At 38.2% G+C, this 143402-nt stretch overlaps 5 protein-coding genes across 18 annotated transcripts; 1 reads left to right on the forward strand and 4 right to left on the reverse strand.

Moving 5' to 3' along the window:
• Positions 1–2329: 2329 nt before the first annotated feature.
• Positions 2330–24233, reverse strand: FGL1 (fibrinogen like 1). Of its 2 annotated transcripts, none has more exons than XM_059470609.1 (8): positions 24117–24233; positions 19805–19878; positions 14463–14649; positions 11880–12039; positions 11085–11182; positions 10044–10132; positions 8999–9186; positions 2330–5136 (listed from the first exon to the last, which is right to left on the reverse strand). In XM_059470609.1, exons 2-8 carry the CDS (start codon positions 19868–19870, stop codon positions 4977–4979), a joined length of 948 nt encoding a protein of 315 aa, XP_059326592.1. In that variant the 5' UTR covers positions 19871–19878; positions 24117–24233; the 3' UTR covers positions 2330–4976. The 2 variants fall into 2 exon arrangements, with proteins under 2 accessions (XP_059326592.1, XP_059326593.1); XM_059470610.1 differs by lacking the exon at positions 24117–24233 and adding an exon at positions 21846–21939.
• Positions 24234–33440: 9207 nt separating this feature from the next.
• Positions 33441–73718, forward strand: PCM1 (pericentriolar material 1). 13 transcript variants are annotated; one of them, XM_059470006.1, is made up of 40 exons: positions 33468–33646; positions 36833–37008; positions 37302–37420; positions 38067–38309; positions 39444–39716; positions 40238–40408; positions 44064–44241; positions 45220–45329; positions 45760–45976; positions 47211–47409; positions 47710–47886; positions 48610–48767; positions 48980–49194; positions 50723–50874; positions 50956–51085; positions 51752–51886; positions 52328–52521; positions 53668–53865; positions 54738–54960; positions 55081–55226; positions 56138–56328; positions 57187–57370; positions 58027–58385; positions 58900–59058; positions 59840–59896; positions 61065–61237; positions 61316–61444; positions 62026–62146; positions 62457–62594; positions 62833–62966; positions 64013–64147; positions 64677–64874; positions 67209–67268; positions 68451–68589; positions 69285–69430; positions 70317–70386; positions 71315–71565; positions 71750–71842; positions 71966–72089; positions 73391–73718. In XM_059470006.1, the coding sequence occupies exons 3-40, from the start codon at positions 37325–37327 to the stop codon at positions 73414–73416; spliced, it is 6102 nt and encodes a 2033-aa protein (XP_059325989.1). In that variant the 5' UTR covers positions 33468–33646; positions 36833–37008; positions 37302–37324; the 3' UTR covers positions 73417–73718. The 13 variants fall into 13 exon arrangements, with proteins under 13 accessions (XP_059325988.1, XP_059325990.1, XP_059325991.1 ...); XM_059470005.1 differs by lacking the exon at positions 36833–37008 and having other exon boundaries at positions 33441–33646; XM_059470007.1 differs by lacking the exon at positions 36833–37008 and having other exon boundaries at positions 33441–33646; positions 58030–58385.
• Positions 73719–76063: 2345 nt separating this feature from the next.
• Positions 76064–83694, reverse strand: LOC132072478 (general transcription factor IIE subunit 1-like). The gene is made up of 5 exons (XM_059470831.1): positions 83640–83694; positions 79586–80198; positions 78104–78305; positions 77344–77570; positions 76064–76954 (listed from the first exon to the last, which is right to left on the reverse strand). The coding sequence occupies exons 2-5, from the start codon at positions 80031–80033 to the stop codon at positions 76560–76562; spliced, it is 1272 nt and encodes a 423-aa protein (XP_059326814.1). The 5' UTR covers positions 80034–80198; positions 83640–83694; the 3' UTR covers positions 76064–76559.
• A 6990-nt stretch (positions 83695–90684) lies between these two features.
• Positions 90685–106615, reverse strand: ASAH1 (N-acylsphingosine amidohydrolase 1). The gene is made up of 14 exons (XM_059470734.1): positions 106460–106615; positions 101261–101307; positions 100977–101067; positions 99660–99746; positions 98650–98728; positions 97656–97730; positions 96734–96779; positions 95318–95462; positions 94286–94340; positions 94002–94083; positions 93274–93405; positions 92914–93037; positions 92181–92237; positions 90685–91518 (listed from the first exon to the last, which is right to left on the reverse strand). Exons 1-14 carry the CDS (start codon positions 106571–106573, stop codon positions 91429–91431), a joined length of 1224 nt encoding a protein of 407 aa, XP_059326717.1. The 5' UTR covers positions 106574–106615; the 3' UTR covers positions 90685–91428.
• Positions 106616–110399: 3784 nt separating this feature from the next.
• On the reverse strand, positions 110400–116801 carry FRG1 (FSHD region gene 1). Its single transcript, XM_059470471.1, has 9 exons — positions 116659–116801; positions 116289–116356; positions 115323–115445; positions 114310–114367; positions 114018–114132; positions 113555–113659; positions 112745–112836; positions 111598–111708; positions 110400–110677 (listed from the first exon to the last, which is right to left on the reverse strand). The coding sequence occupies exons 1-9, from the start codon at positions 116718–116720 to the stop codon at positions 110641–110643; spliced, it is 771 nt and encodes a 256-aa protein (XP_059326454.1). The 5' UTR covers positions 116721–116801; the 3' UTR covers positions 110400–110640.
• Between the last annotated feature and the right edge of the window lie 26601 nt (positions 116802–143402).

Consider the following 143402-nt stretch of genomic DNA (forward strand, 5'->3'; position numbering starts at 1 on the left):
TTTAATAATTAACTTAATCAGAAGAAATGTTGTACTAGTTAATGAATGTAGTGTTGCCTAATAAAACCCACATACAGAGCACCATCTAGTGCAGGATATCACTAACATAAAAGCATTTTGGCTCATTTGTCACTTGCCTGTGTTCAACTAATGTTCTAAGTTCATTTAATATGAACTATCATGTTGCATAAAGTGCCAGACCAGGGGCTCCCATGGCAACATAATTTTGCATGGATTAAAAATTGTGACCTTTGCAAGGACAACAAAACTGGATGCACTGAAATTCAGGTAATAATTTGTGAGAACCATTTACCTGTAAGAGGAATCTGTTTATCTTCCTGCCAGTAGTGTTGGGTGACATATTCATTAGATAATTCAGTCCAGTCTGTTCTCACAACTGCCATTATAGTGCCTTAAGACATCCTTTAGCTGCTCAGAGCCTTTGCTCAGGGTCTGCAGAACCTCAGAGCTACCCAGGTTCCTTAAGACAAACAGTCACAGGTATGCAAGTGACAAATAACAGGTCTTTAATCTGGCTGTCATTAAGACAGGAAGAAAAAAAATCCATCTTAATTCTGTACAAGAAAAAGGTAAAAGGAATTTATACGCAGGTATTTATGGCTTGCTGAGGAAGGACAGAAAAGTGAGCTATGAGATGGTTTGCTTGCAGTTTTTATGTAAAGGCTGTATTTTTCTTCTTCTGCAAGCAAACAAACATGAATTTGGCCCTAAGGTTGTTTATTCAGTGTTTGTGTATCACCATTATGTTTCTGATGCAATCCATTTACCATTAGGGTGGAATTAAGAGGAACTGTCTTAGTTAACTGAAGATGTAGCAATGACAAGCTGGATTTCATCCTGCACTAAACAAAGATCAAGAGGGCCCTCAGGTACTTGGAAAAGAAAAATTTTGATGAGCACTGTGTATTCAACAACAACAACAAAAAACTTAATTAAGCATCAAAAAAAGCCACTATCACTGTAAAGTTTTATACCCTCTTTAAAGAAGCACTTCAACAAAAATTTGAACCTTCCTCTGAGCATATGGATTTTAGCTAAATGTTTCAAGCCTTACCAAATTCCCAATTCTCAGACCTGCTCTGAGGAAATAACAAGCATACTCACACCCATTTCAAAGTACTTCCTGGTTTTGAAAGCTCCATTTTTGCTTTCCGAGTTGACTACTTCATAAATAATTTTTAAAAAACCAACAAACCCACCCTCCCCCCACCAAAAAAACCCCAAAACCAAAACCAAAAAAAAAAAAAAAAAAAAAAAAAAAAAAAAAAAAAAAAACCAAACCAAACCCACAACCCAGAAATAAGTGCAAATATTTCCAATTTTTCAAAATTTAGATACAGAATACTTGCCTGGATACTTCTGCTCTTTCTACCTCTGTTACAACTGCCAAAGAGAACTCACTGCTGACGAAAAATGAGCAAAAACTTAGCTTGTTCTTCTGAGATGAGAAGTGAACTAAAGGAACATGACAGGAATGTTCACAGACTGGGCAACCTGTGGTTCCAATCCCCTTTCTGGGCATACCATTTCAAGAGCAAGAAGAAGCAGCTCTGACAGAATTAAATGTTATACTTACAAAAGGCATTCAGATATTGGTGTGAGGAGTAACAGTTTTGGGAATGGTGAGCAGAGGTAGACTGTAGCAAAACATTAGAGCTGAAGAGAAGAATCTCCAATGGAACGCCACAGGCCAGACTGCAGTACCTGAGCTCTATCAATGCATTCTAAATATTCTAGGGAAAACAAATGCTGTAACATAAAAGCCTCTGTTGCTGCTCATTTAATTAATCTAGAATTGTGGTTTCCATTCTTTTACTCTCCAATATGTTGAGCAAATGCAAGAACACAGACATGGAAATAAAATACGAGTTTTTCCCTTGAACAGATATTACAAAAATATATATTGTTGATTCCACATTGCTGGTAGATATCATGATGTTCTTTATTACCATGACTAACAAAACAATTTCATTGTTATTTCCTCAATTCTTATTCTTTTGGGTTAAATGATTTCTATGAAATAGTAGGTATTCATTTTCAGTTGTTTGGGAACAATGTTCTCTCTAACACCAGAACAAATAAACTGGCCTGTGTTCTGCTATCTTGTAATAATAAAGACTATTTATAACATGTTTGTACCTGTTGAGAAAATAAATTCATGTCAACAGGCAAGTCTGGCAGAGGAAAGAATTCTTTCCCAACCGTGTGTCTTGCCTGGTAGCTATTAAAACTTCCCTTTTGAAAATAAATGGTTTGTTTATTTAAGAACAATTATATGACCATTTTGAATTACAACACTTTGACATGCTTTTCATGTGGTCAGAAAACTTTATTGCACAAAGAAAGGCCATGGAAAAGTGGTGGAAATTAAAAATACAATATTTGTATATTGCTGACAGTATGCTAGATGCTTCCTTGTTCAGAAGAGCATTCAGTCCAAATAAGCAAAAACACATAACTGAATTTGAAGATGTACAAAGACAGATTTGATTCTTCTTCATTTTATGATTTACAGTAAAGAAAAGGAGTCAAATTTTATATCAGAATATGTCAAAAGCACCCTCACTCAGCCAAAAGATTTCATTAGGATTTATGTTGCAGTATATTAAAAATTATCATAGATTTTGTGAGCACTATCTGTAAATTTTGAAAGTCTTTTTTTTTTGGATTGAAAACCCAACTTTCCTATGCACAAATCCTCCTTGTTTTTTATTTTGGTGGAATATGATCTGCCTTGACACTCTCCAAATTAATGAGTTAATCTTTCCATTTTAGTGAAAAACTAAAGATGTTTTTACAATTCCTACATAATGGCATTCTGTTTGTTTGGGTTTTTTTTTTTCCAAATAATTAAAGCTTTCTCCTCATAGAGTGAAAACATAATTTGAAAATCATTATGAGAAATACCATACTTACAACATTTTTTCAACTACTCCAAAACTTCCATCACATTATTAATAACCCATACCTACAGACATTTGCATAGTTACATAGGAACCCAATTTAAGTTACATGTAATAAAATCGAATAAAAATACTTTATCAGATTTTCTGTTTTAATGTTGAATTTATCTTACTCTCTCGGTTTCTCTCTCTCTCTCTCTCTCTCTCTTTACTTCCCTCCCTCCCTCTTACCCCCCTTAGACACACGCAAGATGGGCCTTCCTCCCAGATACCAAATGTAATTTGGTAAAACTAATTAAACAAAGTTCAAAATAAGCAGTTGAATAACTGTTCATTGTTCCTCTCATGCATGGGTACAGGGATGTGCTAAAGGCTAGAAATCTCTAGCGCAGTATCAGTTGATACATCAAGAAAAAGACTGGATTATCTAGAATATCTGCTGTTACCAAAAAAAAAAAAAAAAAGGGGAGGGACCTTAAAACCTCTAAAACTGCAGATTTTCATTGGCACAATTTTTACATTATGACATTATTTTAGCTGCCTGAGCCCTGTTTTTTCTTCACACTTTTTTGTTTGTTTTTGTTTAGGTGTAGCATGATTTATCTTATTGAGTGAGATTGTTTCATAAGAACTCTCTTTCTTCCCCCCAAATATCCTCCCTCCCCTATTCCATGCAATTCTCTCAAGGGTTCTTTACAAAATTTTGTTTTGGGAGGATGAAAATGGAAGGAAAAATTGCTATGCAGAGAGTTACAATTCAGCTTTCCTGTATTCATAGTAATGTAGTTATAAACTGACCTTTACCAAAACTTAGTTTCGTTATTTTAAGCATGATTGAAAGTGGCTGCCATGTTCAAAACTGTATTTGGACAGGAGAAGAGAGAGTGGCAGTTCAGCCACAAAAGCAAAATTATTTTAGGAAAGCAAGCTTAGGTCTATATTTTCTTTGAAGTCTTCATTTGCATCTGCCCAGCAGAAATGGACTACATTTCATTGGATAGCTTTCTAGAGAGTATTCCTGTCTTCTCCAGGGCAGCAAGCACTAATCAGTAACTCTTGTTATTACTGGCTGTTAGAGTCTATTGTAGTGCCAGGCACAAAAGCCAGGGGTAGGCAAAGTCTCTCTTACCATTATTCTTGTACAAGAAATATATGGATATGCAACTTGAGATGGAGAAAAACCCAGAGAGTTTAGACAAGTATATAGGGAAAGGAGAAGAAGTGACTGGACAGGACATTCAAAATTAGAGAGTTGTAAAATCTAACAAAAAAAAAAAAAAAAAAAAAAAAGACAAAAAAAAAGAGAAAAAGAAAAAGAAAAGGCATTATGGTTACCAAGAAAGAGAAAAGCATAATTACTGTCCATCTAAAAACGTTTTTAAATGTTTGAAAATTACTGAAATGTTGTGACCAGCCCTAGAAATGCCTCAGCAAACAACAGACAATCCACTTCTCTATGCTGGATTCAATTGATTGTACCCTGGCAGCACCCCTTCTCTTTCTTCAGTTCCCTGCCTCATTCTTTAAACCTTTTATGTACACTATGTACACAACACATGCAACCTTTACATCAGAGGGATTTACAGGAAACTCATTCCTAAAGTCTTGAACCTTTCCAAAGCAGGCATGTTCCATCCACTGAGTAAACCTTATGCTTCTATTTGAGTAGGGGTTTTATTGTGTAAGTACAATTATTTTTCATTTTTGAGAAATAGTAACAATAAAAATAGCACAGTAACAATGCCGTTGCTTATGGGTGAAAGGATTTGGAGTTACTGGAAATCCAAAAATTCGCCATCTTAATGAAGATGTCATTATTCCTAGGTAAACACTTGCCTTTTTAAAAAAATACTTGGACCTATTACCATTAATATTTGTATCTAAAGCTTCATAGGCTATCTTGTCTTTTCACTTACATCTCATAAAACTACTGGTTGCACAGGAATCATTCCAAATTTATATATGCATAGATTGAGAAGTAAAAATCTGCCCATTTTGATTTGGAATTAATTTCCTAAAAGATTAATCAGGTGAATAGTGTTAATAGAATGTTTAAACAATATTAAATTCAAAGTCTGCCGGTCTGACCTTCATGACAACAGATTTCAGAGAATACCACCACCCGTGCCAGGTGTACCAAACAATCCCGTTGTCTGTCTTGGCAGTGTAGGGACCTCTGTAGTACAAACCATTCAGGTTGGCAGAGTGACACCTGGTGGGAAAGTAAAGGGAAACAGCAATAAGGCCTCCTGCTGAAAAGTTCCATGCATTTGTTATTTATTTCTCTGAGAGTCAAAAAATTTTGCCATGTTGCTGCCAGCCTAGTCTGACAACTGCATAAATTTGCATTTGCGCATAAACAACAGGATTTTAATTAGCGAAGAACTGCAAATGCATTTTGCTTCTTTTAACCAAAAGTGCTGCTTTTTCTTTCCATGTTTTTTGACATTACTAGCTCTTGGAGTTTTTCCTGGTAATTTGTTTCAGTGGAAAATTTTTCCAGAGCTGTTCAGGATGGAAGACAGCAGGGCATACACCACACTCTGGGAAAGAAATACTGTTGTGGTTTTTTTTGTTGTTCCAGAGTAGTCCTCTTGAAGTTTTCCAGTTACAGCACATGGTATTTTGTATGACAAACCTGAATACCACCATCAGTTTGCCTGCCCACCTGTGGGCTTCTATTTACAAAGATGAATTCTGACAGCTAATTACATGTGTACCAATTCACTGGATCACCTGAGCTGGCATTTTATTTGACTACACAAAGTAGAAGGGATTTTGTTGTTTTTAACAGACTCAGGCAGAAATGCAGTTATCCTTTATTAAATACAGTGGTTGAAACAAACAGAAAACCCTAGCAAAACCCAAAAGGCTTGAAAAGGGAACAGCACAACCTTGATACTTGCCTGGTTTCTACGAGAAACAAGCTTAGATATTTATGTTGAGAGCAAACTGTCAGTTCCTTCTGCAGCACTTTATGATGAATCAGCTTGGTTTATCTGCCAATTCAGTATTTCATTATAAATGCTGTTAATATCTAGCTGTTGAACACCATGATGGATTCCAAAAGCAGACTTCAGAAAATATGCATGCAGAAAACATTCCAAATAACCTTATGAGTTTTGTTACTGGCAAATCTTAGTCTTTTTGGCTTTGCTCACACGTCATTAACAAAGTTTTTGAGAACTGAGATAAAATCTATGACAAAAACTCGATAGGAAAATTCTCATCTATATATCCTTATTTATTGCTTACAATTTTTTATGTTTTAATTGAAAGCTTATAAATTGTGGACATCAAAAGTGAGTTTGTTTTTGAGAATGACAAACTTGTATCAGAGCTGACCTAATCTTTCTAATCATACAAATTCTGCAATGAGGAGGCACTCTGCCTACTTTGAATCCAAACACAGATTTCATTAAAAGAATCATAAGAAGGCACACCATAATTTTGCCAACAGCAGTATGAGCCAGTAAAAAGTCTTAATTAGTGCTGGGAAGCATGAATAGTGAAAATCAGAGTATTCAGTATCCAAGCAGATGTTTTCTAAAGTAACTGTACATACTAAGTTAACAACTGGCATGTGATATGATATTGTGGAAAAACATTCATTATTCACAAGTCAATAAATACCTTAAAGTTAGCCTGTGTTCCTCCTATCTTTTCAATAGGCTAATATAAAGTTAAAAACTACACTGCAGTAGTTTCAAAAGTACAGCCAACTCTCAACTGTCCATGGATATTTTATCTGAATTCTGTATTAACTCTCCATGGATATTTTAGTTGAATTATGTATTAACTGTGTGACATATATAAGAGTTGCTTCCCTGAAGAACCCTTTGAATTCTGTCTGGATGTATTGACTCCACTGACCCCACATGAACATAGCTATGCAGTCTCTGGGATGATTGGTAGGGCAGGAAGCTTGAATTAGTGATATCTGGCCCCAAGTTGTTGCCTAACAGATCCCTCTTACCATCCATACATGGTATAACTAAAAATGGGAGTGCTGGGAGAGAATAAGCTGATGTCCAACTGGAATTGTGCACTGTCACTACTTATGAACCTTTATGAACTTTATCTCATTACTTATGAGCAACTTATGAGCTTTGCAATACCCTGTGTACTGGAAAGCTTATGACCTGCAGGTAGTGCTGGAGTGAACTCAGCTCTGTGGACTTGCATTCAAGATAAAAATCTCTGCTGGAGCTTTGCTTACAAAAGGGGCCATTTTTCTGCAGAAGTCCAGGACAACAAATGCTAAGCTGAAGCGAGACTGGTGGCTTGAAACTAGCTCTGAGCTACTTCCATGTGGCCTCACTTGTGTCACGTCCCTTGGTTTTCATATTATCTGGGCTTTTCTGTATTTCATTAGTCCTGATAGCATAGAGCTGGCTATAAACAATTCCTTCATAGCTGGGAGCTCTTATGCAAACCAGCCAAGAGCACTAATTCCTTCTATATTTGCTAATCTGTGCATGACAAATATGTGTTTCTGAGTGCTTTCCTTTCTCTGCCAGTACTGCCCTTTTGAGTAGGACTTAATGATACTGACATTTTCTAGTATTTTGCAATGTTCAGTTTTATGTTAGGCTTAACATTAAAAATTCAATAACAAAGCAGTGAAATAACACTATTAGTAATTCACTTTCATTATCAAGCTAGACTGTCACTTTAAGAGCATGAGCTACACAGCCATAATAAGAACTAGCCTAGTAGGAGTCAGCTATCTTTAGAAGTTATGTAGCACCAACACAAGGTATAAATAACTGTCAAGTTCCGCTGTGCAGCTACTTTTGCAAAGTGGTCATTCTTTTGTCCAGGTCAATCCAATATTTTAAAAAAGTTTTTAAAAGGCAAAAAAACTTATTCAGTGGTCTAAAAGTGATTGGTAATTCAGTCTTAATGAAATCCATGGCATGATATCAGTTTTATGTGATTTGAGGTCCAAGATACTCCTTTAAATTTACAAAAGCTCTGATTTCATGGGAAAAGAAGCTCCAACATAGTTGCCTTTCCCTTTTATATCTTAGTTTTCCTGAGAAATGCAAAAAAAATTGTCTACATGTGACTTTTTCCAAGTTTCAGATACTCTGCTGGCTGACTATCCATGCAAATATATTAAAATGTATTAAAATAAATACTTAATTGTGAAACACTAAGTTAATTGCTACATCATATCAGTTAAGGTGGTCACTGATTGCTTATGAAAACAGAATTTGGCAAATGAGGAGTTAAAAAGAGAAACAAAGGATGATACAACAGAAACAATGGAGTTGATCCAGCCTGGCACCTCTTGCCAAGTGAACTGAGATCACAGTGAGAGAGTAGTGTGCCTCCCTGAGCTGTATTTTAAACCTCTCTATTACACAGCTGATTGCAGAGCTTCTTTTTGTGGCTATATTTATTTACTTAATTACAGGAAAGAACACAGCTGATCTGTACAGGCTAAGGCTTCCATTTTTATCCTTTATTTTTGATTTGGTATATTGCATGTTAGTTGAATTTTTAAATTCTCTTATTCAACCCTATTTAAAAAAATCTTTCACTCAGTCCAGACATGCACACTGACAGAAACTGAGTGGACACATGACCATCTCCATTTGGAAAGAATAACAAGAGTGAGGTACTGTGAAGTGAGGTGAAAAAAATGAGTCTTGATAACCTGGCACTAGTTTAGCTTGTCAGATATTTGCAGTGCTGCCACATCTGGTCTAGTGCAACACAAGAGAAAAGTGAGAGTGAAGTACAGCAGGGATGTATCTGCAAACTCTACATGACCTACTTGTGTAAAAGCTATTTACCTCAGAGGGGCAGAATTATCTCCTCCTCACTGCCTGACAACAAAGATGACCTGTGGCAAATGCCATTATCACAGACCAGCCTGAGCTGCACAGTAGGTGCTGTCCCTTCTAAGGTGAGCCTCAGTGTTACCAGCACTGAGATCTCTGCTAGGGCACAAGGGCACATTGCAAATAAATGAACAATCCCAATCTATCTTCTACCATATGTTATTATTTTATGAATACCCATGGAGCAGAATAGTTGACAGTACCCATATGAAATCAAAATACCTGTTAAACCACCAGCCAGCCTTTTCCTCTTCAGCACAGTTCCCTTCATAGTTGTCATTATCCCTGTCTCTAGTACTGAATTTCATTCCTCGATGATCAGCCCACCATTTTACTTCAGGATGAAATCCACCCGTAAGGGAATCGCCAGCTGTACCAGAGTATTCACCACAACTCATCTCATAAGAATGCTAATAAAAAATGTGACGAAAGAAAAGAAAATTAAATTCCCATATGTCTTTAGCCCTTAGCATGTCAGAGAGTGAAACCACAAAGAAGAACCTAGCCTGCTGCTATTTTTATGCTAAGAAATGTCCTGCCACTTAGACACGATGTCCTTAATACTGAAAGGATGTAGAGATGCTTAACAGGGATAAAATTTATCATTAACCATGTATAAATGACTTAATAAAAATAACATTAGGGCTAGTTTGCAGTATACATTAGCAAATCAGAACATCTTCTATCATTATTGTAACCCTGTTCTAAGTTCTTCTAAGCCTTCTGATGTTTACATTCTTGTAACCAACTTTCTCAAGCGCTTTTCTGTAAACACTTTTTGTTTTGCATTCTTTTCTGGAGGAGGGAAATTTGATGGACTGTTGGTTTGTCCAGTGTCATTGGAGTGGTGGCACTGTCACCTTCCAATCCACTGTCACTTTTGAAAATCTATAAATGTTGGAGTCAGAAATTAAATGTCCTTCTTTTAACCTTGGAGATTCCAGTGTCCTCATTGTTTTGTTTCGTGTCCTATAGCGACACATTATTGTTGGTAATATCAACAAACATAGAAAAACTGCTTTTATCTATTTATTAACCCAAATTATTCATATCACTTACAGAAAGTATGAAATTAATATTTCAGAGTAAACCACTTCTATTAGGTATTTGAAAATTATAAGCATGCGTAAGAAAGAAAATATGGTTTAGAACCTTAAATGAAGGTTCTACACAAATCTTTATGGAAATTAGGGAACCTGTGTGTTTATTGTTTGCCTACAGATTCCACATTTTCATTAAAACCTTTAGTCATTTAATATTTTATTACCTCTTCTCCTGCTACTCTGAATCTTGCATACTGTGCAAAACGTCGTTCTCCTTCAAAATCAGTTAGATCAATTCTTAAAGTATAATTCCCTTAAAAAAAAAACCAAATTATTTTAGTTAAACTAGACTATCTCACTGCTTTTCAGAACTGGACTTTATAGTAGAAGATTAAAAGAAAATGTTTTTATCATGAATCTCTATCACCTCAGCATATTTTATAGGGTTTTATCTTCTTTCTTTATGCATAGTAAAGCATATATTGCTATTCTTTGCCTTATTCAGCTGAGTGAATTCTATTCAGCCTAGAAAATTTTAGAATTATTTCAATACAAATTTTTAAATGTAGGGAAAAAATTTTAAAAAAAGATGGCCTTACAGGTTTTACATTTTAGTAAAATATTTGAGGTGGTAGTGAAAGCATAGTGAAAACTCATCAATAAATTTTCACCTATGAAAATCAGATTTTTATACTCTGAAAATACATAAAGTTATACTACTATCACATCTTCGTAGCACTGATTTCTATATGATTTAGCCTGCTAAGCCAGTGGGTAAGTTAAGTTTTGTAACTGCAGCATTCTACAACAAAGCAGAAGTTAGCTTATGTTGAGTGACAATTAGAAAGATGGAAATAACTTTCTACTCCTGGCCTCATCAACAGGACTGGACTAGAATTACTTCCATGTAATAGCCCACACAGCTAAAAAGCCCCGAATCCGTGTCTTGGTACAGCATATACCCATCTCTGGACTGTTAGTGATGCTGATGGAAAATGGATAGAGACAATTCTTTTAAGGTAGACTCCTGTCTCCTGTTCCCTGTTTCACAGGGGCTCTCAGTATGCCAGTAGCCTAAGGACAGTTTTGAACTTTTTGTTAGAAAACATATATTCAAATGTGTTTTTTTCTGAAACTTGGAGAAGTCCATGCAGACTAACAACAGAACTCAGGATTTATGATAACATAAAGGGGAAACAAAAAAAATCCCTGGAAAGAGCAAAGAAACAGAAACAATAAGACTATTGTTACAATACAAATCTTACCTTGATTAGTCAAATAATGAAGATTTTTGTTTCCAAGCCAAAATTCACCATTTTTCAAAACAAAATTTCCAAAGCCTTCTTCATAGTCAGCCCAGAGTCTGAAATGGGTATAAATTACTAATTTCTCAAAAAAGCAAGTTTATTTAGACATTTTATAACACAATTTTAGATCACAGATTAACTCAAACTAGAAGGAACCTCAGGAGGCAAGCTAGTCCATTGGCAGTCTCAAGCCAGAATCAGCCATGAGATCGGACCAGGTTGTTCAGGGCTTGTCTGTTCAGATCTTGAAAACTTCCAAGGATGGAGACTGCACATTCTCTTTGGGGAACCTGCTGACTCTTTTCATGGTGAAAAGCTTTCTCCTTATATCCAGCCTGAACCTCTCTTGTTTCAGCTGAGGTACTTTGTTTCTCATCCTCCCACTAGACATGTTTGTGAACATTTTTACTCAAAGATCCCTCAGACTGCTTGCTTTTTTTTTTTTATTTTTACTAATTGCAGAAGACAATCTTTCCTCATCATTAAGAGTCCTTGCTCCAACAGTTGTTAAGGCATTTGACATTGAAGTGTCCTTGTGTCAAATACACAAGTTGTCAGAAAAAGATCAGAACGGATGTCTCACAGAAGACAGCCAGAACCAGAAGTGGTATGTTCCACAGAACAAACATTGCTCCCTTTTATCTGGGATAAGAACTTACTCATATACTTCTAAAGTTCAGATTTAACTTAGCACCATCTGGTAAATGTTTCTTCACTTTGTTTCCAGTTTTAATTACCAAATCTAGTACCTACCTATCAAAATTCTGGCTGCCATCGGAACGTCTCTGAAACACAGTCCAGCCACCTCCTTCAGACATGTCACAGAATGCAAAGAATTCTCTGGGACTCTGGATTGGTTTTATTTTATAAAATCCATTTTGCTTATGGCCTTCATTGTAGATTTCTGCACAATCTGTTCACACAACATTAATCGGACACAACATTTTTAGTCCTGTACTTAATGGCGAAATCAGAAATCAAGTCAGTAACAGTAATCAAGTCATGTTATGTAGAAGTCACACATGAACCACACTAATAAAATTAAATGTCTCTGCAAACACATTTCTTTGACTTTTGGGTATTTTTTGTACTTGTGTTGCTCTAAAGCTTTGCTGACCTGTAATTATTTTGATATATCATTGAAATAATATTTTCACATAGTGAAATATGACCATTTTTGTTTCTACTTGACTAGCAAAATGATTCCTCTGTTTTAAGTGGTGTCACTTTTACTTTACAGTGGTATCATCCACATTAGAATCCTGTTACAAACTTAAAATTACATGTAACATACAGTAACTTTTAAAAAGAAACATGCACTTCTATGTCCAGAAGTTCACAGAAATGCCAGACACAAAAGTATGGAATCTCCATTGTTAAAAACAGAAACAAATGCAAGGCCTGATTCTCCTGTCCTTTCTATCAAATAGCAGCAAAACAATACAGAAGACTACGCCCAAAAAGTGCAGTGTGTGTGTAAAATGATACCACTTTGGCTTGGCACCATTCACAGTCTGGTCTGCATTGCTGTTGATGAATATCATTTACAACAATAACAAAATTCAGAGCTCATAGAAATATTACAGCAATGTAATTGTATAATCTTATATTCTTTCCTCTAGGAATTAAGAAATGAAATGAGTTCTTTGTTTATATGTAATCCACATCAGGCAGTCATACAGAAAAGACATAATTTTCAGCATTTCTGTTTTTCCTGGCTAAGGTAGAGCTGATTAACTTTAAGGAATTCTCTGAATTGGCTGAACTTCCAGGCCTGCTTGAAACTTTATAAACTATTATATATCTCTTCAGTGACAGTGTCAGTGAAGATAAGACATAGAAAATAAACACTTTATACTGAAAACAAATAGCTATGCCAGAATTTGAATAAACTCTAATAGAAAACATGATTTAAATAACAGCTAAGTTGTCTTTATAGAGAATGTGTGGTTGGCTTTGAGAAAGTTAATTTCTAAGTAGGTCAGCAAAACACAAGCATATCTTAATTTTTAGCAGGTGTATATAGTATGGAATTTCCCCCTCACTATCTAACTCAAATTATCCAGGTCTGTTGATATTATAATGCTACAGCAGTTTAAGAAAATAATACAGTATGAACAGGAAAGGCATTTTCCAAGCTGTAAAGAAAGTGAAAAATAATGGGGGAAAATAACCAGAAACAGGAACAAGTTAGATCTGTTTATTAGAGTAACATTGTAAAAGACTAAATTGAGGCTTATGCTAAGAAAGGACAAATATCTTTCAGAGAAATGTGGCTTTAATAATCTTTTCAGTAACAAGTAAGTCAGCTCTAATAATAAAAATAAAGTGTTCCAGAATGCTGAGTACATAAATACACAGGTAGAATTTTTATGTCAGATTTGCAACTGCTTTTTATTTCATTTTAATGGTGTTTTATTATATTTGATGCCTTGAGATCAAATGTTATATATATTGGTATTTCTTCCAGCAGCATAAGCACTACAAGCATATTCAATCAAGGCTATTAAAAATAATAGTAGTTAAGACTTTCTAGCACTGGACAGCTAGAAACAAACACCACCTAGAAGTCAGTCTCCTAAATTGTATTTTCAATCCAACTATTGTTTTGGATGGTGTTTTATTATATCAAGAGTTTGGATGATGTTTATTATATACTTCCACTGTATTTATTAAAGGCCTTCCACTGTAGAAGGAGTGGATCACCACCGGAGTGCTGGTGAAATTAGAAAAAGAACTTTAAACCAGGATTTAAAAGCTGTGATGTCATGAGCTGAATCCAACTCAGTGAAAATTTTATTAAAGTGAGATGCAGATGCCATAGTGCCAGGCTTATGTGTGTAAATATGGAGGTCTCAGGGACTTTACAGATTGGAACAAAGTCAGTTGCTTGTAACCCAGGAAACCACTTGAATGTATGAATGTGAACTAACCCTGTTGTTAGTTATTTTTGAGATTGCTAGAACTTCTGACATTAGTCAAAGAATGGCGTTTAGAAATCTGAAGCTCCTGATTAACATTTTGTAAATGTCTGGCTTTTGTCTGTTGTATTGCTGAGATTTATGCTTGTTTTTAAGTTATGATTGTTAACTGATTGTTTTCATGTTATGCACTACTAATAAATCAGTAAACTTCTTAAATCCTGATTTGATTTCCTCAATCTGACATCAGCAATTTTTCCCTGCACAACAGGTCTAGATAAAGGCTGAGCACTGAGTTTTAAACAAACACTCTACAAGGAGTTTTTAAAACAATATCTCAATAGGCCCAATTGTGCTAAAGCTTCTGGGTATAATTACAATGAAGGGAAATGAAAAGAATAGCTCCATTTCTAACCTGAATACTGTCTTGTTCCTCCCAAGTCAATGACACTGTTTTCATCTTCTCTGTCTGAATCTCTGTACTGAATCTCTTTCTTCTCTAAGAGTTGTATAATTTTTAACTGCTTCTGTTTCACACGATGCTCCAGAAGCCTCACCTGGCCCTGAAGTCGTATTTGCTCTTGAAAACATTTCTGTAAATCCTAGAGAGGAAAACATCTTATTGTAAAATCAACAAATTTTATGTTATATTTAACATGTGACACAAAGAGCCAAGCAACCAAAACATAAATAAAATTAAACTTGAATAAAATATTTTGTCACAATTTCCCACAGACACTGACTTCCATCTCTGTTGCTACTTTGTTTAAAATTATTTCAAATGTTACTGCATGTAATATATAAAACATACACATTATGAACACTTTGCAAAGAGACCTTCTCTTTAGTGCTGCCAGCTCTAACTGCAAAGATGCAGCAGAGACTTTGGGGAAAAACACTAAAATATCTCTATCATCTTCCATGCACAGAGATTTTCTATCCAGAAAAGCCTGCTACTAATATTGTTCTAAAGAGTTCTAAAGGTTCTAAAGAGTTTTAAAGAAATGCAATCCACATGGATATGTTTTCAACTTCATAGTGCATTTTTGAATGCTTTTAAGTTACACACTTCTTATGATAAAAATCCTAACACTGCCAACATAAATATTGTTAAGTTTTAAGCTCATTTTTGGCATGTTAAAATAGTTTCTAAGAAGCCCTGAATATACATGAAAAATAAAAGCTAAAACAAAAGTTAAAGTCAATGTTGTGCTGTGACTTTTGTACTTAATTTTGCCATGCAGAGTGGGTGAGAAATGTGGTAATTCTGATACAGTGTTACCTAGCACTCACTTGACCCTCAAGGGCTGGAATAGTGGATTAGCTCTTCCAAATTCTGACATGCTGAATGCATGCTGAGCAATAAACAATTGGTTTTAGATTAAAGACTATGGTAAAACAGCCAAAGTGAACACAACCTGATCTGGAGAACTTAAATTAAAACAGTCTGTATGGTTTAAAATATATATTAAATAAATTTGATTTCATTGGGAGGGAGAAAAGCCTTTGGAAACATGACAGAAGTTTTGCATCAGTAACACTGAAATTTTATATAAGCAGAGTTTAGTAGCTCGTAGAAGAGCACAACTAGCACTGTAAAGGCAAAATCAAAGGGTGACTTTCTGGAAAACTGACAGGTAAGATCAAATTTGCAATAGTTCTAAATTGGTGCTACCTTATTCATCGGGAACATTATTTACATGTAGACCTGCAATATTTGCCATTTATATGGAAGAATTGATATCTCAGAACATTGCCCTATCACACCAAACTATAGAGATGTCTGCAATAGCATACTGCTGTGCATAGTGAGGTGCACCTCAGTGGGGTCTGCATACTTTAATTTGCATCAAGCTCAAGTTTCACCCATTGCCCATGAACGCTTCCAACAAACTGTTCCATTTGTCTGCAATATTTAGCTCAACTGAAAAATTTGTTTAACAATCCTGAAGACAGCCTTCTGCCTTAAGTATTACTACTGAAGTGTATTCATACTTAACTGCAATCGAAAGTACACAGTGAAATAAAAGAATGGGGGGAAAAAAATATACATATACATTTGAAAAAAACCAACATATTTTTTCAGGTCGCTGACAAGCTAGGCAGTTTGTCAGCGACCTGTCCGAGAGGGAAAGGCTCAGCAGGCTGTGTTTGGGCTGCCCACGCCGGGCAGTTCGGGCCGCTGTGCCGAGCCCAGCCGCAGCCCTGAGCTGGCCCAGGAGCTCCGGGGCACCGCGGCGATGCTGGCCCACAAGGGGACGCTGTAGGGCCAGAGGCACAAACGCCCTTTTCAGAGGGACACAGCGGCCAACGACCCAGTAATACCCTTAAAGTTCTATCTGATTTAAGAACCTTCGCTTGAAAATGTTTTTTCAGTTGTTGATAGCTATACGAGATGCTTAGCATATCATCCTTTTCTTCTAGCTGGAAACAATAGAAGAAAATAGGTAAATATATGGGCATGCAAAGTTGCTACAGTGGCTTAGAGGGATGGTACTTGACTGTATGCACTGGCTAATGTGGGACATATTGCATATTACAAAGAAAAGATGCACTATTTATTGTGCAGCCTCTCCAGGGCGGTTGTCTCAATTGTGTCTGCAGCTTCACACAAACCCTTCACAAAAGCTGAATTTTGTACTCAGTGGGAGATTCAGAAGAGGCTTCCTTGACAGGTGACTGCAAATTGTCCATCCGGTCCTCTGTGAATACAGAAAATTACAGAGGACTGCAGAACTTTAGAGAAAGAGATAAATAGGTGGATTGAGAAAGAGTGAATAAATTTTAAAAGTATTGAAAAAATATTTCCAGGCTCAGCCTGATGAGCTAATGCTAAATATAAAAGAAAAGCTGTCCAAAAAATTTCATGTTCCTGGTCAGACCAAATATTTATTCTAATCATACTAAGTTTAGAGCGATAAAGAAGCCACCCTGCCACAGTTACCAGTTTTAGTGAGAAGCTTAGCCTGTGTCAGTCTTAACTCAGCCCTCACAAGCTTGGAGGAAACATGGTAACATGCGATAGGAGAGTCCTGGAAATGGTGGCCCCCATTGCCAGGCCCTCACAATTTCCCAGACAGGACTTCAGGTGGGCAGCCTCTGTGACAGTGGCAGATCTGAGCCACAAAGAGCTACCTTCCATTCTGGAAAGAGCAAGGGACAGGGCATTTGGGAGAGGCAGCTACAGGCAGCTACACATGATTCTTTCAGGTGAAAGAAATGCCTCTATCAGTTCCCCTTTCATACTGCTAAAAGCCATTCTCCTGCTGTGGTTAAATTATATAGTACAAGTATAGAACTTCTTGAAAAAAAATTTATCTTACCTTAGAAAAACTTGGTATCTAAATTCAGTGTGACACCACTTCATATACCACAAAAAAAAGTCCTTTCCTTTGAACCAAAGTAAACACAAGTCTGCAACAGGCTATGTCTCTAAATATAATTTTTAAACTTGCATTTTAAATCCATCATTTGTTATTATTTACTTTAAAAATATAAATTAATTCATAAAAATAACTGTGAGCTGATTCTCATCTGCTTTGCAGACAATACACTCATGATGGGGTGAACAGTGATATATCTACACCACACATTGCAATTGCCTTATTTGAAAGGTTTTAAGCTCTTAATGCTTAGGAAGTGAGAGTAAATTAGAAGTGATAATCAAGCTATGACTAGCCATACTGAATAATAACAGCATAAGAAAAGAAAAATGCTTGAGCAGAAATAGTTTTGAAAGTAACCTACATATGAAAAGTACTGGTGTCTGATACTTTCTCTTCTTTCCCTGGCTTCAGCATTCTCACTAATGTCTCTCTGTCAGCTCCAGACAAATCCCATTAGACTTCTGCTGCTGAACAGCAAAACCACAGTTCTCATATTTGGAATTCCATGTGTATTTTTTTCATGGGACAATGACAAGGTAACTGCAACTTCAATTGGATCAATATGGCTTTTAGATCTTCAGTTTACCAGGCTGTTCTTGCAATGTGCTGCTACACTTTTTTTCACAGGATAATCCTTTAAAAACCATTGAAGTTAAACCAATGGTTAAACCACTCCAGTGCAAAGCTGGAGTACTAAAATAGTAATAAAAAAGCAAAATGCAAATTACAGTTCTCACATATTGCTATTCCATTTGTTATATTTGGACCAAAGTTAAACCATTACAATGTTGAAATACTCAAGAAAAATGTGGATTTTACTGTGGCTATCTCCAGGGGACAGTGGTGCCCACTGACTGAAAGCAGACTGAACACAACCTGTTCTGTCTGTTTCAGTGAAGCAACTGTTTGCACTACACATTGAGAAGCAATTATCTAACAACTGCTGACAGCTCTGCTCTTGGGCACACAATCCTACATTTAACCAGCTGCTGCAATTAATGTGCATTCACTTTCACTATTGTGTGAATTATTTAGCAGCCAGTGACCTTCCATTAAAATTATTGCTACCAATTGGACTCGGAATACTTAATGAGAACTATAAAAATGCAAGGTTTTTACCTGTGGTGCTATTTCGTCTACTTTTAATAGTATGAATTAGCTCCAAAATAACTCTATATTGAAATTAGTGTTTTAATTAGATTAAAAGGTGAAAAATTTGAGATGAAGTTCTGAATATTCCCAGTTTTTACTCAGAAGGTCAGCTAAGTCCAAAGTATTCTAAATGAAAAACAATAATTAAAAAATAAGTAAATGAATTTCACTGTGATGCCTCTTTTCTCAGTAGGCTTCTGCAGAAATTAGTAATATTTTTCTCCACTGAGCAGAAGTGATTAGAGAGTCATTCCCATTCTGCCTCTATAAAGCTACTTATCTGAACAAAAGTTTTCCATAAGGTAATGTAATCCACAAACAATAGTTGTAAATTCAGCAACTACTTCTGCCTAGGCGATTATGAATCAAGAATTCAATCCCTTTAGGTCTCTGCTATTTAGGACCTGGATATAAAACTAATAAAGACAGCCATGACATGCAGTGCAGCATTGGTGAGGCTGGAAGTATTTTAAACTGTGGAGCAAGTGTGATTTTATTAGGGTTTTTGTTGGAGAAACAGAATGTATAGGAGAGGGCTTTGGGAGCTTGAAGTGAAGGAGCTTTGATCATTGTTTCTGACTGTGAACTACAATGTAGTTACATGGAAACAAGTAAGAATATGAAGTTATGGATTTTGTTTGAGAAAAGGTTGTAGGGCCAGTGGACAAGGTGGAAAAGGATGGAAACATTCTGCATGCCAGGTGTCAGTGCCCATTAATAGCACTGCTGCAGCCACTGCTATAGGAGCTCCCGTGCTTCGCCTTTCTGTAACTGTGCTGCTCAAAACTACAGGTGCAATTCTGAGTTAGCATTACACCTGAATGGCAATTGTGTGCCTTCTGTACAATGTGCCTCCATGCACCATATGATACCTGTTCTAGGGAAGATTTATTGTCTCCTTTTTCACATCAGATCCAGTCATAAACTGAAAGGGTTTCTTTTTTTGGCACCATTACCTAGTGATGGACCTTCCATTGTAAACTTATGCATTTGTTTCCTCTTTCATTATTGGAAACTTGTCCCCACTAAACACTATTTGAAGATATTTCCTTATTCTTTCATTCTTTAATGAATTCTAATCTTTCCCATCAAAGGTTCTGCCATTGTATGTAGAGATTGTGAGCACTATGGAGGGGATGTGCATTGTGAGCACTATGGAGGATAAGGTATGCAGTATTTAGAAGAAACTCTAGAGAAATATTTAATTACTAGAACTTACAGAGCTGCCAATGACATCCATCAGGCTAGCTGCAAGGACAAAATCAATCATTATCAAAATCTTCATTTTGGAAGCTGTGAAGTAGAGGAACAAAGGAAACACTAGTTAACTTAAACATTAAAATTTACACTTGACATCTTAAATCTTATTAAAAATAGTCTATTTAACCTATAATTATTTTCTTGCAAATTGTAAATACAGTGCACATGCAGGATTCATTCCAAATGTCTAAAATAGTCTGATAAAATACAACTCCAAAAGCCAGTAAAATGATCATTTACTCTTTTAGGCCACTTTATATTAGAGCTCTCTGTGTATTTCAGGACAGTTATTCAAGATTAAAAGCACACATTTTATTTTCAAGACAAAAGAAGAAACATTTTAAGCAAGCTGAAAACAGAGAAATATTCCTTGTTGGTCTTTTAAATTTGTGAGAAAGATCCCCATCATATACAATTACATTCTGAATTGGGCTAGTTGTCCTTGATCTAAAGATTTGTGCAAATTTTGTGCACCAGGAGATGATCAAGATAATTTTACTGTCATAGAGTAATTTGGGGGAAAAATCCAACATAGTTATCAGCTTTTATTCTAATGGTGACAAGAATGGCATCTTTAAAATGATAACTATGGATACTTTGCACTTCATGACCCATAGCATTTTTTCATATGAAAATTATTTTATGGGCCAAACCAGTCACCACTGTATCTGACTGCCTTGCAAATGTTAGATGATAGAACTTCAAAATAATTTTGTAAGACAGATTTGTGCTTTTCACAGAGAAGAAAACAAGGCTGCCAATCAGTAAAATATTTACAAACATTATACATATTCTGAATTAATTCTGAATTAATTACTTAAACTTCTGCAAGCTATCAACTGAGGAATTTTTTTTTTCTTTTGTAACTATGAATATTTTAATTTAGGATTGTTAACACCTAATTAAACCAGAATATGTGTCTACTCTGCTTTTCTTACCATGGAGTTAATAAGAAAAAGATCTCCATGATCATCAAGTTGAACCATTACTTAATATTGACAGGCCCACCACCAAAGCCTGTCCCTAAGCACCACATCCACATTTTTTGAATGCTTCCAGGGATGGTGACACATTTAAAGAATTTGTGGTTAGACAAAGTGTAAAACTTCTAATAGTGATTAATGACTCAATACCAGCATGTGTTTAATGAAAAAACAACTTTATGAAAATTTCCACTCATGTTTCTACAGGAATTAATATAAAATATGAGTGGAACTTTGGCAGACTGTGCTTTTTACAGTACAAAGATAAGCAAGGTGCTTAAGAGAAGTATGTTTATAAGTTTGTGCAAAATTGGACAAGTCCAACTGTATTTTCACCAATATCTGAAAACTTCATGCAAAACTAGAAATTACAACCCAAACAAATCTCAGATTTCAACACTTACCTATAAAATACTTAGGATGCTTTTTTAAAATTACAGCTAGTAAAATTACATTAGTAGTTATAGATATTACAGTCGCTTCTGTTTTGAAAGCAGATGTTGCCATCTGTTGGGATGACACTGGCTGTGATAGGAGTGACCAGAGTACATTAGCTATCTGGACAGCCTGCAAATGATCTGTCTCTGCTAACTGCTAGCCTGAATCCTCGCATATTTTAAATATGTTTTCTAAGAGAGAAGGGACTCTATTTTCTTCACTGAAAGATTCATATTTCATATACTCTACTTCATCCCTGTTATTTTAATGATGAAACCACAGTATGTTCCCTCACATTAGTGTTAGTATTTGAACTGTTGTATCATGATTTCACTGACTGTGAATGCCTGAATACCACAATCAACCTTAAAATAAACCCCAATCTTAAATGGATTACACAACTTTACAACAGTATTATTTTTTAGAAAAGACTATCAAGTAAATCTTGGATACTGTTCAGAGAAATTTATGTGAGTAAAAAAAAAAAAAATAGAACACAGTGAGGCTCAATCAAGGCAGGTAAGTCCCTTACAGCATGTATGAGCTGCTATGAGCAAGCTGCACAAAAAGAATGAATACCTGAGGAGTGTAGAGTGTGTGCAGTTGATTTAGTTTATCTTCAGATGAAGTCACCTTTCTATTTAGGGATGCCTCTTTCAATAGAATGTTCCTCTTGTGGGAAACTTCATAAGGGCTGCACTTGGGAGATAGCATGTCAGCTTTAGTGCTGAACTAAAACATGCTCAAAAGACATAGCAAAATATAATCATAGTCTCATAATTTTCTAAATTTGACAATTTAAATAAATTGGTGAAGATATTTTAATCCTGGAGTTTCATTTTTAAGAAAGAAAACTGGATAATAAGCTCAAGATGGAGTATTGACCCTGTAGCCACTCACAATATAAGCTCACTATGAATGTAAGACAAAAGGCTTATAAAGAAGGAGAAACTGGGTTTCCATTTGGCAGATCTACCAGTCAGAAACAGGGAAGGCTGAAACAGAGAGGACACAGGGTAAAAAAACCCACAGAGGGACCTCTAGTAATTAGGGGAAACCAAAATCTTTATGCTTCTGTCCTCCAAAGAAAGGGAGAAGGTAAAAAAGACTAGGAAGAGACCTGAAAATTCAAGTTCTGAAAGGAAATGGGTGGCTTTAAAGCATTTCTCTGCTTCTGTCACGGCCCAGCAGGTAGACCTAGACAAGTCAGAGGACAATCAGCAGTGCTTGTTCTGGACCTCACACCTTTAAGCCAGATTCTCAGCAGGCATAAATTCCTGTAGTTCGTCTATCTCACAGTTGCAGTGACATGAGATTCACTGAGTGGTCAACTTTACAGTGACAAGAAAAGTGGTAAATAGGGTCAAGCCCCTTACACATTCAAAGCACTTTGACACACTAAATCATCAGGTTTGGACATGGAATTAATGTGGGTACTTTTTACTTAGTTACCCACATTTCTAAAAAAAAGTTTCAGTAGAGGTTGTGTTAGTAACAGTTCTCTGAAGGTGCACATCCACAGTATTCAGTAACAGGGAAAGCTAAAGTTCTGCTCAAGGGAAGCTTAACATCTTGCTCTAGGAAGACTCCTTTGAAAGTCAGTTTCTTAAACAAATTTCTTCAGTCCTTTAAATATTCACCCTTGCTATATAGCTTTTTGCTGACAGTACACAACTGAATAAAAACTTTACCTCAAAAAAACTGCAAAAAATTACAAATTTTAATCAGTCACAGATGAACCTCAAGAGTTAACAACTGTTGAGAGACTTCCAAGACTTGTTTTATAACACCTGTGTCGATTTAACAAAAAGGAAAAAAACCACCACAGATTTGTACAGGGGATATCCCTTTCCAGGAAAATCTTAATCTCAGACAGTACACATGTGGATTAATTATCACACACCATATGCTAGAGTGAGAAAAACTTGGTATTTTATTTTCAAGTTGAAACACAAGCCCTTAACAGTTAGCTGAAAAAAAAATCACTTTCTGTTTGAAACAATTTAAATTTAAGTGCAACTCTTGTGAAACCTTGAAATTTTATCCCTGGGGTTACTCATTTATTCCAATATTACACCTGGAATATGCATTGTACAGTTAGGCAGAAAATTTTTCCAAAGCTATGGAATCAAAATTCTAGAAAGATTTCTTTTTTTTTCTCTGTGCCTAGGCTTTCTTTAAAGGATACACACACAGTCAATCCCATATTCAAATTTCCCCTGAATATGATATTTTTTCCAAGACTTTAAATAAAAAATTACTGAATAGATTTGATGGCATTAAAGAAGTTCTGTACTATAAAAATTTTGAACCATTAGAATGTTTTTATGTTTTTTGAATTTAAGAGACAGCAAACTAGATGAAACACAGATGCCTGTTTCTTTCTGTTGGCACAGTGTCAATAAGACTTGCATTGCTAATAAATACAATAATAGTAAGAGAGAATCTGCTGAAAGGATAGAAAATAACTGGAAAGTTTTTTGTTTGCTTTCTTAAAATTAGAATTATTAAACTCATTCACAGATTGGGTTTTGTTTAAATTTGGCGGTGTTACAAAAATTGCCCTGTTTTCCTCATCTCAGTCATGATTTTATTTACTTTTAGGTTCTAAAAGCAGCCTTGTTTGTATAGCCCATAGTATTACAAATTTAGAAACTGCAGATTCAAATAGTGGGTTTATTAACTACCTAGAAATGCAGGAAAATAGCTAGATTCTGGTAAAACATTCATACATCATTATCATTATGCAGCAGTTATATGGCCTTCAAAAAACAAATTACTTTTAAACCATAACTATAGAAATTAGCCATACATCTTCCTTCTTCCCTCATAGGTACCCTAAATGTTTACCTTTAACTTCTGGACAGAACCCAAAGTTGTTAAATCTTCTTAAACTGATGCAAGTAATTCCAGAGCCCTTCCCAAGCTGCGATTGTTTTTGCTATTAAATTCTGCAAAGTGGAGGCTTACATCTGCTATGAGTCACCGGGCTGGAATGCTGCTGAGAAGTTGCAGTTATCAAGACTAAATTGCAACATAAGAAGGAGATGATGGCAATTCTGTGCCTAACACAACACTTCTGAAACAAAAATAAACCAAAAATAACAAAGGATCATCTATTCCCTTTCACTGTTGTGGTTCAAGAAATTGCTCTCTGTATCATACTCAGCTTTGTACTCCAGTCCTTTTCATAGTCACAGACTAAATCTCTTAGGTTCCAGAGGTATTTAGAGAATGTAACAGACTCAATAGATTTAAGAAAAAAGCCAATAATCACTCAGACTAGAAGTTACATGTCCGAAGTGTAACAAAAAAAAGAAATATGCTAAATAAAACCTAACCCAAAGTAACAAACAAAGTACAGATAAAGCCGAAGGGAATGAGAAAAAAGTACCAAAAAAAAACTTGTCTGATATATTTTTTTAATCAAGGCACTGGGAAGCTTTTCTCAGTGACTTTGTCAGACAAAATCATTTTCTAGACCAGTTTTTCAGAGCCAGATGAATACATCAAATAATGTTTTAAAATACAGTCTAAGTATTTGCCCTTCTTCTATGCTGGCTCTTCCCAAAGAATTCAATAAATGAGTATGCTTAAAGGAATGTGCTGGAAAAAAAAAAAGTCTTAAGGAAATACTGAATAGCAATAAAATGAGCTTTACATTCCACAATTTAATCCTAGAATGCCCTGGGTTGGAAGGGACCTTAAAGGTTACCTAGTTCCAAACCTCCTGCTGTGGGCAGGGACAGATTGCTCAAAGCCCCATTTAGCCTGGCCTCAAACACTCCCACAGATGGGGCATCTACAATTTCTCTCTTCCACCACCCTCACAGTAAATCATTTCTTTTTAATATCTAATCAAAACCTATTCTCTCACAGTTTAAAGTCCTTCCCCCTTGTCCTGTCACTACATGCCCTTGCAAGTGGTCTCTCTCCACCCTTTTTCAGAATGACAGAATGTTCTTAGTTGGAAGGGACCCACACGGATCAAGTCCAGCTCTTAAGTGAATGGCCCATATGGGGAACAAACCTGCAACGTGGCTTTATTAGCACCCACCCTGAATCCAACTAAGCCAATCTCAGGGTCTTGCATTGCCCTTCATGTACCTCCTACTGAAGACTAATACTTGTTGCAAACGTCCTCAGAATAATTTCTGGTGCACTATTTGGAATCTGGTTGCCTGGCAGTATTTCTCTTTACTCTTACATTACACCTACTAATTAAATTCATATTATGAATTTCAAATCTTTATTAATTACTCCTGAGGAAGTTACAGTAAGAATCATTCAAAAATTCAAAATCATTGAGCAAATAATTTTTACTGAGAATCTTACTATGACTAATGACTGTTTCAAAGAGGGACATACCTGTTCATAGTCTGACTCCTAACCAATAGTTACTCAGTGGGTGCGCTCTGAATTTGCAAAGTGGAAAAAAGACATGGCATTTTACAGTTGGATTTTTAAACAATAAATAAATAAAATTAAATTAAGGAAATAAAATAACAATTTATTGAGGGTTATAAGGAGATTGACCATCACCTGAGGGCTTTAAACAAAGACTAGATGGCTAAAATATATGACTATGGTTCAGTCAAACAAGAATTATATATAGTGTCAAGTCAGAGATTTGCGTTATTCAAGAAGTCTATATGCTACCTCTCATCAGAATGGTTTTGTAAAAATAAACATGCTAAATACAATATTTTCAAAGAATATACAAATGGATGTCATCTAAGCACAAAAGGAAGAAAGAAATGTCTTTTCAGAACTGGCAAATGCTTGTGAGAGACTGGAGGAGATGGTTGGCTTGAAACACTTCAGGCTCCTGTGTGGGGAAAGGGGCGGATGAAGTCTTGCCCTGGCAAGGCAACACTCTGCTCCACACCCCCCATCCCTGGGGCCTGTACCCCAGCCCCCACAGGGGCTGCCAAGCCCTGGCACACCCGAGGCCATGCTCCACACCCTGCCCCTGGAGCCCCTAAACCAGCTCCTGAGTGCGGATGCTTCATCCCTAGAAGTGTTCAAGAGCAGGCTGGGTGTGGCTTTGAGCAGCCTGGTCTGGAGGAAGGTACCCCTGCCTATGGGAGAGAGGTTGGAAATAAATGATCTAGAAGGTCCCTTCCAAGTGAAATCATTTAATGATTCCAAGATTGTAAAATCAGCAAATGAAAGATAATGTATTCGTAATGTGATTCTTTATCATTCAGAGTCAAAAGGAATTGCAAGCATACAATAAGCTTTAATAATACAAGGAACCGTAGATTCTTCCCTTCTGAGTTGTTACACAGATGTTAAAAGTGAGAAAAAAAAGTATACCTTTATAGATTATGTGTATGATTTTTATTCAGGAAAGTTTTAAATCACCTTCAGCTGTCGTTGTAGAAATATGGAAGGGTCAAAGATTGTAGAATCACAACGTGGTAACTGTATTTGTCAAAATGGACTTTTATTCTATCTGTTATAAATTAATTTGTTTATGCGCTTCTCTGCATTGTTTTCATTTGTGTAATGCTAAGGGCAAAACAGAGAATATGTAATGTATTTCATTCTAGGATTGGCTGAGACTATGTATTTGAAAATGTGCACCTACACTGTACATCCACCATAATGAAATGGTCTTTTACATATGCTAAACTGTTACAATAATAAATAGAAAATTTGAAATGGAATACAATAATTAGTTTCATAACTTAGATGCTAGGCATTTTTTCCTGAGGGGTAGAAGCAAGTAAAGAAACAAACAAACAACCCCAAAACCTATCCTGACCAGCTCTTATCAAAATCATGATATCTGAGTAAACTTAGCTTTGTGGGTTTTTGTCTGCAAAACCAGGACATTATGAAATAGTAACAATGTGGGTACTCCATACCAATATTTTGTTTCTGAAGCAGAACAAATCTTAAATAAAAGATAAGTCAAACTCAGCTTTATGACTAAAAACCTCTGCAGGTTAATGTTTTTAAAGGCAGCGTTCTTTCCAAGAGTGTATTTTTTATAAAAAAAAAAAAAGCTTCACAATATTTTAAACTTTTTTGGTTTTTAGCATGTCGTCTTCAAAATGTTTGACACAATCCTAATGAAAAGGAGTGGTAGAAATAGGTTGCACCAAAACACAGCAATCCATCTATAAACTTATGAAGATTTTGTCATATTTATATATTCACCAAACATATTGCACATAGTGACTAGGGCCTATTACTGCAACCTGTATATGTGTTCTCTAAAGTATGTGATCTCTAAAAGTTACATAATCACATGATCAATTTGAAATATTACATCAATAAATGCAATTCCCTAATGAGACCAAGAGATAAGCAGAAAATAACTTCTTACCTATTCTGAAGAAACAGAATAAAGGCACCTTATTTCTTGATGTACGGATAAAATGTACAAAAATAAGTTCCAGTTTTAAAATAATTTACCTCATTTTTGTGCAGTGTTCTTAGAAATAGGTGCATAATTCAGTGATTTCATAATCTGTTATTGCATATATATAATACAGAAGTCAGCAACATATCCTTATCATGAACAATAAGACCAGTAAATTCAATATATTTAGACATTATTTTATCACACACCAAATATGGGAAAAATCCCCAATTCTTATTAGAAATATAAAATAAGCAGCTCCTCCCATCTTTTTCAATAGGCAGTAGCAAAGACAGTGTAACTAGCATAGATACATAGGAACACCTCATGGAGTTGAAGACCTAGCAAACATCTAGGTCTGTACACATCTTTGCAGAATATAGAAAAAGCAGTGTACTCAGAGAAAGCCCAGAGTTATTCCAAAAAAAAACCCAAAAATCAAAGCAAGTTTCATTGCTGGTGTTTGTCTTCTATTCATCACCCTCAAAATATTAACAAATATCAATTTAACTATGTTAAATGTTCATGTGAGGAAATGTATCTGGCAAAGTGACCTGCTCAAGATCTTAGTGTGAGTGCCAAAAAAAGAACATGGCCCATAATCTTCTGCCTTATTTAGAAGAACAGCTTACATATCCTGCCTTCTCCTGCCTTCTTTACACAGGAAGCTTCCTGCTGGCCTCAGTTTTCCTTTTGCCCTCTTCAAAAACATCCTTCTCCTATATGCTACTTGTTGAAAAGTATGCAATGTCTTTGGAAAGCTGCACCAACTAATCCCTCTTCCTTGGTATTGATCAATTTAGTTCTGTTGTCCATCTGTAATCAACAGTACAACTGGAATCACATAGCACCAAATCTCTACCACTAGAAAAAGAAAGGAACCAGGAAAGTAATTAAATTACTAATGTGACAGAAAGATTTAGATTAGAAAGCTATTTAAAACCTTTCAAAATTACTCTAGTTTAAATCCTTGCATATATATTGGCATGTGTGAATATAGTCATTGGACATGGAAGGCCATCATACTTGGTTATTTCTATACTTGCAAAACCAGTAGCACAAAGGCAAGTATGTATTTCAAGAGCATTATTGCCATAGGATAAAATGCAGAACATCATAAAATGAATCAACTCTGTGTAGCTACAGTGGAACTCCTTATAAAAGCTTTTTTTATTAGAAGTCAGCACAATGGATTATGAACAAAAGGCCACATAATTTTTAGGATTTTTTTTCTTTTTGTGGATTGGATGTTCACTAGTAAACTGCTTAGTGGCTGTAAAATGTCCCACAACTTCAGCAGATTTCTTCCCATTTAAAGAAATATAAACACATATGAAAAAAAATATTAGGTGGCTTCGAAGAATTCAGTGTAGCATTTATAGACTAACTATTTTAATGCTGGTAAGTCTTCAACATAACTGAAGCCATACAGTGTAGGGAAAGCACTTATGAATACACAGGAGTGACTGATATCAGGTACATTGCAGATTGCCAGCTGCAAAGCAAAAAGAATAGGAAAAATCAACAACCTTTTCCTCTTAGAATTTGCAAATGAAAATTCTTGGTTCTGAGCATTTCTCTGTGTGTGGTGGGGTCACTTCTTTCATATTCTTATTCTTTGAATCAAATCAGAGCTAAAAATTTATGTGGTATTCTTAAGCTGTATCATAATTTTATCTTTTTCCTGCTCACTTTTTAATTTACTTGTTTGTTCAGTGTAGCACATATTTATGTTACAACTCCAGAAATCAAAATAATGTGGAAGTAGCTAGGCAATGTCATTGTATAAAACAACCACCCAAGATATTGTGAATTAAAGGTTGTTCCTACTCACTTTTCTGAAGAACCTGCAGATACATCTGGTTAAGTCAAATATGTAATTTCAGAGCAACAGAAGTATTCTGTTTCTTCTTGGATTATCTTTGTTGGCCAAGGAATGAATTGAAGATGAGAATGGAGTACAAATAGGAAAAAAAAAGATGAGAGTACGTAATTAAGAGTACAATGTATCAAATATAATGTTGAATTAAACAACATAGACAGACATATGGATTAAATCCCATATTTGTATGGTGCTTGTAAAATTTTATTTAATTTCTAAAGAGTGAAATAATACTCATAACCTTGCCAACTTCTGTGCTATACAGACCTTTTTAAAATAGTTTTAAAAATAGATTTCAAAGGAGTCTGACTTCAAAGAGGACAATGAGAAAAATATTAGGGATTCTAGGCAGGGCAGCATTGGTGATCCCGGTGTGTGCTGGTTGTATTAAATAAGTGCATTTAATAAAACAAACATGGTTATGTCTTGTGGGTCCATCCATCACTTTATCCCTTGGTCTGACTCCAGTCACTAATATTTTACTAGAATGTAATACCTGGAGTGCATACAGCAGCAAATGTTACAGATTGGTGAGGTAATGGCAGTACCAAGAGGATTACCTTCTGCATCCTTAAGGATGTGGAAAATGTTTACTATGGGGATCCTGTCCATTCTCCATCTGAGATATTTCCTGGTCTCTGACTAAGTTAGCTAATAACTATCTTCCAATAATTCCTCTTTCCTTTATTGTTTCTGATGACTGTTTTGCTTGAGTGGATCATCAAAAATTTTGTCCTAGTTTGTTCACTAGTATTAAATTGGTGAATCCTGACAAGCCTAAAGCTTGCCTTTGTGGTCTTAAATTCTTGTGTCTCTTCCCTTACACCTGCTTAGATTGTTATCAGATCTCATAGGGAGAAGTGGACACTTCATCTGCCTAGATAAATCAACTTGAAACTCTTTGCCTTCAAAGATCAGATCTTTCCAATCTAAAGTTATGCAAACATAACAAAGAAAGAAAAACGCATTTAGTATAGTAGCTTGGTAGTCAGGGTGTAACCATATTATGGCAGGCTGGTAATTTTTGGACAGTTTAAATTTTGCAGCAAAAACCTCTTTGTCATAATATCAGGGATAAAAATGGACAACTGCTGCTTGAATCAAATGCTCAATTAATTACTGTTTTAATTAATTACTGTTTTACTGTATATCTGTTCTAGGGGGTTTCAAAATCTCTCTTCCCAGATGCTTCTCACATCTCCTCTGTCTCAATAAAACATTAATCCTTCACTTCTTCTTGCCTCCAGCCCTTACATGCCTGTATTTTGTTTGCTTTCCTTCACCTTAGAATGATAACAAGATACAGCCAAAAGTTGTGTAAGAAAAATATAATTATGTCTCTGACATGGCTTTCAATCCTAATTAAATTGGGCTTTCTCAAAGATAATCCATTCAGTTTCTGTGAGGATGCACTCATTAGCATGTTGCTGGGGGAAGTCCTTATAATAGAGATCTTTGTAGGGGGGGTTTAGTTGCTGTCTGTTTAGAGGCTCATTAGCATTGATATAGGATTTCCCTCCTCCTCTCCCCCCCAAATATTTATTTTATTTAATTAAAAAGACATTCTTTAAGCCATATGAGTTTTGCCTCATAATCATTCCCAAAGCCTGAGATGTTATTTTACAACAGTAGTGGAGAACCACCTACTGGAAATCATGCATCTTGCAGTGCAGTCCATGATTCCTTCGTGCCTGTTGTACCTTTTCAAATTCTCTGTCCCAAATGAAAATGGCTCTGAGGAGCCATTTCTAAAATAAACAAACAAAAAGAAAAGAAAACACATGAACAAGTTTGCAGCCAATTCCAGAATAGGGGCAGAAAATAAGAAGAGAAAAATCATCCTCCAAATGACAAGCAGGAATCAGAGTAATGATGCTGTAAGCTCATACTGTGCAAAGGAAAGCACACAGTTATGACATATAAGGGACTACACTAAAATACTAAAATACTCCATTGTTACTGAAACATACTACAGTCAATTTGATTTTTTCCCCTTAAAAAAGTATTACATTTTTTATGCAAGTTTGTTTGGTTGGGTTTTTTTTCTGCAGGAAACAATAGGAATGAAGGAGCTGTATTTTAAGAATAAGGCTCAGCGAAAAAAATAAATTGTAGTGAGTGTACCAAGGGCAGTATTTTCTCTTAATACCTGCCATGCTGTGGGAGATTTGTCACTGAGACAACAGAAAGCATCTTGTCAACAGCAACACTGCCAATATTGTGATGACTATCCAGACATGATACCTGAGTTCAGAAAAATAGGACAGTAGTTAAAAGTATAATAAAAATGCCAATAAACTGACTTCTTTATTAGCTGTAGAATTGCAGTAGAGATTGATAATATATATTCATCACACAGAGAGCTTCCTTTAAACTGTTGTAGATTGTTTTAAAAGTAATTTCATTAGTGGCTATACAGTCAAGTAGTTTGTGATAGAAATGGGAGAAAGATTCTGCTCTAATAGGCAATCTTACACTCACCTCTTTCACTCACTCAGTATTATCCAGAACTTTGGTATGGGGGAATGTGCTGGAGATAACAAAATTACTTTTATTGAAACATCTTTATTTTGACTCTTTTCCAGTTATTTAGTTCCTTTTCTAGATTACAGACAGATTAATGGATCATTGAAAAGGATTCATGTATCTTTTTTTTCTTTAGCAAAATACATTACTATAAGTCCTAATATGGGAGAGATGAAGACTAACTTCTTTCCATGTTGCGCCAGTAGTAGGTTTCTCTAACAAGATCAATTATGAAGCCTATGTGAATGCTAAATGCTTTTGCTTTAGAAACTCATTGTAATGGAAATGAAAATGCTGGGGGTTTTGACAAAGAATCATCCCCCCTAAATGAAAGTCACATTTAAGATATAGCTTCACTGAAATAGAAATCCTGAGTGTGTTATCCAAGCCAAGTCCCCCGAAGGACTAACTGCTTCCCTGTGAGGGGAAGGAGAGGGCCAGGCACTGACCTCTCCCCTGTGGTGACAGGGACAGGGCCTGAAGCTGCATCAGGGCAGGTTTAGGTTGGATATTAGGAAAAGTGTTTTATCCAGAGGGTGGTTGGAACAGGCTCCCAGGGAAGTGGTCACAGCACCAAGCCTGACAGAGCTCAAGAAGCGTTTGGAAAACACTCTCGGACACAGGGTGCGACTCTTGGGGTGTCCTGTGCAGGGGAAGAGCTGGATCTTAAAGAGTCGCTTCCTACTCAGCATATTCTGTGATTCTCTTTAACTTCAGTTAAATATCAAGCACAGCGCACAGGCTTTTATGCACAGCTATAGTTCTTTAAATGCCAAACCCTCTAGTTAAATTTTACCCCCCCAAAGTAAAGTATAAAGAACCTGGATGCGTGAACTCCATCTATCTGCCACAAATTAAGGAGCAAAACACACCATGGGTTGACAGGAACAGAGCAGTCGAAACTGCTCCAAACGAGGGCAAGACTGATCCTCGTCCACGCTTAGGATTTCGACATGATTTTACTTGTCTTCCAATCAGGCAAAAGCATTTATAGCATCGCCATTTTCGTATTTTATTTTGTAAGAAAAACACGCTCAGCGATTCCCCGCCGGCCGCACAACAGCGCTAGACGCGCCCCAGTCCTGCCATGGGGCGGGGCCGTGCCCTGAGTGGAAAACTACCGCTCCCAGGAGGCACCGCCGCGGGTCCTGGGGCGCCGCGCCCCCCGCACAATGCACCTTGGGAGTTGGAGTTTCTTCGCCCACCGCTCTTCTCCCGACGGCCCCGGCGGTTGCGCGGGGGATCCTTGGGCGCTCCGCGGTGTGGGTCGGGCGGGGCGCGCGCAGTGCGGAAGGGCATGGGCGGGCGGAGGTTACCAGGTAACGGTGAGTGTCTGTCTGTCTGTCTGTGTCTGTATCCCTCCGCCTGGAACCGCCCCCCGCGCCCCCGGCGGAGTGGCGGCCAAGATGGCGGCGGTGGCTGAGGCAGGAGCGTCGTGAGCGCCTCCGCCAGCCCGGTCCCGCCGCATCGGGCGAAGCGAGGCCGCGCCGCTCCTCCGCCGCCCGAAGGCGAAACGTTCGGCCGGGCAGCCCGGGCCCCGCGAGTGGCGGCCGGCGGTGGAGGAGGAGCCAGGCCGGGTGACCTCCCCTCCGGCGCGGGGTGAGCCGCCTTCTCCTGCCCCTGGCGCGGCGCGCTGCCCCTTCCCCGTCCCTTTCCCCTGCTGGCGGCGGGGCCACGCTGGTGCGGTGGGGCAGGGCGGCGGCCCGCCGGGGTCGGGGCTCGGGGCAGGCAGTGGGCTCGGAGGCAGGTGCGGGGCGGCGGGGAAACCGTGCAGGAGCGGCGGGCTGTACGGGCCGCGCCCCTCGGACAGGGCAGGGCGCGTTATCCCCTCTCCAAGGAGACGCCGCCGCGTTCGCGGCAGCGGAGGCGCCTTGAGCAGAGCCCGCCTACCCACGCAGCCCGCGGCGCCCGGGCTTTGGCGCCGGGAAGGAGCGGGATCTCTGCCCGCCGCCCCCGGGCCGGGAGCGCCTGGCCCGCCTCAGGCAGTGAGCGGTGCGGCCGGCAGAGCCGCCGGGCCGTCGCTCGCTCCGGAGCCGGCCCCGCTGGCGGCGACGAGACCCGGCGGGCCTGCGCTCGGCGCCTGCCGTTGGCATCGCAGCGGGTCGGGACGGCGGAGCCCGCGGGCGCTGCGGAGGCCCCGGCGCTGGAAGCTGTGAGTGCCGGACACACCGCCCATAGCCGGGGTGTGTGAGTGTGCGGCTCCTGTGAGCGCTGGCCGCTGCGGCAGGAGAGGATTTGCTCTGCTGACTGCTCCTGTGTGATGATACTGTTTGGTTTGCTTTTAAGGAGTTAATGCCCAGTGAGGAGTGCACGTCTTAAAAAGCTAAACTTAAAAGGAAGTATTAGGCCCCTTTTCAGCCTTTATGCTGCTCTGATGGTTTTTTGTGACTTTCTGTTTTCCGTTTAATTTTTTTTGATTGTCAGAAGTTTCCTCTCTGCAGTATTAGGTGCTCTAGAGAGCTCCTGCATTCACATGAATGCTACGGGAAAAAATTCTCAAGAGCATCTTTACTGTAGAAAAAGCCTTTTGAAGTACATACCTTTGTATTGCTTGTGTGTTAAGTAGTGTCTCTTCTGTGCAATATTCACCTTGCTGATACATGTGCAGAATATTTTGACTCTTGTCTTACGTGTTTTGCCTATAATTCTGCATGTTATCTGAGGTTATAATTTTTCTAGAAGGTATAGTTGAAAGTCGTATTTTTTTCTCAAGTCCCTGTTAAATGTTGTAAGGCAGTAGGCATATGCTCAAAAGGTTTTGTACAGATCCTATGACTTGCAAGAACCTGAAATTAGGAATTGGTTGCTGTAGGTAGATAGTGGGAAGATAGCAAAGTTTTTAGAAGAGGATTTTTTGTAGAAATGGCTGGTAAAATGAAAACAAATTAAAATGTATATTGGTAAAATGTGTATGTGGAGGTGGAATGAACAGCTTCATATGAAAGAAACTAAAACCTAGCTGAACCTCTCTGTGTTTTTCAGCTGAGTTAAAGAGGTAATAGACCATCAGAGCTCTCTGATCTTAAACTTACTTGATTACAGTTCATTTGGAGGTGCCAAAGACTATAATAGGAATATTTAGCAACTTTCTTTTTGGTACGGGGATGGTTCTGATGGAACACTTTAAAATCCACTTGCTGGAAATAATGAAGATAATGTAGTTTTTGAGCCGTGTTTGTCAGGGCATGTTGATGTATGCTGGGTCTCCTTGCTTGAGAGTCCTGTAATTCACAATATTCCAGAGTCCTGTAATTCACAATATTCCAGAGTCCTGTAATTCACAATATTCCATCTGGGGCTGTGAAATTACTTCGGAGGAAATGGAGTCTCCTGCAGCAAAGACAGTTGAGAACAGGTTTTGTGAAAGTTTTAGAAGAAATAAATGTGAGTAGTTACTTGTATTATGTAGAGATGAATACTGCCAGTTCTTCTTAGAGTGGAAGATAGGGAAAAACTACTTTTGCTATGGTTTTAGTAGAATTATATAACGTGATGATGAGGAAACAGCTTAGAGAATTGGACTGTAAACCCAGATGGCCTCTAATCTTCCTCATAATGCTCAGTGACATAGGTCAGGATACAGTGTCTGTTGAAATGTTGGGTCTTACACATCTGCAAAGCTGAGCAGTTTGTCTGTAACTGGAGATAGTTCATTAAAATCATGGCTGCTTCTGAGCTCATAACTATGCATTTGCTTTGGATGCTTGTAAGTTTTAGCATGAGCTTCCCTGTGAACTTTTCTAGGATGTACCCTCTGGTTGCATGGCCTAGTGAGCACCTCTGTTGGGATGAAGAAGGGAGTGTGAGTCCTTGTGCAGGGACAGTAGGGCAGAGGCCCCTGCACCTGTTCTGTGTGTGTTGTGGTTGAGAGATGCAGAAGAGGAATGACTCCAAGCTGTTCCCATGACCTAGGCTGGCACGCTGCCCAGTGGAGATGTGGTTATGGTGTGAGGAGCATGCCTGCTAGATCCCATTTCCTTTGTGACTTAGTAATTGGCTGTGTTTGCATGGGAATACTGCCTGGTGAGTGTGCCTCTGGAGAGGGCTGTACTCTGTAAGTTTGATTGAATCCTATACCTAAGCAAGATAGGTGTACTAGGACAGCTTTTAAATTTAGTTCAAGATTTCTGTTTTCCTTTCTGGAACTGATATTAAAAAAAACAACAAACTTCTTAAATACTTTGTATTCTTTAGTTTTGGGTGATTTCTTCACCTGCACTCTATGAAAATTAGTAGATAGTTGCAGTAAAATGTTGAGAAAGTGGTTCCTATCAACTTCTATATTTATATTTTTTCAGTTAAGCTTGGGGTTACGTCCTGACATAGTGGTGGAAACGAGCTGGAAAAAGTAAATCTCTGCAAGACTGCTTTTCTTCTGCATCTGTTACAGTTCTTAGTTAAATTTTGTACATTTCTGCAGTGCAATTGTGCCAGCAGCACTTAGCAAATATAGTTAGTTACATATTCTTCACCTTTTGGAACAGACTAATCTAATTGTACTCTCATAAAGGAATACTTTCCTGATCTTTCATCTTTAACAATTTTTTTTAGTTCTAATGTCAAAACAAGAAGTGAAAATGAAAACTTCAAACATTTAAGTTACTTTATATTGCACAGAGTGACCCTGATGGAGAGCAGCGAAGCTCTATGAAACTCATGGTTTTGTTTGGTTTTGGTAGAATCTGTAATGTTAGTGGCAGGTCATTCACTGCCTACATAGCTTAATGTGTGGTAATGAAAGTAAAAATCCTTTTACTGATGTCTGTCTTCCATGTGTTTTTGCAGGTGTGTCATTCAGTACTCTGTTTTCAGTATCTCAGTATTAAAATGGATGTGAAAGTTTGACATTCTGGGTCTCCAGAGTCACTTACTGTATCAAACAGACATTGCCCTGGGCCTGGAAGTGTAGGCTGTATGAATTACAAAGCAGCCTTTCTGAGCACTGTACAGTTTGTGTTAAAGTAAGGACAATTGAAACCCTCAGAAAACCCCCAAATCTTTCTTTCATGGATCAGAGGTTAAAAAGCCCTGAATTCACAACTACTATTCCTTTATTTTTTTAATGCCAGTTTCTGTGTTCTTCTCATTGATACATTTCTAGTAACAGAGCGTAGTAATGGGGAGTTTAGTTTCCTAAACAGCTTTTTGTTTTTATCATATAATGAATATGTAGTTGTCTTCTCAGATCATGAATAATGAAAATTTTCTATGTAAACTGATTTTAATACAGCACATTTCTTTCAACTCCTTATAGATTGCTTTTACTGATCACTTGTCATGGCAGCAGGAGGTGGTCCCTTTGAAGAAGGCATGAATGACCAGGGCTTGCCCAGCTGGAGCAGTGAGAGCCTTGACGACCGGCTGAACAACACGGTAAAATTCTTCTTTTCTTTTTGTTGCCATTTGGTGCTGGACATTATAATTACCAGCTAGATTCTCTTAGTGGCAGGAAACGATGCAAACCCCAAAGCCTCATCATGCATGGCTTTGCATCCAGTGCAGCTTTACCTGGAAAACCTGAGGTACATGTAAGGAAGCTGTGGGTATAATTCAGAGATTGTGAGGTCTAAGGGGTATTTGTGGCAAGCGTTTGGGGTAAATAAAGTAGCTGGACACAAAGGCATTGTAGGTGACAGGAAAGTGAAAGCTATTTAAAGTAGCTTTCACTAAGCGTTTAAAATGTTCTGAACTCCTGAAAGTTCAAAACTCCCAGCAAAGAAGAAAAATACAACTTGAGCTTCATTTGAAGTTAATTTAATGCATTTAGGATGAAATGGATTTAAAATTTCCTGATACGCTATTTTTAATTATGCAGTGGAGAAAATTTTATTTTGTAAAATGACGTTTGCTCTAGAAAACTTAGTGCTTACTATTTGGCTTGCTATTTTTACTTCTTTGTAATGTGACTTGCTATTTTTACTTCTAAAATGGAAGTAAACTCTATCACAGAATGCAAACATTTGCTTTTTGTCTGGGTGGATAACAAGTACTATTTTTTGTCTCTCTCCTACCCCCTAAGGACTGGGGAGGTCAACAGAAGAAAGCAAACAGATCTTCAGAGAAAAACAAGAAAAAGCTTAGTGGGGAAGGTGAAACAAGACTTACTAATGACATATCTCCAGAATCTTCCCCTGGAATGGAGCGACGGAAGACCAGAACTCACAGCTTTCCTCATGCTCGATACATGACTCAGATGTCTGTTCCAGAGCAGGCTGAACTAGAAAGGCTTAAACAAAGAATAAACTTCAGTGATCTGGATCAGGTTTGTGTGAATACTGGCTCCCACTAAAATGTGACTCCAAAATGTATTCAGTTATTGCTTAATAAAGTGACAGATGAGTACAGAATCCTTTCATAAGTGATCAAGGTAAAAAAAAACCAAACCTATAGGCACCATGACAACCAAATCAAAATTTTGGTTTTGAACTTCAGGAAATACGAGAAAGTTCAGGACTATGGCTTTCCTCTGTTTGTGTGATAGCTGTCTTCACTTTCTTGCTCTCAGCCATTATAAAATTCATGTGTCCTCAGAGCAGTATTTCTTACTCATCATATTTGTATGCTACCTGAAAATAGCTGTTACTTTATTTTGAAAATCTGTTCTCAAACTGCCAGTTTGTGATCCTGAACATTGTTACCCTTGTGGATTAAGCAGAGGAGTATCATTAAAAACTGCTCCTCAGTAGAACAGAGAATTTTATGGCACAAATTCTTGAACCAAAACTACTTTTTTGGAAATACAGCACATTCATCCTTCCCTTTTCCAAAGCTAAGGAAGAATATGAGGGATTGAGTCTTTTGGAACAAGGCATAAATTTGTGCTAACAATTTCAGAACAGAGGCTAGTTCATCATTACCAAAGGTTGTTGCTAACTTCTTTGGTTATGATGGTTCTTTCAAGTGTGATTTATTGTGTTGATTTACAGTTTAAAGGCTGGGCAAAACTTCCTGCTCAAATGTATGTTATGGCAACATGTTGCTATTCACAAGGTTTTAAAGAAAAGCTGAAGTTTTGAGGTATTATGTTCTGCACAGGAATATGTTACTCTTTTATTACTATTCTCTTCTCAAATGTACCTGGAGAAGTGGACTGCCTTTTGCTGCAGTAAAGATCGAGTTCACAGCAAAAATGAGGAACTAAATGCTGAGAAACTACAAAATGTTTTTGGTTCTCATTCTTCTGGGAGGATGGATTTGCTTTCTGAAGACTTTATGACAAAAAATTATTGGCACTGTCTTCAGCTAACTTTTGGCCAGTTGGTGACTGATTAGGTAACTTTAAAATCAGTCAAATAATACTGTAGGAATAGTAATACAAGCCGGGAAACGAAGCAGTGTTGAGAACATATTGGATGAAAAAATAAAGCATTTTTTTCTTACTTTTGTTTGTATATAGAGAAGCATTGGAAGTGATTCGCAAGGCAGGGCAACGGCTGCTAATAACAAACGTCAACTTAACGAGAACAAGAAACCATTCAACTTCCTGTCACTACAGATTAACACTAACAAAAGCAAAGATCCTGCCTCAGGTTCCCAAAAAAAGGAAGGTGAGGTACCAGCGCAATGTAAAGAGTTGTTTGGAGCTGCTCTAAGCAAGGATTTCTTGCAAAATTGTCAAGCATCTGCTCAAGAAGATGGAAGGGGAGAGCAAACGATGGATAGTAGCCAGGTATTTACACAGCCAATAAAGTCTACAAAATATTGACTCTTAATCTTCAGTGCTGCTTTCTAAACTTCTTCAAAGTATAAATTCTTATTGGAAATATTTAACTTCTACTCTTCTAAAATGTGAAGAAAACATGAAACCAGACTTGATAATCTACTGTTCTTTAGAAATCTGCTTGTTGGTAACAGAAGTAATAATAATTTTCATTTTAGAGGTTGGTTCCCTTTTATGTGGTTCCAGAAAGTGCTCTCACAGTTGACTGTTTTCCTATATTGATGAGCTCAGTTGTGTTCTAGCCTGTGTTGACCAGAAGCCCTGTGCTTCAGCCTTGCGACTTCCCGCATGCATAAATCTGTCCTTTAAAGGCTGTTGACTTTTAACCACTTGTGGAAGAGCGCTCAGAGGAGTGAAAGTACTAACCTGTCTCCCTTTCATTACTCCTTTGCTGTTGCTATCACTGTCTTGTGCATTGAATACATTGCAGTTGTAGCTGAATGCATTCAGTAACTTCAGTGTCTTTGCAGATTGTGAGCAGACTAGTTCAAATTCGCGACTATATTGCTAAGGCCAGCTCCATGCGGGATGATCTTGTAGAGAAAAATGAGAGATCGGCCAATGTTGAGCGTTTATCACACCTTATAGATGACCTTAAAGAGCAGGAGAAATCCTATCTGAAATTTTTGCAAAAGATGCTTGTAAGTTTGAGAACATAATATTTTTGTTTCTGCACTGTAAGCTTTTTTTAGGAGTTGACCGTTTATGTTTTGATGGTGCTACTGAGGGTGTTGATTTTGGTATGTAGTACCTTCCATAATTCATTTTTGCTGCCCCCTTATATAGCTTTTGATTTGTGCCAATGAAATATTTCAGGCTAGAGAAAATGAGGAGGATGATGTTCGGACTATAGATTCAGCTGTGGGATCTGGTTCTGTAGGTGAGAGCACATCGCTAAACATTGATGTGCAGTCTGAGGCTTCAGATACCACGGTAAGCTGCCTTTTAGCAATTAAGGTAGAAATTAGGGCTTTATTTTGGTTTTTTCATGGGTCTTATGATAGTGTCATAATCTGCAGTTCAATTTAAAAATAGTAAATCTCCAAGCATTCCATTCAGGAGGTGTCTATGCATGTGTGGAATTATTTTTTTAATATGAGAAAAAAGGAATGATTCTGTCACAACAGCAATCTGAAGAATCTTTTAAATCTTTATTCTTTCCTCAAAGTACGATGAAGAGTTGAACGTGTACTTTGGCAGAGAACTCACTTGTTGTAGGAAGAAATACCTTTATATACAATTTTTCATCTCTGGGTTTGTTTCTTTTAGTGGGGAATGTTTGGGTATTGGGTATGGGGGGATTTAGAAATGTATCATTAATGGGCCATTGTCCAAGCATTTATCTAGTGACAAGATAGAAGTATTGACCTAACACAGAAGTTTCTCTCATTTTTTGGGAAGATAGGCACCTCCTCAGAAAATGTGTTCTGAATTTAGTGCTGAGCTAAACAGTCCAATCTGCCTTTCTATTTATAAAAGCTTTTTTTTTAACGTGGTAAATATATCTTATAGTAGATACAAGGGCATTTTAATAGCTTAAGTTTTGTGTCTTCAATTCTGTTGCACTGAGGAAAAGTACCAGAGAGCAGGTACTCTTTTTGCCAGTTAGCACACTGAATCTCCTATGGATAAGGAGAATTTACTTGCTTGGAAATAAAACAGTTAAAACATTAAGAAGCTTTTGTAATTATTTTTAGCTTTATAAGAACCCTTTCTATGTCTGTAAGTAAATTTAATGATAGACATGGAAGATGCACTTTTAACTTTAAAAAAATTAAATTTGGAAAATGCAGAAAAAGACAGGTATGTTTTTTAAGAAGTGTCCATGTAAAATTGCAGTTGTCTCAATATTTGCAAAATTTTCGCTGATTTTTTTTGTTTGGCTCTTAATTTTGCATCTAAGCTCTCTTTACATGCAGCTTGAATGTTTTACATGCAGAGTGCATACTTCTGGTCATATAATGTTGATTGCTGTATGGAGCTTTATTGTTGTGCAAATTCTGAGAATGACTAAAATTGTCTTCACTCTTTAGTAGATGTTATTAGATAGTAGTTTTCATTATTTGACAAGATAAAGTGGGTAGGTTTGTAACTTAAAAATGTATGCTAAGTCGGAGTGCATTATCAAATTCTAACATACTGAACTATTCAATATAGGAGGTATCTTTTAGTTTGAGTTGTCGGCCCCGCATTGAGGACAAACTAGGGAATTCAACTGCACGAGAACAGGTTACAGACATTGATGTTACACCAAGCCCTAAAGGGAAAAGACAGAGAGCTGCTCTGAATGGCAGGGAAATCTGGCCTTGTGGGATTAATAGCCAGGATCATGGATTGCTTTCAAAGGTACACTTCAAAATGTTACTTTAGCCTCAAATAGGATTTATACAGGCTAGTCTTCCCCATCCCCCCACCTCCCTTATTAATTGCTTCAAATGTACTTGTTACTTACAGTGAATGTTCCCACTGGATTGCTTATCTGTATCCAGCTGTCTTTTCATTAATTGGTCTTCTTGGCCTCAAATATTTTTTTTTCTTTGAACAGAAATGTTTCACAGTTTTTTCTTCTGAATTGTTAGCATTGAAAGTTAGAATTGATGTAACTCTGTACAGCAGTTTTTATGATTTTATGTAGATCATCCTTCTAAGTTTTGTTGTTCCCTTCTTGGGAAAACATATTGAAAATGTGACTTTCAGACACTTGTCATGGTTACACCAATAGTCTGCCAATGCACATTTAAACTAATACCAAATACAGAAGACGAATTAGAAATTAATAGCCTTAACTTGTTCCACAAGTGTTTTTCTGTAGCTGTTGATACCAGTATTTAGTTGGAAGGAGGAAAACTTTCAAGATGTCTTGAAAACTTTCTAAAGCATCTCTTTTTACCCATTATGAGCTTGTTTATGTTGTTGTCCTTCCTGTAATTTAATTTTTAAAAAAATCTTTAATAATTTTTTTCCCCAAAAATAAAAGACTTAAATGTTTTGTCAAGCTTACTAGTCTAAATGTAGAACTAAGTTTGAAAATTTTGTTAAAAGCAGTTTTCATGAACTCAAGCAAATCTGGTACTTTAGATAAAGCCTGGATTATTTCATAGGTGAGTGAGGCTGAGCGTATACCCTTGTTCCCTTTCTTCCCCTTGTTCCTTCCTGTGCTGATTTCAGTGTGTGATCTGTTTGGACTCTACTCTGCTGTTTATATGAAAGGTGAGGGTTAAACAGCAATCATCAGTGTTAGTTGCACTGCATCTTTTACTGACACTTTGAGGAGTTTAGAATTCTGGATGTTTTCTGCTTTCTCTGCAGGAAAGTTGAGCATTCCTTAGTACCCAGAACTGGTTCATAAGGTGCCTGCTTCTAATCTGACATTTGATGCGGAATATTTGGACTGAATTTTCTACTTTACAAACTTAAAACTCTATGGATAGAAGATTATGCTTTCAATTTAGTGGTGTTCTTTGTAGATGCTTGTTATTTTCCATTATTTCATGTGCAAAGTGCCATAATGCAACTTCAGAGAGGATCAGGATATTAACTAATGTCTCATTAAAATACTTAATTTGAGTAAAAGTTTTGATGCAAATCTCCAGGTCCTAATTAGCATTGGATGAGGAAAATGTCTGAGTTTTAATATATTTTAACTGCTCAGCATGCTTTCATTCTTTCAGAACTATTTCAAAATATTGTTTGAAAACAATGCAGACAGAGTTCTATGCCTGTTTTTGTTATGAAATTGATTTACCCAAATCTGATGGTTTTTAGTATCAATGCCATAAATATAGCACACAGAACTAAACACATTATACGTTAGAAATGAAATAGTGCCCAAAACGTTATTCTGAAAATTTTAGAGATTTTAGGCCAGTAAATCAATTGATACCTTGTGTTTTATATAGCTCCATGATGCAATGCCTTACCTTGCTTACCTTCAGCAGTCTTAAGGTTAATACCCTCTGTTATGATTTAAAAGGCAGAGGCAGGCTTTGGTTAGTCTTTGGGTCACATTAGGGCAGCTGACTGGCTTTGTAAAGAAAAAGAAAACTTAAACCCTCTGGAGCTATAAACACCTTTTGGTGGTACAGGTTGCTTCCTGTTGGATGTCTGAGGTTTATCTTAAATAAAGAACTATCAGAAAGGTGGAGGTGTTTCATTTTGACTTTTTTCCATTAACCTGTTAATTTATATATAAGGCTGTTAATTTATATACAGATTGTTCTTGCTTTGGCACTTCTTTTACTGGTTCTCAACAGATAAATGGTTGTAGTTATGCTTATGTTGCTCCATCTCTTGCAGGCCAGAGATCCTCAACAGGAAGCTAAAGAAGAGTTAGAGAACTTGAAGAAACAGCATGATTTATTGAAAAGGATGCTACAACAGCAGGAGGAATTAAAGGCTCTTCAAGGAAGACAGGCAGCTCTTCTTGCTTTGCAGCATAAAGCAGAACAAGCCATTGCTGTCCTGGATGATTCTGGTATGTGGAATGATGGTGTCTCTTAGAGCATGTTAGCATGCTGACTGAATGATTAAAGCTGGAATTGTGAAATACACATTAAAAAGGCTTTTTTACTTCAAAGCCTCTGTTTCTGAAGAGTTGACAATGTAACATTATAAAATGACGTGTTATTTAAAAACCCAGCACTGATTACTGTGGCTTACCTGTAAAATCCTAAAATGAGTTTTTCTCCTAAGAATTGGTCTACTCAATGATAAGATTCAAATTCAACTTAAGGCAAAATAAATGTTTTTGAAATTTGAAAACAGTGAGACTTTACTAAGTGTGTAATGAAGTCATAATCCCTGGGGAAAAGAAGTAATATTTGTGTTTGACTTTCTTATGAGGTGTTGCTTTGTATTTGGGGGGAAAATAGAATCATTTGGGTCTTTCAACTGCCACTTGCGTATTTAGTATTGTTTGAATATGAACTTTGAGGCAAAGGCAAAAAGCTTTTTTTTAAATTTATTTTTCTCATAAAGCTTCTTGAAGAACCTTCCAAGACACCATTTGCAGCTGTAAATATTGCAACTTACGCCAATATGAAAGCTTGGTGTACTGTTCATTTATTATTTTGAGAAATTGAAATTACCTGCACTGTTGTTAGTTTAGCTATATTAAATAATTGCAGTTTTATTTCTAATAAGTTCTATCAGCCTTGGACTAATGGGTTGTTGTCATTTTGCTCTGACCTTTTTAGCAAAACACAGAGCAAAGCTGAAGTCGTTTTGTATGGTCCCTTACAAAGCAGCTCTGAGTTGTCTTGTTAGTATTTTTGTAGCATAAGTCATCTTTCAAGAATAAAGCTGGTGCAAAGGACACAAAATCAAAAATACATGCTGTATTTTTAGAGGGTCAGTATGTTGATCTCGCTAAACCACACATTTTTATTTAAATAGCCTTTATTTTATTTCTGTGGAAAAATATTTATATTTTCCCCTTTTTCTGTATGCCCAGTTGTAACAGAAACTACAGGTAGTGTTTCAGGAGTGAGTCTTACATCAGAACTGAATGAAGAATTGAATGACTTAATTCAACGCTTTCACAACCAACTTCATGATTCTCAGGTTAGTCCTGAGATTTTACTGTATAGATTTTGCCATTATCAGTTTTTATTCTATTTAACAGTGCAGTTCAATGTTTGTCTTGCTCATCTGTGTGTATTTGCTACTGAAGTTATCAGAGTTCCCCCCAAACTTGAAAACTAGCAAACTTGAAAATTCCTAATGGTTATTAGCTGACGGATCTATGCTTTGTCTCATGGGTTTCCATTAAAGTCTAGAGAAGTAGTTTCTTTATTGCAATTTAATTATTAACTCACTATATTATTGGGATGGCATTAGAATGTTTTCAGTATATTTCCCTTTATAATATTCTTTGTTTTGGTGTTGATTCTGGTGTTGTGAATAGAAGGTCCATGAGAAAGCTTTTTGTTTCTTACAGTTTATTGACCTTTTTTGTGTTGTACTCTGAAAAAAATGGAATTACTCTTTTTAGACACCGTCTGTGCCTGACAATAGAAGACAAGCAGAAAGCCTTTCACTTACCAGAGAGATTTCACAAAGCAGAAACTCTTCAATGTCTGAACACCAGTCAGATGAGAAGGCACAGCTTTTTAACAAGATGCGAATGTTGCAGGGTAAAAAGCAAAAGATGGACAAACTCCTAGGAGAACTTCATACACTTCGTGACCAACATCTAAACAACTCTTCCTGTAAGTCATTATAGGCAGAACTGTATTTTTTTCATGAATACCATGTTTTAAATGTGCATATTTTGTAACATGTTTGAGATTGCAGTTGGTCAGTGAAATGCTGGTGATAAAAACTGTGCTAGGGCACTATTAATATAAATGGTTTTTAATGCTGTATAAGTTCCTGTCTTAACAAAAAACTCTACAAGTAATGCTGGTAGTGTCTTAGCACTTAATGATGATGACTCTGTTAGCAATTTCGTTTATAACACTGAAGTTGACTAATGTGAGGATGTGATGTTTGTGTGTGACACTTCTGGCTTGTGAAAAAAAGAGCCACATGAACTTGAGCTTTGTGTTTTTATCACAGTATGTTTGCATTTGTGTACTTAGCACTTCATGTGTTGGTAGCTTTATGGCAATATGGCTGTGCTCTCTGTCAAAAGGCTTTCATGTGCTCTCATGGCAGGAGCTTCAATCACAGACCATTCTAGAGGGCCTTACCTGTCTGACTGGAGTAGAGCTTTGGCTTTTTCTTTTAATGGCTTTGTGCTCTGCTTATTCATGCAGACCTGTGCACTTGCTGCTCTTGCTCTCTGTTTCTAACAATGCATTTGTACTGGTGACATTTGTCCTGTGGCTGAAAACCTCTGAGGGGTGATCACAGCATATTCTGGTTAGCATTGAGAAATGAGGCCTTGAAGCATGCACTTGGAGAAGGACATGCTGATTTAATAGTTATGTTACTGTAGCCCAGTTTTTCTGTATGTATTTAGTGCATATAATATGAACGTATTTGGATATGATTTCATGTAGCCAGAAGAAGCAAACATCCAGTTTGTTGTACAGCAAATGGACAAAAGAACTTAGCAGAGGTGAAAAATTTGCTAGGATTTTTCTTTTGATCAAATTTCTAAAATGTTAAATTTTTGTTAAAAAGCAGTGTAGCCCTAAGTAAACCCTTGAAAAATTTCTATGGGCAGATTCACAGCATGAAAGTTTCTACTTCTCACATTTGATCAAGCTAAAAGGGAATAACTGAAATCTTGTTTACACAAGCCACCTTATTACTCACTGCCTGTTGACATTGTGTGCAATGAAACTTAAGAAAAAAAACTTTTGTTTTGCTAAGGAAAGAAGTTATTAACTGCTGTTTTGTTTATTGATAATATTTTCTGTTGTTATTTTAATATAATTCAGTTGAGCAGATTCGTTATTACGAATTGTTCACATAAGCTGTATTTCTTTTCTGTAGTTTTTCCTGCTTCAGGTTCTCCTCAAAGGAGTGTTGATCAAAGAAGTACAACTTCAGCTGCTTCTGGTCCTGTAGGCATAGTAACTGTTGTCAATGGTGAACCAAATAGTCTGGCATCTGCTCCCTATCCTCCTGATTCTCTGGTTTCTCAAAATGAGAGTGAAGAGGACGAAAATCTAAATCCAACAGAAAAGCTTCAGTAAAAGTTCTTTAATTTTTTTTCAGTGTTGCTTTAGTAGTTTGGAGTATTACTTTTTTAATAAGTTTTGTGTTGAGTAACTCTTTCCATTTTTTCCATTTTTTGATCTACCTAATTTAGTATTACAGATTACTTAGTAAACAATCTAATACAGTTAACTGAATCAGAGCTTCAAGTGTAAAGTTCTTGAAAACTGACAGTAACTTCTAAGAACTTTAGAGTATATATATTCTTTTTAACTCTACATTGATTAGCATAATACAGCAAAACAGATTAAATACTCTTTGTTTTCCTCCTTAGGAAGCTAAATGAGGTTCGTAAGAGACTGAATGAGTTACGTGAGTTAGTTCACTACTATGAGCAGACATCTGATATGATGACAGATGCTGTGAATGAAAACACTAAGGAGGAGGAAGAAACAGAAGAATCAGAAAGTGATTCTGAACATGAGCATCCACAGCCTGTTACAAATATTAGGTTGTTGTATTTTTTGTTATCCAAAGTCTTTGTAGCTGAGTTGTTGCTTTGGGAAACCTGCAATACTTTATTTGAGTCAACGGAAGTAACTTAAATCTGTGCTTATTACCTTAACAAAAGTACAGAATTTTTTAATTCGAGGTGACTGTTACACAGATCTTTAATAATTATCTAATCCTTGGTGTCTTATTTATTTAGATTAGCATGAACATTTAGAAAATCACTATAAGACTTCAAAAGTCTGAAATTCCTTTGGGTTTAAGTACTGAATTATGTGTATGGAATTTCACTAGAAGATTACAGTCTTAGACCAGAGAATTGGAGGAAAAAACCCTTCAGTTTACCTGTGTGCATTGAGGATCTTCACCTGGTAGAAATGAACAGTCACTCAGCTATGCATCATACAAAGCTTTTATAATGTAGACATATACCTGTAAGACCTAATGTATTGTTGCAGATATAGCAGGGGATAATTTAAAGCTGCTTTGATTACTTTTTTTTAAACAATCTGTTGGAGAGATGAATATGGAAAACCTCCCAGTGTCTGGGTGGATTTTATATGGGGTTGGAGTTTGTTTGTTCATTTGGGGGTTTTGTTGGGTTTTTTTAGGAGGAGTGGTCAGAACACCTATTTATAAAAAAGATAGGTAGAAAAAGACTGAAGGAAAATTGTATCTATACCAGTTTTTAAAAAGTTAACATGAGTAATTTATTTCACCCTAGAAACCCTCAAGGAATCAGTAGTTGGAGTGAAATAAATAGCAACTCAAATGTACAGTGTGGAACTAATAACAGAGATGGAAGACATCTTAATACAGACTGTGAAATAAACAACAGATCTGCTGCTAATATAAGGACTCTAAAAATGTCTTCTGCTTTAGGTATGTTCTAAAATCTTCCAATAATTTTACTTCTTAGTGCAAATAACTCTGATGGCTGCATAGCATTTGGGAGACCCCTGTTTGATGAGCAGAGTATTCAAGAGCCTTATCATTAAGCTAATATTTTTCTAATATCCAGTAATTACAGTGGACTTCAGAAGTTCAGTAATGTGTCTTTGGTATTGTTTTGTTTCCTCCTCTCCCTATTCCAGACTGTCATAATAGGGAGAATGATAAACACCTCGACCTACCCCAAGGTGAAGATGATGAAGTGGAAGAAGATCGAGTTAGTGAAGATTCCATGTCTAGTCACAGAAGCAGCCTGGGTGATGTGGCTGGAGATGCCGAGTTTGAGCAGAAGATCAATAGACTTATAGCTGCAAAACAGAAGCTTAGACAGTTACAAAACCTTGCTGCTATGGTGCAGGTATGTTATAAATATAAACTTGTGCACAAAAATTTAGCATTCATTGTTTCGTGTTATCTGTACCTTCTGATAGGGAAAAACTGCTGAATGGAACATTTAAAATGCTTATTTGTAGTCTAGGGAAAAAGAGATACAGTTGGATTTTTCTGATTTCAAAGGTGCCACTTCTGAGGTTCAATTCAGGGATTTTCTTGGAGGATGCCAGCCTAAGAAACAGTGGTCTTTAACTTTAGCACTGGATTATGAAATACAAACCAAGAAGTAGATCAGTATTATTTTTTTTAATATTATACATTTTTAAGATTATACAGAACATTCAACATGTTTACGTTTTTGAGCCCTAGATTTTATGACATTGTTCAATCAATGAGGAACATTTTTCATTAAAATATTTGGATGTTGCAATATGTTTGACTTGCAGTATTCTGGTTTGGAGGCAGTGGTTTTATTTATTTTAAGAATTTTGAGGGCAAGCTATAAGTTGGGAGTGTTTTTAATGTAGAATATCTCATGCTTATCTAGTGATGTTAGCAGCACAATGTCATGGATCTAATGTCCCTTCAGAATGCACACATTTGATCACCATCTGCTGTAATGTGTGCATACTGAATGCACAGAGGTGTATCAGAAATGAAAAGGCTTAACAGTTGGAACCTATGTTTGACAATAGCAACAGTATAAACACAATATTGTTATTTCAGTATCAAACTCCTGTATTATTTCTCAGCATCTAGATCAGTGTTGTTTTTTATCATCACTATAGAGATGCTAACTGTGCAGTGGTATGAATCAGAATTAGAGATGATTCAGCAGCTTTCTTGATGAGTAGCCTAATTAATGGCATATCTTCAATCATATTTGCAAGGCTTGTTATGTGTATGTAATCTCAAAGATACAGTAGGCCCGTGAACTGTGCCACTCTTGGTCACCAGTGGTCTCTCCTGTTCAGCAAAGTCTTTATGGAAAATTATTACATTGGAAAACCAAAGCAGCAGTGGGTACAGCTTTCATATTTTCAGTTTGAGAACTAAAAATACAGAAATTATGAAAAAAATAAAAGCAGAACAGAAAACCAGTAAGACTTTCTCCAAAGTATTTCAGATTTAGTTTTCAAGAGTAGTTATTTTTAATATTTAAGTTCACTGATCGCGGTAAATAGACAATGTTGTTCACCTCAGTCTCCTTCTGTTCCTCCTTATTCTTTCTTCATATGTTTGTATGTTTCTGTCCACTTAGTCACAGGCAAGTGTTTCATGCTTCAAGAATGAGACAAATTATTTACATTTAGAGTGGAAGTTTCAGTAGTTCAGGTTGAGCTAAATAACTTCAAATTCTCTCATTAACTCAATATATCTTCAAGTCATGATGCCATGGTGATAATGACTTCTCAGTTCTTGTGCTGAAGATAAAGCTCTTCAGACTGATTAGTTTTGAAAAAATCAAACCAGACAAACTTGACAAACTAGATATGTTACATTTTTTTTATCAACTTGAAAATAGTCTAACTGCCTTTCTGACATCCTTTTAGTGTGATGATCCAGAACCTCAAGGAGCAATTGCAAATGCATCTAATATTGGTGACTTGTTGGGTGAGGGGGAAGAGACAAAGCAACAGCCAAACAATGTCCGAGCAAGTTCCAACAAGTTAAAAAAAGATGTGCGACTGAATGAGAAAGCAAGGTAAGCCTTTGTCAGAGCATGGGAGAGCTGTGCTTTAGGCAACTTCTTGCCAAGTAACACGTGGGTAACTTATCTACACAGAGAGAAGTTCTATGAAGCTAAACTACAGCAGCAGCAACGGGAGCTTAAGCAGCTACAAGAAGAAAGAAGAAAGCTGTTTGAAATCCAGGAAAAAATTCAAGTGTTACAGAAAGCTTGTCCTGACCTTCAAGTAGGTAGAATGTATTTCTTTGCCGTCTTAAGGTGTTGAGCAAAGAAACAAAAAATACCTTGCTCACCCTTTTTTTGCCTATGAAAATTGGAAAAAACCTTAAATTGGTAATGCTTGTATACTGTAAGCAGGTGTTCTAGAGTTCTGCTTATGTCATTCACTTTTCAATGATTATAGTTCAGTGGTTAATTTCAGTGTGATTTGTCTTCAGAAGCCTTGAAAGTGTCTTCAAAGATAGAGAACCTTCTGTCTTATTTTTAGCCTGAAATTTGTCTGTCCATACTAGTCAGTCACTACTTCTTTACTTCTCTCAGTAGTCATTGGCTGATATTTTGGAGCGATGCTGTGTCTTGAATGCATGATCAACAATTCATTGCAATTTTACTTAACTCTACAGGCTTTATTGTTTTTCATGCTCTTCTTTCTGTGAAGTGAGCAGTAAATTATCAATACTGTGCATCTTGAACATTATATAATAATACATCAGTTTTGTTGATTGCTAGGTAACTTTTGAAATAAATGTTAAAAATTGATTTAAAAATCCTTTTCCTGGGATACTGACTTTCTAGCCTCATAAAGCCTTAACTGTGTTGGGTTTTAACTGCAGGTAAGTTTTAGAAAGCTCTTATATTCTTACATATTTTGCCATTTTGCTTTCTCTTTCAGTTGTCAGGTGGCCTGGGTAACTGCCCAGCAAATAGACAATCTTCACAAGCAACATCAACTCCAGCCATGACTGAGTGTAACACAGCTGGCAAGCCTTTATTTGAATGTGATGAATCATTACCAGTAGGCAATGAGGTATTCCATACTTGATATGCAGTGACTTTAAAAGGGTTGAGAGAGAAGTTACAGGTTGCTTGGACATATTTTAAGTGGCCTGGGGAGTGGAGTAGTAGCTATTTTAACAAAACATATATAACTCCTTTATTTTGTTTCTGGAAAAAAGGAAATACTGACTTGAACTGGCAAGACATTCTCCCCCAAATATAGCAATTGTTACTAAATATTAATGTGATAGTTGAATTACTTTTTAATTTTTACCATGAGAATTTGATATTATATACTGTAGATGGGTCATCTTTCGAGAAAATGGTGAAAGTATTTGTTGAAACTTGATTTATCTTTGTGTCTTTCTTCACCTTTCCCCCTGAAATTGTCTTTGATATTGATCTGGATATTACTTATTCTTTCCTGAAATTATGCTGGCATTATGTTCTAATTCTTCCATTTTACTGCAAGCAGTTATGGTCTGAGATGAGAAGACATGAGATTTTAAGAGAAGAATTGCGACAGAGAAGAAAGCAACTCGAAGCTTTAATGGCTGAAGATCAGAGAAGGAGAGAGCTTGCAGAAACAATATCTACTGTTGCTGCATCTGTTAAAAGTGAAGGGTCAGAAGCTCGGTGTACTCCACAGCAGAGCAGGACTGAGAAGTAAGAGCACGAGTTACTCTGTATTCATCAATGGGTGCTTCCATTGTTCAGTTAGGATGTCAGTGTTGGGGGCAGTTTCCTCTGTTCATCTGACCACTGAATGTGATAATTTAACAGAGCAGGAAATTAATTTCTTGGCTTGTGAAGTGACTGTTATTTAGCAACTTGCCAGTTTTATGGGTTTTCCCAGCATGTTAAGTCTCTTCTGTGCTACTAGTGGGGAAAAGAAACACCTAAGATGAAGAAATTGCATGGAAAATGCCAAATGATCAGAGTAGGTTTTTTTCATCTTTACCCATTTTATAGTAAAGTAATACAGCTCCAATACAGACAGTAATTTCATTTGTCTGTCCCAGTATTAGAAGCAGAATGCAGTTTGCATTGGTGAGAATCACAGAATCAACTGGGTTGGAAAAGACCTTGAAGATTGAGTCCAACCTGTGGCCTGAAACCATCTTGCTGATGAGACCATGGCACTGAGTGCCACATCCAGTCTTTTCCTTAAATGCCACCAGGGACTCCACCATGTCCCTGTACAGCCCATTCCAATGCCCAGTCAATCACTAATGTCCAGCCTAAATCCCCCTGACTCAGCTTAAGATTGTCTTCATGTCCTGTCACTGATTGCCTTGGAGACGAGGCTGACTCCCCATCTGGCTACACCTTCCTTCCAGGCAGTTGCAGAGAGCAATATGGTCTCCCCTAAAACTCCTCCAGGCTTAACAACCCCAGCTCCCTCAGCCACTTCTCATAGCACTTGTGTTCCAGTCTCTCCACTAGCCTTGTTGCCCTTCTCTGGATATGGTCCAGCATCCCAAAGTCCTTCCTAAATTGCAGGACCCAGAACAGGACACAGCACTCAAGGTGTGGCTTAACCTGTGCCAATTGCAGGGGAAGAATGGCCTCACTGGTCTCACTGGCCACACTATTCCTGATAGAGGCAAGGTTGCCAATGGCCTTCTTGGCCATGTGGGCACACTACTGGCTCATCTTCAGAACAGTTCAGTTCTTTTTGGTGCAACTTGATTAATTGCAGATAGACTTGAAATTGTCAACAGATTGTTTTAATAATTTGTCATAAAATTGAAAAAAAAATACTCATTTTCCGAACACCCCTTTTCTCTCTGACCCTGCAATGTTCCCTAGGACAATGGCTACCTGGGGAGGTTCTACCCAGTGTGCCCTAGAGGAAGAAAATGGAGATGAAGACGGTTATCTCTCTGATGGAGCTGGTCAGGCAGAAGAAGAGGAAGAAGATGCATCAAGTTTGAATGACAGTTTTTCTGTTTATCCCAATAACAACATACCAGAAAATGCCTGTTTTGGTAAAGGAAACAAAGATAGGTTAGTAACCTTATTTGTTGATCTGATGCTTGTCTGAGTATTTGGAAGATGGTGGAAGAAGCATTGCATGAACTACAGGGCATCCTCACAGCAAAGGAAAATTCTCTCTTATTAGTGGCAGTTTCTTCTCTGAGTCTTTGCAGCTGCAATGTATATAACTGACTTGGTGATTTCTTTTGTTTTCAGTCTTACTAAAAATCTGCCATTGAGCTCTCCAGTTGTGTGGTAGTGGCTTCTGATGCTCCCATTTTTTTTTAATCAGCTTAAAAGATAATCACATGGGTGAAATTTTTGCTATGATCAGTCTCTTCAAAAATAGTAATTCAGAGAATTAAACTAACTCTAAATTTTTTCCTTCTAAATTGCTGGCTTCTGTGGTTGTGGAAACTATTTCTTAATTATTGTGAATAGTTTTAACTCCTGTTTACCTGATTGACTTCCTTCATAACATTTATGTGATTAAATGAAAATACCATGTTAAAAAGAATGTATATATCTGCATGTATTATTTCTTCTGGTTTGGATACCAAAATGATTTTAGTAGACAGTGGGCTCATCAGAGGCTGGACTTGTCAACGTATTATGTTGGTGGCTTCTGTTTTCATTGAGTACATGTTAGCAGTAATGGAAAATACTAAAAACAAGACACAGGCACATTGATAGCCATTCCTTTTTTGACAGTCGTAGTCAGGTGGGGAGCTCCTGTTTTTTGTTTAGGATAATTTTGGATTGACAAAATGGCATGTGTAATTAGCTGGCCTGTGCCATGTGAGTTTTTGATGCACAACTTAAACATAATGTGAATATGGAAGTATCATTAGTTGTTTGAATTATCTGATTTTGTCCTCATTTTTCAAATTTTCCCACCCCAGGTGGAAAAACTGCCGTCCCCTTTCAGCAGATGGAAATTACCGTCCCGTGTCTAAGGCCAGGCAACAGCAAAACATAAATATGCGGCGTCAGGAAAATTTTCGGTGGATGTCTGAGCTCTCCTATGTGGAAGAAAAGGAGCGATGGCAAGAGCAGATCAATCAGTTGAAGAAACAGCATGAATTTAGTGTCAGCATTTGTCAGACTTTGATGCAGGATCAGCAGGTAGATATGAAGAGCTGTTATTTTGCTGTTCTTATTTGCCTTTTATTCTCTTTCTAACTCCTTCTAGCACTAACTTCTGTTTTTTGTGATTGGTCACTGTTAAATATTTTCTTTCCACAGACCCTCTCTTGCCTTCTGCAGACTTTGCTCACAGGCCCCTACAGCATGATGCCCAATAATGTTGCATCTTCACAAATACATCTTATTATGCATCAATTAAACCAGTGTTACACTCAGCTGACTTGGCAGCAGAATAATGTCCAAAGGTTTGTTGACTGTATTAGTGTTTAACTGTGGAATTTGAAATGCTTCAGTAACAGGAACATGGTTATGTGAATAAAAGATTACAGATAGTGGTTAAATATGAGACTCTTGAACTTCTGAGTTGATAATGAGCTTTTGAAATTGTGTGTAGCATTTCTGTTTGTCATCTTTTTCCCCCATGACCTCTTTAGTACCTTTAAAAGTACTTTCCTAGTAATCTTCATTGAAGAGAACCAAAAGTTGGCAAAAATCTGTTGCAGTAGTTATTTTCTAATATGCTTTTGTGTCTGTAGTCTTCATTAGACTACCTGGCAAGATTCTGGATTCTAATGGTAATATACAGCAAAAAAGCTTTTTGTCCTTTCTTAGTGTTTTCAGTTACAATTTGTGCTTTTTACATTCCATTCAGATGATGGAATGTAAGATTCCATGTTCCAAATTATCCTTTTTGACAAAAGATGTAATAGTCATTTTAATTCATTGCATGAAAGTTGAAGCTCTTCATCTCTGTTTTGTATTTGGTAAGTGATAGATATGTGCTGTCCTCTTACACAGTTTTTAAAATCAGTTTTAACCTCAGTTCTGTAAATACTTTGTATATTTGATTGTTTCTGTTGAAGTTTTCAGCTTGCTTATTTCTTTAGTATGTAGTCAGGTTTTTTTGTTCTTACAAGGAGGTTTAAACTGTGCATGCATGACCACTAGTACAGAGCAGTTGATTTTAAACCAACTCAGGATTAAATGTAAGTAATTTTTGTCTTGAGGTTTTTTAATAAGCTAAATAGAGTACTTCTTTACATACATTACATGGTGTAGGTGAGATAATATGAAGCTCAAATTACTTGAGTATAAATTTAGTTTTCCCATAATATTCTTGTTTTTCCCCAAGTTGTTATTTTTTCTTATTTTCAAGGTTGAAACAAATGTTAAGTGATCTTATGCAACAGCAAGAACAGCAGTGTCAAGAGAAACCATCAAGAAAGGAGAGAGGCAGTAGTGCACCACCGCCTCCATCTCCTGTTTTCTGTCCATTCAACTACCCTCCACAACCTGTGAACCTCTTTAGTGTTCCAGGATTTACTAATTTTTCCTCCTTTGCTCCGGGTAAGTATTACTGTGGGTATGAGAAGTAACATGAATTTCAAAAATGGACATTTTCTCATTTAATTGAAATTGTAATGTGAACTTAATGGAACTCAGTCACTTTTCCTTTATATTGAAATGGTCTTAAGCAGAAGTTTACTGTTTATTGCTGAATAAATAAATATTTTTACTTCAGTATGAAGAGCAAGACTCTCTCAGTATGAAGTTAATTATACTTGAAAAGACTCACTCCATGTAAGGTTTCAAATCCAACATACAAAAAGCAGTGTTTGAGGCTTTTTACATACCTTCAGCAATCATTTCACAGTTGAAATCAAGTTCTGAGTGAACCATGTAATTGGAAGGTGGCACTTGGTAATTATTTCTGTTTTTCTTAGAACTCCAAGCACTCATGTTTGTTATAAGTGCTTGTAAGTGGAGCACGTTAACTCATTTTTGTTCCCATCGAGTTACACAGTAACTGTTGATTTGGATACAGTATTCCTAATCTCTTTCTCTAATCTACTTTTGCTGTTGGATTTGGAGGAAAGGAGTGTAGGTATTTTACTGTATAACTCAAAAGTAAACAAAACTGTCTTAATATATTTCAGTCTTATTAGGAAACCAGGAAATAGGCATAGTTTCTTGAAGGACCTTGATTTCCATTGATGGGATTGTAGTATCCAGTAGTGTTCAAAACCTGCACTAAAGATAAAGTCTGCTTGTTTACGTGCTTTCATGATGAAAACAATTCTTGCTTACTTCCCCAGTGTATATTTGCTCATAATTCCATGCTGCCACATAGTATGTCTCAAATTTGAATTTTACTGCGCAAGTAAATGATGTAGTTATCTTTTGACTCCCTTGTTTACTTTGTAGGTATTAACTGTAATCCAGTGTTTCCATCTGGTTTTGGAGATTTTGCACATAATGTTTCTCCACGCAGCAGTGAGCAGCAGGAGCAGCAGCATCCTCTAGATCAAAATACTTCTGGGAAAACTGAGTATATGGCATTCCCCAAACCCTTTGAAAGCAGTTCCTCTAATGGAGCAGAAAAACAAAGGTATTGAATGTCAAAGTGCAGCTCTCCCCTAATAATTTCTCCTCCCTTTTCTGGGGCTTAGGGGAATTCATCATTCATTAAGGGAATTTATTGTCATAGAATTACTATATGAGCTTGACTTCTGTAACTTCTAGTTTAATTTCTTTCATTTTTCCAGTAGTGTTCTGCTTTTCTATATATTAATTAATGTATCATTTCATGAAAATTTTAAAATCAAATGCAATCTTGGAGTGGTTTTCCAACACTTTCTGTAGGTGGAGTAAGATTTTGTTTCTGTGGGATTCTTTTAAAATTGAGTTGTTTGAATAACTAGAGGATGTACTTTCAGCGAATGCTAATTTTTTTTGTGCTACTGTAGATTGTACTGAATGTTGCTTTAAGAAATGTTTTGACCTGTGGTACTATTTGAACACAGCAGTAGCTGCATTAATATATTCATATTGAAATCAGTGAGAGATAAATGGGAAGTTCCATTCTCCATTTGGAAGGGTTCTCTGGAGTTATTTATTTTTCAATATTTGTTTGATGTCTAAGTAACAAGGGCAGATAATTTGCATTACAGTTAAACTGTTTGCCTGGTAATACATGACATTTCTATCTGAGAGATCAGATTATGGTATATTGAAATTGATCTGTTGGTCTTTCTTTTCTGACAGAAGGAATCATAGACAACCTGAAGAGGAAATGGAGAAAAGATCAACTTGGCTTGATGATAGCCAAGAAATGAAGAAAGATGATCAGTCTCAGCTGAATGCTGGTTTTGCAGTTTCAGTACAAAATACTGCTTCTGGTCAGAAAAATCAGTGTGATATGAGCCGGAGAAGAGAGTTTGATGAAGAGTCTTTGGAGAGTTTCAGTAGCATGCCTGATCCAATAGACCCAACTACTGTGACAAAGACATTTAGATCTAGAAAAGCATCAGCACAAGCAAGCCTGGCATCAAAAGATAAAACGCCCAAATCAAAGAATAAGAGGAAGAGTTCTTCTCAGCTAAAAGGCAGAATTAAAAATGCTGGTAGGTTGTAAAGTAATCTTGGATACTGTGGCAAATTTGGCTTGGATTATAATCATTACATTCCAGAGAATTTACTCTCAGTAAATAGTATAATAATGGCAATAAGTTATTGAAATGACTTAATTTTATATAATACAACTGCATCTGGTTTTTTAGGATTTCAGTCAATAGAAAATAACCAGTTGAGAGGATCATGGATGCAGATACGTGCAGATTTAAAATAAGGAGAATCTTCTTCATTTTCTTCTCGTTCAAACTCGATTATTTGCTGGAAAAAAAAGCCTGGTTAAAATTGTGAGAAGAGAGGGACAGTACTAGTTAGTATAGAAGTACTGTTGGAGTTGCTGAGGATTTAGTACTACTGTATGGCTTCAGTATACAGAGGAAGATTTTAGTATAGGAAGCATCATTAGTATTTTTTATCTTTAAGAGTGCCCTTGAACAAATTTCCTGAAGTAATAAAACATGTTGTAAGCTGTTTCTTTATTTCTTCCCTTTCATTTCCTCCCATTAGGTTATGAAAGTGCAAGTGCTTCTAGTGTGTGTGAGCCCTGCAAGAACAATAAAAGCAGACACTCTGATGATGTGGTTCATGCAAAGGTGTTCAGCAAAAGGAATCAGGAGCAATTGGAAAAAATAATTAAATACAGTAGATCTACAGAAATGTCTTCAGGTACTCTTTTCTAAATGTTTAATTATTTTGTTAACTTATGTGAGTAAGAGACCTTAGTTGCTAGTGTGTTATTTAAATGCAGTGTGTTTTGGCAGGAAGACAGGACTATATATTTAGCGTGTGAATTTTGCATTTTAATTTCTAAGGATGCTGTGAATGTAAATGTGTAAAAAGTTTGATATTAATTGCTTTTGGGCATTTTCTGTATATTAAATACTTGATTAAAGTAATTTAGAAACCTTTTACCGTACAAAAAGCAAAAATGTAGCCAATCTCACCTATTGTTGGTGATTTTATGGAAAGTAACTGTTATACTGATAAAACTTTGCTTAGTGTTTAAACTACATCCTATACTGCATACATGTCTTCTTCCTATTTGTGCTTAAATGAGCCCCATCAAATACCATTCAAATTCAGTCTTTTAACATCACATAAACCCTTACATTTTTGCCATCTGCACTGCTTTTCTTGTATCTAGATCATAAAAGTTCTTGCTCCTGTGCCTTTTTTGGTTCTGCCATTATTTCTGTTTTGTTTAAGAGATGCAGAAATTTTAGTCATTGTAGCACAATATAAAGCTTTGCCAGTGTAGCTCACACTAAGAGCTGTTTATTAGTGTACGTAATAAACTTCACTGCTCAAGTTCTCATTCTCACAATAAGCAGCTCTGATGTGGTTTGGATGACTAAGCAGTCTTCCTCCTGCTGTTTTGTATAGACCCTGTCTTTATTTCTGGTGCACATTTTTGTGTTTATCACTGTCTATCCCCACTTTCCTACAGCGCATGCTAGGAGAATTCTGCAGCAGTCTAACAGAAATGCATGCATTGAAGCGCCAGGTAATGCATTCACTGCTTAGCTTCAACAATATGCTATTACTTTTTTTTTTTTTCTTCTCTTACCTTTGGTCCTGTAACTCACTGTTTAGCAGATGTTCAAGGTTAGTGCTGTTGCAGCACCTTCCCTATAACCAAGACAAGAGAAGTAACCTTGCATGAAGTGCAGTGTTACCAACTGCTTTGAATTACAGTTGTGGAGAACGTGGTTACCATGTTCTTGATTAGTAACACAAATAGAAAATATGGAGGTAGATACTGCATCAAAAAATTTATTTCAGTAGGCATTTTTAGTATGTTTAAAAGCTGCTATTACCTATTAGTAATGGGAGAGGGATGCAATTTGTGGTAACTTTTCAAAGGTTGAAAAAGCTTGCCTGTGCTTAAAAAATTGGTCAACTATTTGCAGATAATCAAATTGCACAGTAATGTTTGCTGTATTGCTAATAACTTCATTACCTTGAATACTAACAATTACACATCTGTTAAACTGAGTTTTCCAAATTTAGCTATGTTTCCATTCAGCACTTCCCAAATAATGCATGTAATAATTTGATTGTTGTGATGCAAGGATAATCCTTAATTTTCAAATGAATGGGAGATTTGTTAGGCAACACATCGTCTTATATGTAATAGAGTTTAAGGGTAGGAGGTTTTTTGTGAACTTGGGAGTGATGCTAAACATGTATGAGAGTGTAGCATTTATGTTGGCAAAGAGTGGCTTTCTAGAGTTCAGCCTAAAGCTTTCTTAATGCTGCTTGTGTTGCAGAAGTGTGGACTGCTTGTACTATATAAACCTGAGACCGTTCACTATCTTTCTTGAAATGTCTTGAAGCTCCATTTTCAGTGTTTAATACTTATTCTGAAAGCATCATTGTGCTGTGTGCAGTATTCTCTTTTATAAACAATACTTTCAAAAGGTATTGTTCAGAAGTGTAAAGAAAATTATTTTTACAATTGCTCTATATTGTATTTTATATATTGAAGATTGCATAAAGTATAATTTAAGAATGTTTGCCCTTCAGGAAATTAATAAGCTTTATGAAAGCAGCTATATTGGGAATCTGCAATGACTGGGATATAATTTGTAAACTCAGAAGTTGCATACCTGATAGCCTGTTCAGTGGATGCCTGTCAAGGACTTAAAAAGTTCCTTTATTTTTTTCTACAGAAACTGGTAGTGATCTTTCTATGTTTGAAGCTTTGCGAGACACAATTTATTCTGAAGTGGCAACTCTTATTTCTCAAAATGAGTCTCGTCCCCATTTTCTTATTGAACTTTTCCATGAGCTTCAGCTGCTAAATACAGATTATCTGAGGCAAAGGGCTCTATATGCTTTGCAGGTATGCACAGATTTTTGATTTTATTTATGAATCAAGCAAACCTTAGATCTTTTTACAGCATAGATTATCTTTTTCCAGGATATCGTGACCAGACATTTATGTGAGAAAAATGAAAAAGGGAAGTGTGGAAAATCACTGAATTCTTCAACATGGGTAGCATCAAATTCTGAACTCACTCCTAGTGAAAGTCTTGCTTCTACAGATGATGTAAGTGTTGAAATTCAGAAGCTACTGGCAGCTTTTCCTGTATTTCAGTTTGCACACATATATGCTTGTCTAGTGAAATATACTAGGGAATGAACTTTGTTAAAATTAGTATCGACTTACACAGACTTTTCTAAACAACTAGTGGCAAAAGAATCAATGCAAAAGTGATAAAATATGGTAGGATTCTTGGTACTGCAAATGAGTAATGTGTCAGGAGTGAATGAAATGTGGAGAGGATTGTAAATAGGAAACTGATATATTCAGAGCCAAAATCCTCTCCTTAGTAAGGTCAGGACAAGTACTGATCACATGATTCTCCAAAATTTTTTGCTTGGATTTAAGAAATCAATTACACCTCTGTACAGTTTCTTACATGTTTTGCACTTGAAGTATTTGAAGTAAGCATGGTAGATTAACCTGATGGATTTATCACCTGAAAGTAGGGTTGTTCTCCAGTCAGGCAGTCTTATGACAAACCCTGATACCACAACAAGTCACTGAAAAGAGTTGCAGGCTTGTTCACACATCTGTGAGAATATGGTGTGTTCCTTCTTTGTATTCAGTTGTCTGGTATTTTTTAGGAAACTTTTGGCAAGAACTTTTCTACAGAAGTATGTCAAGATTGTGAACAACCTGATGCAGACAATGGCAGTACTATGTCTACTTCTTCAAATTTTGAACCCTTTGCCACTGATGACCTTGGTGAGAATGATGTGACTTAGTGTTTTAAGTGTTACTCCCTCCCTCCCTCCCTAAGTGCTTGCAATTGTCTGCACTTTAGTACACTGTTACTTGATTTTTAGTGTGTAATTACATGTTTTGTAAGAAAAAACATAATTAAATGAGCTAATTGTGAAACATAGAGTTCATCAAAGTGTGTAATAAAATATTGCAACTAGTTATATGTGGATTTCAAAATTTGGGGCTTTAAAGTCAATTTAATAATTGTTTATTTGTCTATCAATTGAAAACTTTTTATTTAGATTAAAAAGTGTTTTTATTCTAAATATAGGCAACACAGTGATTCACTTAGATAAAGCTTTGTCTTGGATGAGGGAATATGAGCGTATGAAAGTTGAAGCTGAAAGTACCCTTGACTCTGAGGGCTGCTCTAGTAATTTTCAGGGTGCTTCTGCTGCTAAATTAGAAGGTATGCATATATATGTATATTTTGCTTAGTTTTAGAAAATAATTATAGTAACTATCAAGCTAAATTGCTTTCCTCTTTATTTATATTGAAAACTTAGCAAAGTTTGAAAGGATATTTGCATACTTAAGGAAATAAGATTTCTTTTTTAAAATAAATTTTTGAAAGTAATATTTCTTTAATAGTAATGTTGAATGTATTAAATGTACTGCCTTTTTTTTCTTCTTTTTATTAAAACAAGGTCCAGAAACTGGTGAAAGTCAGTCTGTGCCACAGTCAGGTGATGTTTCTGCAGTTCCATGCCCTCGCATAGATACTCAGCAGCTTGACCGGCAGATAAAAGCAATTATGAAAGAGGTCATTCCTTTTCTGAAGGTAAGGGCTCTTTATAATATGGCATGAATTAGAAGAGTAAGAAAAGCACTTGTATAATTGCACAGAAGAGCATTATCTAAAATCTAAAACTTGCCTCTTAGAAACAGCTGCCAATAAATATGTGTTCAGTTGCAGACTCTGCTGAAGATGAAGTAAGAATTAGATTTTCCACAGAAAGATTCTGTGTAGTTATTAATAGGAGAAATGAATGGTGAAGTTTCTAGATTTTATAGGGCAGGTGAACTTGACATCACAAAGAATAGAGATTGCTTGCTCTAGAGCTGAAAAAATTAAATATAAAAATGTTGGAGAATGTACTTCTGAAATATTTGGTGCCTTTTAGCAGACAGAACTGAGATGACTAATTAAATGTACAGTAATAGGATATTTTTGAAGAATGTCTCTGAGTAGTTGATTTTTTAACATTATTTTCTCCTGTTTACAAATATCTTTAAAGTTGTTGGGAACTTTTTAACTACTGTGACTACAAAGAAGAAATGTTCTTCTTTAAAGAAGGAGAGCTAGTCACAGTTCTTCTTTGCAAGGTTGGAGAGCAGAGAAGATGGAGTTAGTAAAGGCATCTCCCTGTTCTCTTTTATAGAATGCACAGTGTATAAGCTTAGGTTTGTCTAATGAGGTGTTTGGTGATACTAAGTTTAAAAACTATATTGTTGGCATGCCAGAGTCAGAGTGCCTGAAGACTTGTTCTTTTTTTGCAATTTTAAGGCTGCATATAAGAGTAGATGTCTTAATATGCACTTCAGTACACTTGTGTACACAGCCACAATATAGGAAGCTCCTTAGTTTGGCCAAACGTTATAAGATGCCAAGTACTCATGTACTGGAAAACTGAGATAAATCTCTGTGTGTTGTGACCAAGCAGTCATTTATGAAGTATGGTGTTTGTGAGATTGATTGGGACTTTTTAGTGGTGTGCTTTTCTTTAGTGGACAAGTGGGTTTTTTATAAATTAATTTCTATACTTGAGTTGATGGCTAGTTTTCTTTTGAAGTGGTAACAAAGCTCATTCTGTTGTACTTGTATAGGAACACATGGATGAAGTATGCTCTTCTCAGTTACTGACATCAGTAAGACGTATGGTCTTGACTCTTACGCAACAAAATGATGAAAGTAAAGAGTTTGTGAAGTTCTTTCATAAGCAGCTTGGCAGTATACTTCAGGTTAGTAGTTTTTCAGTTCTGTTTTACAGCACTCAAGTTGGCTAATGAGCTGACTTCTCTGAAGTTGTATTTTACACCTTGAATAGCACAGCTGCTATTCTCCCTCACCTTAGATACAGTGATGAGGTATTACCTTTGTTCCTAAACAAATTATTTATGCACATGGAACATCTTTTCTGTCAGAGCCAGGTAGTGAGAGATGTATCTCTAGCCTGTTACTGTCTTCAAAGAGAGCTCTGGTGATGCTTTTCATGGACATCTTGTGTAAATTCCTGAAAATCTGTAGTTTGCACTTTTTCATTCTTCTTTTTTTTTTCTACAAGCATGGAATTTAAATCATGAGGTTATTAAGTTCTTTGTTATGTGACTAGAGATTCCATGTAAAATCTATTTAGAGCACTAAAATTTTTTAAAAAATATGAGTTTATATATACATAACTAATTTCAAGTTATTAGAAATATGAAAACTGCTTAGTCTTTAAAGCTTGAAAGCCTATTTCAGAAACTGAAGAATTATTTCTCTTCACAGGATTCACTAGCAAAATTTGCTGGTAGAAAATTAAAAGATTGTGGGGAGGATCTTCTTGTGGAGATCTCTGAAGTGTTATTCAATGAATTAGCCTTTTTTAAACTCATGCAAGACTTGGACAACAACAGTATTTCTGTGAAGCAGAGATCTAAACGAAAAATAGAAACCACGGAAGTAATGCAGTCTTATGTTAAAGAGGTTTGTTTTATTTTATTTTCGAAAAATCTAGCATTTGTAAGATTGCTAAGTATGTGTACTTTCTAAACTAGTTTGATTGCCTTATTTTTTGCATTATTTGCCTTAAATGCATTATTATATATATGTTTATTTATTTACTTTACAAGTTGCTGTGTAATCACAGTATTGCTTGTGTAGGAGTGTGAACTGGTTTTCCTCAGCAAGGGCAAATCCTGTGTTACAGATGACTATCTGTTACAGATGTCTAATTGTATAGATTTTGTTTATAATTCAGAGGAAATATCTTAATGGTTTTATGTGAACATATGAAGGAATTAATAAGTATTAAAATAGTTTTAACACCTAGGGCCATTGAGTAGTTTAACCCCAGTAGGCAGCTGAGCCTCTCACAGCCACTCAGTCCCGTCTGAGGGATGGGGAGACAAGCAGAAGGGTAAAATAGAGAACCCTCGTGGGCTGAGATAAAGACACTTGAATTTGTAAAGCAAAAGCTGCACATGCAAGCAGAGCAAAACAAGGAATTCATTCACCACTTCCTATAGGCAGGCAGGTGTTCAGCCTCCCCGAGGAGAGCAGGTCTCCATCACATGTAATGGAGACGTGGAAGTCAAGCACCATCACTTGGGATCTCCCCCTCTCCCTCACTCTTCACCCAGCTTTATATGCTGAGCATGATGCTGTGTGGTGTGGGACATCCCTTGGGTTAGTGAGGGTCATCTTCCTTGGCTGTGTCCTCTTCCAAGTGCTGTGCACTCTGACCTCTTGCTTTTGGGGTGGGGTAAGGAGCAGAGAAGGTCTTGACTCTGTGGAATGCTGTTTGGGAGTAATGAAAATATCCCTGCGCTGTCGACCCTGTGTTGAACACAAATCGAGAACACAGCCTCATGCTATCTACTGTGAAGAAGTTTAACTCTATCCCAGTGTATTGGTTTTGCATGGCCCTACTACACCCAGCTAAGTATTTTGACATATTGGAGGTCCCAGTTCATTATCTCTTTACTTTGCCTGCTGGTTTCCTTGCATCATCTTTAAAAAAATAAGAGTAAATCCTCTGAAGTTGTCATGTAGTTGGTTTGTTGGCATATGCAGAAAGAATTAGTTTCTGGATTTGGTATGTAAAATATATATAATATTTTCAGAAATATTTGAGACTGTAGGACATATTCTTGCTCTAAAAAGCAAGCTTTGGCTAGGTTTCACACCATTTACATTATTAAGTTTAGTATTGCTTTTATTGGGAGCATATCTGCGTTTTTTTAAGTTGCATGATCTGTTTACAAAGCAAACAATAAACCAGATCATGTTAATGTATTTATGATTTCAGTGTCATTTCAGCTTTCTTCTAGAAACACAAATACCAAAACATACCCTTAATTAATTTTTAAATGCCATCAAAAGATATTTTTTTTGAACCTGTTATGAAGTCCTACAAGTATTTTTAGGTGTACCGCCAGCTGTACTTCAAGATAATAAATTCAGATATTTCAATAGTATGGCTGGTATGAGGGAGACTGTGAAGTGCCTTGTAAAGAGGCCAAAGGAACACTGAATCCAGAAAGATTTAGACATGACTTCCTGTTTTATCGGAAGTTGTCCATTGGCAACTCAGAGCAGGTATAAACCAACTCTTTATGTATCTTTGTTACATAAAGAGTTAGTTTGTACCTGCTATCAGAAAGCATGGAGCTAGCTTAGATTCAGTATTTCTTCTCTCCTGGAAGACAAAATTAGGGTTAAAGTAAATGTTTGCCTCATTGCTGTGGCGGAGGCTCAGATTCAGCAAAGCCAGAGATGAGCCAGAAGTCATAGGCCCTGGTTACTTTGTACAGCCCTGTGCAATTATCTCTGTATGGTCTTTACAGCCCTCAACTCCGGAATCCTGATGCGGACATATTTGGTCTTGCTCGATTTTCTGACTCTCTTGAGTCCAGCAAAGTAACTGCTGAACACACAGCTCTTTGTCTTGACCAGAGTTAGAATCATGAAGTGGTTTGAGTTGGAAAGGACCTTAAAGATCATCTAGTTTCAAATCCCCCTTCCATGATGTATCTAATTCTATGTGCTAGATATGATTCAACCACAGACTGTAGGATTAGCCCAATATAAACATAATTGTTTACATAAGAAGGGTTAGCACAGATTTTTTTAATGCTTGCAACTCTGAAATTTTGAAGACATCTGTGTGTACAAAAGTCCCTGTGACTTCCTGCTGTTTTAAGATAGCAATTCTTAGTGAGATTAGCATTTCAGCCTGGCTTTCATGAAGTCATAGTTTGATTCAGTATTTCCAAGTTATTTCAGTTTAGAATTGAAGATAGTTTGTGTTTCTTCTAGGCAAAAAAAGGTCTCCAGGTGGATGTTTGTTCTTCTGTTGAAGATGTCGATGAGGACAAAGTATGTGTATGCCTTTCAACTGTCTTTATTCCTCAGATAATTTCATAGGTCACGTAGTCTTACTGTTGTCTGTCATAGGAATCAAGTATCTGTAAGCAGCCCATTTTCCAGTCTTTAGAAATTTATTAATCTCTTTCTGTTATTTTCAGTCATTTATTTTATCAAAGGTACAAAGTAAATTATAATTTGCATTTCTAAGGACAGCTTAACTATTTATAGCAGTTAACATTTTCTTTGTTAATGGTATGGAATAAGTTAATTTACTTTCCATTTTCAGGAGAAGGTAGATGTTCTGAATTGGGACATGTGGTATTTAAGTTCTCAGAGTCCCAGCCTTACTGTGCTCTGAGTATGAAATGTTAGTGCTCAGATTTTGTCTGTTTTCTTTTCATGTTTCTTTTGAAAATCACTGATATCACTGGGGAGATGTGTTGTGTATGAAGTTTCAAATGGTCAGCTGGAATGTTCAGCTTTCTCCAGTGAAGGGAATGGTACAAGTATATATACCAAGCAGAATGTTGATTGCTATCCTAAATGAATATAGGGTACAGGAGTAGGCATGTGTGGGAGTGGAGCCAGTGCTTTCTTCTAGGGCTTAGAGCTTCTGCCACACTGCTTTGGAAGTTAAAGCAGGTAGTTAGTTGTACATCACTTGTTACAGTTGCTGTAGTGTAGAAAAGTCCTTTCAAGATTTGGAGCCAAACTCAGGGCTTTTCTTTGAGGTTCATACAGGAATGCAGAATTTTCTCATTTAGCATATTTAGCAAATCATTCAGCTGAGGAGATATTGCTAAAGAAATGAGAAGCTGCAGTTAGAAATATTTTTATTCCTCATTGAGGAGCAGCAGGGAAGTTGCTGCAAGGTAATAAGGCAGGTATGTCTCTCTTCTTGATAATGACAAATCTAATTGAAAGGGTTTTTAAACCTAGCATGCTGATCAGTGTGAACCTTGGCAGATAATGACATACTCAATAGTTACAAGGTCCTCGAAAGCTGTGTCTGAACAGGGCCATGTTCTGATGTTCTGTTAATGAGTATTATTCTGCTGTATTCATTTCAGGGCTGTAAGGACTATTTTTAGTAGATACTTTTTAACTTCTGAGAAACAGCTCCTTTATGCAGAAACCTTAGTGTAGTCTTTACATAAACATGAAATTGTACAGTATTGCATGTTTTCCTAGGACAAGGATGAGACTGAAACTGCTAAACAAGTGCCGGACTCAGAAGTGGGTGCTGGTAACAGAGTGCCTGAAAATACTAGATCTGATGCATCTGATCAAGAGGAAGATGAGGAAAGTGAAAGTGGTCCAGTGGCAATAAGTAAGGAACTTTTATATAGTTGATTACTCAATGCTTCCACTGTAGTTTTGACCAGCTAATCTTACAACAGGATTTGCATGAAGTAGTGCTATGTAACACGTTCTCTCACAGATTTTATAGTCAGTCCTTTGTCAGTGAAAGTTTTGCAGTACTGTATTTCCTAGTGTTATGTCAAGGGTTAAATATTCCAATTAGAGGAAGTAATTTTTTTTCATAATCAGTAAATTTGTAAAAATATATTAGAAGAGGATTCATTAGGTTATATATATCCTGTCTTAGTTGAACTCCAAGTTTCTCAGACTTTAACCTGAATGATGTGAAAGCTGTGCAAATTTTATGCAGTTTTTAATTTAAACAATGTGGCTTTTTAAAATGTGCTTTTACTTTAATGTAAAGCTTGCATTTGTTTGTTTATTTATTTGTTGTCCTGATTTTTGTCTTACATCAACTACTTCTGGCTTGGATTCCTTTACCATTTACATTCTTTGCACCAACTTGTTTATAACTTTGACATTTCACAGGGACGTGGGTGTTAGTTCATAATATAGCTGATGTGAAACATAGAGATCTTTGCAAGTTGAGTTGTTACTGTATCTTAATCTTAAAGAATGTTTTGAAGTAAGGGATATCATTGCATTAAATTCCCCAACAGGATTTGGCAATTCAAAGGTGGTTTTACATTGATTTGCCTTTAGGTTTATCAAAAGCAGAAACCCAGGCTCTGACTAACTATGGCAGTGGAGAAGATGAGAATGAAGATGAAGAAATAGACTTTGAGGAAGGACCTGTTGATGTGCAAACATCACTACAAGCCAGCAGTGAAACAACTGAAAATGAGCAGGTACAGACAAAATTGTAAAAGCAGAACAAACATGTGCCAGTGCACACCTTTTCAGTACATATATCTGTGTGCCTCATTTTTCTTCTTGCACTTTTTTCATCCTATTGAAAGTAAAAGAATAATACAAGAAATTGTATGATGCCAGTAGGTGCTACGTGCAAAATGCATTCCTCACTTGAGTTTATTACAGCTGATGCTAAAGTAGATGGATGGACAGAGACTAAACTAGTGTTTACATCTGCTATGAGAGAGGAAAAGCTGTTAAGCTGCAAGTGAGAAGTTGAACTTTCAAAAAACCATAATTTTAAACCTTTAAGTAGTTCTTTCTTCGTGTTTGCCGAGATCAAGTTCTAATTGGGGGTAATTCACTCTTGTATTCTAGCATGTCTTTTGTTTGTGTTTCATCCCTTTTGTGATAATTATTTCTGGAACAATGGTGAAATGTTATTGGGTATGATTGTCATTTCACTCTTAGTTTTCTTAAAATTTTAATATGTGTAACCTTGTTTTGGAGAATTGTCAGTTCTTTATATATTAAATAAGACTGACAATCTATTGAAACTTTGGTTTGCTCAACATTAGGCAAGGATGTGACTGGAACATTTTACTTTAAAACAGTAGATCCTTTAATTGGAACCAGAGTTTTCCTGGGAACTGCTGCAGTGAAAAGAAAATGTTCAGATAAAACATGCCTATCAGTGTTGGTAGTTTTGTAAACTGTTACTGACCAGCTGGCAAGTAGGACTTGCTGTCTTTATTTCAAACTAGTGAAAAGACAAATTCATGGAGCAAGTGAACAGTGTATTTCTAGTTAGTAAATTAGCCAATAAGCTATGAAGCTAATCAGTAAAATTTTGTTCTAATTCATTTTTACCTTCCCCGATAGACTTCTAACCAAGAGTTGAGTAAGCCAAAAAGTAGTGAAATTTCATCATCAGAACAAGAGCCTGCTGAAGGTAAGCCCTGTATGCAGTAATACTTTCATATGAATTTGCATAGGGTGAGAATTGCCTTGGACAATTCTGTGACGCATGTAACTAAGAGAAAGATGACCAAATTTACTGGACTGTTTCATGGAACTGCATCAGTTGCCTGGATGTACCTGTGTTGATATTGACACAGTAAACCTTTTAAAGAGGAAACATGGAACGATCTTACTTAGGTAGATGTGGTTTTTGATGCTTGACATGAGCAAGAATTTTAGCTGCTTGTTGCAGCTCTTGGCACACTATTGTATCAGAATTAATGTGTTAAAATGTTTTGATGTTCAGATTTGTCTTGTACTTGTTTTTTCTGCTACTACTGTTTTACTAGTTATTGAAAGGTCTATTTTAAATTTTTTTTCTATGAGTAATGTTGTAACTGATTAAGAGCAAAGAAATGCTTTCCATCAAAAGAAGGGAACATTACTGGGCTGTATGAATATTATTTCTAGTGTAACTGTTATTACCACCTTCCCTGTGCTTTTCTGTTGCAAACATTAGTTTTGTTCTTGGCCTTTTTTTGTAGGCTAAAAATCAATATTAGAGTGGCAAAATATTAAGGTATTTACTGTTGTGTGTTATATCTCCTCATACCTAGAATGAATATTTTGTAGTAGGTCACTTAATTCTGGAAGTTGTTTATTGTGGGTTTTAAAAAACTTTTTTCAGTCAGAAATCAAGTCACATACTCTCATGGGATAAATTGCTTATACTTAAGCGTGTAAGGGTACAAATAACTGATGTTTTACTTCAATCAGCTTTGGGTTGTCTAAGAGACTATAATTCACTTTCATTGCTCATTTGTAGCTTTGGATTATAATTTTTAAAAGAATAATAATTTTTGTACATTCAGAATATTTTATTGTCTGTCCCTAGTTGAAATGTAATTCTGTGGTTTTAGGTGAACAAGATGTGGCTGCAGCTGTGCATCATTACCTCAGTGCCATGGAGAATACACCAGCTTTAACAGCCAATACCCCAGAATCCTTTGTAGCAGCCACTGTGAAAAGTGAAGGATCAAGCTCATCTTTGGCAGTGAATGAAACTCAAACACCAGATACCACATGTGCAGAAAACAAATCTGTTGCAAGTTCTGAAAGCTCCATGGCTGGCAGCCCTGATACAGAGTCACCTGTGCTAGTGAACGAATATGTGTGTATATTTCATTTAAGATCCATCCAAGAGAAATTATAAGCTTTTTTTATTTCAGTGTTATTTCTGGTTTGCAGTCTTGTTTTGTTCCCATCTGCAAATTTGATTTTAGTATACTTCAATAGTTTTGGAGTGAAAAGAAAACAAAGTAGCACTTCCTAAATACCACAATTTTTATTAACAGGAACCTGGTTCTGGAAATGTAAGTCAAAAATCTGATGAAGATGACTTTGTGAAAGTTGAAGACTTGCCCCTCAAACTTGCTGTGTATTCAGAGGTATTTTGCTAGTATTTGTGCAATTGTTGTTTAGAAGTGCATGTGTAACTGTTAATGTCTGTGTTACCCAGACAGCAGCAAGAATTATCCAGAGTTTTCAGATTTGCTTTTTCTGTTACAAAGGCAGATATAATGAAGAAAATGGAAACAGAGGCCCAAACCAAGAGTTTGTCTGATGAATTACTGGATGGAGGTGGAGCTCAAGGTCAAGAATTAGTCGGAGATGCCCAAACATTGAAAGAACCTGGTAATTTTTTTCTATATTCTGTACACATATTGGGAAAACACTCAGGAGTGCTAGAATTTAAATATTGCTGATTGAAGTAAGCAGTTACAGTAGTGCAGTAAAAACACTGGGTTTTGTTATCATGCATTTGAAAGTGTTGTATTGATATGAAGGGATTTTATCTTGCTGTCCATCTCCCTTCTATATACTTTTTTAGATTCTGTGGCTGATAAAGTCATAAAAGTTAATATATTAAAGTGGATGTCACAACATAATGGTTTTGAAACTTATTCAAATGGAGCGGTATTTTTGTTTCTTGTTACACAACCTTGGGTTTAATAATACTGTAAATTATAATTGCTCTTATCTGATTTAATAACACTCAGTATAAGTTCCTGACAGACTGCTCAGTGCTTTTGTGAACATTCAAGAGTCTTTTCAGAAGAGTAAAACTTCTCCTCAGAGAGAAATAAAGTTTTTTTCATGTGAAGTATACCATGTGGTAGAAAAAAGTTCCAGTGTGTATGATAGTGTGTATGATAGTTCCAGTGTGTTTCATTTTCATGAAATATTATTTATGCAGATACATTGATAATGCAAGTGAGAGAAAATGGGTTTTGTGGGCTTTTTAAAAACTTTTTTCAGTCAGAAATCATGTCACATACTCTCATGGGATAAATTGCATACACTTAAGTGTGTAACGGTACAAATAACTGATGTTTTACTTCAACATTTTGAAGTAAATTGGGATTATGCTGTAATATTGTCACAGAATTACAGTATTCAAGACTTCTGTTTTATTGTTAGACTTGTGATTCTCCAGTGGAGTGTACAGTATTGGCATACATAAAGGACATGAACTGGGTATTCTGATAGTAGCAGTTTTCTGCTAGTGTGCTTCCTTCCAATTCCTCAGATAGTATAAGCTGATGAACCTGCTTTTCATATAATGCATATGCAGTCGTAGCACAGGTTTTTTTCCAGAGCAAAGTGTGAGAAAAGGTGCATCTTTCTTTCTGTTTTGGTCACTGCCTGTTCAGCCTTCTGCTTGTCACAACTCTGGCAGCACAAGCCTGTTGTGCCCATTTGGTGGCTGCTGATGCCCAGGGCTGCTGTGGGAGCAGTCTGACCAAGAAAGCCATGCCACACCTAAGTTGTAGCTAACTCTAAGCCATTAAGCTCTGCAGGGTGGGGATGGCTGTAGCTGTTCAAGTAAGCTGTGGCTCAAAATGCTTGTGAGGATGAAATAGCAGTTGAAATGTGGTAATGAGCTGTTTGATACCTTGTAGATATTAGACAATGATTTTATTCTTATTTTACAGAAACTTTTGGAGCTCAAATTGCATAAGAATTACCCGAAGATGTCTGCACTAATAAACTCTATGTATACAAATGCATAAAGATCAGTACTAATTTCCCAGAATTCTGGAAGTGTATAAAAATGTAAAATTTTTAACATGCTGCCTCTTAGGATAGGTATGTGATCTTCTGCCTGTGGCAGTTTAAACAGCTGGAACTGAATCCACTTCTATTCAGTTTTGCTGCACTGTTCTTTTTCTGTCTTAATTTTTTATTTTTATTGTGACTTGTTTGGTAATTTTTAAATTGTTCACAATGGTAGTTTTAAATAAAGTTTGGACTTGTCTGTAAGTTTTCTCTTTTGAAAAATTTTCTTTGGCTTACCAACTGGTATGCTGAGTTTGTTGCCGGAAGTTAATTGACTTGTTGGCATGCTTGTAGCAGTTTGCTCTTCTCTTGCAAGAAACACTGCTCATTTTCCTGGGACAAGAAATTCTCCAAGTTTCTTGCACCTTCTCAAAATACAAGGTATAGACACATTACATACCTACATGTTGTCTTTATAGCCTAGAGTATAGCTTGTCTGTAACAAAAAGTTCCTGTTCATGGCTTGTGGAATTCCTTTCTATCAGCACATTTATCTGAGATGAAGTTGAATACCCCAGGTTTATAATTTACTGCAGAAACCAGCTGTATTTTTCTGCATTTGCTGAATCCTTTTGATGTTCACAGGATTAAACCTGTCTGAAAATGTTAATATCTTTTCATAGCTAACTTAAAATTGCTATGGTCTGGAGAATCTGTTCTAAAGTGTTTGACTTTAATTGTAGTTTCCTAAATTTCCTTACAAAGTCAATGTTTTAAAATGCAGTTGAAGTCAGCACCTCCTGGAGTCTCAAGGTAAAGCAGAATTACAGAAGAGTAGATTGGAAAACTTTGCTCAGTTTTTCAGGTCAGAGTTGCTAATAACATTTAAGTCATAAAATTGAGCTAGAAGAAGCTTATTCAGCACACCTGCTACATTATAAACATCTGTTTACCTTAAACACAAGGCTTTTATGAAGGTAGTTAAAAAGCACTAGTTATCTTTAATTCAGGATTGTGTTGCTTTTGAGGCTAGTATGATAATATGGTTATATACTGTGGGAGACAGTATAGTGATGGTTAAGCCTAAATGTGCTTGAAGTTTAAATAAAATGAGATTGTAATACTTTTGTGATTTTTTTTTCTAGTTTGTTTGGAGTGTTTCTAGGTTTTATGAACAAATTTTGAATTGGCAGATTATGGTCACATGCCTCTCATGTGCAAGAATGAAAGTAGATTAGCAAAATGTTTTATGAAGTTTAGTTACTCTGCAGGCTTTACACTGGTGGTACTGCTGTAGGCAGAAGAAAGTTAACCATTTTGAGGACCAAGGAAATATGTTGCGACAACGGCAAAGCTGCAACACGGAAACAATCAAACTTCTAATTACTAATTAAGCACAAGAATCACTCAGACCTAAAAGAGGACATTTGCTATAAAGTAGAGTGAGATTGTGTGCAGCTCAATAAGGCTAGTTTATACGTTGAATCATTAAGTTCTAAGCTTAAGAAAGAACCTAAGCACCCCCCATTCCTGAATTCTTGTGCTGGAATGATGGATTTAACCCCAGCCAACAACTGAGCACCAGGCAGCTGGTTGCTCACTCCCCAACCAGTGGGCTCAGAGAGAGAAGTAGAAGAGTGAAAACAAGTTCATAGTTGAAAGAAGGATTAATAGGTAAAGCAAAAGCTACACATGCAAACAAAGCAAAATGGCAAGCAGGCATTAAGCCACTTCCAGGAAAACAAGGACTTGGGAAGACAAATGCCATTACTCCAACTGTCCCCTGTTCCTTCTTCTTTGGGCTCTATATGCTCATGCCCTCCTAACTGTGCATCCCCAGCCTCCTGGCTGTGGGCACAGGGTGATAAGCAGTCTGGACTCTGTGCAAGTGCTGCTCAGCAATAAGGGAAACAGCTCTAAGGTATCAACACTTACTTCCCACAGGTTCAAAACAGCCCCACACCAGCTACTGAACAGAAAATTACCTGTCAGAACCAACAGTATGGATACATGAAAAATGCATTGAAATGGTATTTCTTTGGTCATACCTACTCTCTACTGTTTCATCACAGAATGGTCAGCAGGGACCTCTCAAGGTCATCTTGTGCCAGCAGGGCCACTCAGAGCTGTTTGCCCAGGTGACTTTTGAGTATCTTCCTTTTGGGAGACTACCACCTCTCTGGGCAACCTGTACCAGTGTTTGTCATCCTTACAGTGAAGTGTTTCCTATCATTCAGAGAGAACTTCCTGTGTTTCACTTTGTGCCCTTCTAGTCTACTTTCATTATCGCCTGCTCAAGAAGTAGAACTCCTGATGAAGTTGAACTCTCACTTATGCCTGATGCCAGCCCTACTTTTGTAGTTCATTTCAAGCAGAATTTGTTTCTTGCTTAAAAAGAACACTGGAGAGTATGGGAGTGAGATGGGAGAAGCAGAGTCTTGTGCTTGATACATTCCTTGCTCCCTTACCCATCTGGACCAAAGTGAAATGCTATATTTTACTGTCCAGTGCCCCTTGCACAGTTCAAGACAGAACTGTAGTGCCCTGAGTAAAAAGAATTGGAAAAATTATTCTTAGTATGAAAGTTCAGATGCCAGAGTTGCTTCTCATCTATTGCTAATGCAATTTAGGAACAACTCTTCCCTTACAAGGAGGTTGCTGTGTGACACCTGTCCTTCACTGTTGTACTGTGAGTGACCTAACCAGTGGAACACACATATGGAATGAAACCAACTCATACTGGATTTGGACTCATTTTCACTACTGGAAGTAACTGTTACTTCTGGGAGAGAGGTGGAATAATTTATTTCTTATTATAGATTGCATCACTACTTTTCAAATGTTATTTTAATCAGATCCAAATGTATCCTGAAATGATTCATGCTCCAAAACTAATAACATCATCCACAAAGTGTAAGCATTACAACAACAAACAACACTTGCTGTGGCTGCAGTGATCATATTTGAACTGTAGTTACCTACTACAGGATTACCATCTTGCTTAAGAGCAAGTTCAAACAAAACCCTTCAGTGGTAAACTTTGAAGAACATAAGTCAGAAGCCTTCATCCATTCTGTACAAGGTTGGATATTCTTACAGTAGTAGTTACTCAAAGACAGACTGGAACATTTCCTGTCCTATTTTTATGTAAGTGTCTCTCTCTTCATTTGTCATGAGAGACACAAGCTCTGGGTTTTCACTAACTTGGCCATATGAGTAGGGCTGGCCAGCTACCATTAAAATAGGATCCAGAGTTTCCTGTTCCTCCTCTTGTTCAAAGTTGCTGCCTGCTACTTTCATTCCTGCTCCTCTTGTGTGCTTGGCATCCTCTTCAAACTCACTGCTATCACTGTGTGATCCATGCAGTTTGCTTTTGACAATAGGAGCCTGGTCTGTGCTAGATGATGGCTTGGATTCATAGATCAGAAGACTCTTGATGATTTCATTATCAGGGACAGTTTCTTTAACATTTTCTTCAGTTTCTTCAGAAGCATTTACTCCTAATAAACAACACTTAGTGTTAGAGGGATCAAGTGTTTACAGTTACCCCATAGGCATCCTACATAGATTATTTTTTTCTACTCTGGATCTTTTTTACCCACACTAGAATTCTCTTGAAAATAACAGACGTTTCTGAGAGCTTTCCACTGTAAAAATTATCACTTAATTACTGCGTGGCTAACGCCAGAAGTTTTAGGACACATCTGATCTCTGGCTTTAGGAATATAATGTCAGTCAGTCTTAAAACTAGATTTTGGAAACTAAGGTCTGATAACCACTAACACAGAACTGAAACACTATCTTCTAAACCAAGCTCACTAGATTTTCAGTGGGAAAGCTGTATTTATACTAAGGCTGCAGAATTAATTGGTGAATTCACTAAACTTACCAACACTATTGATGGTGGCTGTTGCTACTCCTTCCACAGTGCTCTGTGACAACCAGATAGGTTGCTTTTGAGTTGCTTTTTCTCTTCTTTTCTTCTCTTGCTTTGAGTCTTGGACATCAATAGTTAAATTTTGGGTGTATGCAAGGCCGAAAGCAGAACTTCTGTGTGCCCATTTTTCAGGGCGGCTGCAGGATTCCAGCACACTTGAGCCCAGCTTTGGATCAAAGCTGAATGAGGTGTCACATTTTGAAGAGGTAGAATTCCGACAACAACCCCTTCCCCCCACCCCAGTTCCCATTTAAAAAAACCTGATCAACAATCACAAACAAGCAACCCTCAAAACCATGTTTTGTTAGCAGGCTAGCTTTAACAAGTGCTCTAATAATTTACATTCCCTTTTGCCTCTCAGAGGTAAATGGTTCTGAACCGTTGATTTTTGCAAGGTCTCTTCAGTAGTGCATCTCTGGATGAAGCACACTGATAGAGAAATATTACTTTCTTATAGGAAGGGCTATGAACATTAGCTGAAGGAGTAATCTGGTGAATAAATGACTTTAAAAAATGCATCAAAGATTTAAAAAGGTATAGCAATAATTTAGGATGCCTTAAATATTACAGATTTCTTCATTAAACAGCTGACTGTACTGAACAAAGCAGAATGGAGTACATAGGCTGCAAGTTCAGTATTTCAAAGATTTTACAACTGGTAAGTTGTTGGGGGGATTTGCATTGATCAGAAGTTCTAGGGTGGTGTTCATACCTTTCTGATAATTCTGGTATTTCTGTTGGCTGAGGCTCCAGCAAGTGATAGGGCAACACAATCTCTTCGGTCTCACGCAGCAGCACAAAGAGAGGCTCGATCTGCTCGTTGAACTTGGCCAGCAGCGTTCGAGCGTCGTGCTTCGGAAATGCCGAGCCATCTTCCTCTACCTCTGTGTTGCAGTAAGTGCAGCGAAAAGTCTCTGCAACATTTTCCAAAGTGGGAATTCTCATGTTCATAGAATGCAAAAAGATCAGCAGGATGTTGGTAAGCAGCCTGCAGCCTGGACATCTATGCAGACATTCTGGCTTTATCCATTTGTTCACATTAACTAGGGGAATGTGATTCTACAGACAAAGTTGAGACAGACTGGTATTATACACTTGTTATGCAAGTGAGAAATGTCTTGGGAGAGAAATTTAAGCTGGATAGACATGTACTATCATCAGTTTATTTTTTTCTTCTCTAGCCTCATCTTAGTTCTTAATGTAACAGAAGACATTTTCAAGCATAAGTAGTATCTGGTTTTAGTTGTGTCGTAGTCAAGGCATATGCTAAAACCCATATTTATGTCTTCAGGAAAACAAACAAAACTTCAAGTTTATTCTGTGAAAATATATCACCAGCTTCAATATTTGCATTTCAGTAACTCAACAGAGCCCCTCCATTTAGAAAGAAAGGGATGATTTTGCCAAGTGGCAGGACACAAATTTCACTGTTGGCATTTCAGGTTAGTCATATATAAGGCTCATTCTGCCTGGCTCTGGCATCCTTTGCAGATCCCATGACCCTGATGTCAGCACAGTACTGTACTCTGAGTAATGTATTGCACATGATGCCATATTGACTCATTTTGAAATAATATTCTATTTAGTTATTTTGATTTTAGAGAAGCAAAATCCACAAGCTCTGACACCACTTCTGCTGTGGGTGGATGTGTCATGTTGACCTGTGAGGAGCCTGAACTTTCCAGCCCAGGAGAATAACTCTGCTCTGGTGCCACTGAGCTGCAAGATGCTTATTACAGTAGGTGACTGCAAACGGTTTTACCCATCTTGTCCAACTTGTCAGTCAGAAGGACTGACCACACAAATGGATTAACTAAGATTCAAAGCAGAGTAAAGACAGTGCTGTGTTCGTATTTCCATATGAGGAAGTGAGACTCACAAGACATGCATTAGTTAAGATTACTCAACCAGGTTCAAAGCAAAGCTGAGGCCTGGAATCTGATTCTCAACCCCAGCTCGTATATTCAAGATTATTCTTCCTTTTTTTGGCATGTTCTACAGAGGCAGCATTTCTCTCCCTCACCTCCCAGCATCCCCTGTTTCAGGCCCTCGTTCACCAGCAAACAAGAAGCACATTCTAACAAATGTGCTTTTATTGCAAAGTTCACTTTGGAAACAGTTTCACTTTGGAAACAGTTGTGCTATCAGGGTTATTCTTTAAGATAACAGCAAATAAACAATATAAGTAACACACCTGTAAATGCATCAAAGAGCTGATTGACTTCAAGGTCTGTGTACGTGCTAGAGCAAGATGGACATTTAAAAGAGGATCTGGTTGTTGAATCCCGCTCTTCTGCTTCTATTTTGCGGCGTACATGATCCAGTTTGTATTTTACCACATCCACCAGCACCTTGTAGTTGATGTAGTAGTAGTTGTGCCTGGTGCTCTTGCCGTTGGGCCCCGTTTCAGCTCGCACCCGCAGCTTCACCAGCTTGTCCGCCCTGAGCGTGTTGAGGGCCGTGCGCAGCTGCTTGCGCTCGTACTTGAGCAGCTGTAACAGGTCCTCCTCCTTCACACAGGGGTAGCGGATCAGCACGTCCAGGGCCAGGGAGCACTCCACACCATAGAAACCCCGCACTGTGCATTTGGCCAGGCGCTTCAGGGCTGCCGGCACCTCGCTGGGAACGCAGTGCTCCTCCATCAGGAGCTGAGCCACTGCCAGTGGAGAAGTGCTGTACAACAAAGAGAAGGGAGGTGAGCTGCAGCAAACCCTTCGTAGCCCTCACAGCCAGGTGTAAAAACATGTCATTTGCTGTGCTGCACTTTGGCAAGTCTTCACTGAACAGAGGAATATAAAATCCTTAACCTGCATTGGGGATAGGGAAGATATTAATAGGTATCAGAAATTATCTAATCTTAAAATAAAATGCTTACCGCTGAAATATTTATGTCCCCTTGTGTAAAAATCATCTTTGTGTAAAAAAATGTGTAAAAAGAGGATATCTAGAAAAATGTGTTACAGAATGTTCATAATCCTCCCAGAAGACAGCACATTTAACTTGCATGTCTAGGTCTGCCTGTTTGCATTCACAGCCAGCCAGAGCAGAAGTGAAAGTAAAGCCTTCAAAAATAAAGCTCAGGACAAGAAATCTTAGTTGAAACTGTATCTGCCTTAGTGGCAAAGCCACAGCAGGTATTTGAGCACCTGTTCACATGCTCCTTGTGATATTTTTTCTTTTGCAAAGATTTTGCAAAGCTGGGGCACAGGATGCTCCAAGTTATCTGGCCCTCGGCACAGGGTAGTCAGCACATTTTATCCCTTAGTGCTCTTCTCATCTAGAAGTAGGACTTCTGGCCATATTCCTAATCTCATTAAGGAGAATGTAACTAATTTTAATCAGTCCAACTGTCATAATGGTTTCTTATTTGTTAGGAGGGAGAAGAAAAAAATTAAGATGTGTTTCAACAAAGCCAAATGTCAATTCCTTTCTTTGAGGCATGTTAAAATCCTACAGTAGTATTTGACACTGCTGCCTCTACCAGCTGGTTTTGCAGGGAGCCATGCAATGCTCGGGCAGAGTGCAGCTGTAGCCACTGGGTCAGGAGCTGTGAGGGTAGAGGATGGCACATTATGGCACACTACATCCAGCCCTGGCACCCACTGCAGAGGGTGGTAAAGCTGCAGCCCAGGTAACTGCATATTGCTATCAGAGCTTCCAGGGAACCTTTATCAGAAATCCTAGTTAAACAAATGGAACCACTTGCACTAGCCTAGTACTTGGGCTGTGATTACATTTGCACTTCACAGGGTACGCGTTATGGAAAGCAAAGACAATGGAAACCTGCTGGTCTGAGTCTGGAAAGCCTGAAGGTGATAGCACCATGTTGACCTACATTTCCTACAGGAAAAGTGAGGGAACACTGGAATGGGCTGTCCAGGAAAGAGGTTGAGTCTCTGTACTCCAACAGGACAAGAGCCAAAGCAGACTGACTTGGCTTTGAGAGTAATTTTGCCATGAGAAAGGGACCAGGTGGCCTCCAGATCCTCCTCCTAACCTAAATTTTTCTGTTCCAAGAGAGTTAAAGTTAACAGCAGTAAGGAGTGAAGCTTTGGCAACATCAGTCTGTTCCTTGGCAATCTTTCTCAGACTAAGAGCAGCATTTCTGTGCTTTTTGACAAAAGCCTTCATGAATAAGCACTTTAAAAAGTTGTTCTTTTTGTTGTTATTATTACTTTTGTGTTACTCTTTCACTTCTCGTTTGCCCTCATCCTCAAAAGGGGCTTAACCTATTTAATCCACAGAAAAATATTATAATTTATGCTTCTGTCTCTTCTTCTTTCCGGCCTAATTTTGAACTTTTTTTCTGTGCAGTGCTTTATAGTTAGCAGTAAGGAAAGGATAGACAGTGTCCTCAGCCAGTTCCAGAGAAGAGTAGCATGGCTCTGAGTTTCCTCAGGGAAGTGCTCTGGAGAGCACTGAGCCCTGTCCTTCCACACTGGGCAAAGTCCACAGAATGGTGGCACTGTAGCCTCCAGTACAGGCCCAAAGGAAAGCCAGCAATGGAATTCTGTAACCCAGCCCAGCCCTGCTGAGGAGCACCAAGGGCAGCCCCAGCATCTGTATTGGGATGTTACTGCTCACATGCATTGGTCTGGGGTGCATCTCAGAAAAGGCCGGGGGGTGCCCTCTGTGTGGGTTTGTGTCATATGACCTCCAGTTGGATTGTGGCAGTATTAAACAAAAAGAACAAAACTGTTTCTTCATCTAGTTCTTGGCTAGTATGTCAGCAGAATGCTGGCACTTAAAGGACTTGTATTAGGTACAGCTCTCCTGACTCCTTTTCTTACCCTAAGTCATATACAGAATGAAATTATTTCAGAGGGAGTGTGATGAGTAGGTAACATCACTAGGTAAGAAGTAGCACCTGAACTGTAAGCAGTTTGCTGACCTAGCAACTCTCTGGATGACTCCTTAGCTCAGGCTAGCTCTCTGTACTTGCATCTCTAAAGCAAGCACTACTCTGAAGTGTTTCTGAGCACTTTGATGTTGAAAGCTTGTCAGGTACAGTCTTACAACCATGTAAAATAGTCATGGGAAAAAAAAACCCAACCAAACACACAGAAACTCCACCATCTCCAGGAAACCCCACCACAATCATACAACAGAGCCTAACCTTGCCCCCTGCCATAACTAAACACATACTTTCAGTATCATGAACACATTCTGGGATTCAAGTGAGCAGCTTTTTTCAAAAACAAATCGATAGAACTCACTGTCCATTTGCAGGGAAAATTTAAATATTCAAGCCTTTGGTTCAATAGAAAAGGAAATGGCTTTCTTTTACAAAAATGACTGAACTTGACCTGAATAAGAGACATTCATGGAAAAAAAAACCAACCCCCTCAAGAAATCTTTCTTTTAGGCTACAAAATCAAATTTGAGTGTATTTTATAATAAAAATTACTTCAAATAAAAACAGGGGGAAGCTTTTTCTACTGTGCTCTGCTATGTTTGATGTTTTGTTTCTCCAATCCACTCTGAAAAACCTCTCAATCATTTAATCACCCAATTTGAAATCTCACAGTTCATGAAAACTACTTATTTTAAAAACTTATTATGTAATTTTCAGTTGACAGGCATCAGTTCTCTTTTGAGAGGAGCTGGAGACCACCCTTACCAAGGAAAGGAGTAGGAAGTGTGTAGCCCTCTGAAGTCAGAAGGGCTTTAAACAGAATTCTGCTCTGCAGCTGAGCTACAGTCTGTGTTAAGGAGACAAATATTCTACTACTCACATAGATTATTTCCTGCCTTTTTTCCCCTAGCTGATATAATGTATAGATAAGATATTCTAGAAATCAGAGTTTAACTTTTAACTTCCTCTGCTTTTAAAGTATTTATTTTTATGAGGGTAGGAGCTATCTTCTTAAAACATTTATTTTAAAAAATATTCAATAACTTAGATGTTTGAGTGACCCAGCTATTTATAGTTTATATGGAGCTATTCCCATAATCAGAAACTACATTTAGGATGCTCTTTTTGCTGTGGGAAACTTATGCAGAGTTGCTTGTTATGCCAGCAGGCAACTATTAGAAGCAGAATTTCAAGTCAAGAGGCATCATATAGAGCAAGTTTTGCAAGGTTTCTCTGAAGCCAGTTGCTTAATTAACATTTTTTTGAGCTGTCTGAGAAGACAAAGTACCCATCTCACACTTTAAAAGGCACTAAGCCAGAAAGATTTGATAGGATTTTGCCAGACTTCATATAATCCTACTACTTGCAAATCAGTTAAAAACATTATCATTACCTCTCTTGTATGGGCAGAAAACCTCAGGCTGATGTTGTAGAGAAATTGCTCCTTTCCTAAGAGCTCAAAGCAACTGCAAAACAAGCTTAAGTATTTCCCAGCCTTTTCCTAGACCTATCTGTGATAAGCCCTAATCATCACCCAGCTGGTGCAAGAGTCCCCAAATCACATTTCATTAGCAACTGAGTTCAGCCTTATATATGTTGTGTCATGATAAAGCTATAAATCTTATTGCTCCATGCAATCCACCTACAACAGGCAAGGACTGAAAATGTGACTGCAATTTCTGATTAGTGTTTTCATTAGCATAACTTTAGAAGACTAAAAGTAACATAATCATTAACTCCTTTTGTTGTTGTTGTGAACCAAGTACTTAGGATAGGTAATTTACATAATTTGTTTAGAAGCTTTCAGAACCAAACCCAACTAGAAATCTTAGTATGTTAAAGGAAAAACTGGAATGGTTACTAGTTCCCATATTTTTACTTAGTAATCCTTTTAGGTGGTTTATGTCTTCAAAAGGAAAGAAAAAACAATTTTTCACTGTACCTTTCTAGAAGACAAAGTTATGGATACCATTTTATGGATTAGATATCTTTGTTTAAAAACAATGTTGACATAAGGCTGCTAGACCTTGTACAGTACAGAGTTAAAATACTGAATTCTATTAGGATTGCAATCATCACATTTCATCTCAAATCTGTGCCTCTTTCAGAACTTTTTTTTACACACACAGTGGAGGCTGGTGTTTTGTAGTGACTTACAGCTCCACTGTACCTGTTGCAGCATGTATTGTGCTTTTGTTACTGCTGTTTGTTGCTGCATTTCTGACTCTCTGACTTGCCAGGCACGTGGGTCCACTGAGGACTCAAGGTGTGGGTGTTTGTCTGCATAGGACAGATTGTGGGACTGGCATCTGTAAATGTCACTACAGAAGGTAGTGCCTCTGAGAACTGGTGGATACCAGAAAAATAATCCCTCATATTTAGCGTTGTAACCAGGAATTTAGATTCAAAAACTTTAGGGGTTTGAGAGTGCTTTTTAGAAACTGCAAGAAGAAGTGACTATTAAAAAAAATCCCTGATATTAGCTCTGGTCTTGCTTTGTCATTTATAGTAACAGAGATTGGTTTCATCCCATATGCTGAGAAAAATTCTGCTAGTGCTCTTTGTTTTCCCATTTCTAAGAATCCACTTGGCAGGTACTCAGAGCTGAAAACTATATTTGGCATGAATCTTCAACTGCAAACATAGAATGTCCACAAGGTAACATTGAACCTCATTCCATATAGTGGTTCTTGAGCATGCTCCTTTGTTGTCATGTTACAGCAGAAAATGCAGGGGAGCAGGACTGCTTGCTGCTACCTGTTGGGTTTAGTCTGTGGGAAATGTTTACAATAAACAATTCCTGTGGGTGTCGTGCTGTTATTCCTGTTACAGCCCTCAGCCTGCATGTGGAAGTGTACAACCAGATGACAACAAAACAGCTTTCTAAATTAAGGAGAGGGATGATGTGGCTGGTAACACTGCTTTCAGAAACAGGAAACAGCTGTCACCTGTCATGCTGTGGCTGACAACTCCTTTGGCAAGGACAGCTAACCCCCATGCAGCAGACAGAGGTGCTGGCCCAGCTCTGCACTCTCAGAGCCAAGCAGAAAAAAAAAAAATGTGGTATTTATTAAAAAAACCAAGAAGGTGTTTCAGACTGCAGGTAGCACTGGCACCTGGGCCGTGGGAAGCAGGATTTGTGCTGGTATGTTGTTGTGATATTGTGTAACACAGACATTATTGAAAGTGGGAGCTTGAGACAGGGATAGGCAAAGTCACTTGGCTTCCTTTCAAACCCATTTGGGTGGCTGGGATGTTTATCTGGAATGATATGGGCATGCACTGCACTTGCAGGCTACTTAGGAAGGAGGCTGATAATCAACTGAGCAGCCTCAGGAGGGAGAAATAAATATAGAGTCTGATGAGAGGTTGGAGGAGAAAATTAGTGGGTTGCTGCTTTGGAGGGCAAAGGTGTAGGGAAGATCTTCACAAAGCAAATGTGGTATGCTTGACCCATTGGCAGAGCAGAGGCTGGTGCACTTGGCATGGTGGGAGGTTGTGGTGCACACCTGGAGTAAATGGGATCTGTGTCAAGTTCTTTTATAGTCTCTCTCTCACAGACAGTCTGCTGTGTCTTTCATTCTCATCAATTAAAATCTTGACCTGTCTAGCTCAGACACTACAAAATAAGAAAACACCAGAATCATAGTAAGTGATTGTATGTAACCTGCTGCCCTGTGCTTACAGGGCTCTTAATCACACAGTCATATCTCCTGTTTTTCCCTGTGCTGGCCCTTTCACAAAGGCAATGCCTCAGCCAGCATGGGGGTGTCTATGTTCAGCATGCTCTGAGCCCTGCTTATTTTGTGAACCAAACAAACCTTGCACTGAAGTGATGCATTTTTTTATCAGTTTCCCTATGGTGCTTTCCCTTCCATGATCCTTGAAGACTTGCTGGAATCAAACTAAATCAACTTTCTCTGACAGCTTTAGGCTTTTTGCATTAGTTTATCTTCCTGATAATGAGAAAAGTAAGGGAATATTTTGCCTGTGTTACATATGGAGCTCTGATGTACAGAGTTTGAAATCAAGACTGCTGGATAGTTTTGAGAGACTTAAGTGAGATGTAAAAAAATTAGGATTCACTTTACAGTACTTTATATAATTGCAGCATAGCTCCCACTGTCTTAATTGCCTTTGTGATCAGTACTTCCAAAATACAACCCCTGGTATCACAGACTGGGTACCAGCTAGACACCACAACCTACTGCCTGGGCAGCACCTGGCAGAGCTGGGTGAGAGTTTAGTGGACTCATTGTGTACTGAGATGTGTCTGGTCTGTAACATCATCCCTTCTCTTGTAAGAGAGATGTCTTGAAAACTGGAACAGGTTTTTCCTTTGTTATGTAGTTCTCATTCTTCACAGGAATGCAGCCCATCGTGTGCAGTGAGCAAAAGAAGGGATCTCTGCAAAGGGAATTTTGGGATCATACTAAGAGAGTGTATCTGATTCAAAAAGAAAGGGGAATGAATGGCTTCTATGCTTCTGGCCACTTCACAGCCTGAGTATACTTCTAATGTAACTTATCTTGATTTTAAATCTGAAGAACAGTTGCTTGAGATAATAGGTATTTTTGATTTCAATATTCTTTTCTTAAAGAATCAATTTAGATCTACTGTCTCTCAGCATAATTTGAAAATATATGGTAACAGCAGTTGCTGCAGATGAGGAGGCACATTTTGGTTGGGGATTCAGCTGACAGCAAAGGAAGGGTCAGTAGAGGAGCATACTGCAGTTGCTAGATCTTCATAGCCTGCCACTATTGTCTGTCTTCTTGTGCTGTTTTACTTCTCTTTCCTCTGACATTTTCTGACTAGCTCCTGCTCCTTTCACTTTTTCCCCCCCTTCCCTGTTTTCTCCTTTCCATCCAGTCACATTTACTTCTTTTTCCCACCTGGTTCCCACAGAAGGCATGAAGGTTCATGGAGCTGGATATGGCTGTCTTAAAAGAACTGTTTCCAGCTCTCAGGGGATGGTGCATGTACACCTCCTGCAGAAATGTAAATGTAGCATTTTGGAAACTAAGCAGATGCAAATAATATGTAACTACTCAAAGGTTTAAATACTGGTGCAATTCAGATGGTAGGTGTAGCCTGAGAAAAGACTATGTCTAATCCAAATATTAGGCTATGTCTAATCCAGGTACCTGAATTAAAGTTCCGCTTTAAAAACATGATGGCAACGCTTTGCTACAACTCAGTGCTTGGGATCTAATCCTTTTTAGTGCAGACAAAAAAAAAATCTTTCTTACTGAGATGACCCATTTTCACTGAAATATAAAGAGGAAAAAACCTTGGAATGTTTTTTTTTTTTCCCTACACTTTGTATCTGCCAAATAGAGAAAACTTAGCAAGTTTAAAAGACAAGACTAATAGCACAAAACATTAAGCAAAGACTGGAGTTACCTTAAATGCAGAATCTCCAGCATAGGCAGTCTCACTACTGGGATCCTTCTATTGCTCATGTGTAACCCTTGAGCTAGGAGAACAAACTTGTCAAAACAGATTAGACTGAGATTGTCCCATATACAATTTATGTAATTCTGATCCATGTAGATCAGAAATGTCCTAAGTATAGTGCTTCTTGGTATGTAAACAGGCTAGCTCCTTTTTAATTATTGTCCTCTCCCATATGGAACTGTGTGGGAGCAGACATAGTTACAAAGGACCTTTAAAATCTTTGATTCTGCCATGTTACAATGGTCTGAAAAACTGGTAGGCAGAGCTCAAGGGAAAAACCACATGGTCTGCTTGGTTCTAGATCACAGCCTTTGGCCAACTGGTAGGTTCAGTTTTCAGACTCTCTTAACTGTCAAAGCCAGCTTCTTACAAAATGCATTATAAATATCTGCAGTTTTCTTCCCAAGGCAAACTGTGGCTTGTGCCAGTTCTTTGATTGAGCATTACTCCTGGCTCATCTTGTTCTTCTGGTCCAAAGGATGAGAGGTTTTTACTGCTCAGAGAGCTTGGGTGTGCCCTTCTCACTAACAGTTCTGGCCCTCCAAAAGCAGGAGTTCATCTGATGATCCATGCCATAAGTACGATCTTGCCATAAGCTGCTGCTGCCAGCCACTGAGGTGAAATCCAGATTTTTCTTTGCATTTTCCCCCTTGCACCTGTAGCCCAAAGAGCTGCTGTGTGAAAGCAGGACATGAGCTTGTGCTTGGAGGAAGGAGTATTTAATTGTTAGTTGTGGAGTCTGCCTGAAGCTCTCACCTGCTGCTTGTCCATCCACTCTCCATCATGCCTGCTCACTCCACTGAGAATCTTTTATTTTCTCTTGCCGCTTTCCTTGCAGGTATTTGCCAGGACATCTATGGGCCCTGCTCTGGAGTTTTGCTTCACAGCAAAGCCTTGACTTGTAATTGACTCTAAAGCAAATTCACTTGCATGTGTGTCCCAGAACTACTGCTTGATTTTGATTAAGATTCAAATTCCTGCCTTCTCCTGCCAAAATTTTGCTTTTTAACATGGGAGATGACATTCTTTTTTCTTCTGAAATGGTATGGGACTTCACTGCATGGTTTCCTAAAACAGTAAAGGTGAAAAATTTTCTTTTCAAATTGACTTATTTTTTTTTTTCCATTTAAATGACAGCATCCAAACAGCTTGGTCTCTTCTGTAACACCTTATTTAATTCAGTTTATAGTAAACTGGATTAACTCTTTGTATTTACATAAACAGTAAATCTGCTAGAAGCCAAGACTGAAGGTGGTTTTTCTAGAACTAGGCTATGCAGTAATAGTCAAAAATTAAGCATAATTTTCTTGTTGCTCACATATTGACCTTTTTTGCAACAATTTTGTTTTTCACAACTGAATTAGGAAAGCTACATAAATCTCTTATGTAAACTTGTAGAGAAAAATATATATGGATGGTTACTTGACCTGGGGAAAAAAAAACCTAAGAAAAAGTAATCAGACCACTCCCTCAGTGTTTGTGAGGGATCTCAACTATGTGTGCAGCAAATTAATATGAAAAACCACACCCACTGCCATTGTATCTTCCTATGTAAAATAAAAGGCAGCTAAACAAAATCCCAACATTGAAGTAGCTGCAAACATTTCTTCAGTGAAATGGTCACTGTGCCTAGAGCAGGAGCAGTAGGGGGAGGGCAATGAACTGATTTAAAAATAGGTATGTCTATCTGTAACAAAAGCAAGTTACACTTGTTGTCTGGCTTGAGAAAACTTTCAGACTTGATAGGTGAAGGTTAAATCAATAAACAATCACATTCATCACTTTTTGTATATAAGGGCAGACACAGTAAGACAGTTGTTGGGGGTTTTGCTTTTAAATATCTTTGTTTATTTTAGTCAATAGTAGCATAGGCATTCAGGCTCTGGACAGACATCCATGGAATTTAGCTGTCCTTGTAAAGCAATTTCCAGTGTGGAAATGTGGATTGTCTTGCACAAGGGACATTACTTAACTGTTACTAGTCTACACTGCCTTGTTCTACATATGCTAAAGTGGGACAAGACTAATTAAGCAAGTAAACTGATTTTTAAATTAGGTAGTAATTTGATTATGGATGTTACACAACTTCATTCCACATAAATCCTAACAATCCCCTGGCAGGTTGAGGTGTGCACTCAGAAACAGGTGATAGGCTCCTTACAGTACAGACTGTAACATCTGACTTGGTTCAATTGTCTTTTATTAATCAAATGGCCCTGGAGCTGCATTTCACACATGCATTTTTCACTGATTTAAATTGTGTTGTTATATTTGGTTTCAATAGATTCACTATTGGTTTCAACAGATTTCAATACTCATAGCTGAGATTAAAAATGGACCCTGGTAGTACAATCATGCTAACACACTTCTGCTTGCATGCTTCAGTTAAAAAAAGAAATTAGATGTAAAAGTAGACTGGTCCTTGTTTAATCAGTGGGACGTTGATTTCTGTGTGCTCTCAATTTGTCAGTGTTACATCCCCTTAACTGCTTCTGGCTGTGCTACTACAGGCATTGTTCTAAGGCCTAGAGTATCAGTGCTTCATTTTCTTCAACCAGAAGCCGTGCTTATTTATCAGCTGCTAAAATTATTTGGTAAATAGCATCCCTGTGTAGAAAACACAGGAATTGGAATTGTAAGCTAGTCCCAGCAATGCAGCCAGTGGCACAGATAGAATTACTGCCTCCGACATTTTCTGCTTCCTAGGATATTAGGGTGCTACTACTTCTCTCTAAACAACCTTTCTTTCTTAACTTGAATTGCAGACAATGGTGTAATCTGACTTGGCTTCCTTTCCCCAACTTCAAAAAAAAAACAACCAAAACAACCCAACTGCCTTATGATAACAGTTTTAACTACCAGTTTACAAAATCAGAAGAAATCAGTTTTGCAGACACAGTCTATTTGGAAATGAAAGCACTGTGGTATCTAACATGCATGATGTCTCAGACTGAAGTATGAAAGCAGTACACGTGTACTTTGGTGACAGAAAGTATCTTTTCTTTATTGAATTAGTATTTTTTTGAGACAACAGAAAAATCTGTATTAAAAAAACACATTTGTTAACAGGCCAAGAAAGAGCTTCAGCAAAAGAGTTATAAATCAGTAGCAAGACATTCTTGGCTCAGATCTTGGTTCAGATATTTCCCCAAGACCTTTTTTCTGTGACTATATATGACACTTGGTAGGTTATTTTATAAAATGGCATATCAGACATATCCTCACATTACACCAGAACAATAGCAATTAATTTTAAGTGCTTATGAAAGGATAACAGAATTGTATTGTCCCAGATGATCTTACACCCAATTCTTTTTGATGCTTGGTAGGTGCCATTATAACTTGTGTTCCTTGGGATTTTAATCTAAATAAACCAAACCTAAAAACCCCAAAAATTAACAAACCCCCAACAAACAACACGCCAAGAATACTGCCAAGACTGAAGAGATCTAGAACTAAGTGCTGAACTCATTTGGCAGAAACAGCTGAAATCACACCAGACCCTTGTGAGGATACATTTCTGGTCAGCAGAACTGCTGGTTACAAAGCAAGAAAGTCTGCTGTGAGATAGGGTCCTTCACTGTTAGAAACACTTTGCCATTTCTATAGAGCCATTAGATTTCTGAAGAAAGGAGTCAGACTGAGTAATCTCTTTCCAGAAGCATTTTCTCAAGGAGGACACCAACTGGGACAAGCAGCTTCCAGCACGGGGAGGAGCAGGGCTACCAAGGGCTGCAGGGATCTGGGCACTCCCGCAGGTACGTCTCGGTATGGCCGTTGTACACCTCCATCAGCGTGGTGCACACCGTCAGCTAATGGGCACAGGGGGGAAGAGGAAAAAAGAAAATCAACCACATTACAGGAATTAGTGAAAAACTCTCTCTGATACAGCTGAACAGTCCTACTAAAACAAGCATTTACCTTCTTCAGTCAGCAACATGCAAGTATGAATTGTCTGTGTTCTCAGTCAAGAATGCTCCTCCTACTTAACACAGGAACTAAACTTCATCATTCAAGAACTCTTAAAAACAATTTCCTTCAGATTTTTTTTCCTAAACACCAAAATTTCAATTCCAGACTAAAACCTTTTTTATTGCAAGAGTAATGTGCCTCTGGCATGCCTCAATCATGAGGTATATTAACTTGTTTTATGTGAATTACAAAGACATAGATCACACATTAATTCTGGTCAGAAGGGTGCTCAAGATGTCTGCAGAGCAGCTGCTGCCTCTAACCAGAACAAGCTATTATGAGGAAAGGGCTCAGGCTACTGAGAATTTTAAAGCTGTACAGCCTTCGGAAAATAGCTATTCCAGCAATTACATTTTGCTTTCACAAAGTAATATGAAACTTGTTTTTACATACGTTTTCACCTAAAAACCCCTGAATATACCACTGAAGGCTTCTCCTTATATGTACAGTAGTTAGTGGTCTGCTCCCCACTCTAAACTTCCTGCAAAAATAGAAGCATTACCTTATTGAGCACAGGCTTTGTGGAGAGAACATCATAAATTGCAGGTAGGGAGAGATTCTGAAAGAAAATAATACACTGATATTAAGGGGCATTACCTGTTAATGTAAATGCTGAGAACTAACTTTTTTACACTTCACTTAAATAACTCAATGCAGTTTTAAGAGTACAAGATACCCATAACACTTTGATATCAGAAGAATGTGGGCTGCAAAAATTTGACCAGACCAGATCTTAGTAGAGCATGGCACACTTAAGTGTGTTTGCTGCCCCAGAGTGTGTATTTGAATTTCACAGGTAAAACTACCCTAAAAACACCAAGTCTTTCTCAAGGTATCCCTGGGTGTACCCTCCTGCATATGCAGCTGCTGGAGATACTTTCAGAAAACCCACCTAGATGAAATGAAAGCCCAAAACAAACAAACCAACCAACCAACCAAACCAAAAAGAATCCCAAAAACCCAAGCCCCCCTAAAACCACAACTAAAACCCAAACAAAAAAACAATACCCCAAAAACCCCCAAACAAATAAACAAAAAACCCACAAACCTTCCCCATGTAAAGAGGCAGCTTGTTCTAACCCAGAAGCAGAGACAAGTTACCACAAAATCATCAGCCACTTGTGTCATTACAGCTGAGCTTGAAAATAACCTGAATGCTCCTGGCTGTGTCAGGTCAGTAGTGCAAGCTGGGAGTTTCAGACCAGCAGGATGTGAGGTATTTGGAGGATGATTACCTCTTGTGTTGTCTGGTTCAGGCATTTCATTGCAGGTCCTCTACGATTATCCAGCACCAGTGGAGGCTTCCAGCGATCGTAGTTGGTTTCTACCACATACCATGTACCCTTCTTGATATCAAGGCTGGAAAAGAGGTCCAAGTTGGTGTTTTGCTTCTCTAAGTATATAGCAAGCACACATATACAATATATACTATATACAGATACATTAAATTTTTAGGCTTGCTGTGGTATTTTTCAATAATGGTAAAGAAGTGAGTTCTTGTACAACAGAAGTCACAAGAAACAGAGCACACAATTAGAGGTGGAACCTGTCCTCTTCTGGAAGGCTGAGTCAGGTGTCAGGTCAAGCATACTCACTCCCAGATATCCAGAGCAGCTGTCCTGGATCGAGTTATCACACACCCTTCTCCAGAATTTTTTCCTCCCAGAATAAAGTAAGCTGGAGCCAGCAATCTTGTTTTTGCCAGTCTGTCTTTTGCATCCTGGTAACTGTGGGTAAGAAAATGTTGGACTATTAAATCCTATAAATGGTTCAAGTACTGAAGAGCATGTTCCACAGACTCAGGACAAGTTTGGGTAGTTAAGCCTTTCTTCCTTTTTCATGCACATATGAGGAAACAGGATCATGATAAAGGAATGCATTTAAGCAAAGCTTCTTGTCTCATTTTGTACTTAAAGTAAGATTGTTTAGAGGTGCTCTCTGCACTTTTTCTACACTTTAAATATGAGTAAAATGATGACATACTGTGTCATATTGAATTGATTTATTGCATACCAGCTTTGTTTCTGCTTGCTTCCTACAATATAGTAGTACCTGTTGGATGTGCTTTGATGCAGAACGCTGTTACCCATTTTGATTACCAACAGGCTCATAAGGAAAAAAAGAAGTCTGACGAAAAATATTTGAGGGATCACGTGTGATGCTTTGCCTCCTGCTCCAGAGTACCAGCAACACCAGAACTATTTAAAGTTAAGGCCACTAGGAAGGTATCTATATCTGATATTAAGTATACATCTACAGTATTCATGCTAGTTGAATGCAAAGCAGACTAAAGCAGCATAATATTTAGAGGGAGAGGGAATACCTTGTAGCATTCTCTAATACAGTTCTTGTAAGAAAGCCCATCCACATACCATCTCTTCTACCAAGAAACCATTCAAAGATTCCTGCAAAATATCAGAATAATTTGTTTTCAGACAGTTCACTCATGCTACTCTAACTTCCACAGCTGGTTTTAAAATAAGCTGTGTTTTATCTAACTCATCTGCAATCTTTTCACCATTTGTGTGCCTGTTCATTAAGGTAACTGGTTTGCCCAAGGTCTGGAAAACTTGTGCAGAAATAATGAAAGAAATGAGCATTACTCACCCACATAACCACCATCAAGACTGAAACGCTCATTCATTGTCAGAGTGAACAAGTTCTGAAAAGCATTAAACAAGCCAACCTTCAGCCATTGCCAGCCCATGAGTACCAGTAATAAACAAGAGGCAACATTGCAATTTAGATGTCAATTGAGCTGCTTGTTTGTTAGGCTCTTCCCCTTCAAGTAACAGACTGCAAGATCAGGCTCATGTAGAGAAGAACCTAATTTATCAGGGCTTGAATAAGTAGAAATTAGTTTTCTGACCTGGCAGACAATCAGCAAGGCATGCTTTTATGCTGAGCAAGTCAAGCCTGTGGCCATTTTTTCCTCTTGGTCAGTTGCATTGCTGAATTAGCAGTTTTCCTTTCCCTGCTGTATGTCACCTTCTTTTCTGACCTCTGAGTACTATTCTACTTTGAAGGCAGATTTTTAAGTCCCAGTGCTAAGCACACCCTGCTATATTACTGCTATTTGCATGGGGGCATGCAGCTGCACACGCTGCAGTCCATGCTAACTGAACACACAATTCAAACTCCAATCTCAGCCTCCTGCAACTAATGTTTCAGACAAAAACTGAATTCAGCTACCCCAGATTTCAGGTGCCTATTAAATGAAAACCCAAGAAAAAAAATCTTAAAATGCAGGACTGCCTTTTCCAAGAAGGATTGGAGAAAGAATTAAATAGCACAAGTGTGCTGTTCCCCCTGTGGGATCACAGCATTAGCTATTAGCCAGCAAGAAACTCGAACCACTTCAGCACTTCTCATTTACTCTTGTTCATATTCAAAACTCAATGCTGTTTTTAAGAACTGTCCAAACAGAAACATTTCATTTAGGCAATCTCCTTTCACAAGGAGAGGTGCAGCATTTTTTTTTTATCTGTCTTCAAGTAGCTATGCTATGCACCAGAACAACTTAGAGATCATTTACTGGAAAACATCCCAAGGCACAGCATGGAAGCAGAAAAATTTAAATATTAAAGGAAAGTCTGAAGCATTTGTAACAAACTGACAAGGCTCCATTCCCATACTTACTGGTTTGACTCCAGACACCATGCCTATGTATCCTGCAAAATTTGTGGACTTGAACACTGTTTTGTTGTTTCTCTGAAAGTCCAAGAGTACCACTAAAGGCTTCAGTTCCCGAGTTAACGTCCAGGAATTATTTTTAACATCCCACCTGCAGGAGACAGTACAGCACTTGAAACTTCCCTCAGGAGTTTTCAAAGCTTCCCTTCACAGCATGCATTCATCCTGTGTATGATGCCTGTCCTCTGATCTAACTCACATCAGGCAAGATCACTGCTCTGTAGTTACCTGAGCAGCACCAGCTAGGAACAACTAAGAAGTTTAAATGCAGAGGCTGGCAGTGAAAAGAACTAAGTTTTGTTTGAACCAGGAGCATATATATTGCTCAGGATTAAACAGCACCACCATCACAGCTGGTTTGTTTTGAACACGTAACTTTGTTCTCTACCTGCTGGCAAAGGCAGCTACAGCTCCTGCCTGTGACACCAAACCTCAAATTCTTATTTTTCAAAGGCAGAAGAGAAACCATGTACTACTGGATTTGCTCTACGTGAAGGGAAGTACCAATTCTAGTTTGTAAAATTAGCCAGACCAATTTGGAGGCAAAAGGTTGATACAGAGCAGACTGTTAAATTCTCTGGAAATAATCCAGACTCTGGGAGCAGCTTTGAAAGTTTGCTTAATTTTCAGGAAGCATGTTCACAGTATTTCTGGCAAGTCAGAGAAGTCCAACACAAGCCAAACCAAGGGACAGGTGGAGTCACAGTAGACAATGGGTGAATAGGTAGGTAAGAATTTTAATAAAGATGAGCATTTAAGTTCCAATTGTGCATTGAGCACCATCAGGATGAATGATGTCACAAAATATACTGGGGTAATAAAAGCAAATGCTGAACTACCTGATCAGGGGCATGAAAGGAGAACCAATGAGTGCTGGGCAACAAACTACAGAGTTTGTGTGGAAATGAAGAATGAGGGGAAGTGTCAGTGGAGCACAGTACAGTAACTGGGGGGGAGGAGTGGGGAGGAAGCATTAAAATGCCATGCCCCAATCCAATCTCCGTGTCACTGCACATATTAAAATTGATTCTTCATCCCATCATGTAAACAACAATATATACTGTGCCTCAGAGATCAGGTTACATGGGCCATTCTTTGGTTTGACACAGTTTGAACTGCAGCTGAGAAAAAAAGTAAGTAGCAAAACAAGCTGTTCCTGATGCATTTGGGGCAGTTTGACATCAGATCAGTAGAACATCCTGATCTTTCAATTTTAGCCTTTTTTCACAACACACAATGGAGAATTACTTGTCACAGTCTTACAGACATCCAAAGAAGACTCAAAGAATGTATGTAGCTATTTAAAGTTCAGCTTGCTTTTTCTTTGAGTTTTTAAAAAAAGTCACAAGTTTAAGTACCTACCCTAGAAAGAGTCCAAAATCCAAGTTTCTGGCATGGTACAGCTTTCCTATACAACAATAAATAATTAAATACAATTTTCCAAACAAATGGACAAATTTCAGCTTAGAAACCCAAGAAATGAGTAAGCAGTCAAATATCTGGGAAAGTGTACAAAGAAAATAGCATTCTCTTTTCATAACCACAAAGCATTTGCCCTTTTCATAACCACAATATAATGATGGGTTTTTATTGGTCAGAGAAGTGTTTTGCCATAACTGAAATCAAGTCATCTTGCAAACTGCTGTCCATCTCAGCCTCTAATCTTTCCATTATCTTAATGCAATGGCAACACCTTGAGCTTCTTCTAAAAGTGAGATGTTTGTAAGCCCTCTGAGAATCCCTTAGAAACTTCCTAAGTTGGAACAGGTGCAGACAAGGGCTGCAGAACTAAGTAGGAATGAAAGAGTCTCTTTTCTCAGAAGAGACTGTCCATTTTCTCTACCAGCATACACATGCAATATCTAGAAACTAGATGCAAAATCCTGCATGGCACTGAGAAAGTTTCAAGTGTGTTGCTGGTGTTTCTTTCCCCTAGAAAAACAAATACCACCTCTTAAAAAAACCCCAACACCCCAATCAGAAAAAACTCACCATCCAACAAAACCAAAGCCAAACTATCTTTGAAAGTATTTTTGTCTTTTTTTTTTTAAACCTAAGACATTTATGAACTCTTATTCCCTTTCTCAAGGAATACCTTTACTTATCAGTTCTTAGGCATTATTATTACCTTAGGCATTATTATTACCTTTTATTAATATACGTATTATTACCTTTTATTAACAGACCTTACTGGCTGCATTTGAGGAGGACTGTATTTGCATAACTGAGGGGGACCCTCCTCTACATAAAAGAAAACTGTTAACATGATTTTGGATTGCATTACCTGTTTTATCTTCTGCCACTATTGATGTACACACAGTAAAAATTTCATAAAAAATGTTAAAAATAACGATTTCCCCTAGGAAAAAAAAAAAAAAAGAAACAAAGTTCAGTAGTTTGAAACTTGCCATGAACAGAAAAAATTGTTAGGAAAAAAGCATAGTGCAAATTCATTATTCTGTAATATTTCTGTTATACATTTCAATTTAAATCTCCTTTGATCTTTAAAATGACTGGTTCAGCAAAATCAAGAGCTTCCTGAAAAGCAAATAGAGGGATCAGAATCCCCTGACTTTCTGCCTCACTATGCACAAAGCTGACAGTCATTGCTACTTCCTCCTCTGAAAACCCCAAAACAAGCTATAAAATTGACTTTAAAGTAGAAAGCTGCTACATGCAGAAAGCTAGAAAGCTAGAAAGCTACATGCACCACTACTGCCATGTAGGAGCTGCTGCTAGCAGCAGGTGTGGTGCTCCTGTGTGAGGGAAGCAGTGCAAACAGGCAGTGCTCCTTCCCTGTCTCAGTTCTGGAAGAACTCGGTGCCTGCTCATCTGGAATGGCATTCTTTTGCAGGAGGTACAGGGGGAAGGCAGAAGGACATGGCAGGGACCACAAGGGAAAGAAAGCACAGCAGGAAACTGAGCCCTGACTTCTCTCTATGTCAACAGCAGACACACAGCAGAGTGCAAAACCAATGAGAATAAAGGATTCCCTCAAATTCTGGTGCACACAGCTGAGACTTGCTCCACTTCCCAAAACCTAGGAGAACTTACAGCTCTACAGAGCAGTCCCAGCCTGATAAAAGGCTTATGTGATTTATTTCATTCTTCTCTAAAACACTGTTCTTGTTTAGGGTGAGGTGTAATCTATTGCTTTAACTACTTAAGCAATGATTTGTTAAAGTCACAGCTAACTGCATATTGGTAAACACATTAATTTTAAATGAGTCTGTATTCCTAGCTTTCCACTGTGTTAATCAAGTGTTGGAAACTGTTACCCAAAGGAATCCCAGAGGAATTTGCAATCCCTTGGAGCTCTTCATTGAAAGGATAAGGAAGTGTAGCAGTCAGATGAGCCTGAAAGGAAAAGTTTTTTTGTATGATATATGTTTAAATTAACAGTATTTTGTTACTTACAACAAATGTCTCCTCAACAGACACACTTTTCTCCCAGCTATTGAGTGTTTAATTTCTCTGCAACCTGTAGAACTTGAGGATGTTTGCAGAGTACTTGGAAGAGAAGTATACACTTAAGGGAATAAAACTCTTACTTATCAAAACACTGACGTGAGCAATGGACATGAGCACAGCCTCTCTCTGCAGCAACAGACAGAAAAGTGAAGTAGGACTCGTACACATTAAAGCTCAACTGCAATGGAGCTCAATGCCAGTCTTTATGGGCATCCTTGACTTTCACACATTGGCATGGCAACCTGTAAAAGCTGCATTTATGTCCACTCAGGCACACAGGGATATGCTGTAACTAAAGATGGGGTAGAGATGTGACCTTTGGCTGTCTCTAACCCTACACTGCTTTCTCCTGTTCCATGCCAAAGCGTTGCTAATCAGAACCAAATTATTTTTTTTGTGAGACCTGGCCAAAGCTGTGCCTGTAATCAGACATTTATTACAGTTTTCAAAACCTGATTTTACTCTACTGTTTAAAAGAAGTGGAACATGGTAAAAAATTTCAGTCTGTGTTTTGCTACAGTAACTAAGGCTGTTGCATATTTGTCTAGTGTTACTAATCCAAACTTGAAAAGATCTTAGGAAAAATTAGAGGAGGAAGAGACCTGCATTTTTTTTAATGGTTTCAGTCATTCAGAGTAGACAACAAGGCAAAATTTCAGAGTGACTGTTTGAAATAACATTTTTGTTCTATTCCTGAAATGGAATTAAGAACTTGTAAATTAATAATTTTGAAAGTTCTTAATTGCCAGATTCAGAAGCATTCTAATTCTGTAGTCAGAGCATACAGTAATAAAATAATTAAGCTGAAAATACTTACTATTTTGTTATCCACTATGTCAACAACTTTGCCACTGGGAAAGAAGGTATTTGCTATATCTTTAATATTCTGGACCACAGTCTTCAGCTAAAAAGAGCAAGGACTTTTGTTGAATAGAAGATCTTAAGCATAAGAATTGCTGGAATACTAACAGAACTCTTTGACAGGCTTTTGAAAAAAAAAAAACTTTGTTGAGGAAACATACATATTTAAATAAAGTGTTAAATGTCACCTTTTTAGTGAGACAAATACCCCCAAGTCCCCACTAGAATCACTCTTCAAGCTTTATTCAAGTAACTTTCCTGATTAATTCCAATGTGCCCTTCTACCAGAAATAACAAATTACAGGAAAGCCATCCTCATCTTCTGCTCCTTTGAACACATTTCAATACTCTGCATTCTTCTATCTTTCAGAATGTTAATTTCAAGCTCTTTGCTTAAGCACTGATGTTACTGGAGACAAAAACACTCAATAAACTTGTTATGAAAGCACATGCTTTCGATCTGCAACATGTAAATGTCACAAATAAGAGTTCCACTCCATGTGATCAAGCTCCAAAGTACACAGGAGATAAAACTCTTCAGAATTTAAGGCGAAACCTGAAGCTTCCAACGCCTTTTAAAATAAATATCAGCATGTAAGTAGAATTTGTCTGGCTTTCAGAGAGGAAAGTCCAAAGTCAAGGGACAGAAAAAAAAAGCACTAGCCTTGTTTGAGAAATTAAAAATTACTCAACTCAATTTTCGTCCATCTTCACCACAGCTGTTTTGGGCAGTTTGAAATAGGCTCAAATATTTAAAAAAATTATTTGTGCTATGTAAACACCAGTGCCACAACCAGCATTCCTGAAAAGGGGAGGAAGCTCTTAATTTCCCCCTTGCCATTTCATATCTCACACAGCATTTTGAGAGAAGTAGGGAGGTGCAGAGAGGAAATGCTGCCTCAGTTTCACTTCAGTTTACCAAGGCTGTTCCTTTGGTGTACTGCTCCCTCTCCATTCTGCACCACCTCACCACTAAGGAGATTTGATAAATGGAATGGCACACACTTGTTTATGGCACACTGGTTTTTACACCTCTACATCCCAAACACCAGTGTCTCTACACTTGATGCTGTTACCTTAAGTGTTAAACAGAAAAAAAAAAATTACTCAAGCTATTATTTTGAACTGGAATCATATTAGAAAAATCAACAGGAACTATTATCTCTTTCAGATACTTTTAGCACATGTATTCCTTTAAAAACTTTTCTCAAAACAAAAGGCTATGTGCTAGTTTTGTATCTGCTAAGCTTCAGAGCAGCTCTGCATTTCTCACCTCTGTCTTTTTGTCGCGCATCAAGTCATCCCACCTTCTGCTGGGAGGCAAATCGAGATTTATGACATATGTGGGTATGTTACCTTTGAACCTGAGAGAAAAACACCAGAGATCAAATTGAAAGAAGGCTCTGAAAAAACATTTGACAAAATAGGTGCTTCCCACCTGTAACTAGCATTTTTTAGACCTGCAACAGGAACAAGTTTCAAGAAAAAAACCCTGTTGAGACTTGCAAATCACAACTTCTCTGTAATTTGCTAGACAAGTTGAATCAGATTACTTACGTTGGTCCTGAAGGAGGGTACATTTTACTCCTACACTCTTCTCCATACTGCAAAAACAATGAAACATTACTATTTAGCTGCTTTGTAAAACACTATTATTCTAGTAGACTTAGTTTTGAATTAAACCTTTAAGACTAGTCAGTTAATTCAAAGTCTTGGCACTTTGGAAAGAGGAAAATAGAGGAGGAGGGACCAGCAGCAACTTCCCTGTGCTGTCTGACAGATCTCTAGACAACTTGGCTAATGTACTCCATGGCAAGCACAAGGGTATGATAAATATACAAATTGTATATATTTTTACTCCATATGATTTAATGAAGAGACCTTCAAAAGCATATTCTTTATACAAGTTCAAGAAAGATCTCAGTATGGACCAATCTGTTCTTTTTGTCCAATTCCTAATCCCATTTTATAGTGTCATTCCTAATTATGTCTAGTATTAAGCTGCATGTACAGCTGGAGCAGGGAAAGCATAATGAACTTTGGGCAATTCCTCAGCTGGTGGAATGAGCTGAGGATTCAGTGTGGACAAGTGCTGCTGAAGTGGGGCCAAACATTACATGGGGTGCAATTCAGGAATGTAACTAAACAATATACCTTCATTCCTGGGAGCATGGCTAGTTACAAATGAAAGTTTGAGAACTATTTCAGATGTACTCAAACTGAATGCAAGGTTGTTTTTCTACCAATTACATAAAGCATGCATATAAATATAATAAACATATGCATATATATGCCACAATTGTAATTCTATGTTCTACCCAGTGACACACAAGCAAATGCCTACTGGCCACCCACACTTGTGCTTCAGGCCAGTTGACAGCAGGCCAGGTTTGGTCCCAAAATTATGTGAGAAGTTCAGTAAGTTCCTTAGAGTCTAATATATCTCACTAAGAAAACGGAAAGATACATGTGCTGTTCTGGGAGCCCATAAAAAGCTCCCAAAGCACAATTGTTTGGGAGAGAGAACACAAACAAAATATGGAGCAATCCTTCCACCACTACTTCCCTTTCTCCCCACCCTTGATTTCCAGTATTTATTAGGCTGTATAAATTAGATTACTAGTGTGTCCTTGAAATGCATTCTGGTTCCAGTGAAAACTGTGACAACATCTCCCGCACCTACGTAAGTGGGACAAAGAAGTTAACTCATGTCAATGTTCTCTTTGGGCTAATCTCATTATCTGTTTTTAATGCATTAATATAGAAAACACAGTGTTGTACACAATGCCACAGACTTGAAACAGCTTAAGTTGTTACAACTGGAAACAGCAATTCTAAACTGGGATTGATTTCTCTGTGTTATAATATTATCTCTTTCTACTGCTTCCAGTTGGTGGGAGAAAGCAGGAGATGAATTTTGGGTTTCCAACACTTGAGGTGAAGGTATAGGAGCAGCAGCTTTGTGTTTCCTAGATTTCACTGCAGTGCAGTTAACAGCCTTTGCACAGCTGGAACAAGAAGTCAAACACAAAGGGCCATTTAATTTTCAAAGTGAGGAAGCATCAAAACAAGGCGGGTAGGAGGGATATCAGATGACTAATTCGGCAACAAAAGTCAGAGGTTTTGTGCAAAGCCAGACAAACGCTTAACAGTATTGATGTAACTGTCTTGTGCAATTTTCCATCCTGCAATTCTAAAATCCATCAGAAAGAAGTGACATTACATATACATCCTACTGGAATGGATGTACACATTTGGACCTTCAGGATATATCTCCATCAAACATATGTTTCCTTGACAGGTAAAGCTTCTAAAAAAAAGTTATCCGAAGTGGATCAGAATTCTGTTGCTCTGTCAGTAGAGCCCATGCTCACAGAGGAAACAGCGGCACCTGTGCAAAACTGATTTCAGAGGATTTTAAGCTAAAGATGCTAAATGTTATGTCACTCCTGGCACCCTCCCCTGAGATTTTAATCCTGTATCTGCACCTATTTTTATCTTCCCAGTGCTTTGCAGCCTAAGCTACAAAAAAAGGTAAGGAATGCAACAGATAAAGGGACAGAGAACAGAGAAAATGTTCCCTCCTTACATGTGGTATTTTTAGATTTCTAACCTGTCTATGTATAAAGCAAGGTAAAGAAGTCAGTATTTCCTAAAACAACCTGTACACCTTTCAAAACTGATTGAGGCATCTGAAGAAATTAGAGTTAATAATAACTGTTTCTTTAGGTTAACTATTACATCATAGAATCACAAAATATCCTGAGTTAGAAGGAACCCACAAAGGATGATCAAGTCCAACTCCTGGCCCTGCAGGGGACAAGTCCAAGAGTCCCATCCTGTCCAAAGCATCTTGATCTCTGACAGGTGGTGCTCCACCAGCCTCAGTGAAAAACCTTTCCCCAATACCCAATTTAAACCTTCCCTGACACAGCTTCAGGCCACTCCCTCGGGTCCTATTGTTGATCAGCAAGAAGAAGAGATCAGTGAAGGGATTGGTGTCTGCCCTGTGCTTCCCCTTGTGAGGAGCTGTAGACTGCAATGAGGTCTCCTCTCAGTCTCTTCTCCAATGAGAACAAACCAAGTGACTGCAACAGCTCCTGGTAAATAGGCAGCAACTTAAAAAGATGTCAAGACAATCAGAAAACTAGAAGTGGGGTGTTTTGTTGTTTTGGGTTTTTTTACAAAAAGTTCTAACAAGAAACAAACAAAAAAAAAAGTTAACTTTTGCAACCAGCTAAAGATTATCTGCAAAGCTTTCTGAGAAGGTAAAAACAAAAAAAAAAGACACCTAAAGAATTAGCTGGAATCAGCAGAACATCCATCAAGCACTTTTTATAACCAGAGTAAAATAAGCAGCTATGAAGTTATCACCGTGGTCAGTGGGGCTCTCCTCTCTGCAGAGGCTTGACACTGGAAGAACAACAATAAATGCTGTCCAAGAACGCCAGGACTGTCCTTCCAGCATGACAGAATTACCTTCAGTTTCCAATGTGGCAAGCCAGAGGTCATCCCCTAGAAAAAGCTATTGGCAGCTGGACCCAGACAGCAGATTACCACTATTAATGTGCTTTTCAAACACCCACTGAACCCCCTAAGAGCAATACAGCTACTCTTGAATGGTGATTTAATGCTCCCTTCGTTTTGCTTTTTAAAATGTACTCTTACCAGCAGGTTGCATATCTTGATTATCTTACATACTGCCAACTTTGAAATTGAGATGTATGTAACGACACAAAACCAGACGTGTGACAGCACGGGATCGAAACATTAACAGGAAGATAACACAGTGGAGGAGAAGTAGAACATGGTATGGGGAAATATGGAAATGAAAAGTGGAAGTATCACAGAAGATTTATACTTTGACTGATTGTATAAAAAAGAAAAAGTGGAACAGAAACAAGTAACTTAGCAAGCTGTTGAGATGAATTGGGTGAACTGTAAAAAATATCAAGTAGTAACTGTTATTATTGACTGGAGTACAGAAAATTAATGCATGGTTTAATAACTGCTGAATAAATATTCTGACACCTAGCTTGATACATTAATATGAAATAGACTGAATGTAGATTGTCCAGTCTAAGGAATACCAGCACTTCCTTTATTTCTTTATTTTTGAGATGGACTATCTCTGGCATCCCTTCTTAGTATTTATGTATTTTATATTTTTCACCTTCCTATGTAAAAGCAAATAGAAAATTACCTCTTTGAGCTATTAAATATAATTCCAGGTTTTCAGTCAATCTGTTATATTGAGCATCCTTTGGTCTATGAACATTGTGATCTAACACATTTTCCTCTCTGCTCCTCTTCCCTCATGGGATAATGCCAACGCAACACTATTGTGCTGCAGGAGTCCCAGTGCTGTTCACCCTTCTGAAGAGAGAGGTTAAGAGTACTCTTGCAGCAGAAGAAACAGTGACAAGACAACCTAAACTGCAGTTTGGACAAAAAGGTCAGCATGGCTGAGGGGGCCTCAGGGAAAGCTGAAGGGACTGACAGTCTGCACCTCTGAGATGCAACTCAAGGCATTTGTTTTCTGTGCTCTTTGTTAATGAGGTGAACCCAGCGGCACTCAGGAAGAATTCTTCAGCATGTGATGCAACCCTGCATCTCAAACAAAAATAAAATATCCAAGCCTAATACCTGGCTGCATGCTGTGCACAACCTGGATACACAGCAGATATTGTGCAAGTGCAAGGATGTACCAAGTGAAATCACATGCAAATCAAGCTCTCATGCTACTACTTTGCTGACAGCTGGCACTTTCTCCTACAACTCCACACTCCAGGATACTTTTGGCTAAAATTCTGAAGGCGTTTTAAGCTGGAGATAGCTTATAGCATTAGGAAGTTGCTCTTGGCTGGTAGGATGGGATTGGAAGAAGGGAAGAAGGGGAGAGAGAAAAGCCAAATCCTATGTATTAAAAGATGCTAAGGGAACACTGGCCATCCAGATGTCCATAGTAATTTCCTGCAGCTCTCCCCTTTCACAAAAACCACAATAATTTCCCCAAAATCAATTTGCTAAAAAAAAAAAAGACTTGGAGCAAAGTAAAGAATAAAAGAGGTAGTATACTCTTAAAATATTTAAAATAGATTGCAAAAAATATTTTGAAACCCAGAGATATTTAAAACCTGTTCTCTTCATAGAGGACGAGTAAATTTAGGAACTTCAAGAGACGAAAGAATGCTTCGCTGCTGCAAGATTACACCAGGAAACAAGAGCAACTGTTTACATGCCCAAGAGATGGAAGCCAGCCTGCTCCAAACGACTATCCCTGCATTCCCAGCTTCCCAATTCCACCAGAAGTTAAATATTTCATTTGTTCAGTTCAAAATACCCAAACGGCCGACAGAGCAAGAAAGGACACACCAAGTCCACCTGCTCCACGCTCCTCCCCTCGCTGAGCCACAGCGCACACACTCAGCACATTCACAACCGTGCGCCTTTCCAGCAAGCCCCTCGGAACTTCGCTTCTGGAGATCGCCGCTGCGGTGTAGCAGGGCGACAGTGGCATTACAGAACCGAGCGCAGCAGCGAGCAAGGGCTCGCACAGCCCCTCGCGCAGGAGCCCTGCCGGGCCCGGGGAGCCCGTGGGGGCAGCGAGGCGCTGCCGCGCACCCACACGCGTGGATCCCGAGCCTCGCCCGGCCTCCCGCCTCGGGAAGGGCGGCGGCCGCACCCCCCGCCAGCCCCGGGGCCGTCCGCTTCCGCCGGCCCCGCTGACCCCTGCCCGTCCCCCGCCAGGCTCACCGGGTCCGGTGCCCAGGCGGGCTGCGCCAGCACCAGCAGCGTCAGCAGCGCCCGGCCCGCCATGGTCCTGCCCGGCTCCGCTCCGAGCGGCGCTTCCCGGAGCCGCGGCCACATGACAGAGCCCCGCCCGCCGGGGGCGGGAGCGCCGGCACGGCACGGCCCGACCCAGCCCGGCACGGCATTGCACTGCACGGCCCCGCCCGTGCAGTTATGGTGAAGCTCAGCAGTTCATCTTCAGTCGCCCTTCCACAAATGGCAACTTCCGCACAGGAGAGTTGTGTGAAAGAGAATCGCCTCTCTTTGGCAACGCTGGGAGAAAACCCGTGGCACCAGTTTTCACTTTGGCAGTAGTGCGGTTTTTAATGACTCTGTGTCCTGTGCGGATTTTAGGTAGGGTGTGTGGTGATGCCTATATAACTCAGGTCAAAGTTACAAGGCGGTAACATAGCTTGAGTTATAAGACATAACCTGATATAACCTGAATCATAGCTTTTTATACCTATATAACCTGATATAAATAACTTTCTAGACAATATAATGGCTGGTATGTGGTTAACTAGTTTGTAGTTAACTAGTTGCTTAATGCTGAATAGATAAAAGAAGAAAAAACTCATCAGGTGAATGGCTTTAGAGATAGGTAAGTATAGTACAAATAAAAAACTGGGAAATGTAAAGCCGATTTGCCACAAAAAGAATTTAGACTGGCTGGGACTAGACAGACGAGGAACACCATAACTGTGCATGCTCTGAAGACAAAGTTGAAAAGTTTGATGTGAAGAAGACCTTGGGAAGCCTTCATCAAAAACCCCCAACAACCTCTGAATTGGGGAGATGCAAGTGCAGTGCAAAGGAACGATTTAATAACACGAGATCAGATTATGTAAATTAGTTCCAGCATGTACATGATGATGTTTTAGTGACATAGCAGTACTAAGCAATATTTACTGTATAAATACACCACAGCACTTGACATGGATGGGTGAGTTAGGAGATATCCCCCTCACCACCAGCACTGCAATAAACAAATATCTGTTTATATAGATATCAGTCCATGGGGATTTATTTCCAGCCTATCTTTTGAGCATCAGTGGTAATGAAAGATGCCAGGCAGGCATGTTCTTGAGGAAGGATTTTTCTCCATCTTGCAGCTTAGGAGTGCAGGAAGTGGGCAACTGGGGAGACAGACTAATGAGAAACACAGGGTATGAGATGCATCCGTCTATAAGTGCCCTGCCTTCTAATTGTTGTTTAAAAGGTTATCTGTTTTATAGAATTGGAGAATGGTGTGAATTGCAAGGGACCTTAAAGATCATCGAGTTCCAAGCCCCCTGCTATAGTCAGGGCCACCTTCCACTAGACCAGGCTCTTGTAACAAGTAGAAATCAGCATCCAAATTAGGTGTGTACGGTCATCTTAGTATGAGCATTGTAATTTTAGTGTGAACAAATGAATGCTTCATGAGTGTGTACACTGGCAACAGTTGGTGGAAGCACCATGAAAAAGTACTCAAACCCTTCCAGGATGCCTGTGTTTTAGCCTGTCTCATGTGCTCTGTGCAATGCCTAAGCCATGCCACGTGTTTTTAGGCACACAGAAATGAAGTGATGCAGTCTCTACATCGTGACTTAACTGCCTGTGCAATTAACTCTCTTACAAAACCAAGTGGGGGTGGCAAGAAAATAAGGGAAGTCCTTGGCAGACAGTTGATTGGAAAACTGCATGGAACTGCAAAAATTAAGAAACAGGAAAGGATAGAAAATGCAGTGTGGGAAAGCCCTGGGAGGTGAGCGTGCAAGAGTGTAGTAAGGAGCCAGCTCAGAGCAGAAGCTGGGAATTGCGTGGAGCTTTAGAGACCAAGGCATAAAAACATTTAAGTACAGGTGAAAGAAGATACAGGATCAATCTGTGGATTTGGAAACTGAGGAAAATTACAGTGTAACTGGACAAACCTTGAGATTTTTATGGGAGTGTTCTTTAAAATCAGGACATCAGGCAGTTTCTATCGAGTTTGGAAAATATTTTCAGTTGAAAATAGATACATGTAGAACAATAATCCTGTGTTTACTTCTAGATATCTGAATATACTATTATGGGCTATGGTAAGAAAGAGTCTGCTTAAGTTGGTCCTGCTATTTTCTGAACATTTTTTGGTCATCTTTTATATCTGGGGTGAACAGCTGTAAGGGACTTCATTATCTTTGTCTAGATGCTTTACCATCTTTAGTACATTTTTAACAGGAGAAAATAAACAATGACTTTGGAAAATTAAAATCTCTTTCCAAATGCTCCGAAGACAAAATGATGTCACTGTCACATTACACAGCGTACTTTTTTGAGGCCTCTTTTTGATTCTGGTTTAGTTCTTTCACTGGTAAAGAAATTCTCAGTTTAAGCAACAGTTACCTTTCAGCACCAGTCACCTTCTCTGACTATGGCTATTCTGCTGTGCTCCTATCACAATGCCTTGCCTTCAGGGTCCACACCAGCACCTTAGGCTGGGTTAGTCTATGTTTCTTCTGTCAGTTTTTAAAAATCTAAGAAGGAAAATGCTTCTTAAGATGTACAGTTAGCCTGCTGACTGTGCTGACAGCTGGTCTCACTGAAACTTAGCACTTTTGTCCACCCTTCTGCTCTCTCATACTCATCTATCCAGTACTGTATTACCCCTCTCCAGATCTGTTCCTTCACCCCTAAGTAGGGGCTGCCCAAATTACTTCCTCCTTTTTTCTGTTTCAGTTAAATTAAAGCTCCTTGTGTCAACACTACTATCAGGATGTAGTGTCTTAAAGATGACTCCATGAATACCTCCATTGGGAAACCTCCAAAAAGACTCCTCAGAGTAACAGTTAAAATAAATACATGATCTTCACTGCTTTGTTATACCATTGATTTCACTGTCTTGGGCCTAGATTTCCAGTGAATTCCCCAGATCCCTGTTCTATCTGTGCTATCTCAGAACACATTTTCTCAAGACTCTAGTGTGTCATAATCCCAACATACAGGGCAACTCCATCGTTACTAAAATACCTTTATTCTCTGCAAGGCTGCCAGTCCCTTGCCAAGTCTAGTACTTCCTCTCCTACCAGGGACAGTCCCATTTCATTTGCTCTGCCACTGCTTTTTACTTCACTTACTCACCTCTCTGTGACAAACACAAAACACAAAAGTTCTGTTTTGCCCTTACTATCACTTATAGCAACTTGCAACACATTGTATTCTTCTATTTACACTAATATGAAATGGAAAATTCCCTTTCAGGGGTAATTCTCAGGTTCTTATTCTGCTGCTGAGCAGTCCTTTCAGCACCCTTCCCCACCAGAGCATATACTTCTGCTTCCAGGTGTATCTGAGTAACTATTTTTGTGCGTTCTATGAGTCTTTATTCAAACAATATATTCTTGAAAGAAAAACAGATGCTGTAATATCAATCTACTTCCACCATCAGTGTTCACTTCAGATGTATTTAAGTTTCACTGTGACTGTGGATCAATGAGACCTGCACTGAACTTCCAATAAATAGTTACTCTGGGCTGCAGCCCACTCCTTGCAGTGCTGTTTGTTTCCTGGTGTTTCTGAGTGTAATTTTGGCAGCAGGCCACAGCAGCACTGTGATATTCCAAGGGCTTGTTGTACATCAGTCACATTTCTAGGGAGGGATGTGTAGTGTGGTACCTACAACAATGAGTTAATGAGCCCTAATCCCCAGTCCTAGGCCAAACTAAGGAGTAAAATCAGTAACTTTTTTTCCTCCCTCTCTGCCACAGCACACCTCACAGCTATTGCTGCATTTTTATCCAAGAATTCCTGACTCTGGCCAGGAACATCTGCATACAATAATCTATTTATTTCTAAATTTTGTCCTAAAAGCCAGGGAGCTTTCTCTCTGGACTAAATCAGTGCACAGTCTGTCTCCCAGGGCTTAAGTTACATAAGAAATAACTTACCATTATTAACTGATTTACCTTTAATTTTTGTTGGAGCCATTCCCTTCATACAAGCCAAGTATTCACAAATTATACAGTTAACAAGATAACTGGATTATTAATATTTGAGAAAATTTTAATACAATTCTTCAAGATACTTAAAAAATGCTTTAAATAAAAAACACCTATAAAATATTTTACTCTTTTTCAATTTGACGCTGCCATCAAAGTTGCAGAAGAAAATGGGCCAGCTGGATGTCACTTGCAGTATCTATCTGCTTTCACTTTAGCTCTCCTGTATGGGAAAAGTGAATGAAACAAGATTTAGATTAAGACCAAACACAATTACACCTGGGTGTTTTATCTGCCTCAAAGTGTTAAGAATGCATTAAAAGTAATTTTTCTTGAACTTTGCTTCAAAGTACATATAAAGGCCTAACAACACTTTGGATTTGTTAATTTACTTTGTTTTCCTAAGGAGGTAGAACTGCAGTGTTAAGTTAACTTGCTAAAGTTAACCTTGACTTTCCCTTCAAATCAACATAATTGCATTTTGTCTCCCATGAGGAATGGAATTCACATTCAGCATGATCTGAAGCTGACCACCTGTGAGAACCCAGGAGTGTTCTCACATTACTTGTAATTATCAGAAGTAGTTTTCTGCATTCCAGCCACTGAATTAATGCAAATATTTATACTATATATTGACATAAAAGGCTTTAAAAATTCAACATGGTTTCTATAGTCTTAATTTAGCAGGACAAAAAATTCCCTCTAGATAACATGAAGACTGTTCTTAATAAACACTATTTCTCTTTAAAATTCAACTTCTGCCTCTCCAAAATATTCTGGTACCATAGGTATTGAAAAGTGTTAAAAATTAGCTCAATTTTCACAATTAAAAAGATTAACTAGATTGTTCAGTTTGTTTAGTTCCGAGTTGTTGAGGGATTAAAGATTTTCAAAAGAACTACTTTACAGGTAAATTCAAACCTGCAAACTTCAGCTAAAGAAGTGAAAATCCAGATTAAAAAAAAAAAAAAAAAAAAAAAAAAGTGGCAAGCCCCAGGACTCAGGGCCAACACTCACCAGTGGAAAAATGCTCAGGAACCTATGTCCCTGAAATCCAGCCCTCTTTTGTACCCCAGGATTTACCATATGTGCATCTCCCAATAGTTTATTAAACAATACATTATTTCTAGCACTTTGAAGTACCTGTCAAGTAGCATTTCATGAAAAGTGCCTTCTTTTCTGGCTTTTCTAAGGGCTTTTGTATCTTCTTTGCTTATTTTAAGCTTTTTGTCTTGAAAACTTTGGAATTTCTTCCTGTAAGGGGGAAGAAAAGAAAAGTAGTAAAGAACTGAAGCTTTTAAATTTTTTTGTTTCCCAACACATCAGCAGCTGTGGTAAGGATCTTAGCTCCTATTAAAGCAGCTAGTAGCTGACTGACCTAATAAATTCCAGCAAACCATCCCAGTACTAAGGTTGCACTAAGGCTTCTGTAGGTGAAAACTACTCAAGTTTTGCTTTTTTTGGCAGTCTAAGTAGGAATGAGCCCCTATGTGACTAGCATGAAGTGGTTACAAATTCTAAAGAGCCCCTTATTTAACTACTAGCATAAGAAATCAGGGAGCAAAAGTGTACTGGATGTAGTTGCAAGGTGCTGACTGCAGGGAAGTGCAGGTGTTTTCTCTGTGAGAAAAGGCCAGGGGCTGACCTGTGCTGGACAGAGCTGGCTCTCAAGACATCCACTACAGGACACAGCTAAATCCACCAGCAAAGCAGGTGGCACTCCCATGGAAACAGATTTAAGATAAAGCAAAATGCCATACAGGCAGAGAAGGAAAAAAAACCCCAACCCTAAAACTGCAAAATGGCAGTGGGAACATCAAGCACAGAGAAGGAGAGGAAGGAGATGCTGTAGGTACTGGACCAAATATTACCTTCCAGCCCATGAATAAGACCATACCAGAGCAGCAGGAAAGGAAGGGAGTGACTGAAAGGAAACACTGTGTATTGACCTACAGCCCATCTGGCTTAGTGGAGCAGGTAGAAGCTCTGGAGAGAAGTCGAGCTTGAGATGGGAGAAGGGGAAAGGTGGTGTTTATAATTTTTGTCTCTCAGAATCTACATGCAATGAAAAGAAAATAAATTTAACAAATCGTTCACAGTTAACCCTGGGACAGTATCTGGTACAGCAGCTCTCCTTTATCTCAAGCAATGAGCTACCTCACCCTGTTTTCTTCCCTTGTCCTGCTAATGAAAAGAGAGTGAAAGGCTGGATGGGCATTGGGCCCAAAGACAGCCCCAGTCAGAAACAGAAAAAGGCACTTGAGCCTGTTACCAGCTTTAAAGTACATACACATAATTGATTTCACACTGTTTAACATTTCCTTTGTCTTCTTGTGGAACGTCATCTTTCTTCTTAGCTTCTCTTTCAGCACAAGTACGAATCTAATAATTGAAAGAAAAATGAAAAAACAACCAAAACACAACAGAAAACACCTGTATTTTAAAAACAGTAAGTTACAGGTGAATGACTACGTATCCTTCGTAACAGATTGAGAGTCACAGTGACTTTTCAAGTTCAGTTTTCAAACTGGTTAACCAGAAACAACTGCAAAAGTAAGAGCTGCCTGAAATATGGGAAATGTTAAGTGCAATCCTTGATATTAGACATAACTGCCTTTATCTCAAAGAAGCACTACTACAGTTCTTAATTTTGGCAGGGACAATTCAGAGATTGACTTAAAATACTGTTGCTCCCACTAGTTAAGACACCTATCTCTATTTGGAGAGTAGAGATATATTTCCCATGTTCAGATAAAGTCAAGATAGTCTTTGCAGATTCTCTTAAAAGATCTCCCCCTTTCTCTGTCCCTGATTTGGTCATAATTCCTCTCTTCTGTGCCAAGCTGTTTAGAAGTACCTGGAAGATCACATAGACTCTTTTGTCCTATTGAGTGGTAAAGTATCTTCTTATCTCTACAGGAGGTACTGAGAATTATTACAGCCCTGGAACTCATTTACCCTTCTTGTGGCCAGATCACTTGAGAGCTGATAGGAAGCAATTATAACTGTATTAACAGAAAATCATAGCACACAGACACCTGCTTGAGTTCGACTCCTGCCAATCCTGTATTAATTGTAGATTGTAGAAGTTATAGATTACCTTTATCATTTCTTCTTCCCCTGCAGTTTTGCTTTTGGCTTCAATGTCCCCCTCCTCATTACACCTGATAAAACGGCTGTTTGCTGCTAGTAATGCCATTTTCCTCTGCAGAAACAATATCACACACTGTAAGTATAATGAGGCTGTATATAATCCTTGATTTGTAACAATTTATCCTCTACAATATGCCAAACATCTCTGTAAATAATTCTCTTATGGATGGATACTTCACTAGCTAGCCAGACCTGCTGACTCCTTCATTTTTAAGATGCTTATAGCTGCCAAAATGCAGCTATTGAAGCATTTAAAAAACTTTCAATTACAGTAAATGCGTTGCAGTTGGAAAATCATAAGTTACAATATGAAAGAGATTGCAAAAGGTTTTAACTTCATAGTAAAAATACCCATCTCAAAATACAATCAAACACTAGCAACATCAAATAAACCATTGCAAAGAGCTTACATCTTGGAAGACAGGTTCCCACTGTTCTCTTGATCCTATTGCATCAGAACGTCCAACAACAAGCCCGTCTGAGTTTATACCAAGGTATTTGCCATAACCAGACTTGAGAGCAATCCTCAAAGGGAAAACATTGGAAACAAGAAAGAGCGTTTTTAATTAATGCAATTCACAATACCCAAAACATCACCGACACTTTTAGTAGAAGACAATGTATTTCAAAAGAGTATTAAAATGCCTTTTCACAAAATCCAAAGATAACAAGTATCAAAACTTGAAACATTACAGTAATTACCTTGTATCAGATAACTTAACTGCTGTAAACTGCTCAGGAGGACTAGGGCCTTCATCACCTGAGGAATGAATTTTCCATTAGTTAAGTATGAAGTATAAACATAAAATGTATTAGCCTAATAATACTCCAGTATCAAAAAGAATTGAACATTGACTATTACTAAATACTATGGAAAGTATTTATTTAATTAAAAATTCCTTTTTGAGTACTCACTTTTAAAAAAAAGCAATGCAGGTGGTCATTTATGCTCATATATTTACAATGCTTAAAACAAGGCACAAAATAAAGATTATCATAAGTTAAAGAAATTTATAATTGAGAATGTTTTGTAATTTTCCTGGTGGCTTTGAATACCTTAATCTCCTTGTAATGTTATTTCTTTGATAACAAAATGCATTATGGTTCAGCTATGGTAACTCAACTCAGTATCCTAAAAGCTACTGGATTCTTCATCCCTCAAAACCAAAACAAGGGAATATGGCCATTGTTGCTCTGATCTCTGTTTGGAGATGAAACACACACAGACTGTCAGGGTTCTGGAACAGTCCATGTCAGAGTCATTGCCCTCAAATTCCAAGAACGAGCTAATTATCCCAGCACATTGGTAGTTCTCTTGTGCATTGACAAAACAAGTATATTATGACAAGGATGCAGCAATAAGCATTAAAACTCATCTACCTTGAATTTCACTCTTCAAGTGACACCATAAACACTTTATCGGTTTTAATAAAAATTATACTGCTTTTTATCCAGCAAGTATGGCCTTTAACAGGTAATCATCTCCAGTGCAGTTCAATTTATTGCGCACATAAGCCAGCATGAAACTAGATGAGTGAAACTGATTGGCAGTCATTAGGTTTGTGTCATCTGCATGCTTCAGCTAAAATTATTGCATTTTTTTGTAGTAAACTGGTTTTAGCTGTAACACTGCTTGCCTTGAGGTGATGCTAGTTCTATGCTTTTAGGCACTTTATTATTAAAACTCTATTATTTTCAAATTTCCTGGAACAAACCTTTATGTGGTGCTCCAAGTGTAAACAAGCCGTTGTCAAGGGCATGGATGTAAGCTCCTTTATCCATTTCTATAGCTATAGTTCCTGTAATTTCACCAAAATTACTGACAGCCCACCAGTTTCCTGTAATATAAAACCACAACAGTTTATTAACACAGTAACCACAACTTCTGATTACAATAGCCAAAGAGGTTATACTTCTGTGTCTTCTCTGAAATTTTAAATTCAAAAGACAGCTATCTCACAAACTTCGTGCATTATTTTATAGTCCAGAGCCAGTTTAATGGTGTTGCTGCTGCTGCCTCAGGAAGTCCTGCTCTTTGACCAGCTGCCATCCCTAGCTACAAGCTCCTGTGCTTCATCCCTTCTTTGTGTTAGTCCACAGACCAAGCTGATTCATTCAGCTGATGCAGCAAAGACACACTTCACAAGAAAAAGATTTTTTCCCTCTGGATCTGTCTCCTGCAGTTTTGGAGTCATATCCATTTATAAGATTCTCCAGCACAAGAGAATCAGAGATACTACTTAATCTCGCTGTTAAATATGTAAATTGTAATCCTTAGACCTCAGTTGTTCAAGCCAATCTGGATTTGAACATTTGACTCCTACAGAATTCTACCAAAGTTAAAGCCCTTCCCATGTGCATGACTTAGAATTATGACTTTTACAATTTTTGAACAGTAAAGTTTTCTCTTTGTATACTGTCTTACAAATATTTCCTAGCTCATTAAGATAGTAATGCTTTTTTAAAATTACTTACAAAAAACTGAATCCATTCTATTGGTGTCACAAGTTCTGTGTGGAATCGAGGAAGATTCCAAGACACAAATGACATGTTGTGAGAAACAGTTATATATTTCTACAGCAGCTACACTTGCTTTACTAAGTCCTATAAGGACCCCGTTAGCTTCTGGCACATCCCCTACAGTTTCCGCAATGTCACATAACTCCTGGAAAGCAGCTCACCAACAATATCGAGCTGCTCTGCCGCATCCTCTTCCCTTTTCCTTTTCTTTTCCTTGTGCTTTTTCTTGCTGCAAGGGGAGATGCAAAGAAGTGAGAACGAGCCGCCGACCCGGCCCTTGTCCCGCCGGGCCTCACGGCCGGGCCCTGCGGGAGCGCTCCCTGACCCCGGCCGGAACCCTGCGGTGCCCAGCCCGGCCCCAGCCCTGCCGAGCCCCCGGGCCGGAGCGAAGCTAAGGGAAGGGAAGGGAAGAGCAGGGCCGGCCCGGCGTCATCCCTGCCCGGCCTCCTACACCGGCCCCGCGGCGGTGCGGGCCCCGGCGGCTGCCGCAGCGCGGGGCAGGGGCGGCGCGGCGGGCAGCCCGCTCCTCACCTCTTCTCTTTCGAGCCTTTGAGGACGAGCTTGGTGGATTTGACGCAGGAATACTCCGCCATGTCGGGATGCGGGAAGGGCGGGCGGACGGAGCCGACTCCGCCTCAGGCCGGGCGGAAGCCCCGAAGCCGCGGCCCGGCCTCCGCCCGGCTGTGGGCGGGCACCGGCGGCGCCGTGCCTCGGTCAGCGCACGTGGAGGGTGCTGGACACCGAGTTTGAGCGGAAAAATGAAACAAGAAGAGTTTAAAATTACATTTAAACAGTCTGTCCCTGGGCACCTTTCCCGTCTAAGTCTGGCCTGGCTCCATGGGTGCAGTGCCTGCGCTTTGCCAGACTGCAGGCAAAGAACGCTAAGGAATGAAGAACCCATGGCTCCTACAGCCCGTGTGTGTGTCTGTTGTAAAACACGTCATGAACATCAGCAGAGCCCTCGGACATGAGGGCAGCAAGGCCAAGGGCAGCAGGTCTTGCCTCTGGCAGGGTTACATGTGAGCTGGACGCCTGGATGCGCTGGTGAAGGAGTAAAAGCTTCCAGGGACGCCTATGAAGACCCGTTGGGGAAATACAGTTTGCAAGTCAGCCAGGTATACCACGCTAGGGGTGAAATGAGGTATGACAAATTTTTCCATCCTGTTAGCCACTTGGTATTCCATGCAATAAAACATACGTCAGACTTCCCCCTTGGCACATAACGACCTTTCTCTCATATTAACCTAGAACCTTCTAGACAGGTACCAAGACTCTTTCCTTGGGGAACAGCCTTACTAGCCCATGTGTGATTAGAATCCAAACTACAGTAGTAATTTGTGTTTAGTCTTCAAAAGTGTTCTTCCTACTTCTCATTCATGAGAGAGGTGGGTTTGTGCCCAAAAAGTTGCCTGTTGATTATATTACCTGGTTAAATGAAAATTATTACCCCTACAAGGCTTGTTGTACATGTCTTATGTACAGGTACAGAGATGCTTGCATTAGATTGCTTCTTTTTGGTTTCCAAGTTAATTTCCTATCTATGCTTGTAAGTTTTCAGCACCTCAGAGCTATCTTCTACAAGTAACAAATGCGAGTCTCATACGTGTTTATGTCAAGGCTTTTAAAGTCACTGAAAGTGACCAGTTGACAAAGCTTGGTATGTACAGTGTCCCAGTGAATGACCCTGGAGTTGGTGGATGACTGCAGATGTCTTCCACAGATACTTTGGTTGCATCCAGAACCCTGCCTCTTCTCACCAAAATTTCTTTGAATTTCTGTCTGCGTGCCTAAGAGGACACTACCTTGTATTGTAGTTACACTTGCTGTGTAAAATGCAAACAACCCTAATGAACTTCAAGGAGGTTTTGGCAAGTCTCTCATTTCAGAGCTTTAGGGATGTTGTGTTTGTTAGCAAAAGCAATTCCTGAATTAAGCTGCTGGTCCATGTAAATTCAGAATATTTTTTGTGTGTGGCTGTGTGTGTTAGCTTTGTTACTTTCTGTAGCTGCACAGTTTGTGGTGAATGGGAGTGGGGCTGTGGCCGAGCCTCATCCCCAGTGGGTGCAGCTGTGAGCAGCAGGTGAGCAGCACTGACAGCAATGAGCCCTGGAGTGCCCAGGGCCCTGACCAACCTCCAAAGGGAGCAGAGGGCACACAGGTGCAGTGCATCAGCCTGAGGGTATAAAAGGTGGGGCTAAAGAATAAGAAGGGCATGTGCTTGAAGCCTTCTGGTGTGTTATGGTGTTACTCTGTGTGGGTTGAAGCGGTCTGAAATTGTGTGGTGATACTCTCTGTATCGTGGTTGTCTCAGCTGTGACATGTGCTGTGACAACTTTTCTGCTGGTGAATAGGAAAGTACCTGCCCTCTGCAGGGTTCTCTTTTATGTTGCAATTTGCCCAGGAGCTGCTTATCCATGCAGACATCCTGGCGTTTTTGCCCAACTTCCTCTTTGTTGGGATGCATTGCTCCTAAGCTTAGAGGAGGTGATCCTTGACTATTAACAATCTTTTTTGGGTGCTTCTTCTGTCTGGGTCTTTATCCTGTGGTACTCTCCCACAGGATAAAGATCCATGAAGAGATGCAAATCCTCTTGCCTGAAGCCTGAGGAAGCCAGCTTGCTGTTCATTCTCCTGGCTGCCCTAAGGATCTTGAACTCCACCATATTATGGTCACTGCAGCCAAAGCTGCCCCCGTGCTTCACATTCCTCAGCAGCCCCTCCTTGTTGGTGAGAACAAGATCCAGCATAGCCCCTCTCCTTATTGGCTCCTCTTTCACTTGGAGGAGAAGGTTGTCAATTTAACCAATGTATTCATATGTTTCTAGTCCTTTGGGATTCACTTCAAGCCAACTTCAGCAGTGAGCAATTTTAGCAAATACCGTTACAGCTGTATTTGACTTGTATCATTAAATACTTTTTTTCAGGTTCTAAACAGATATTCCTATAGGGCAGATATTTTAGTAAAAGGAATATGAAAGGAGAGCAATTACATGAAAGTCAGAACAAAGCATAGAAGAGATGAGTGAAGCAGGAGAAAATGTCTGTCTGCCACCCTAGCATGCTGACTTGATCTTCAGTGGTTATTTTAGGGATCTGAGTTCTTTTTAGCCTTTGATTCTGTTGAGAGAAAGCCTGCAGGAGTTAGTTTTGTTCTCTTAGCTATAACTTTAAAACTTTATTTATAATAGGTTCTAATTTTTTAACTGCTTAACTGTGCAGACTTTGTATTCATGAGATATTTGTACATTTTTGTCAAAGTGTTCACTGATAGACTATGACCAGCACTTCATAGTACATAAGCACTTAGCTGAGAGGTCCAATGAGGGAGGAAAAGGTAAGGATAAAAAGCACTTATAAGAGATGTAATACCTTTAAAGTTATTAAGGATTATCTAAACTGGATTTTTTGTGCATTTTTTCCTTTTTAACTTTAAAAAAAGCAAGAGCAATTAAAACAATTTATATTTTAAAATACATATATTTTTATCATGTGCCAGATGTTCATTTTGCTATTTGTCCACCAGATGCTGCTATAGCCACAAAAATAAGTGCAGATTGAGAAGTTTGGGAGGGAAAAAAGGAGATAGGTTTATTTTCATTACAGATGACCCTTACATAATCATGATCCTGGAAAGAATGATGCGTGTGCTTACATTTGCATAGGGAATAGTCCTGGTGAGTCCAGTTAAGCAGCTCATTTAGTGTAAAGTTGATAGTGATTGCAAGCTTTCTTAGGATGAGGCTATACCAATTATGTTTGCTATTTTCTTAATTTGCTGTTCTGTTTCCATTCTTTTGTTTTTTGAAGAGAAAGTAGGAAAGACAGAATGATAGAGACAATAAATATTTTAATAGAAATGTAGATTTTTTTTGGGGGGGGGCTCTCATGATGTATTATATATTTTCTTGTTAATGAGTGTAATTTTACTTAAGATTCATGTATCTTAGGTTTCTTCTTAAATTTAGTGACACCAGCAACAGATAGGCATCATTACAGTTTATGCAGAAGATGATGAAACCTTTTTCCTGCAGGGCAAAGTGATGAAATAAATCTGAAAACTGTATATAAGATGGTACCACTTTAGAGAAGCTATTTAGACTCTAATTTGCCAGTTAGTATTTCTGAAATTAAAACATTTCCAATACGTCTGGGCTGTGGTTGCTTAAAAAAAAAATAACAGTTCATTTTCTTTATGGCATTGGAAATAAATGGAGTCTTTGTGTTTGCAATTCTAGAAAACAAATCACTTTTTTAATGACTGGATTTTCCTGCCAGCTTGGAATTTGCCGCATGTGCATTTTATTTTGAAATCCTAAAGAGTGAAATCATTTGCTGTTGTTCATGCAGATGGGGCAGACTGGCTGAGGTGTCATTTGCAAAATGTGCACTTTCATCATTCACGTTTGACGGGGATCATTACAAAAATGTATTAGAAACTCAGGACTGATGGAAGTGAAGGGCTGGGGTTGAGCATCTGTGTCATAGTCTAGTGTCATAAGGGCCTGGACCCAAACTTGGGTGCTTTGGAGTTTTCTTCCATCATGTTTTGTTACATTAGGAAATACTAAGATACCTCCCCAAACCAGAGAAACTTGAGGTAGCTCTCTTGATAGCCAAGTTGACAGATTATGTGGGTTTTTTTTTCTCTTTTGTTTATAAGTGTGGGCCCCTTGTGAAATATCAAAGCTCTTGACTGATGTAACAGCCAAGATCGATATAGTTTTGTTTACTCATTTACAGAAGGAGTGAAATCTGATGTGAGTTAGAACCAGAACAACTATATTTTAATTTTTCCCCAGTGGGACAAAGTACATACTCTGGAATGTTGTGGTTTGTCATAATGTTCAGCAGCAGTTGTGCCAGTGTTGAGGCATCCCCAGGACATGATGGTGCATGACAGATGTAAATAAAAAGCTTTTTTGATTCATAGCATTTTTTAAACTGCATTCTGAAAATGGTTTTGTTATAACTTCCAAATTTTAAATGTGGTCAGAAGTTACCTTTTTTTTTTTTTTTTTAAGCTTAAATGTTAGTGTCAGGTTTTAAAGCACAGGTAAACAGATATTCTCAAAATTGCATTTCTCCTACTTGGGTTATGGCTCAGTACTTGGAGTATTTGAGAAGCAGGAAGGGTTTCTCAGCCTTTCAGGGCAGGATGGAGCTCCAGCTCAGATCCCCCAGTTGTCAGCATCCATGTGTTGGTTCTGGCTTCTCAGCTTCTTCTGCTTTGCCTCATCACTCCATCACATCTCTCTGCTGTCACTCTGTAAAATTTTGTAGTGAACTTTTTCTAGCTGGCCAGACCCTCAATATCTACTTCTCCAGACATGAGATCCTGCTCTAGAGTTTGTCAGGGAGCACTCACCAAAATCCCTTTCTGCTGCACACTGAGGGAATGCAAAAGAGAAATGGAAAAGTAACTGCAGATGTGCAGTGGCTTCATGCTGATGCCAACTCTCTATCATGTTTACTTGAACTCAGACCTTCTAGTTTCTGCTTGTCATCCCAAATGATGCATGTGTACTTCTTCAAATTCTTTCCCACCAAGTGCTCTGCATTTTATCCTGAGGTGCTAAGGAAAATTTTTATATGCATATAAACACTTCTGTTTCTTTGTCTGTTACTCTGTTTCTTTATAAATATTTTTTAAAACTGGTCAGATTTAGCCTTTTTAACAGGCACAATCACAACAATGATTGAAATCTGGTGAGTTTTGAAACTGTTGTCAGATAAGTAGGAAAAAGACCTGTAACTTCCCTGGCAAGGGCAGGGGTTACAACATAAATTCCCCTCTTACTAGTGATGGGAGAGAACACTCATCCATAAATCAGTCTATGAGAAAAAATCTCCTAGTAAATCTAGGGCACTAATGAGTGAAAAATCAAACTGTGTTGCTTCCAGTGCTTAAAAAAGCAACCTATTTCTCTGTACTGTAATTTCATTTTTTACGGGATGGAAATTTGATTCTGTAAGTTGAGCATATAATTTTTGACATTTCCTGACAAATAGCTAGCATGTTTGATGCAAATGTAGCTGAAAACTCATTTCTTTATTTACTGATACTGTATGGAAAATACAGACTAAAATACAGACTATAAATTAAATACAACAGAATTTTTGTGGCAAGTTATCTGCTTTGTGCTATGTGTTCATATGCAGGCTTCTCCCTTTCTGGGACGTCCTTTTTTTGGTCTCCAGTGAGCCTTATTTCCCTTGTTATATGTGGCTGAGTTTGAATCTCATTAGGAAAGCCACAGGATCCATGGGGAAAGATTTTCTGTTTCATGTACATGTATATCACTGTTGTGATTGTTCTTTGTTAGCCCATAATCAAGTTTAATTTAAATACAGTTTCTAAGTAGCATATTTAAAAAAAAATTATTAAATTCAGTGTTTAAAAAATGTTTTCTTCCTCTTTGTATTTTGTCTGTGATTTGGTAGGAAATAAACAGGTGGTTGAAGCTAGTTGGGCAGGTTGTACTCACCTCCACAGCATTTCTTCTGGGAAGGGACTTACAACAATAACCCACTCCAACCCTAAAATATGTGGCTTCCTTTTGGGCTATATATTTTTCCTACTCTGTTTCCTCTTAGACAACATGGGTGTCCTTTAAAATTTCAATGGAGATATGGATTGGCAGGACTTAGAATGAACCTGTGGCAGGGTGTTAATTTTCAGTGCTGCTGTCCTTTTTATGGCCATAAAACTGTACCCCTTCTCTTTGTAAATTGTTTCCTCTCTCCCAGGATTGCCATATAGTTTCTTTCAGCATTTTTTTTCCTAACAGAACTGGATCATATAGGTGCTATGATTGTTTGCATTGCCCTTTTGAATTTGAAGGGCTATTACCAGTTTTCTTATCTCCCATAGCTTCTGATTCTGTGTAATTTGTCCTGAATGCAGATGCTCTTCCAGAAGAAGGAATTTTTTACTAATGCAGTGGTAGTGAATATCTTGTTAAAAAAGCTTTTGTGTGGACTTGGGAATTTTGGAGGTGAAAGAGAGACCTGTAGAGCATTGCCTATAGAATAGGTATAGTCTAGGTAAAGACACAAAAAGCTTTTTGCTCTGGAGGGAATTCTGAACTAGTCATTATTCTGAACTATTCACTTGTCCACTCATTTCCTTCTAAGCGTGTAAAATCTAAGTTACAATGGATCCACTTGTGGGTCCCCCCAGGACAAATATAAAAGAGAAATAAGTACACTTAACTCTGGTTCATTTTTGATGGTCTCACTCAGACTGTCTTACTTGTTTATTCATCCAGAGAGCCTCCAAATGTTGACAATATTTATTAGCTTGAGGCAGTTAGAGATGAAAGGAAAATGTAGAACTTTCTAGTCCTTGCCCTCATCAGGACTATCATCAATAACTTGTAATTTTTTATTTTTTTTATTTTGCCCATCACATATCTACTAAGCCCAGTTTGGCCAGCTTTTTGTCTTGTAGTTTCTAAAAGCAACACAAGCAGACAAAACAGGTTTACAGTAATCACCTCCTTTTTGACATGAAGTAAATAAGGTTTCTAACCCATAACACAGCATGGAAGCTGCTTTGAAACAGAGCAGCCAGAGATGGCAGCATTCACCATCCTAATGCTGTTTGTTTTTTTAAAGCTTCAGTAACTTTAAGGAATGAATAATGTAAAAATTTTAGCTTCCACTGAAAAAATACAGTGCAAACTAGAATGCCTGTCCCCCATGGATATGAACAGATATAAAACTTGATTGTAAAGGTTTAAAAATTTGAAAGGTAGAACAAAAGAAGAGCATACCTATATTTCTTTTAAACTCTGCTTCTAAAGCCATTGTTTTGCGTTTTGGAGCCTAACTAATGATTTTTGAGTGCTTTGCATTGGGAACATCTGTTGGCTTTTGTCCTGTCACAGTAGGTAAGTGAGTAGAAATTGAAAGTGCTGATCTTTCCATGTTCTGATCCTGAGAGAAAAGGAGAGGGAACATTTCAGTAAGCATCAACTATTTTCAGGCTGTTTTCCCCACAGCATACGGTTGGTGTATGTCAGGGCTTTTCTTATTGTCTAGGTTTGGCACAAGATATTTTTTCCCAATTAAGGTTTATTTTTCTGAAGAGGTGGCTACTGCTTCTGGAAATCCCAACTCTAATTTGGCAGAGATAAAAATAGTCTTTTTTGCTGTCACAGCTTTATGAAATATGTTGTGACAAGGCATGACTTGGTTTAGGTCTTAAAAGGTGAAATCTGAGACTGGCTCAGTCTCACAGATTCAGTGCATCCCAGAGTACTGGGGAATAATCCAGAAGAATTTCTGCCATGTGCAGTAGATGGGGTCTAATTTATGCAGTTACCTTCTTAACAAAATACTGAGCCATATCCTTATTGTTCCTTGGCCTTTTTGGAGGGTTGAATCCCTAGGGATGTGTGTGAGGATTTGCTGTAACTGGACCAGAGCACTAGACATGAAATTCTCCCTGACCTGTTCAGGTGTATAGTCCTGTGATGGATCAAAACTGGCCTTAGTTATGGTTATGTTGGGGTCCAGGGGAAAAACTCCACATTGATAATGTCCATTGATGCTGTTGCCTTTGTTGCAGATGGCCAAGATCTAGCTCAGGTTTCATCACTGCCTGAGGTGCCCAAAACTGCCTTTTCTAGGAGGTACAAAATGTCTACTTCTGCCAGACCCATGAATGGGACATGCCTTTTTAAAAATTTCCCCAAATATATAGTGGAAAGCCACAAGTACTCTAGTTTAAAAAAAAATAATACCAGACTGCCCTGTGATAGCAACAGTCAATGTGTGTATCTATGGTCAGAGATGTAGGTTATCCACAACATAGCATTGCACTTCATTTTCGCATGGAGACAGGGAGAATGATTCCTTCTGTCCTGAGCAAGGCAAATGGTCCAACCCAGTGAGTGCAGAGGCCTCCTCACCCTGGGACAGGATGCAAGAGGGCAACCATTGCATCTGGTTGAAATTAGAGTGAAAACAGAAAATATGTGGTTCTTTCCCCTGCCCCTGCCCTACCCCTCCCAGTATAATGGAATTTAGGGAACATGGTCATGTTGTTAAACTAGAGCAAGTTTGTAGTGTAAAAAGAACATCTGCAGTTCTGTGGTATGAGACAAGGAGTGAGTCCTGCAGGCCAGGCCACTTAACTCTTCAATGCTTTTCTGCTGTGCTGGGGCATTAAAAAGAAGAGAGAATACGTATAGGTCAGTCTTCTTCTCAGGGACTGGCAAGAGCGTGTAAAGGACTGTCCTTAGTAGAAGTGTGCAGTAGTCAAGATTCACAACCACATAATATTTCCAGATGTTGTTTGAAACACTGTTCATTGCAGTTTACTGCAACATTCTGGAAAGCTTCAACATCAGTTCAGACTCAGTGTGTTCCTATGTCAGGCTTGGGTTGTGGCCTGAGACAGACTACACACAGGAAGACAACAAACATAAACACTGATCACTTGATAAAGGCAATGAGAAACACAAGCTCCCTGTGGAATCCAAATGAGTCCAAGACGTGACATCCATTAAGAAACAAGGGTTTGTAGCAGTGTAAGATCCAGCTCACAGCTACCCACTCCTGCAAGTAGAACCGTTGTCCACCAAATGACAGTGACAACTCTTCCCTCTGCTTCTCCTGGTGTGGGTACTGATAAGAGCTGCTAAGAATACTTGCAGGTGGCACCTTTTGTTTCCTCTCCTGCACGTGGAGGCATGTGACAGAGCTCCCCCAGTTTGGTGCCAGTGATGTGTATTTTTAAAAAAGCATCCAAAAAGTATTTATGACTTCAAATGTCATGCTGGATTGAGCAGCAGTCAACCATTTTATTAGTTCTACTCTTCCCCAACAGGTAGATATATAGTAAGACTAGCTATTGAATTTACACTGTCTGTGTTAGTTTTGAATTTGTCTGTATCAGACTTACTGCTGTGACTACAAATTCCAACAGGTTTACACCTGCTTTTGTACCTCACTCTGCTCTTCTCTTGAATTGAGGAACTTGACAGTAAATGATGTTTAAGCCTTGGTAGCTGTGATGTGTTCATGGACAGACATGTCAGTGTGGAGATGCAATTCAGGTGAAAGTAACCTGGAGGTGCTGGGGTTTGTTAAAGATCACCTGTCAGTCCCCTGCTAATGGAAGAAGGAAATGCAGCTGGAGAATGCTGTTTTTTTTCTTCAAATATCTCCTTGGATATTGGTGACAGAGCACTCATTTTATCTGGATGCATGGTGCTGTCCTATGCCTTCACAAAGCATCTCTCTACAGAAAGGCTGGGGAATAATCCTGGTTGGATTGATGTGGTTTGGGCTGCTGCTGGGACAGTGGTCTGTTCTTGGCATGAGAAAGGCAATGTAGTCATCCTCTAGGCTGATGTCTGAAGGGCAGGTCCTTGGTGTTTCCATTCTCCTCCGCTTCCTGAAGTACAGTAAGAGTCTTTATGCCGGCTGCATGCTCTGTGGTGCCTTTATTCATCTCTGAAGCTCCCAAATATTTTGCCTTCTATGTCTTCCCATCTCCCATAAAGCTTTAGGCATTTTTTTGTTTGTTTGTAAAATGTTTTAACATTAATTTGGCAAAGATTTTAAATCTGTTACAAACCTCAGAATGGAATCAGGCATTTCCTCAACTGGATGCCAGTTTCTGGAGACTATGATGTCTGCATCTGACTCAGAGGAAGATCTGTAGTGCTGGGACCATAAAATACATCAGGCTACTATCTCAAAATGGTGAAATGGTATCGTGAGTTTGAGAGACTTTGTATAGCATAGGGTGTGATGGACAAGTGAGGGTGGAATCACTGTCAAAGTGAATCAGCAGCCAGCTCCATCTTGAGGGGAAGATACTGGCAGACTTTAAATGTTGAAGTTGGTTAAGCAGGTGGAGAAAAGAGTAATGAGAATACTAACGAAGGGATGTTTATAGGGCTGTTTAGGTTCTAGTGAAATACCAGTGATTTACCTAGAAATTACATGGAGAGGATTCAGCCCTTTAATCATGCCAGTAAAAATGACACGGATCTTGAGGCAAAAGCTTTCAACCTAAAATAGAAACAAGGGAAAGGACAGTATGTGATTGGGTTAGTATTGCTCATATTTATGAGTTTCAGTTAGCAACATCTTGTAGATGTGTTTTCTCTTAAAGAGACATTGTAAAGGCAAAGAGCTATTTTCTGAAATGTTTTGAGACTTCATTCAGAAGACTAATTTACCTATTGTGTAGGTAACTTTCTAGCTTCTAATTCTGTGTGCCACATCATGACTAAACAGGATACTGCAGACCTGTGGATCAGCCCTATTTGTCTTTTCCTGTATTTCATTGACTGCGCAGAGGGGGTATGTATGTTGGGAAGTTCAGATCGAAAACCTGTTCTGTTGCCTGGCTGGAACACAGCCCTCTAGTAAGCACTCAGTATTTCACCACAGGTGGTGCATGCAGCTGGTGGTTGGCAGGTTGGTTTGTAGTTCTATCATCTTCCATTACCTCCCTTAGAAGACCAGTAAGGGCATTATTCTGTTTTTCCAGTGTTGTGCAAAGCAAAACAATGAATGCCGAATCAATAAAGTAATCCACAGTTTAACTGCTCTAAGGTGAAGAAAAAGCATTTTAAACCTATACATTATTTATTTTTATTAAAACATTTTAGTGGCACCATCTTTTTGTGTTTTACTTGAAATATCAGTTGGACATTTGGATCCCATTTATGTGAAAGGCTTTATTTGAAACTTTTTTCCAGACTTAATAGATTAGTTTTAGTAGTGAGCCAGTTGGAGTTAATCAATGGAGAACAACTGTACAGAGGTTCTCTAAGCTAGGCTGGATTTGAAGGGTTTAATTTTAATCATAGTCTGAGAGCTACAGCTGCTTCATGTTTGTTTAGTAATAGAGTTGATAAGCAGCTAATTTGAAAGGAAAGCTCAAGCACAGGTGTGAAATTCCTCATGGGTGCAAGAGAACTGGCCTTGAATGTAAGAAGATGGTGCTGAACATATTGCTCTACAGTGAGGCAAAGAGATTCTTGTTTAAATATTTCTAAATTAGCACATGTGACATAAATCCCTCGACTCAAACATCCTTCACCTTTTTATCATAGCATTTAAGGGATCATCCAGTATGTCAGAGACCAGGATTTGATACCCTACTCTGTCTGGTTTTGAGTATGTACCTTTAGGTTCTAGGATTTGAGTTCTAGTGAGAGTAGTGCTCTTTAATTTTTTCTATATGATGCTGTTCAGATTGCCTGTAAAAACTAATAGCAATTTGATTTGAGGAACAGCATTTACTACTGTCCATTCTATATACATGTAGAGGATACAGAGAAATGAATCCTTATCTGGTCTAGTTGTCTTCATGCACCTGGTGGGGAGGGAGGCTGTAACTCCTGCAGAAAGGCAGAATTGAAAACACCTTCTCTGGCATTTCCTACTCACCAGGTTACAAGCTCTGTGGGCTGTGTGTTTAGTCCTAGCAAACACTACTCTTTGTAAAGGTTCTGATTTGTGATCTGTGTCATACTTGCTGTGATTACTGTGGTGCTCCTGGAGCACTTGCTGCGAGTGATGGCTCAGAGATGAGAATATTGGCTTTGACAGCTGTCACCTTAACATCCTGCAAGTGTACAGGCTACTGAGTTAGGAGGGCTGAGGAGATAATGTGGTGTGCTCTGTTCCCTAAGCCACAAATTGGTAAGCCATGTAGCAGGTGAAGGGGCTGCCAGTCACAGGTACTGCTGTCAGGGTTGAACACTGCTGCACTTAGTGTTTGGGTGATTTCCATGGAGCAGGATTCCCTAGGATGGCAGGATGTGTGAGACAGGTGTTGTAACGCAATTGCTGTTGCAATGTTGAAGTTCTAATTTGCATCCAGTCCCAAAGCTACAGTTTACATCAGGATAACATGGAGGAAAGAGCTGGATGCGATTCAAGAAAATGTCAGGAGAAGTTTAAAATTGTCCTAGAAGATTTTGACCAGAGTGTATGTATAAAAAACAGAGCTGGTTCTCTAGTTCTGCAATGTAGAGACAAACTCATGTTAGGGAAAGTGTTCTCTGAATTCATGTGACAAGCAGGAAAATACTTAACACATTAGATATTTTAATAACCTCTGCATTTTCTTGATCAGATCATAAGCAAAAATACTCTCCCTTGCTATTGTAGTAAAAATTTCCTGTGTGCTCCAAAATGATGGGCCCAGTCTTGGAGGTTCAATGTAATCACCAGACTGCGGTGATGAAAAATCAGTTCTTTGGCTTCTTTGAATTAATTAAAAAATTAGGTTCTTAAAATAATTTATTATTAGTGATGAATGTTAGCAGCATTTCTATTAGGTAATTAGATGTTAGTGTACATCTTATTGCAGACAGTACATGAAATGAAGGCATGCAGAGATGTACAGATATTTTGAGACTGTGTGAGTCAGTGATGAGGTGAGGCAGTGATGCAAAAAGTCTTGAATTTAGTTTTCTGCAAAGCAATCCATTTCACTGTGTTTCCCAGTGCAAAGTAATGCAAATCCTCTTGGGGTTCAATGGACATTATTATTAGCTGTATTTGAGATGAAGATCAATGAGGAGGGAGACATAGTTTTTCAGGTAGAGGAAATTGAGTTGCTGCTGCTGCTAATTGACTCAGTTAGAAATACTTTCCTGCTCTGTAAGAGAAGCTTCTATGATTTGAAACATATTTAGATACTTTTATAACTGTGGATTATTAAGGTGAATCATGGATTCCACACTGCTTTAATATTGTCCAATTCTGATGGAAGAGGGAGGTTTTTTTTTCCAGCTCTCTTGGTATTTCTGGTTGTCATGGTTTTCATACTGTGACAAAATTGATTTCATTTCACAGACTTTTCTTCATTTTACAAAAATGGAGAAACTGATTTTGCTGATATTTTAGTTTTGTAATGCCTGTCTTTGTAAGAAGAAACCACAGTGTTGTGAAAGGCTTTGGATGCAGTAGTATGAATAACATCCTTTGCCTGGAAGGCACTGTGAGCCACCGGAATCAATCCAAGAACCTTATCAAGTACAAGGAAACAATGAAATGAAACCCATTTATCTGAACCAGCAGTACAAATGGACACTCAATTTAACCCTGCCAATGCCAGCACAGCAGCAGGAGAAAGTTTTAGGCTTCTTCCCTTCTAGTTTCTCTTGTATTCTGTGTGATGCTAGGCTTTTCACAGAGGGAAGGTGTGTGCTTCTCTATGCACGGGCATGCATGTGGATGAACTCTACAAGCCATCTTCTGTTTCAAATAGAAAAATGAAAACTTTGTGTTTAACTGAGGTTTAGAGAACTAATATACCAACATGGAAAAAAAGGCAATTTTTCATGTGGCTTCTGACTCCTGATATAAAAATTAAAACCCAGTCTCTGACACAGTCTTAACCTTGTCTGTATGAGTTGCCTTACAATAGGGAAGACTAGATGGAGTTTGTGTTTTGAAGGATTATCTGAAAAGCAGTTTTGGCTTCACATGTGATGTTAGATTGAGCAGCAGTCATCCATTTGATCCGTTCTGCTCTTTCCAGCAGGCAGATATATACTAGGACAATATTGAATTTGCATTGTCTGTGTTCTGCGTTTGTCTGTAGCAGGCTTACTGCCATGACTGCAGCTTCTAACAGGTTGACTGTCTGAGTATTTGCCTGCTTTTGTGTCTTACTCTCCTAATGTCTGAGGTTGATAAAACTGAGAGTAAGTTAAGTGTAAGTTTGGATATGACTTGCAGTGACTGTGGTCTCACAAAGGCCCAAACATACAGATAGGTTTTTTGACACAGCACAGATGCTTTTCACTGTGCTATTGGAAATTGCTTGGCTAGAGGCTCCAGAATCTGGGAGTTTTTTTAACTATGATTAATACAAAATTAATAAAAGTGAGTTTTATATTAGCTTTTATTAGTACTTGCATTCTAGTATAATTTTGCTGCCTGATAGCACTGCAAGAAGAAGAGATTGTTTTATTTTAACTTGTTTTCATTGAGTAAGACTCCACTGTGGTCCTGGCAACTTGCTCTAGTTCACTCTTCTTGAGCATGCAGGTTGAACTTAAGAGATTGGATCTCAGGAGATCCATGCAGAACTTAATGAGTCTTGGACTATAAACAAGAGGCCAGAGAAAGTAACTATGGATTATGTTATAATGAGTAAATTTAGTTTAAATTCAATCATAAAATAATAGTGATTTTATCAATTACAGGAGAGAATATGAATGTACTACAGTACATCAATAGATGTATGATCCCAATCATAGAATAATTGGAATTGGAAAGGACCCTTAAGCTCATCAAGAGAAACCATGAACCTAATTCTGCCAAGTTCCCTACAAAACCCCAAATGCCACATCTACACCTGCTTTAAATGCCTCTGGGGATCGTAACACAGCCACTTCCCTGGGCAGCCCATTTCAATTCTCACTAATAGTTTCAGTGAAATGTTTCCTAATATCCAATCTAAACATCCCAGCGCAACTTTCTGTTGTCCTTTCAGCTCATACTTTGGAAAAGAGGCTGTTGCCCACCTTGTTGTGACCTCCATTCAAGTAGTTATTGAGAACAATAAGGTTCTGCTGAGCCTCCTTTTGTTCAGGCTAAACAACTCCAGAGCTGAGGAACTTGAATGAGAACTTAATGAGAACTTAGGAGAATGTATAGGTGTTTAGCTGGATGAAGCACCTTGGAGAGAATTTAGAAATTGTCTCGGCCCTGCCTGTGAGTGTATATGAAATGTAATTAATGTAAGTGGAAATCAGAAGAAAAACTAACATCTTTTAGGAGGCAGTTTGACAAGTTTGTAGAAGGCATTCCTGGGTGGGACACCCATGGTATCAAGGGAATGAACTTAATTACCCTGGGTAAGTCTTTACTCATTTGTGTTCACATATATGATTCTGATGGGAACGTTGGCAGAGAAATATCTCATTTTGTTTTCTCAATCAGTACCAGTAGGCAAGTAGGCTGTTGGGAATTACAGGTTTGTTCTATCATTTTCACAGTTTAATGAACAATATCATTTTGATCTGGTAACATCTACATCTGTGATTTTAAATGTGACTTCTTTAGAAAGCAAAATAGCTATAGCAAGAATTTAGTTGTCCCAGCTCTAGTAGTTGCTATTTAGAATGGCTTATCTTACTGTGTAATAAATTTTGAATAGACAATGCGAAGATGAGGTTTTCTTATTTTGTTTCTTGGTTATGACCTGATCATAAACACTTGGAATGGGGATTTGGTACAAATAAAACACCTAAAATTTTTGATGCACATGAGAAAAACACTATATATCCGTAGATGGCCTGGATCCAATTACAAAAATTACTGAAAGATCTGCATGCAATTTCAGATGTTCACTATTTTATCTCCTCAAAGTAAGCATTAAATGCAACAAATATTTTCGATGATGCAGCCCTGCATGGCATGTGTAAAATTTTAGGTAAAGCTACGTGGGGAAAAAGGGTTGTAATATGATGTAAATCAAGGTAAATGCTGAATATGTTCCAAATGAAAATGTTTAGGGAAGGAAATACCATGGGGTGTCTGAGGAATACGATGTAAATGCCATTTTTGGGATTGTTCTCTGTTGCTAATATGAAAAGAAGGATCCATGATGGTGAAGTGTCCAAAGAAATCTAGCCTGTAAAAGTACTTTATGACCTGTGACAAAGTGATCTTGGGAGACTTCCAGATGCTCTCCCAGCTGCTGTTGCACTCCACCTTCTCAACAGTACCATACTGGTGGCATGGTTTAGTTATGTGTTGGGACACAGGTTGGCCTCCATGATCTTGGAGGTCTCTTCCAACCTAGATGTTCTGTGATTCAGTACACAGGAATCAGAGGGAAAAACTTGTGGCTGAGATAAAGATGGGGAACCACTTACCATTACCTTCACGGGCAAAATAGACAGCTTGAAAAAAAGGACAAATATAACACTACCTTCCCCTGTCCCCTCTCTTTGTCAGGCTCAACTTCACTCCATTCTTCTAACCCTTCCCAACCCCAGAGATGCAGGAGGAAAGGGAATTGGGTTACAATCAGTCCAGCTGTCCTATAGGCTAAGGTTCTTCAGTAACAGATTGCTTCAACCTGGGGCCTTCATGGGCATCAGTTCCTGCCAGTAGCTTGCTCCAGCAGGGGCTCTCCATGGGCTGCAGTTTTGTTCAGGGCACATCCACCCACTGCGGTGTTGCTCTTCCTGTGCGGCGGGGCCACCTGCTTCACTCTGGTCTTTTTTGTGGTTTGCAGGGAATTTTTACTTTAATATGGTCTTGTGGCAGATTTCTGCTCCAGCCCTGGAGCATCTTTCCTTCCTCGTTGTCCTTGTTTGTGGGATTTTTTTTTCTCACTTCTCTGTATTATAATTAATGTGCAATGTTTGGTTTTTTTTTGGTTCTTTCTTAAATAAGTTATCACAGAGATGCCCCCAACTTGCCCAATATCCTCAGCTGTGTCTGTCCTGCAGTGAGTTTGGAGTTGGCACCTCCCACCCCTTGCCATGTAAAACCAATACTGAACATCTCCTCAAGCCTCTGACATCTGCAATAAAACCAAAGCAACTTAGAATAATAGCCTGAAAAAATTGTTGAAAGGGCAATACACTGAACTACTGAACTTTATTAGAAAAATAAGGAAATTAAATGCTTTCTCTGGTCCTTATTGCAGTTTTTTGCATTAATTAGTTTCAGTTAGTTTCTAGACTGGCAAAAGTAATAGCTGATTTTATTTGTTTTCATATGCAGGAGTAGTTTTGATGACTTTTTTAATGTAACACTCTCAGAAATTCACAATTTGTAGTCTCCTCAAGTCTGGGATATTCTCTCTCTCTCCAGTGCTGTTAGAGTTTGTGGCACTTGAACATATAGCAATAGTAATAAGATGAAGGACTTGAGTTTTCTTAATTTGAAAGCTATTACTTTGCAAATGAAGTTCCATTCCCATCCTTGTAACTTGTTTTGTAGATGGGAAGCAGCTGAGACCACTGTAAGAATGGCCACTAACACGAGATGTAGTATGTATTTTCCCAAACATACTGCATATTTTAAAAAAGAATCATCCTTTTCGTAATACGTGTTTTGATGACAGTTGATTTTAGAAGGCACTTAAAACTAATGCAGGCAAACAGGGAGGATTTCACACTGTCATTTGGATAAGCTCTGTTTGGCAAGGCAGTTTTCATACTTAAGTGTCCAAACACTTTGAAACATGGCTTTGGTCTCTTATCTACTTAAAGTAAACTCTAGTTTAAGAATTACTTTTCATGCGGTAGTACTATGTATACAAATTCTTAGCTAAAGGGAGTAGTTGGTATTCTCAGAAGAATTACCCCCAAAAGTTCTTCAAGCTCTGTCCAATGTTATGACACATCTGTTTTTTCTGTCGTGGGAATAAACTGAAATGTTTGGGCAACAGTTTATTTTTCAGAATGATTTGTAAATCTGAACTATATGAAAAAAAACTCTAAAAATCACTGGTTACTTTTCTTTCTGACCTTCAGGTAAATATACTGAATACATACACAGATATATTAAGAGGCTTTTAACAGATATCTTAAAGCACTATTTTGCAGGTTTTCTCTTACCAACAAGTCAGTTTCTCCAAACTGAATGATTGAGACAGAGGTATTTCCTTTTCTCTTTTATCTAGGTAGGTGGAAGTGATTAGAGCAAATTCTGTCATCAGTTCCTAGTATTGTGCTTTTATCTGGAGTCTTTAATAGGTTGGTTGCGTCAGCACACACTCTAGGTCAGCCCTTGATCTCTTCAGGCAGCCATAGGCCACCCATGTGCTCAGAGAGATGAGGGGAGGTAGAAAAGTTTTTGAGACTGACACAGCATTGTGAGCTGTTGCCATGTCTGATATTTCTCCTGAATTTTCATGTTTAGGAGGCATTGCAATCAGAGCTTAATTTTAATTGAGACTTAAAGACTTCTAGTTCCTGGTCCCAAGTTAATTCCATGTGTTGATATTGCTGCTGACCGTATCAGAGGACCACAGTCCTCCTTTGAGTGCTGAGTCACACCTTTTCAAAGGTACAGAACTTGCCATGTTGTCTGTTCAAAACTGTAGATCTCCAGAGAAGCAAGGGTTTCTGAGGGTTTCTGTAGCACTGCAGAGGATCCCTGAAAAGGGAAAAGGTGCCTTGATTCTGAGCAAGATGCAACGTACCTTACAGCTGTATGTACTGCCACATGATGATTCCTGAGCTGAGCTCCAGAACTGGAGGAGGTGCATTATCTGCCTTTCTTGTGAATTTTTTCTTCAGTGAGTATTAAATCTTGAATATAAGTTAAGAAAAACTCATTATGTTGGCATATTGCTGAAAGCAATACAAGACAAGAAAAATAAATGTTAGGAAAAAAGGGAGCTTGTGCAAGACTTGTCTTTGAAATAGCATTTACAGTAAAATTCCTGCAGCTCAGTATTCTGCAGCTGACTACTCCAGCTTTACCTTTCTATTAACCTACAGGTAACTTCTGTCAGAAAATCAAATGGGGAAGAATGAGTTTAGAAATAAATCAATTTTAAAGATTGAATGTTTGTACTCATCCCAAGTTAAGTAAATAGACCATCCATTTCCAAGTCATTCTTTTGGGTACTTGCATTTAGGTAAACTTTAGTTACGGGTTATTGATATTAGTAGTTGAAATTCAACGTTGTACAAAATGCTTTAGCAACAAGGACAAAAAAGTTTCTTTACATGTTTACCGTGTGGATAGAAAGTTTAGATAAGAGAATAAATGAAATATATTGAGAAGCATTGTAAATGAAATTGAGGCATAGTGCTTTAGAATTTTATGATTTACTTTAGATTTTTATGTCTGGTTCAGCTGTAACTTTTTTTCTGTTCAAGGGTGTTGTAAGGTACAGAAAGAAGGGCAGATATTTATTTGAGCTTCAGAAAGATAAATGATAAATATAATGTTGTTCATAACTTTCATCTACTTGCAGCCCACTTTGTCAAATATATATGTATTTGCTGGGCTTCAGCATTCCTGGACCAATTTCAGCCAATCTGTGATAGGAGGCAATCTAAACAAATGGAGACAAGCAAGCCACAGTAAACATGGTATAGATGCAGCTTCTCTTCCAGGTTTGTGATTTACAGCCAGTACCAGAAAATACCTAAGGTGATAAAGGAAGGTACAGTCTTCAGTAAAAGTGATCCAGGACTCTAGATGAAAGGTGATTTTCTTTAAAGACTAAAAATTTCAGTTCAGAGCTAATTCCTGCAAGGAATGTGAAAAATTCTCTTGTTGCTTTTTATTTCATAAGACTTTTTCTTTTGGAAATGGATTATTCTCAGAACAGCCTTCTTCTAGTGCTGAAGCTATCCTTGGGAGTACACTTGGAGCTGCTAAAATAAACAAACGTGGATTTTTAAAAGATTTGGTTACTTAAACACTGGCACTTTATTTTCTGCCAGGGAATTGGACAGTCCCATAGCATATGTAACAGAGCATTCCTGTAAGAGTTAAACACTGCCAACATTTGCTTATGCTGGCAATCCCAGCTGTGTGCTTTTAAAATGGAGCACATGGTGGGCCAAATTCTGCTGCCTTTGTTAGATAATCAGCTCTCGGCCAACAGATAGGAATTGATAAAAGGGTTTTCAGAGTTGAATGCATGAACTGCTGCAACTTGATCACCAAGTCACCGTTCTGCTACTGGGGCCTGTGTCCATTTGTCTTTGGATGTGATTGATGTGAATTAGGCATAAAAGAGCCTGGAAAATGCACCCTCACAGTTTATTCAGTAGCAATTATTTGAAACTGTTTTAATAATACAAGCAGGATTTTGTAAAGCATTAACAATTTGAATTAATATATGTTTAAATCTCCCAAGGGTACATAATTAAGCCGTTTGAGGAAACTGCATAGACAATGCAATGGGCCATGGACAATGCAATGGGGTGGTCTCTGGACTCTGTGCTTCCACATCTGACTATCTCTGAAAACAAACAAAGGGGAATATTTTGTATGTGTAGGCACACAGACAAGCTGTTAATATTGTACCTTGAGTCTTGTGTAATACAATTTTATTTTGTCACTAAGTGATCACCTGTGTAGCTAAGATCTTCGGTTGCAGCTGTGATAATGAACAGGTACTGCATACAGGTACTGCTGCTGCCCACTTTGCACACTAATTTATCCTGTGGTAATTAGAGAACAAACAGTACCTCCATAAAGGAAATGCTATGGATCACAGTCTGATAACAACTAGCTCTGTGAAGACCTCCTTCTCTTTATCCCAAGTCCTCCATACCTCCTTTTGCCTCATTGAAGGTGTTCTGCTGTGTAAACTTCATGCAATATAGATTGAGCTTCATCCCCTGCAATCAAAGAAAACCTATTCAGCCTATCGACGTCTTCAAAAGGTCACTTAAAAAGCAGTACTTGACAAAGTCAGCTCAAGCAGTGGTTGCTTCTGATTTATTAGTTTTCACAGCAGTCTGCTGCTACACACTTTTAGTTTTCTCTTAGGCATAGTTTGTTGCCTGACTCTGGGGCATGAATGGATCATGAACACCCACCTGAGAGGGATTTGGGGGTGCTGGTGGATGAGAGGCTGGACATGACCCAGCCATTTGCACTTGCAGCTGGGTAAGCCAAACATGTTCTGGGCTGCATCCAAAGCAGTGTGAGCAGCAGAGAGAGGGAGGGGGTTCCACCCCTCTGCTTTACTTGTGCAGTGAGATGCCACCAGGACTACTATGGAATCCTCAGCAAGGGAAAGGTGTGTACCTGTTGGACTGGGTTAAGAGGAAGACCATGAAGATGATCAAAGTGATGGCGCACCTCTTCTATGAAGGCAGTCTGAAAGAGCTGGGCTGTTTTCAGCCTACAGAAGAGAAGGCTTTGGTGGGACCTGATTGCAGCATCTCAGTGCTTGAAGGGGCCTTATAAGAAATGAAGAACAAACATTTTAGCAAGGGTCTTGCAGTATGAAAAAAGGTAATAAACAGAAGAAGGGTTGATTTAGATTAGATCTAAGGAAGAAGGCTTTTACAATGAGTGTGGTGAAACACTGGAACAGGTTGCCCAAAGAGATGGTGGATGCCCCATCTTTATTAACATTTCAGGTCAGATTGGGCATGTCACTGAGCAGTCTGGTCTACTGGAAGATGTCCCTACTCAGTGCAGGAGGGTTGGAGTACATGACTTCTAAAAGTGCTTTCCAGCCCAAACCCATTGTATAATTCTATGTCTCAGAAAGCTAAAGATAAGTTCTCTAATTTAACTTAAGGCACTGCTTTTAGAGTATAGTACAGGAATGTGCCTGTACTATACTCTAAAATCCTGTAAGTATGTGCAGAGCATGACCTGATGCAAACTTTTTACCATTTTAAGATTACACATGAGAAACATGGAGAGGGAGGCAGTTTTCTATATTTACTTATTTATCTGGAGCAAAATGATTTTTTTTTTTTTTTGCCTAGAGTGACTTTGCTTGAGTTAGAAAAAGTTGCACAGGGGGAAGTTAGAAAAGGCAAAAAGTATGATGTGGTCTGCTCCTTTAAATACGAATGGAGTGGAATTGAATAGTTCAGTTGGAAGGAACAGCAGTCCTCTGGTCTAACTGCCTGACCACCTCAGGGATGAACAGAGGTTAAAACACATGGTTTTCCAAATGCATCTTTGGGGCATCAACTACCTCTCAAGGAAGCATGTTCCACTCTTTGACTATAATTGGGAAAGAAATGTTTCCTAGCATGTGAAGATTTTCCTTCCTAACATATGAAGATAAAGGGAAATAATGACTGGATACCCAGTGGTTTCAGTGTTTTTACATAATTGAGAAATCTGATGGTAAAAGTAGTAGATAAAAATATAACACTGGATCTGCTTTCAGTTAGAGGATAGTGGGATGTTGCAGAAGAAGAAATACAAGAACAACTTCGATTTCCCAGTAGTATTCCTAGTTTTCAAAGCAATTTTTACCATTGGTTTCTTTGCTACTCCCTGACTTGTATTCTGTCCCATGTTTTGTTACTCTCCCCACCTGTTTCTCAATACTTTATGAGTGCATAAGGATTGGCAACATATGAGAAGGTGAAAACCCAGCGGGATGTAGGAAAAAAACCAGGTATGAATTATGAGAAATCACAGCTTTTTACTGTTCACTTCCCCATTCTCAATTGTCAGTCCAGTATTCCTGCAACATTCAAAAATCAGTGTTCATCTTTATTTTTGCTTAATAGTCAGTTGTCATACATAGTGAAAGTGCCAACAACCACACAGCTTAACAAGCTCCTCTGATCTTTAAAAGTGGCAGGGTGATGCTGTGAGGAATCAAAGCAATCTGTCTTTAAACCACAGAGTTTAGTTTTATATGTCAGGGACGCTTAAACAGTTCTCTTTACCCCTTTATCTTCCTTTGAGCAATGCAAACATCCAGATTTCTCATGGTACTTCAAACAAGTCCAAAGCTGTTATCTGGGAGCCCTTGTTGACAAGACCAATTATTCCCACAGTTATAATATCTCCTGTTTTCCCTTTGGTAAAAGATGATTTTGGAGGGCAAAGGCTTTTATTTACTCTCCTTTCTCCAACAGATGCCAGAATAGATTGGAAGACTGAAATAGAGATAGCAAAGAAAGTTTCAGATTTAGGTTAATCTCCCATTCTGTGTATTGATGTGCAGGTTTATACGTACAAGATTCTTGTCATTCTACTGTAGGATAATTGTAGTTAATCCTATTTTCCTAGCAAGTAATTTAAGGTAGTTACCTGCAGCTTTAATATCTGCTTGCTCTCTTCCCTGACAGCTATCAGAGCAATGTAAACCAGAAAGCAGTAGCTACTTTTGGCATTAGATCTGTACTGTAGGCAGCTCATGCAGTAGTGCCAGGAAATTATTTAAGAAGGATGTCCAAGAAGTCCCAATATCTAATTTGGGTCTGAGTGCTCCCATATCAGCACTATACCAGTGGGGACCATAAGCAAGGCAGAGATGACAAAGAGATGTTTGGTGAAGAAAATAACAGCTCAACCAGATGAAATAAAACCACAGGTCCATAAGCAGCTTAGTGTCACTGTGAAGCTACTGCACCATCTTTTCCCCTTTGCACTGGATCAGTCCAAGCTTTGTTTGACATAGCCCCTGTTGCTTGGCATGGTTGGGTGTTTTGTCTCAATGCTTGATGGTGAGGCTGTCTTCACCTGCTGCATCAGCAGCATTATTTTCTAGTTAGCCCAGCATCTACTGTCTGCACTGTCTAATTGCAGGTGCTCCTGCTTCTTTTTCTTCCCATAAATAAATGTTGATGCCTGGTTTTGTAATGTGCCTAGAGACAGAAAAAATCCTTTCTCAAACAGAAGTAAGTTGGCTCCACAAGTATTTCTTTGCTCTCTTACAGACCTAAACCGCTTGCAATCAGTGCAGTCTTCAAGACACAGGAATTTGAAATGGAGAATACTTCTGCCTTTTCACTTAGGATGTAAATAACATTACAATGTTAATTGAACCAGCAAATATTTACAGGATGTAGAAATTAGTAATAAAATATACATAGAAAGTTCCAGGTTTAATTCCTCTGAGTTATCTGTTATGATGTCTGCACTTTAAACTGCTCTCTGGGATGGGCTTTAAAATCCTTTGTTTTTTCTCTAAGGTGACAATGTTCTCTGACAATGGTCTTTCCCCTGGGAGAAGTTACTTTGTTGTGCTTCTTTCCTCTTCAGTGGTGATGGGCACACACAAATCTGTATTTTTGGCCTTTTAGCTTCTGCATAATGAAATATAGATTCTATATATAGAACGTAATACAACAAATGAAAGATTTATTAGATAACTTTCTAAAGCAATGCTTTTAAAATTTCCAAACAAAGAAGATGGTAGAATTACATAGAAATGCTCAATTCCCTTTACCTACAAGGAGCTTTTTTCTCTTCAGGATGCTAGGAGGAACTTTGAAATTCTAGCGAAGATTATCCTGCCTACAGCAGAAAGAGAATTATATTACTCTCCTGCAGAGATATAATTCTTTAGGTACTAATGAACTGCTTTTGTATTATAATGCAAGAAACACAAAGATGGCTTTTCCTTTTGCAAGAGCTGTTTTCAGATTTTCAACCAGTACAGTCAGATAAGACCTATTAGAAACAATCTTAGGTATGGATCAAAAAATAAACCTCTCTCTACAGAAACTGTTAATAAATGCATGCTGTGTAGTCCTTTTCCCCATATTTTGTGAAATTTTGAAGCACTAGAGGCTGATGGAGTAGAGTGGAGGGTATGGTGCCATACTGGAAATAAGAAATGGAAGAACTTGTGTTTTGGGCAAGAGGCAAATGAAGATCTGTGTACGTTCATTTTCAACTTGGCCTGACAAGTGATGCTGTAGCTGTGGAGTGATGTCTCAGTAAAGGACTACTTGCTAATTCACTGACCCATATCCTGTTCATCATGATGCTTAAATGATTGTCTAGATCAAGACTGTTAATGAGCTTCTGGGAGTTTAGCATTATTAACAAAAGAAGAGCAAGTACTGCTGGTTGACCCCACAGCAGTTGTGTAGTCATAATATCCAATTATTATTTTAAAAATACTTTAGTCTTGGATATTTGCATAAATAAATCCATTTGCATTTGCCAAAAAATAGTTAGCCAGGGAAAGTATTGTTTGTCTGGTATTGAGCACAAAAAAGCATAAAGGCCAGACTGATGTTGTCTGAGTTTTTCAGTAGTTTAATATGCAGTTTAATAGTTGCTAAGTGAAATACAGTAACAATTAAATACAACAAGATCTAAAAATATGGGAAATTGTGTATCAAAAGGCTGTTAATATGCATTTTACTTTCCAGGCAAATATGCATGAGGAGTTACTAATACAAGGACAGGAATGCGATTCAAGGGCCTTAGTATGGGCTCAGGTGAAAGGATATTGTGAGAATTAATGTGTATTCTGAAACTGAGCCCCTTTGAGCCCTGGGGCACAAGTAATGGGTTTTCTATCCTAAAACTCTGCAGAATACAGACCTTACTGAACAGATGAATGAAAGCGGGTTCAGCACTTAACACAATGTCTCAAACAGGATTTTTGAAATAGGAATCATAAGAAGGGATACTTACTTGATGCTTTTTTGCCCTTTCTGCTTTTGTATCTTTTCTGCTGCCCCCCTGAATGGGTATCCCCCACAAGTTTTTTCTTCATTCCTTCCTTGCAATTTAATTTTTTTTGGTTATAATTTTTGAAGGGAGGGTCTGCTTCTATCCTTTCCTCTGCCTTTTACTGTTCTTAATGGTAATATTAATACAGAGGGTTTTGGCAGATATAAATTGGAACCAGCAATGTACAAGGTGCTAAACTCACACCTTGCTCTCTTTACTCCCTTAGGTAAGTAATATGTCTAGAGAGAATAAAATGGCAGATAATTGGGAGTTATTCTTAACAACTATTCACTCTTTATGTATATCTTTACAAATGTTAGGTAATACAGACTGTGAGAGAAATTTTTGTTCTCCACAATATTGAGAGACAATGACTAGGAGAGGATTAATTAAATCTGGCTAAGGCTACATTAATTACCATTGATTGCTCTAAAAAGAGTAGCTAAAATCTTTGTGCTTACATTTCTAGGAATTATGTTCCATTCTTATCAATGCTGATTGTGATTATGATCTGTTGTATTGCTGTGAGTGTTGTCTCAAACACCCCTAAGATGTGGTAAGTAAAGAAATAAATTAATTCAGGAACTGTGCATTTGGATGCTTCAGGAGCATTTCTCATGCTCCATAAAGCTTAGGCAGTGTATTTGTAATCCTGTATATTTATACACAGTTTTGGGGTGAATAGGATCTGGAAGATATTTTCCTGCTTTTGAGGAGCATATTCAGATGCCACAGTGTTGATGTACATTAGTATGTAAAATAGAGAAAAAGCTCTGAGCTTCAGTCAAATTTTAAAACATGCTCTTTGAAAGGCAACAAAGGTCTGTCCCACTCATCCACTGGAAATAAATGGTCGTCATCACTGATACTGAAAGAAGGAAATGTTTGTGGTTACTGTTTGTTTTCTCCTGTGGCAGTTTGCAGTGGGTCTGTTAAAGTGCTTCTCTCTCCAAAAAGAGGGATTAAGATTGTAAACTGACCTGTGAGGGAAGCTCAAAAACCATACTTTTTCCTTGTTTTCTATATTGTGAATGTTTCTAGCCTCAATTTTCATGGACACTTCTCATTTTACATCTGGACCTGCACAGCTGTATAAATTAGTCTAACTTGATTTAATTGAGGTATGTATACTAACAGGGCTTTCCACCAGCATTATATGTACCTCTGTTCAGTGTGTT

This window comes from Ammospiza nelsoni, chromosome 4, assembly GCF_027579445.1.
Source record: "Ammospiza nelsoni isolate bAmmNel1 chromosome 4, bAmmNel1.pri, whole genome shotgun sequence".
Lineage (NCBI taxonomy): Eukaryota > Metazoa > Chordata > Aves > Passeriformes > Passerellidae > Ammospiza > Ammospiza nelsoni.

Coding starts and splice junctions, on each gene's coding strand:
- FRG1 (XM_059470471.1), bottom strand. CDS start 116,720: ATGGCGGAGTATTCCTGCGTCAAATCCACCAAGCTCGTCCTCAAAGGC. Junction 116,357..116,658: donor AAAGGCTCGAAAGAGAAGAG/GTGAGGAGCGGG, acceptor CTCCCCTTGCAG/CAAGAAAAAGCACAAGGAAA. Junction 114,368..115,322: donor ACTTGGAGCACCACATAAAG/GTTTGTTCCAGG, acceptor TTCATTCCTCAG/GTGATGAAGGCCCTAGTCCT.
- FGL1 (XM_059470609.1), bottom strand. CDS start 19,870: ATGAAGATTTTGATAATGATTGATTTTGTCCTTGCAGCTAGCCTGATG. Junction 14,650..19,804: donor TGGATGTCATTGGCAGCTCT/GTAAGTTCTAGT, acceptor TTTCCTCTCTAG/GATTTACAGAAATGTTTTCA. Junction 9,187..10,043: donor TCAGAGTAGCAGGAGAAGAG/GTAATAAAATAT, acceptor ATTTTTTATTAG/CATTCTTATGAGATGAGTTG.
- LOC132072478 (XM_059470831.1), bottom strand. CDS start 80,033: ATGGAGGAGCACTGCGTTCCCAGCGAGGTGCCGGCAGCCCTGAAGCGC. Junction 78,306..79,585: donor GCTCTTTGATGCATTTACAG/GTGTGTTACTTA, acceptor AAAATGTTGCAG/AGACTTTTCGCTGCACTTAC. Junction 76,955..77,343: donor AGCCACCATCAATAGTGTTG/GTAAGTTTAGTG, acceptor GTTGTTTATTAG/GAGTAAATGCTTCTGAAGAA.
- ASAH1 (XM_059470734.1), bottom strand. CDS start 106,573: ATGTGGCCGCGGCTCCGGGAAGCGCCGCTCGGAGCGGAGCCGGGCAGG. Junction 94,084..94,285: donor TCTTGATGGTGGTTATGTGG/GTGAGTAATGCT, acceptor GATATTTTGCAG/GAATCTTTGAATGGTTTCTT. Junction 91,519..92,180: donor CAAAGCCTGTGCTCAATAAG/GTAATGCTTCTA, acceptor TGTGCCCATTAG/CTGACGGTGTGCACCACGCT.
- PCM1 (XM_059470005.1), top strand. CDS start 37,325: ATGGCAGCAGGAGGTGGTCCCTTTGAAGAAGGCATGAATGACCAGGGC. Junction 47,410..47,709: donor AATCCAACAGAAAAGCTTCA/GTAAAAGTTCTT, acceptor TTTCCTCCTTAG/GAAGCTAAATGAGGTTCGTA. Junction 50,875..50,955: donor CGACTGAATGAGAAAGCAAG/GTAAGCCTTTGT, acceptor TTATCTACACAG/AGAGAAGTTCTATGAAGCTA.